The 133,966-nt window shown below is 45.5% G+C and overlaps 4 protein-coding genes across 11 annotated transcripts; 3 read left to right on the top strand and 1 right to left on the bottom strand.

Moving 5' to 3' along the window:
• The first annotated feature begins 263 nt into the window (after nucleotides 1-263).
• On the top strand, nucleotides 264-40,487 carry SLC1A4 (solute carrier family 1 member 4). 8 transcript variants are annotated; one of them, XR_005104850.1, is made up of 10 exons: nucleotides 264-870; nucleotides 10,558-10,600; nucleotides 12,052-12,114; nucleotides 18,489-18,655; nucleotides 22,097-22,330; nucleotides 23,439-23,633; nucleotides 25,072-25,206; nucleotides 27,610-27,877; nucleotides 38,410-38,556; nucleotides 40,091-40,487. XR_005104850.1 is itself a non-coding variant. In XM_037391354.1 (9 exons), the coding sequence occupies exons 1-8, from the start codon at nucleotides 356-358 to the stop codon at nucleotides 27,842-27,844; spliced, it is 1,587 nt and encodes a 528-aa protein (XP_037247251.1). In that variant the 5' UTR covers nucleotides 264-355; the 3' UTR covers nucleotides 27,845-27,877; nucleotides 29,483-36,976. The 8 variants fall into 8 exon arrangements, 3 of the variants coding, with proteins under 3 accessions (XP_037247251.1, XP_037247252.1, XP_037247250.1); XR_005104847.1 differs by lacking the exons at nucleotides 38,410-38,556; nucleotides 40,091-40,487 and adding an exon at nucleotides 31,381-36,976 and having other exon boundaries at nucleotides 27,610-31,274; XR_005104848.1 differs by lacking the exons at nucleotides 38,410-38,556; nucleotides 40,091-40,487 and adding an exon at nucleotides 36,573-36,976 and having other exon boundaries at nucleotides 27,610-31,274.
• A 5,228-nt stretch (nucleotides 40,488-45,715) lies between these two features.
• On the top strand, nucleotides 45,716-56,620 carry CEP68 (centrosomal protein 68). The gene is given in 14 exon segments (XM_037390948.1): nucleotides 45,716-45,744; nucleotides 50,029-50,439; nucleotides 50,920-51,133; nucleotides 51,136-51,170; nucleotides 51,173-51,398; nucleotides 51,401-51,484; nucleotides 51,487-51,708; nucleotides 51,711-52,345; nucleotides 53,654-53,743; nucleotides 53,745-53,777; nucleotides 53,990-54,011; nucleotides 54,014-54,085; nucleotides 54,929-55,083; nucleotides 56,152-56,620. Coding segments are annotated over 13 exon segments (2,331 nt in total). The 5' UTR covers nucleotides 45,716-45,744; nucleotides 50,029-50,073; the 3' UTR covers nucleotides 56,329-56,620.
• A 1,152-nt stretch (nucleotides 56,621-57,772) lies between these two features.
• On the bottom strand, nucleotides 57,773-72,356 carry RAB1A (RAB1A, member RAS oncogene family). The gene is made up of 6 exons (XM_037390949.1): nucleotides 72,103-72,356; nucleotides 65,068-65,140; nucleotides 62,773-62,868; nucleotides 61,226-61,321; nucleotides 60,096-60,227; nucleotides 57,773-59,830 (listed from the first exon to the last, which is right to left on the bottom strand). The coding sequence occupies exons 1-6, from the start codon at nucleotides 72,123-72,125 to the stop codon at nucleotides 59,633-59,635; spliced, it is 618 nt and encodes a 205-aa protein (XP_037246846.1). The 5' UTR covers nucleotides 72,126-72,356; the 3' UTR covers nucleotides 57,773-59,632.
• Nucleotides 72,357-101,511: 29,155 nt separating this feature from the next.
• Nucleotides 101,512-127,296, top strand: ACTR2 (actin related protein 2). Its single transcript, XM_037391781.1, has 9 exons — nucleotides 101,512-101,692; nucleotides 107,994-108,104; nucleotides 113,676-113,891; nucleotides 117,978-118,050; nucleotides 120,494-120,630; nucleotides 121,406-121,555; nucleotides 122,259-122,404; nucleotides 122,848-122,980; nucleotides 124,196-127,296. Exons 1-9 carry the CDS (start codon nucleotides 101,606-101,608, stop codon nucleotides 124,364-124,366), a joined length of 1,224 nt encoding a protein of 407 aa, XP_037247678.1. The 5' UTR covers nucleotides 101,512-101,605; the 3' UTR covers nucleotides 124,367-127,296.
• Nucleotides 127,297-133,966: the final 6,670 nt, after the last annotated feature.

The following is a 133,966-nucleotide window of genomic DNA, read 5'->3' on the forward strand; positions in this document are numbered from 1 at the left end:
GGGGACGCTGGGGGGCCGTGTGTGAGCCCTAGGGCACGGAGGAGACACCGAGGGGGACACAGAGGGGCGGCGCGCGCCCACCGGCGGGCACACCGAGGCCCGCGGCTGGGGCGGGGAGGGCACGTGCGGACCCCCGGGGCCCCCATGGCGCCAGCTGCTCGCGGGGCCGGCGGCGGGCGGTGGGGCGGGGCGGGGCGGGGCGGGGGGCGGGGCGGGGCGGCCCCCCGGCGGGCGGGGCGGGGCCGGCCCGGCGCGGCGCGGCGCGTCAGTCGCGCGGCGGGCGGCAGCGCGAGGCTGAGGCGCGGCGCGGGCAGCGGGAGCGGGGAGGGCGCAGCCGGCTGCCGCGGCCGGCAGCATGGAGGAGGCGGCTGAGGGGAAGGCGGGAAACGGCCCCAACGGCTACGCGGAGGGGCCGGCGGCGGCGGAGCGCGGCGGCGGCCGGCTGGGGGGCTGCCGGGCTTTCCTGCGGCGCAACGCGCTGGTGGTGCTCACGGTGTCGGGGGTGGTGGCCGGCGTGGCGCTGGGCGCCGCCGTGCGCGGCGCGGCGCTGGGCCCGGCGCAGGTGGCCTATCTGGCCTTCCCCGGCGAGCTGCTGCTGCGGATGCTGCGCATGGTGATCCTGCCGCTGGTGGTGTGCAGCCTGGTGTCGGGGGCCGCCAGCCTGGACACCCGCTCGCTGGGCCGCCTGGGCGGCATCGCGCTCGCCTATTTCCTGGGCACCACGCTGCTGGCCTCCGGCCTCGCCGTCGCCCTCGGCTTCATCGTCCGCCCCGGCGCCGGCGCCTCTGCCCTCAACGCCCCCGAGCTGGGGCTGCCGGGCGCCGTGCCCACCACCAAGGAGACGGTGGACTCCTTCCTGGACCTCGTCAGGTGAGGCCGCCACCCGCCACGCGCCACCCCCACCCCTCGCCGGAGGATGATGACAGACCCGGCGGTGTTGCACGCTGCAGCGGCAGCCGGGGAACCCCCACCCCCTCCTCGTCCCTTTCCTCCTTCTTCTTACCCAGCTCCTTCTCATTCTCCTCTCCTGCTCCCTCTCGTCCCCCTCTCTTGCTCCTTTTTATCCAGCTCCCTCTTCCTCCTCTCCCCCAGCTCCCTCTCATGCTGGCTTCTCCAGAGCCACCACTTGCTGCCCAGGTAGTTGCAACCCAGTGGGGTGTAGGGCTGCATGATGCTCTACTTCTCCCCCCTTTATTTTTAATTTTGGCTGGGTGGCTGTGAGGATGAGGCGAGGCTGGCTGGGATCTCTCGGTGCCTGGGCCCGTTTTTGGTCCCGTCTGAAGGAGAGTGGCCCCTGGGTGCTCGCTGCAGGGCAGCCATGGCCCTGCCGGGCACCTTCCCCTGCCCCGCTGCCTGTTGGTGCCCATCTCCCACAGGCATGGCAGGGCAGCTCTACCCATCACTCACACGTACCTTTTTCTTTTGTTCCCCCCACGCTTTACTCAGTCTCCTGGTACAGATGCCAACCTGCCTCATGCAGTGCCCTTGCGTAGGTATGGATATGGAAATGCAACCCTGTATTTCCATCGGGGACATACCCTAAACAGCCTGGTGTCAGGACACCCTGCATGTTCGTGAGTTTCCCATCTCTGCACCTTGCAAAGACAAGACATGTTACTCAAAACCTCCTGGAAGCAAGGCTTCTGCTTCTAACCAGACCATAGTCTTTTTGTTTTGTTCCTCCTTGCAAAGTTGCAGACTTTACCTTTTTTTTTTTCCCTTCAAAGGTCATGTCTTGTTGAGATCTGTCCAGCTCTTTAAATAAGAGAGGAACACTTACACAAATGAGGCAGACATACAGCTAGCTTTTTGAGTATTGGACTTGCAATCTCTCGTGCTTTGATGAGTCTTGGTGCAGAACCCCAGATGTGAACAGCTGATCTGTTTTGTTACCCCAGGTCTGGCTCTGCCAGTTTTTTCGCACCTGAGTAATGTTGGGCAGATGTGGAAAAGTGTATTGTAGGTACCTGAGAAAAGTGGTGGAATAAAGGAAAACTGAGCAGTGGCAGCTGGGTCTTTCCTGGCAAGTGTAGCTGAGGGAGTGATGGGAAGTGATAGCACATCAATAGGGAGCGTGGAGGTTTGCTGAGACGTTGGAAGATGAACAGCTTTGGAGGTGGTAGGTGTTGTTATCAAGGTGCAAACAGAAGAGTAAGGGAGGTGACCTGTGTACCATCAAAGTGTCGGGAGAGTTGTACTTAGTTGATACCTTGGTAATTGCAAAGCTGAGTGTGGGATTTTTATTTAGATTGTTTGCTTTGCACTTGTGGGTTCAATTTTTCAGCTGAGAGACTTTTTCACTGTCTGGGTAAACAGATATGGCAACAATGATTAAAAGTTTCTAAAGTAAACCCAAACAACCAATGCCCCCCCAGCTGTATTTGCAAATCCATGTTAATATCCTTTTCTTCCCCAGAGAGAAGTATGTTCCTTTTTGGACAGAAAGTAAGTTCTGGTTTGTCCCATTGGCAGCTACACACTGTGTGTTCTCAGCCTCACCTCTCTTAACTGCTGACGATTAAGGACCTCTCTTAAGGACTGGCAATTCCTAACAGAACACATTAAAAAGTAATAACAGGACAGTGGGAGTAGTTGGCTGGCTGTGCAGGTTGGAGTTGAATGGAAGTGTAGGCAAGTGAAGGAAAATTACCAAAAAGAAAAAAAAAAAAAGGAATCAGCACAACTGGGAGAGCTGGGAAGATGCCTGTAGCGTGGCTGCCCTGGCTGCATCCTGGTGTGGCTGCTGTAGCCGGTGTTTCATTCCTGTGCTGCCACGCAGCGTGGAGTAGGATGTAGCTGAGAAACAGCTTGAGCTTCAGGCTGTGGACAGCGTCTGTGAAGCTGGGAGCAGAAAAACGCTTCTTGCTCTGGTCTGTAAATGCAGTTGGAGGGTTTATCTTCAAAGGGGTTGTAACTGGTGGAATCGAGTCCTTAACTCTAAAGTAACACTCGTAATGATGAGACTTGGGTAAAGCATACAGGTTGCAGAGAGGTTTCCTTCTGGGAAATGAGGAGCCAGGGGCTTTCCCACAGTGCATGTACAGTGGGCTCTGAATTCAGCTTTTTCTTGGAGCCCCAGGGAAGGGCTCTTGCAGCCACATTGTTGGGCAGTCCAGTTGTTACAGCAGTGACAGTGAAATCCAGTCCAGAAAGGATGCGTTTGGACATGGCTGTTACTAAAAATTCATAGCACAAATCCCTGACAGTGGTATGGAGTGGGTTATGTGATTTTTCTGGAAATACCATCTCTCTCCCTCTGCCTTTTAATTTTTGATACTCTTTTTTTTTTTTTTTTTTTAACCCATTCTTGAAAATGTGGGTGTTCTGGTCTGAGCATTGATCGTGGTCACTGTTGTGGTGGAAGGTACCAGAGTAACCCCACCTTCAGTTAACAAGGTCTTGAGTCTGTAGAGCCTGGAGGCTCTGTTGCCTTTGGCGTGGGTGGGTCCCATGGCATCCTCCTCTTCGCTTTTCCTTTTCTCACTTTAGGTCATGAAACTGTGCCACAAGACTGGCTGTTTCCTTCAAGGCTTCACTACTCTGTTTCAGATAAAAGGTGAAAATGAGGTGCAAATGGGCAAGCTGAGTCCCCCTACAGAAATGACAGCAGATGTGAAATGGCCCAAGGAAGAAACAGGCAAAAAGGAAATCACAGCTGCGAGTCGGTATATGTCCCGGCTTCTGCAGGGATGACACAGGGTGCCTTTCCTGGGATGCAGATCCCTTCTGCTTTTGGGAAGTGTGTTAGTTAATGACCAGAGATGTTGTTTTCCATTGTCTCAGCAATGTCTGCAGGCCAACTTAATTTCTTGGTCATGCTTTTATGCTTCCAAGTCTAAAGCTTGTACCTATGCATGCAGACACAACCTCTAGAAAAGAGATTTGTCTTGGGCCTTAGTACCAAATGAATGATGACTCACCGGTGAACCGTAAGGCTGTCTCTGTTTTGTTTTGTCCATTGACCGTAACCTCCTGGGTCTAATCTGTCTGCCTGGAGGTGCCAGAGCACCCTCCTGGTTTCCTTTCTGGCAAGTGCAGGAGGCAAGCCTGGAGCTGCCTGGCCAGGGCTTAGGCAGCCATCCTCTGCCCCAGGATGTGGGGTGGGGACAGCAGAGCTGTCCTGGAGGTGCCTTTGTGCCCCACAGCAGCGGTACTGATGGCTCATCTCATCTCAGGTCTGTCATGTGGGCAGCTCTTTGGAGCTCCCTAAAAGAGGATCATGGCCAAAGGTAGGAAGAGGCTGCAGCTCAGCGATCATGGGAGGGATCCAGCAAGAGTTCGGAGGTTCTTCCACAAGGCTGATGGCTTAAAAAAAAAAAAAAAAAAAGTGGGATGTGCTCTGAAGCCAAGTGGGGGACCTTGGCTTTCCTTAACTCTGTCCTGTGTCAAGGAAGAAAGACAGGCTTCTCCACAGCAGCCAGTTCAGGCTCTTTATGTTAAGCCAGGCTCTGGTTCACTCTTACTCCACACAGCCTTAGCTGAAGGTGGACCTTGTGAACATCTCCAGAGCATCTGGCATGGACAGCAGCTCTGTTGTACCAAGCAGGTGAGCTCTGAGTGCCAGCAGAAGATGAGGAGGGTGAAGGGAAATTTTAGAGTTTCTGGTTTCATCCCTTACTCATTTGTTTGGTGGAGAAGGCAGAGCAACAGGGAATAAAAAACACTTGTCAGCTTGGCTGTGAAGTGGGTAGGAGGTGGAGAAGGAGGCCAGCTGTGATATGGTGGGCTCTGGGGCTCAGAACCCACCTGAGTGATATTGCAGAGAGCCAGCATGGCTCTGATTGTGCTGGGCATCTAACCAGGGAGAAACGGGTGAGGAGAGAGGTGGTGACTCCAGCCACCAGCTACCAGCCCACCTGTGGCTTGTTGGAAAGTGGCTGAAATGGCAGGATCAAGTGTTTTGCAAGAATCTATTGATTTGTTAACACTTTCGATGGGCAGTTGACAAGCCTGCATGTTTTGATAAGGTCAGAGTTTTGTTTTAGCTCTGATTTGTATTTGCCAATTCAACAAAATAAACAGTTTCACAGGAACCTATTGATCCTGTCAAAATTTCCAACAGTGGGTGATCCTGGCATTTCATTTCAGTGAGGTCAATGTTTTGCCATAGTTTTATACAAAAGACTTAAGTAGAAAATCTCACTCATCAAAAAGGAACATTTCAACAAAGTATTTTATATTATTATTTTTAGTGGAAAAAAGGTCTAGAACAGGCTTTCTTTGCCCAATTTTGGGATGAGAACATGTTTTGAAACTGTGGAATTGGCTTTGGGAAGGGGATTCTGGTTTAAATCCAGCCCTAACAGTCCGGGGAGGGAAGAAGACAGTAGCATCAACTGCTTTTTGTAGGAAGGGTACACAGAGGTCCAGGTGTCTGCCCCGAGCAGTAATGTCAGGGTTTCTCGGGCTGCCAGGCAAGTCTGCAAAAGCAATTTAAATTTAATTGCTCCTCAGTGTCCTTTCTGTCCCACTGCCAAAGGGAGTACCCGCGGCGCCCTCAGCCAGCCCCTGCGCTGGCTCCGAGCGCCTCTGGAGCTGGAGGGAAGGCAGGCACGAGCCTGAGCGCAGGGAGAAACTCTCAAATCCCAATGTGGAAAGAGAGCAAAACTTGACTGTTAGGAGAGGAGGAGGAGGTGCCACCTTTGTAGTGATAAATAGAATACGAAGTGGCTGGAGAGCCGCTGCAGTACACCAACAGTGGGTCCCAGAGGTAGGCTAACCACTGGCTAGCTGGGTAGCTAGGATGGCTAGGTCTTAATTCTGGGGTGCCATCAGGATAAGGGAAGTAGTCAATGTCCACCTTCGCTTGTGTCATTTTTTTGATCCTGGATCCTCTCTGGAAGTATAGGGATTGCTGACTGATTTTTGTAGGAAGAACTCAATGTTTTCACTGATGTGCCTGCACTATCTGGTGGGGTCTTTTTAGAAAGCCTCGGAACATTTCTGCTCCTTTCTTTTATTCTTTATATTCATTGCCTTTTACTATTGACTCCCCACAGTTATGTTTTATTTTCTGAGCAACAAAGATGCAGACTGGACCATTAAGGCAAAAAAAGTATCAAATGTCTGATCTAAGTGAACACACTTTCAAATTTCTCTGTTAAAGCGAATGCAGTACTCGGCAATACGTGTATGTCCAGGGCATGTATTGTGCATCCGCATACATATCAAAAAGCAGATGAGAAAATTTGTGTGATATTGAATGAAAATCTTGGGACAGAAAGAAAAGTAAAGGCATGGGAGCAATCCAAACCGGGCTCTTGCAGGTTGCCACAGATGGCAATAAAGTTGCTGTCAGTGGACTCCTACCAGTGAAAACACTTCACTGAAAAAAAGCCAGGAGATAACGCAACACAGTGGGTTGATTTTTTTTTTTTTCCCTAGGCTTCCTCAGAAAAATATGTTTTCCAACAGCAAGGTTTTTGGCCTTAGAAGTGGAACCTTTTTGTAAGAAGCAAGGAAAGAGGAATGCGTAGTATTTTAGGGTTTCATTTTGCTGCACTTTTGCTGCCAGAGCAGAGTTGTTTGCGGAGCTCTAGCAAAAGAATCATTTAGAAACAGTTATTAATAATAATCCCTTACACATGCAATGAAGGATTTCCTGTCCCATCCTTACCCTGCTGGTGGAAAGATACAGGGTAAAGGAGAGGAATTTGACTGTAATATCAAAATTGAGAAGGGTGGGAGCTACAGCCCCTTTTTCCTACTTTTACAGCTCCAGGTTTCCTTAGTCATCTGGGATTCCCAGCAGTGGATGCTGCAGCTAAACTAAGATTTCTTAGTTTAAGAAAGGCAAAAATACAGTGAGACCTTCCTGTTGCATTTGGTTAGGCAAGTAATGGTCCCTTTTTGACTGGTAGGAGCAGCTTTTCACTGGAGAAAAGGAAAAAGCTGGGTTTATCCAGCTGTGCATGGGGAGATGGTTTGATGAGCACAGTATTCGAGCAGAAGGCATTCAGACCCTGAAACTCCCGCCCCTGGTGCTGCTGCTTTCTGGTTCCTATTTTAAGAGGGTCTGAGACGGGTGCTTTCTCACACTGTGTGTTGCGCAGGTACACAGGCGTTTTGTGGTTCAGCCCAGCTGCCACTTCAGCCCCAGGACACACGTCTGATGGATTTCTGATTTTATTTTCTTTGTTGAGGGGGAGCAGGGGACAGCTGTCTGCACAACTTGCAACAGGCAGAGAGAGACTTTCCTGCCTGGTGCTTGGCGAGGGGTGTAAAGGCTCTCTGTGCCACCTGCTTTGCCTTTATGCCGCAAAGGTGGTTGGGTCTGTGCGTGGGAAATCCATCCTGCTCTGTGGAGCAAGGGCCCAGCAGCTGTGGAGCACCTGGGGCACATGCAGCATGTCTGTCCCCCTGCCAGAATGTCACGCATCACTGGTTCGTCTCATTCTTGCCACATATAGCAAGTTTTGTCTTTCTGTGTCATAGGACCAAGGCTGCCTGATCCCAGACAGCTGTGCGGGGCTCCTTATTGCACAGTCACAGGGTTTTCTCAGCAGTGTGTTCTTGCAGTAGCCCGCATCTTCAAAAAGGCAGCGGTGTTCTCTGGCGCAGGGCATGGCAGCAGCAGGGACAGGGCCATTAGAAACAGCAGCAACAGTCCACAATCCAGTGATACAACCATGTTGATTTCCTTAAATTCCACATTCACATCTGGTACAGGCTTTTAAAGCAAAAAAACCCTTCTCAACATTTGGTCTGCATGGAAAAACCAGCTGGCAGACACCCATGTTTAATTTGCATGCCCAATTACCCAGCTCATCAGCTTTCCTGTTTGCCGGTTCACTCGGACCGGAGGGATGTTTGCACTTCCCCGTGCGACTCCTCTGCTTGGGCTTGGGGACACGGTGAATACCAGCTCCAGGGACAGAGCTGGATTTGGGTTTCTGTGGTGGGTGAACTTTGCCTCGCCGCGCGGTGAGCAGAGCCTGCAGGCACGAGCACATGATGAGCCCAGGCACATCACCAGCCAGCTTTTGGCTCTCCCTGGAGCATGCAGCATCCTGACCAGTTGTTTTTTTTCAGTTGCTGCTGTGGTGTTCTTGCACAAATCCATCTTAAGGTAAAAACCTGCGGTCTGGCCCGCCCATAATTGAAGTTTAATTTAATTCATATGCTGACTGATCTTAGGTGAGAAAGCAGTGTAATATGTGCAGAACTCATGCCTTCAAGAGAAGCCGTTTATTTGTTGATTGCTTTTTATGACCCAACACGTTTTCAACTTCAGGATTTGAAACAGAGGAACAAAACATTATTTTACGTGTTGCTGGGACTTTGCAGCCAGGTGTACTTGGTTGGACTGAACAAAACGCACAGCTCCTTCTAAGCTGCTGAATTAAGGTCCAAATTTTTTTACTTGGTGGATTGTCAAAAATGCTCTTCCCTGTCCTTCGCAAGTCCTGTGACTGGTGCTCCAGGGAGAAAGAAGAGTGCCCGCTATATGCTTGTATTTGAATAGCTTTAGTGCTGTTCACACTCGAAGCAAGAACCTGCCCCTTGCCTTGCTGTAGTGGGGCTGCTGGGGTCACTCAAGTATGTGCTTTAAGTATATGCTTTGCGTTAAGTTAGTGTTTAATTACTGAGGCCCGTGGCTGACATACTGTGTAAATTATGGAGGTTTGGTTTCTCAGCCACATTTAAACATGGGAGAACCATAATGTTTAGGCTTTAGAATTACTTCCTTTGGCTTTGTTTTGTCAGGATGGAAAAGCTGATTATAACCAAAAAAAAGTTACTCGGTTTCTGCTTGGTTTTCAGTCTTTTTTCATCTCTTTGCTTCTTCAAAATTCAGCCAATTTTTTTTTTTTTGAAAATGTAATCATCCTGCTATGAAAAGTTGAAAAGAAATACCCTTATTTTCCCAACAGCATGTTTTCTTTTTTTTTTTTTTTTTTTGTTAAAGCTGTGCCCTGAGCTGGCCCATTTGTATGTGTGATGTTTTACTCCTGATAAAAGCAAGATAGCTTTTACTTTTACGTGAGGCTTTTATCCACCACTGTTCCAGCTATGCGAGAATTGATTCATGTTTGCTGTTCCATTGATCTTATTTGACCAATTCTTAAGCATCTTTGCAGAGTTAGAGCTTGCCCTCCTACATTCAAGCAGACAGCTGTATTGACTAATTTTAAGGAGAAAAAGTAGCTGTTTCTTTTGTGGTCAGTGGACCATAGCCTCCAGAAGCCAAATTATTCTTAGAGCAATTTGGCACTTGCAGCTGCCTCCTAGTACACTTGTAACGCATCAGAGAGGCTGCAGTAGTTCACAGCAGCCACTTGCTTGATGAAGGTCCGTCTACTTTATGTTGCTATCAAGGCTGTGGGAGAGCCCTCACCGCCTGGCAGAGTAGCAGAGCTTTGCAATGGAAAAAAACCAGTCGTGTTTGCTGGTTGTAACTATGGCAAAAGCTGCGGGGAGGTTAGCAGGGCACAGCCCGGAGGTAGCTGCAGCCCCCTCAGATCAGTGCGAAGAGCAAAGGACGAGAGCAGCTACTAAATGCTTTTTGCCACAGTTAACTGGCTCTGGGTAAGGTCTTCTGTTTCCTTACCGTAAGAGTTCTCGTGCCTCCTTGATGCATTGGCTGGTGGTATTTTTTGTTCATAACCCTGACCTTCGTGCTGTTGCTAGCTAGGCTCCTGCCGTGGCCCCAGAGGTCAGCTATTATTCCTATTTTGCTTTCTGACACAGCAAAAAAAGCTGCCATTTGGCTAGGGGGACACGTGCTCTTTGCCCACTGTAAGGGAGAAAGGAAGTGTAGCATTAATCAACTATAAAATGCAACAAGGAGCAGCTTCTTCTCCCATGGGCCAGTTAATGGTTCTTCCTGTCCATGTCGCTTTGTAGGTGCACATATACACTGGATGTGCAGTAGAAGTGTACATCGCTGTGCATGCTATCCTCTGTACAAACCCTTTGTGTTTCTGTATGAAGGCATTGCCAAATTCAGATGTTGCCACTTTCTGTATGAGTTGCCCCTACTTTCATCTGTGCTGTTTAAGCACCTAAGCCCTTGCATCTGGCCTGTGACATTGTTCTGCTTTACCTCAGTGTTCACGGAGCTGCCCTTGTTGTGTTGAAGGGTTAAGCCATTCTCTTAAGTGGATTTTGCTGATTGGATTGTCCTTCATGTTGATGCAGCGAGCAAAGTGTAATCACATGAGTAATGTTAAAAATCTGCCTGACCCTGGAGACCATAAGCTGTTGCTGCAGCTGGTGTGGCTAAGCCAGTTTCTGTAGCCACTGCCTGATGGGTGTGTGTAACTGGCATCATGTCTGGTTGCCTCTGGTGTCCCTGTCCCTACCCAACTGGTTTGGTGTGGCAGACAAGCAGGGACCTTTTTTTATGTGAGCAAAAGAAGGTGGCATTCATGCCTCTGGAGGGATAGCAAGACATCTGCTCCGTGCTGCCAGAGTATCTTCTGTAGTGTGTACCTCACTGATGCCAATGTGCTTGCCTTTGCAAATAGAATTCTGTTTCTGAGAGTAAAACACCTTGGTGTGTTTGTTTCAGAAGATCTACAAGAAATACTTCATTTTCTTCTTTGTATTTTACAGAAACCTGTTTCCTTCAAATCTTGTTGCTGCAGCTTTCCGAACGGTAAGATATGTGTGCACTTTGGACATGAGCTGACAGCACACCAAGTGACTGCTTTCTTTTTTTGAGAAAAGGACTAGAAAGATGATGTAGAAAATACCAGAAGTTAATTTATTTACAGTAAGTAGGAGTTTTAAAAGCACTCTGGTGTAATCAGACATACAACTTCCATGGCAAATGGTTTGATTTTGAAAAATACTCCTCAAACAAAAGCATAGTTGTAGCCTATGTTTTGTGCCTTCACCAAAAACGTTCCTTGAACTTTTATACTTTGGGTGCCGTGTTGGACAGCAGTGGCAGCTCTGCTTTGTGCCAGGCTGCTTGTCACGTTGTGGGAGCTAGCTGGGCAACCTTAGGGTACATAATTTGGAGCTTGGCTTAGAACAGACAAGGCTAAAGATTTTCAGGCTCCCATGTGTGTAAGCATTACCTGATGCTTTCATTATCTTCTATGGTATCCCTCACTGGATTAAGTGCTCTGCTTGGCTTCTCTTCCAACAGAGGACTGAGTGTGGTGGGATGAAAACTGGCACCAGAATATAGTGTGGCTTAAACTGATGGACAGGAACTGTGGGGCACCGAGAAGATTTTGATTTAGTTCTTATTGCTAATTTTAGGTGCTGGGATAAACGCTGTTGAGAATATTGCTGTGGGGCAGAGTCATTCTTTATGATACAGGAGCAGAATAATAGTTTTTGCCTTCATGCTATTCTGTGGGTTTGCTTTTGTATCAAAACCAAGGTCAAACTCTTAAATTAAGTTCCATTTTGAATGTATATATGATACAGTACAAGTCGATGTACCATAAATAAAAATAAGAGCAGTACAAGAATACCATTAAGAAAAAGATACTCTGTGATACCTCAGGTGTCAGGGTTCTGTGTGTTCAAGGATGAGATAAAGAAGACATCCTTTCCTCTGTGCTGCTGTTATCACGGGTAATTGGCAAGTACATAAGCTTTTCTTTCCCTTATTTTATACCTGAAGAAAACAAGCCGAAAGAGGTGCCTTGCTTTTGCAAGGTGTCTAGCTCATTCAGCAAAGTAAATTGTTGCCCTAGATTTTCGGTATTTTACTGACAATTTAAATGCCTGCCTCGCCATTTCTAACAGTGAAATAGCACAAGTGCCACTTGCCTTTTGCAGGAGCCAGTGTGACAGCATGGTGTGTGAGGAACAGCAGGGTGCAGGAAAGGGGAATTCCTTGGCTGCTTCCCAAACCTGGGAACTCGGGGGGGGACACAGCAGTTCTCCATTGCCACATGGGGAAGGGGCTGCATATGCTGTCACTCCCTTTTCTTGCACAGGACAGGCTAGTTGGCCTCCAGAAAAGATCTTCCTACCCGTAATCTCCTCCTTGTGAAATGCTAGATGGTACAGTCATATTGATGATCTGATCAGCAAACATTGTGGGGTTTTGTTGTGTGTTTGTTTGTTTTTTTTTCTTACCTGCAGTATGCCACAGAATATAAGATGCTGCTCAGAAATACTACCTCTGGAAATGTCACAGAGGAAAAGGTAAGGTTACTTCTTATATTTTTATGCAAACCCTTGTCAACTGTAGTATTTGACTACACAGTCTTTAATCCTTTCCAGCAGTCATTAGAAAGAAAAAAGTACTGTACTTTGCCTGGGACTGAGGCATACATGAGCCAGATGAGTTAATCACAGCCACACAAGAATGCTGTGATGGATAAGAGAGTTGAATTCAACTGATCTGAGCCTTGAGATCTTATTTTTAGGCTATGCTTTCTTAGACCTGGTCTCACCTGATCTAAATTTTCATTAGTTGCTCTGCCTAATGTTTCCAGATAGCTTTCTGTAGACTTGGAATTAATTAGCAATCAGACTGGCTGAAAGCAGTCCCTTAAACCTTACTCTTCATTAACAGTTTGGAGAGAATGAGCCTTTTTCCACTACCCAAGGCTCTTTCTAAAAAAACAAACAAAAAAACCCGGTTAGTTGAGAATTTTTTCTTGTTGCCATGCTGTTGAAATTTTGCTTGAAGCAGGAACAAGTGGTCTGAAGGAGTGAAAATTAGAGACGGTGTATTACAAATAGGCTGCTGTTGCAGTGGTGTCAAAAAGGAAACTTGCAGGGGTTGCTAAGATAGAATGTTATCTTCCATATGTAGCTCATAGGACTTTCAGAGAAGCTCTATATCCCATTGAGTGGCATCTCTCCAGCAGCACAGGGCTATCAAACATCTTTATTATTGGCCAGGGCCAACGTTTTGCAGGTCCAGCAATAATTACTGTGGCCTTACAGGCAGCATGCTATGAAACAATCTGGTGTCCCAGCCTGCAGCATGTCACCTTACTCCAAATGAAGTATCCCGTGCTTTCATGGCATTTTGGGGAGAGGGGTCTGAGACTGGAAATGACTTTTGGGGTTATTTTCTGTTTCTCAGGCTCATTCTGACTATCTGAGAGTAGTATCAGGTGGTGTGTTACTGTATTTTTTAATATGATTTGCATGCCCCTGGGGCAAGATTTGTAATGTTTGTACTTGTCGTAGAAGGGCTCAGCCAGGGCTTGCCCAGCAGTCTAAAACCATCGAGGAAAAAATAGCTTATGCTCATCCAGAGGGGCTCTGAAGCATATCCCTGGGTGCAGGAAGCACTGGCCCCATTAACTTCTCGTCGTGTATGGTGCGTGAGCAGGTGGTGCAGAACAGTGTGTCTCCAAACCCTGCGTTCGGTTGACAGGCAGAGCTTTCCCCAGCCCTGGAGGCAGGGTGGCAGGTGACTTGGATGGCACGAGAACTGAGCAGGGGAAAAAGCCCTTGCCTAGAAGCCTGCTATGACACTGGGGGCAGTTTCGCTGGGGAAGAAGGCAGCTCCGTCTGCGCAGGCTCTGCCAGTGCCTGTAAGATTGCATTGCCCAGATCTGCACTCACGCTGTCTGACACGGATGCACAGCAATGACAGCAGAAGGGCCATGTCACCCCAAAAGAGCACTTTCTCTTCTCATGCCATTGTATCCTTAGGCAATACGTGCCAGCGCAGCCTCGTGCTGCTAAAACCCAGGTACAATATGAAAAGCTGTGCATTCAGACATGTGTGTTTGCTTACAGGGTGTAGAGTTACTCTTCATTTAAGCAGGGGTATTTAAGCAAAAGTTGAGTAAAACTCTCATTATTCATCTTCAGTGTCAAGTTTGATAGGGGCTTCTTGGCAGGCCAGCACGGACTAGGGCCAACCATATCCATTGGACATAGGCTTGGCTGTCAAGTATTTTTTTTTTTTTTTTTCTTAATGCTTGTTCAAAGCCACCACTCTTCCTCAAGAGGTAAGAATGCATCTTTTGGCAATTTAAAATGTGGGATTCTTTTTTAGTTTTCTTCTTTCCTTTTCCCACTTATCAGGCTCCTATTTGATGCAATATCAGAAAAAATATTCTAAATTTGTCACTGGTGCCTGTTTTTGCCAGCAGTTATGATGTAAAAGTTATTTCCGCTATTACTTTTCCAAAACTTTTCTTCAGTTGTTGGAGCAAAACCAGAGCTGAGCTTCTTTAATTCCAGAAGACGCCCTACTGTGTCTAGGGAAGAGTGGACTGAAGAGAAAGAAAACGTCATCTCAGTTTTGTTAACTTGGTTTCGGTACTGGTCTGACCACAGTATTTATGGACAGATGAGGGTTAAGTTTGGAAAGGAGGAGTATGATTTTTGGATAACACATAGCATAAATATCATAGCAATAGGTTTGGGTTCCAGGGAAACGAGATGATATTCCTATCTAAAGTTTTCTTTCATCAGCAGAATATTTGATTGAAGAGGAGAAATGTTTTCCTTCTTTCCATATGAACAGTGTAGAGCAAAATTTTCCATTGATTATATTTCCCCCCCGCCCCCCGCTGGTTAATAGGCCCTGTCATCTCTCGCTGATGATACGAATAGTGGAGCACGTAGATGTCTGCGTAGCCATGTCGGTTTTGTTGTTTCACGTGCTCCCCTTGTGTTTACCTAGCTTTTATGCTGCATCCTCTCTCCCCCTTTGGCAGCAAGGCTTCCTGGGGCATGGTGTATCTCAGTTCCCCATCTGTAGCACAGGGGGACTCTGTTCCTCTTGTGACAGCAGTAAAAATACACAAACTGGTGATTGCTCTTCTTCCTCACATCACACGGCTGCATTTTTTCAGCCACCTACTACTGGCACAGCTCAACATCAGCAGTTGTTTCCTTTATAAGCATTTTGTTTCAAGAGCAAAAAACAATAGGATCTTCAGAGAGATTCAAGGCCCAGAAAAGCTCCATGAATCTTCCTACCAGAACACATAATTTCCAGCAAACGATAACGTGGCCCATAGTTTATCCAGGAACAAAGCTCTCATTAAAGCTGTTTTTGTTTGGTGTCTACAATGCTGCTTGGTTTGGCAGCTCCTTTGGGGTGATGCACTCTTCTGTTAAGAGTACAAAAAGGCTGTTCAGCATCTGCCAGTTTTAGAGGCTGGGATTGAGAGGATCTTTTGCTGAGGATTTACTGCTGGACTCTTTCCATTTTGTGCTGCAAGGAGGTGAAGTTCCCTGAACGCTGCAGATTGTCCTCCTTGATTTGCAGGGAGCAACTTCCTGCAGTAAGTTACTACTCTGTGCAAATGATGCACCTTCTGCCTGCATCTGAGGTGATGGGAGACAACGGTAAATGTTGTGTTGTAAAGAAATTGGCTGAAGAGGGAGAAAGAGGGGAGAGCAAGACCTGAAAGAGGGGAACAGGATGACAGTGAATAGAGGGAAACAGCTAAGAAGTTTTTGGTGGCTGTGCACAGAGTCCTCCCTCCGGTCACCAAGAATTTAGGGGTGCCCAGATCACAAGACCTAGGCTTGAAGGGCTAGTAAGTGTGAGCACCTGGAGAACAGCAGCGGCAGTGATCACAATGCCAGGAGCAAGAGAAGGCTAAACTCCATGTGTGGTCATTCTGAAGAGGTACAGGGTAGTTGGAGGAGAATTGGCCAGTTTATGTTATGTGAAGGTTAAGATAAAAGGTGAGAAGCCACCTGGGTCCTGGCTGTAGTTAACTGGAGACACTACTCTCTCCTGCTCTCTTCTAGCTTCCCAAGAAGAAAATTTGGCAAGCCTTTGGCACCCATGGCTTTGAAGAAGGTAGAGCTGATGCTTGTGGGGTTTGAATGACCTAGAAGAGCCCTGGGCTTCTCTAGTCAGGGAAGTGACCTTCCAAATTAAGCACCAGGAGTTCTGGCCCTGGTTGTCCTGCATGCCTCTCAAGCTCTGTCCTGCTCTGTGACCCACCACCTGCACGGCTGGTGGGAAGCTGAGCAATCCTCTTGCAGATTCAGTACGTTTCTGTCTCATTCCTGAGCCTAGATCTCTGAGAAGCCCAGACGGTAGCAGGTTTCTGGGCTTCAGGCTCACAGCGCTGCATTTAATGAGTTGAGAAGCAAATTTCTGGAAGAGGGAGTTTAAAGGGTGGAGATGTTTTGCAAAACATCGGTATTAAGTAGTATAATGAGATTCTGTCCCAGTAACATCCAGGTCAGGATGCTGGGTACTTTTCAGCAGCTTGAAACACTGAATTCCTGTTTCATAGCAAAGTTTCATAATAATTTTTTCTGAATGAGAACTAGAACAAAAGAGCATTCAATGTTTTCAAGATATTTTTTATGGAAAAATTTTTAGCCCATTACGGTAAAATTCTGTTCCAAGCTGAACTTTTCATATTAGCCTTGTATCAAAAATGAACCCAATAGAAGATGTTATATTATAAAACTACGACTTGGAAAAAAACTAACAAAAAACAACAAGGTGAAAAGTTGTGTCAAACTGAAAAAGTGTTGCATTCACTCCATGTGAATGAAACAAGTGTTTCTTTTCTGTTCTAAAAACGTTCGCATTTTGCCTAAATTGATATTTCCCAGAGAAAGCTTTGGTTTTGATGAAATGACATGCAGCATTATTTTACTTCGCATTGACTCTGTTCCTGCTATAATAAAATCATTTTAAAAGTCATAAAATTTGAGACTTATACATCAGTTTGTACACTGTTACTGGTAAATTGTCACTGAAATAAAATTCCAGTAAACAAGTTGCTGAAATTCAGCAAATTGTCACTGAAATTTGAAGATTCTTTTCAGCCTTATGGTAAATTTTATCTCCTACCCTAGAGCTATGTTTTGCCAACAGAAGTGAAAACTGGAAAAATGTGTGCATGCCATGTGCACAGTTTATGCAGTTAATGGGAGGGTGTCATTTTTTTGTCTTTTCTAACCACAGAAGAGTTTAGGGCTTTCAGGCACACAAAACAGAATATGGACAAAACTGTCCAGACAGAAAAGTGTTACTGTGTGTGGAGAAAACAGCACATTTCTTCAGGCGTCTCTGGAGATACGCTGTGCCCCATTCTTAATATCCTGTCCGTGTTTTCAGCTCTTTCAATTGGAAATCAAATAAATACTGATAACTTAGCCCTGAACAAGTAACCACCCTAAAAAATTGAAGGTCCCACATCTAATTACTTTGTAGCTAACAAATGAAAAAACACAGAACCTTCATTGCTTGTAAATGCTTTTGTTAACAGCAGTTTAGCCTTCATGCTTTTGCGTGTAATTTGTTTTATCCCCTTCCCTGCAGTACTTTGTTTCCACCTGCCATTAAGAGACAGTCCAGTTCAATAGTATACTTCCAGCAAAAATATCCTCTCAAGCAGGCTGGTTTTCTCAGGTTTAGCAGATCCAGCATCCCAAGTTCTTCAGTCAATGTTCATTTCAAGCTTTGAGTTCAGAATATATTTTTCTTTCCTAGTATTGAGCTAGTGTCTACTTAAACTAGCCAGAAGGCCAAAACTTGTACACAAACCTAATCTGTTTTAGAAGTTCTTCCAAATAAAACAACAATTTGACATGTTGAGCTTGTACTGCCAAGTTGGGAGGAAAAAGAACCAGTTTGTCAAAACAATTATATTTTTTACATAGCCACAAGAACGTTCATTCAGTTCGTATGATACCACCTTGCCAAACAAGCTCCAGCTCTCTTTGAGAAACAGACTGAAGGACCAGCAGAGCAGACTAGTTTTTGTCAATAGGTGGGTCCTGGGTTTATCCTTTTACCATGCAGCCACATGATTTCTGACAAGCAGAACAGGTATTTCTTCTGTTCTCTCTGTATCTCCCATGGCTGATGTGGACAGATGAACGAGTATATTTCCACAGTTTGCTACCTTGTTCTGTCCCTCTCCCCCCTTTCTGCTTCATAACATTGATTGTTTTCTTGTGGTTTTCACCTTGGTATCAATATTGTGCTAAGGTGATGGAGCTGGCATTTTGGAAGAGCAGATTCCCATCAGAGGTGTCAGGAAATAAGAGCATGTTTGGGGCCAGACGGCCGCCAGCCTCTTGCAAGTATAATTTGTTTAGGCAGTAGAATATCATAGCGGCAACAGTGGATGATGCTCGGTGGAATAAGCAGAGCTACCAAGTCAGTATCATCAGTATCTGCCATTCATACCTGCGCTCTCTCCCACACCCATCTTCCCTCTTGGGAAAACAGGGAGGAAAGTTTGTCTTTTAACTGCAGACATGTGGTTGGTGCCCATGTTGTTTCACTTCTGCAGTGGTGCTTGTCCTGAGTAAACTGGGGAGGTGTCCTGCTCAGGTCACTGAGGGCACCTGTATTGTATTGAAGGGCACGAAGGGAGGTAGTGGGAGGCCTGTTCCTTCCCCAGTGGATCCCCGCCAGCTCATCACTAGGGAGGTTTGTATCTGTACTGTGTCCAGATCTCATTTGGTTCCCTTGGACAAAATAGGTTCTTCCTTCCCAAAACAAGTTCTGCTTGTTGATTTCAGATCAGTCATGCAGCCAACAAAATGAGGTGACCCTGTTGTTGGGTTTTGTGTGGGTCTTGCATCTAACAAGCTGCCTTTTTTTGCCTCTGCAGGTCCCTGTGGGTACTGAAATTGAAGGGATGAATATCCTGGGACTGGTGCTGTTTGCTCTGGTTTTAGGAGTGGCTCTGAAGAAGCTTGGCCAGGAAGGGGAAGATTTGATTCGCTTCTTTAATTCATTCAATGAGGCAACTATGGTCTTGGTTTCCTGGATTATGTGGTAAGTGTGTGGCTGCAGATACGTCTGTAGTACAATATTATGCTTAGTTCAGGAATCTCACCATTTATCCGCCTCTCCAGCTTTTTCCTGTCAGATCCCTCATCGCAGCAAAAGTGAATGTCATGGCGTCACATGATGGGGTCTTTTCTTCTTCCTTGTGCCCTGTAATTAGACAGTCATGCATAGCTTAAGGTATCAGTCTGGAACACTTCAGAGGGCTGCTTAAAAAATCCTCTCCGGGACTTCTTTTTGATGAATTAGAGGAAAGAAGACTTTTCATTTCAAAGCAGCATAAGGCTGTGTCTAGCTGCCATCCTGTGCCTAAAGGCACTGGCCTTGACTGAATAAAGGAGATGTGAGCAAGTGAGGAGTACTCCGTGTGAAGGCCGGGGATGTTTGTGCTTGGGGAGTGCTTGCAAATGCGGTGTGTAACTAAAATCAGACTCGCAGCTTCATGCCTTCATTTTTCTGTTGGTCAAAAGGTTTCCTGTACTGACCTGGAAAATACCTGAGAAGATCAGAAGACAGCCCACTCACTGGTGTTGGTTTGAGAGAAACCCTGTTGAGTGCATGAACGCAGAGCCCCACCTGTCCACGTGTACCAAAGGGCGATGGAGAACCTGCATCCCTTTGTGTAAGAGGGAGGAGCAGTCTCCAGGGCTATGCTCTCCATCCTACAGAAACAGTAGTGCTGCCTGTTGAGTGTTTTGTCATTATTACCATTGTCAGAGCCTGAGTTATACAGTGGATCTTTAAATCTTTGTTCCTCTTCTGAGAACTCTTTCATTTTCTAGGGTGAAGCAAGAACTAATGTTACTAGCAGAGTCATCAGTCAGCTGCTTGCTTCTTGTTCATGTTTGCTTCTCTAGAGATTCTTTTCTTTTTCATTTCACATCCCTGACAGTTGGTATTTCCTAAGGTTGATTATTTTATCTCCTGCCTATTAATGACCAAATCCATTATTTTACTACCCTTCACATGTTTATGGGGTGAATGTGACTCTGACTGATTTCACAAAGCTTTTGACACCAAAAAAGTCTGTGTATTAGGAACTGGAGCACACTGAACTTCCTCACTAGGCAAGAAACCAGCACTGGAGGAGGCAGGCATGTCTAGAGAGCAGTTCTACCCCACCTAAGCTGGGGTAGGACCAGCCTCCTGACTGGGTTTTCTGTCAGGTAGGATGAACCTGGGCCTCAGAGCAGTGTCATGGCTGTTCTTGTGGAGCTGGATGGGTCGAGACTGCTGCTGTGAAATCAACAGTACTAATATGTCACATGCAAAAATAAAAATACTCATGAGGACAGCTAGTCCCACAAATTAACAGTGGGACATTTATCACTCTCTTTCCAAAGCTGTTGGAAAAGCTATAAGCTTACCTTAGTGGAGGTATTTTTCCTCCCTTCTTTTTCTGCATTTTTCATTCCTACTGTTTTCCTCCCTTTGAGAAGTAGAAAGGTTTTAACAAAACACCTGATTTTACACAGGCAGATCTCTCTGTTAGTTGCCGTTATAGGGGATTGAAAAATTCAGTCTCAAAGCAGCTTAAGTCTTTTACTCTTGAGTGTAATTCCTTGGACACTGAATACTGATAAGAGGCAGTTCTTGTATTCAGCTGATTACGGTGCTAACACTTCAAGCCAATCAGTTGGTGTGTAATCCACAAAGTAAAGGATTATCAGGACCACAACTGACTCTTAACACTGCAGTGCACCATAGCCCTTACTTGTTTTCTTTCCTTCCTTAAGGCTCTTTTGTCGTCCTGGTATTTATTCAAAATCTGTCAGGCTGCATGTGCTTCCCAAAGGATACTTTGGAATGGGTGAAATCGTACTACCAAGAGAAAAGGCACCTTGAGCTCATAGCTGGTCCCATTCAATGGCTGCTCCCATGTTTAGCAGCACTTTGGTCTCAACTTTCAGTTCCTTCCTTTCCAGCCTCCCTCTTCGAGGGGAGGGATCCATGCTCAGCTCAGAATCCAGTGCCCATGTTTGCAGCGCTTGCACAGGACCAGGGATCACGGAGATCTGGCTCATCGGGGTGCTCAGAAACGTCGTTCAAAGGCAATATGTTGCAGAATTGGCAGAGGCTGAGTGGAGAAGGTTCATCATCCCCCCCCTAGAGATTTGGCCAGGGGAGGACAGAGAGAGGGTGCTGGCATTGATCTGGGACATGGAGGTGCTCTGCACAGAGCAGAGGACCTGCAGAGCCGCTGAGGGAGAGGCAGGCTAGGAAGGAGCGATCTGGGTGACCTTAAGGCTTGCCTGCCTTTCCAAACCCTAACCAGCCCTGGAGGTTGTCCTCACGTCCCAGATCAGCTTTGCTGAACATGGGCTTTGGGTTGGAGGGGAGAGCGGGCGAAAAATGTGCTCTGTTCCTGAGGTGTACCGGCAGATCTTTTGTAACCCCGTGTGTGCTTGGGGCAGGGTTTGGAGGGCTGGGTGATCTTTTAGTGTTTCTTAATCTTAGAAGAGAAATGGATGGAGCATTGGCAGCATGAGCAGAGGCACTCGGGCACAGACATCCCAAGCAGAGCTTTGGAGGAATGGACCCTGGGCCTGAAGTGATTCCTGCAGTTCATTTAGTAGCTGTTGTGCTGTAGGTGCAAGGGCAATTCTGCCTCTTCAGGGCTGTTCCCAGCTGCGCCGCTGGGACCGGAGGTGTGGCTGTGGCCCTTCCCCTGGAGCAGCTCCAGGTGTTCCTGACAAAGGAAACCTCAAATGCTCGCAGCCTAAGACGTGGCATGTTTCTAGATAGGAGGCATACGAATGTACGCGGCTGCTGGCTTGAGGGAAGCTCTGGAAATCTGATCATTTAACTTAGTCTCTTGCAGGCAAATAGCAGTTAATTGCTGTCTCTGGCATGTGCCTTTAGCTGAGCTCTCTGGTATGGGCATAGCTGCTGCTTTGCTACGCTGAGTATGTTGGCTCCCAGTATGCCTGCCATTTTAATGACCTAGCTCCGTACTTGTGCTGGTAGGCACCGCATGTGTGGGCTCCGACTCCTCCGCCCCTTTCTGTGCTCTAGTGACACGATACTGCTCCTTTTTCTTTCCTGCCATCTGCTGTCCTTCCCACAGTGACTTCAGCTTTAGGTCTTTGCTTGCCTCCCTGATGGACTAAAACTCCACACCAGTGTCTTGTCCTGATATCTTCTGCCAGCGTTTCTGCTTCCCACTTGGCTTCCCTTCGGCACTCTGCTGGCTGTGTCCCTGAGGGTCTGGGGGAACAGAGCTGTTGCAGTTTGACTGCTTGCCTTCCAACAAGCAAGACTGTTCAAAGAGGCCTTCCGAGTTTGCTTAACCTGAGTGTGTGGTGAATAAGGTGGTACCCTGCAGCAGCAGCATACTCGTTAGGAGAATTTTATCTCCAGGATGGGAAATGGCATGGTTTTTATGGATTTTTGTTCGTACTTAATGACAGACGATATTTATTTATGCAGGTATGTACCTGTTGGCATTATGTTCCTTGTTGGGAGCAAGATTGTGGAAATGGAAGATATTGTGCTTCTGGTGACCAGTCTGGGAAAATACATCTTTGCCTCTATTCTGGGCCACTTCATCCATGGAGGAATCATTCTGCCGCTTATTTATTTTGCATCCACACGTCAAAATCCGTATCGCTTCCTCTTAGGGCTTATCACACCACTAACCACTGCGTTTGCCACTTGCTCCAGGTGGGTTTCTGTGCTTCTTTTGGAATTATAGCCTGGTTATATTTGTCACTGTAAACTGGTTATAGCCCAACACCAAACTGTGTTGAGTTTTAGGTGTGAATGTTGTTCCTGAGATTGCAAAAAGAGACTTCTGAGCGTAGAGTCTCACTGCTGTCAGCAGCCTGCCACACAGCACATACTCATAATGAGCTGTAAAAAACAATTCCTCAAAATAATGGGACTGTAGCATGATGCTGAGTTGGAAATTTTGTGGGGAAAAGGTGAAAGTGTTTGCCTTAAAAAGATTCTGCCAGCTATTCTTTCAATTTTAAGTAAAGTGAGGGTCAGTAGCGAGGGATTTTGTCCTGACAAGTTTAGTTCTCCAAGTTCAGAAGGATCTGGAACAAGCTTTAGACTAATTTTGCAGGAGCAAATCAGATTTATTGGGTAGTGTAAAGGGACTTTAACATTTCTGATTTCAAAGATCTGGCCTGATCAGCTTTTATTCGTCATAACCAAGCTACCAAACATGTCATTTACACTTTTCTCAAAGGGCAAACACCTGATGAGATATCACAACTATATAAAATCATTTCAGGTCATCTTCAAAAGCAGATGGATGTCTGTCACAGGAGCTGAATACATGAAGTAGGAGAGGGTTTATGAATAAAACAGTGTCATTTATAACACAAGAAATAAATCCAACAGTGATTGTTTTTAAAATTTTATTATTTGTCTGTTCATTTGAGAAGGTGCTAGTACAACATTAACAGGGATTGCTGTTGTATCTGTTTTGTTTATATTGCTATCTATTGGTGTATTTTTGTGGTTTGAGACTTGGCCATTCCACACCCTCGTTCGGCTGCATACTGCGTTAAGTCATGAGTTCTTGCCTCTGGGAGATTAGAATCCTGATCAGCTATTTCTGGATGGAAGCAGATTATTAAATACCACTGCTCAAGATGAACAAGGGGGGTCCCTCATTACTGTCATGACAAGAGAGGGACTATAAAATGTCTTGACGGTCCCGTCTGCAGCATGTCAGAGATACGAAAGCCATGAGAGAGTGACTTTCCATTCAGTGCACCCTGATGCTTTGTGTTTGATTTTTTCTGTTCTCGGTTTCTAGCTCAGCCACTCTCCCATCGATGATCAAGTGTATTGAGGAGAACAATGGAGTCGACAAGAGGATCAGCAGGTTTATCCTTCCCATCGGGGCGACTGTAAACATGGATGGAGCTGCTATTTTTCAGTGCATGGCAGCTGTCTTTATTGCTCAGCTGAACAACGTCGACCTCAACCCTGGGCAAATCTTCACAATTCTGTAAGTTGCTTGCTATTGCAACCACATCTTTTTGGCCCCTAGACACATTCAAGTCTGTGGTCTTTCTGTTAATAGCTAGCAGTTTGCATTCCACATCTCTGACCTAAAGCTTGCAAACTGCTATGAAACATAATTATAGGGTAATTAAAGGATGGAGTCTTTCAAGCTTTATAAGATTTGCCAGAATCTCTATTTAATAAAAGGTGGAACGTGGGAGGGGTAATTGAATTCTGAAACAGACTTTGAGCTGTTTAAAGCTGTTTCTGACATGGAAATTCTCCTTCCTTAAGCATCTCGCTCCCCCACCTTCAACTCACCATTAAGCTGGGTAATTGAGGCATGCTGCTCTACCCAGAAAGCTGCCCTTCATTCCCCCTCTGGATGTCTTGGAAGATCCTCCTGCAACCTCCTCAGTTCCTTATGTATAAATTTTACACTAAAAACTCTGCTCCTGCTTATCTCTGCCCTTACTACCGTCACATCGCCAGCTTCCTAGGTCAGACCTGCTATCATTCCCCTCCTGACCGCTTTGTTCCATCATCCCCTCCACCACCTCGGTCCTGCCTCCTTCTCTAGGACTCTTTCTCTCCTCCATGCCTGGAATCTCCTTCCATGTCCCATATCCCACAAAGTGTCATCCTCTTCACGTCCCTCAGAATTCCTTAAGTGAATCCTACAATCCTACAAGAAGTTCTGGCCCCTGACTGTGCCGAAAAGCTGTAGCTGTATCCACCAGATGCCTCCTAGTGCTGGTTCCTGGCATTTTTTACCCTCCCTGGCCAGGTTTTATTTTCCTTCTTATTGCATTTCCCAGTATATTGTTTGTTTTCTTTGCAGATGACCCAATTAGCCTTTCAGGTACCCTTTAGTGAATCAGCTGTTAGCACAGGCCCGAGAATGGTGCGGTTATGGCCCAACGAAAACTCAGTCGTAGACATCTGCACACGAAAAGGCGCGTGGTCCATGTCTGTAGCACGTGCACCGCAGGTTTCCAGCTCCTGATTTAGGGTCTGTGTTTGAATGCAAACAAGGTACAGAGAAGCAGCAGTACCCTGCATGGCAAGCTTTACCTGTGTACATTTGGGGCCAGGAGATGTGATGCACTCAACGTACTTGAACTGATAAATGCCTTGGAAATGGATATATTAGTAAGGCTGCAATATAGTTGTGTTGGTTGGGTTTTTTTTTTTGAAAAGACAATCATGGTATTAAACACACAGCCCTTGCCTTGGTAGCTGCTGTGGATGCCTGCTGAGCAGCTGTGCTCTGTACCTGTTACTTTGCATCAGCAGGCAGGAAAGGGTTTGCCTGGGAAGCGAATGGTCTGTGTGTCACATGCTGTAGAGTTTGTTTACAGTTCCCATGGCAGGGAAATGTGTGACCCAAGTGTAGAAGAGGAGTGCTGCAGAGCTAACCAGGTACACAAATTGATTTGCAGTGTGACAGCTACTGCATCCAGCGTAGGCGCAGCCGGGGTCCCAGCCGGAGGAGTCCTCACCATCGCCATCATTTTGGAGGCCATTGGACTTCCAACCAACGATCTCTCCTTGATATTAGCAGTGGACTGGATTGTGTAAGTACTTTAGGACACACTTACCTGCTGTTGTATGACATGTAGCATGCTCGGCTGGAAACATGAGGCAGGATAGTCCAAGTAGCACAGTATAAAATAAAACCCTACGAGATACGACTGTCTATAGGACAGGTAACTCTTGAGAGATAATGGAAAACACGGTCCCTTCTCAATTAAAGCAGTTAGTGTGCTAAAATCCCTCTTGAGCTTTTTTACTCAGCCTTTATTGAAACTTATTTCTTCCTGGTTTCAATTCCTTTTAGAAGGATTGTTAAAAGTTTGTTCAGGAGGCGTTGATATTGCTGGTGATTAGTTGGATGCTAGGAGGGAAGGAAGAAAAAGGAAATAGACAAGTGATGGAAAGCTTTCTTGGTCACATATGGGAAGCAGGCTCCATCAGAAGCTGTTGTCAGCCATGGTTTGAACTATTTTTACAGTTCAAGACTGGTCTGGGCACCCACACAAGCATCACAGAGAGGTGCCAATCCATTGGCAGGGCAGGGACCCAGAGGGTTTGTGGCACTCATCACAGCTGCGGGCAGTGTCACAGCTGGAACACGCTGCTGGGAGTCACAAGTTCAGTACAATGTTACCACCTTTCCTTTCCATCTTCTAGGAAAGAGGTGAGAAGTCAGGCAGCTCCTTCTCTCCTTTCCAAGAGTTGTTCCCCTCCTTGAAATGTGAGAGCTTATCTCCTTGCCCAGCTCTGTTTGGAAGAGCTTATCTCACCCCTCAGTGTAGTTATGTCCTTATCAAGGTGTAAATTTACCTTCTGTACCACTTGAAGTAGATTAAGGAAAGCCTAGAAAATTTGTTTTGCTTTAAGTATTGGGGAGCCAGCCACATGTGAGTGATAGGTGTAAATGCCACATGCAGGTGATTGCGTAGAGCTTAGGTAAGCCCTGTGGAAAAGCGGTGTCTCTGCTTTTCCTTGAACAAACCTGGCCGACTGCTGTTCTTCAAATACTAGAAAATCAAACTGGAAGGACTTCTCTGAGCACTCAAGAATTACAGCATGCTTAGCATTTAAATGCTAGTGAAGTAAGCATGACCTGAGAATTGAAAAGCATAATCTGCTTTCAAGCCATCTTGTTGAAGTTGGGTAGTGGGCTGAAATGGCTGGTCAGTCCAGCGATCTGAGTCCCATTGGGGTTTTTTTTCCAGGTGGTAGACTTCTGGGCAGTTCCTGGTTTAGAGTCTACGTAATCCCTCTGCATAGCTTTTTGGAAACACCAGCCTCTATGTACAGATGATGTACTTCCATAGCAGATGTAATTGGGATGCCTAAGGACACTCTTGAATTCCAGAGGCTGGGGAAGGCAGCAGCTGTATTGCCTCCTTCCCTTCCCACACCACGCGTGTCTATGGAGCATAATCATATTCCTACGGCTTCATTAGGGCCGTTGAGCTCTTTCTTGCTGTCACCTCTTGGGGATCAGCCACCTCCAAAGGACGGGAGAGACAGGCGAAGCGGTGGTCAGCCCTTTGTATCCCATCTTCCTAAGGGATTACAGCAGTAGCTGTGTGTTCCACAACTGCCCTTGCAAGTGCTTGGAGGCAAGAGGGGAAAGCTTGCCCTTCCTTTCGCTCCGGGCTGCCCTCAGCCTGTGTTGTGCCGGCTGCCTTCGTTCCACAATATGTAGTGTCCCGAGGTGGTCCACGCTGCTGTTCTAGTCAGGGAGCTCAGCCTTGTGGTAACAGAAGGGGAAAGGGGGGAGTGAAAAGTCCTGTGTCTCGTTTAAATACCAGCCATTTAATTACCAGAGAGGACCACAGTTAGAAGCTGAGCACATGTTGAAGTTAGGCTGCAGAATGACTAACGGAAGGCAGTGAATTGTTCATCTTTGTGACCCGTAAATCTCCGTTAGACCCTGGGACACGTAGGACCAAAGATTAAGACAGGTGCTACTAGCAGAAAGCGAGAGAACGCAGCCATTCTGCCTGCCTTCAGGAGAACACCTTGAGTAGATGTTTGGGTTAAGGTACAAGTTTTTGTAGTTAAAAAGGAGAGCTGGGTACTCTGCATCACCTTCTGGATAACCCCAAATTAAGTTCCTGCTCTGAACTTGCATTTGAAAAATGCTGGCCTGGGGAAGGGGAAGGGAAAGGAGGTGGGCTGGGAAAAGCAGCATGTCTGAGAAAGAATAGTACCATTGCTCCAGCCCGCTGAGAAACCAGAACCAGTAATGCTTGGGCCAACCTTAAACCAGCTCTGGTGCATGCTTTTAGTTCTGAAACGGTGAAAATACTTCTGTGGAAAATACCTATGGTAACGACATCTCCCTTGTCTAGCTCCACCGATGTTAGTGGATCAGCAGGGGTGAGTCAGCTCCCCTTATTGTGTTTTTAACTCTCTTAAGCTAAAAGCCTGCCCCTTTGTTTTTTGTTTGTGATCTTAACCAGGGACCGAACCACCACAGTTGTGAATGTGGAAGGGGATGCCCTAGGAGCAGGCATCCTTAATTACCTGAATGAGAAAGAAAAGAAAGACAAAGAGCAGGAGCTAAAGGAAGTCAACGTAGAAGCAGTTGCTAACAGCAAGTCTGAAGGGGAAACGTCGCCTTTGGTAACCCACAAAAATCAAGTCTCCAACACAACCAGTACAGCAGACCCGGAATCCAAGGAATCAGTGTTGTGAACTAGAGGCCGTTCGTCTTCACGTGTGCTAGAGGTGGACTGGGACTTGTTAACGCATCTAGACGTTTGCAGTGCTAACAAGGGCTGGATAGCTCTTGAAACTTTCAGTTCCAGTCTGTTAATGAAATATGCTGGCCTGGGGAGGGGGAGGGAGGTGGGGTGGGCAGCGAAGGGCTGTTGAGAAAGAACACTCACTTCATAACACTATTTTGATAATTCGTGTGTATACATGTGTATGTGTTGCACGTGCACACACATATACATGTATGTGAAAACAATGCCATTGAGACTTCTGGTTTAACAAGGCTTCTGTTAGTAAAGGCTCACGTGGGTTGGAGATGGGGAAGTAGACATACCCAGTATGTGCTTATTGTAAGGAAAATTTAGTAAGCTTATTGTGCTGCTGTTTGAATGGAGAGGCAGTCTAGAAACTCCAGGTTGAGTGAAAGCATTACTTAAATTTATTTTCTGGCCTGGAAACGCTTATGACCATTACAGACATGAGACGAAGCAACGTTTTTCTCCCACTCCCCTTCTTCTCCTGTTCTCCAATACCTTAAAACTTGCAAATATATCCTGAAAACTAGCTTTTTCTTTTAAAAAAAATTTTTTTTTGTTTCGTATCTGAATTAGTAGTTTATAGAGGTCTAACCCTTGTTCCGTTCCCCCACTGCATTGCAGCTCATAGCAGCTTCCCTGCCTTTTGATGAGTAACTCCCAAACTTTGGGACCAAACATAGCTCTTCATGTAGATTAAGGACTGGTTTCTCCTTTCCTCTAACTGAGCTGTTAAGGAAAAAATCCAGAGAAAACACAAATTTTGTTAAAGCAATCCCTATGGGGCTGAAAAAATACAGGGTCTGTTCCAGCTTAAATACGTGTGAAAGAGGCTTGCCTGTGACAACATCGAGAAATCAAGAAGTCGGTTCCTTTCATGAAAACACGCATGCTCCTTTGCTAAGCATGCCGTGTCCTGCTCATGTTTATTTAATGGGTCAGTCCAAACAGATTTAAGTCATATGCCTTTTCCAGCCTCTTCCAGCAAAATTGAACAGGGGAAAATCTGAACCCACATCACGTGGGAACTGACAAGAGGCAAGTCTGAGTGTTGGCTCGGAAGGGGAAGAGGTGAGGTGGTAACCCTGTGTAGTGCAGTGACCTCTGTGCGCTGGGCCAGCCGCACACCTGTTCCCGTAGGAGTCTGGTCCCGCTGTAAATGCTCTTCCAGCCGCAGCTTACGTTTAGTGATGGTGGGTGGTGCTGGGCCACCGTGGTGCTTAGTGGCAGGTGGTAACCTGTGCTTGAGGCTGAGCCAAATGCTCCTGGATTCCGACTCCACCTTTTTTCCTTTACAACATACTTCCTGAATTTGCACCCTAAACCTAAACAAAGTCTGGCAAACTCATTGCAAAGATCCTGTTGATTTATCTTGGCTTTTGGACAGCAAATAGTTATAAAATTAGGCTGTGCATATGCCGAGGTTTGCCTGGATTTGTGACACTTTCCCTTGGCTGCCTTAGCAAGATGATTGCGTATGTTCAGTCTCCACACTGTTAATTCAGAAAATACATATTTACACTTGGGCTTTGATACAAAGTAATGCTAAGTCTCCCTTTTTCTTTCTCCTCTCTTGCTTCAGAGGAAGCTATCTTGGAAAGACACCCAGTTGCTGATGTTTATGGTCACGGCACTAGGAAGAGGCAGCTCCAGTTGCATAGCAGCAGCAGCAGCCTTCATTTGCAAAGCATCCTTGCTGGTAAAGGGACACAATGAATTTTGCAGAAAGGCTCAGAATGAGATGTGGCTACCTCTGAGGGAAAACACAGTGAGTGCGTCATTGCTGGCTGTTAAACCACGTGCAGCAGGGCTATGCAAACATTCGAAGTAGGAAAAGATTAGTCAGTCCACTGAGAAACTGCAGGTGGAGTTTCTTTTTAACCAGTTTATTTATAACCTTGTCCACAAAATTTGGTCATTCCTTGATTCATCTGCAAAATGGAAGGAGACAAACACAATTCGCTAGGGACATCCTTCGCCCACTATTTATTATTTCATTTTTAGCAGATCAAGACCCACTGAAACTTTGTATTTCCTCCTATTACAATCATCCCAACTCCTTTCAACTCAGGAAACCAAAAGCGCACTTTGTAGCTGACGGTGAAAGTCAACAAATAAGAGGTGTTTTGAACAATGTTGGAGGTTTGAAAAAATAAGTTCTCAACAAAACCTTTTTTTCTTTTTTAAACAAGTCTAAGTATTTCTTTGAAAAATCTGAATGCACCAGAACCCAAATACTTTGATTTTAAAGTAGTATATGGAATGTCTCAAAGAAGCTGAAAATCATGACTGTTCCCTGTGGGCTGGGTTCTGTAGTTGCACTTTATCCCCCATCAAATATTTGGCTCCTCTGATGCTCTCCCTCACCATGACACGTGCAGCTGGGATCAGGACACGGGAACAAGCAGCACTCAAATGACAATTCTCGTGAAGCATCACAGCACCATTTAGGACTAGAACATTTCTCAACTTTTTTTTTTTTTCAGCTCAAGGCTGGTGTTGCCCACAGGTAAAAGTACTAGCCTAGGCGAGTCCTTCCTCGCAGGCAGCACCTTGCCACTGCTGTCTTGATCTTTCTTCCCTGTGGTGCTGCAGCTTGATTGTGCCTCATCCTTGCAGCCACACGCCATAGGCTGTGGCACGTTCTTCCTGACAGTAGATCCCAGGAGATGGTAAATCAAAGCCAATACCTCAGAGCTGTCTTAGTATTTTCCAATAGCAGTGCAGAAGCAACACTTTAGCAAAAGTCTTTGCTGAATAATGTCTCTCTCACTCCCCACTAGTTGATTGCCACGTTTTGCATCAATGTGGATGTCTAGTCCCATGTAAAGCTTGTTAGAGCAGTCAGATTTAAGGAGATCAGATCATTTTCATAGCAGGAATGTAACCAAGGAAATCTAATGCTCCTTCTCCTGGAAACAGGTGCCATAGGATTTATATGAACCATGAGTATTCCAGTCTTAACCTGCTAGATATCTGTAATCTTACAGAAGCCCTACTTTATTATAGAGTTACAAAGGTGCCAGTTCTTTTGTTTGTTTACAGCAAGAGGGATCCATGGAAGCAGGAATGCTGAGTAACTGCTTGGCAGAACATCTTGGTCTTTTCTGGATCATCCATGCCAGAAATCACATTTCTGATTTTTCTGTGATGTTCTGATTCCTCATGATAGCCATGCTGTATCTTCTAGGGCTCTCAACCTGGCTTCAAATATTTTTTTTCCTTAAGGTACAAATGTGAAAGATCCAATATTACACTCTCAGACTGTAAAAAAATTGATGCATTCCAAGGACTGCCCTTGTAATGCAAATCCTGATCGAAAGCCCAATGAGATAGAAGACTTACCATTTGCTTCAAGTGGTTAAGGTCTTCAGGTAAGGCCATTGGGAGAAAAATGAAAGGGCTATCGAAGGATGTGCATTTTAGATGCTGTCCTTGACCTGCAGTGCAGTGTGTTACACTGGGAGCTCCCTGTTTCAGGTCCGGTGCGGCCTCACTTCAAGAGGCTCTGAGCTGAGCAGGTACTCGGCAGCGGTGGAGGTGCAGCCAGCAGTACCTGCTCTGCTCTCACCCAGGCACTCCGCGAATCTGGTGCCGATGTGGTACTTTACTCCAATGTCTCTTGACTGGACTTATGTTTGTGTTGTCCCAACATGACTGTAAACTGGAGACCTTTAGTCAGTTGCTTTTTCTTTCAAAAGGAAATAAATTCCATCTAGAAAATGCTATTTTTCTTTTTGGTTTTAGTCTTTTTTTGGAAGGTACAAATTCTCTCCGTAGCAAAGAAGGCTACAAAACCAGCTCATGTCCTACCCTCTAGTACAGCGATTGTGTTTTGGGAGAAAGATGCGGGAGTGTGGAAGAGAGGACTCTGCAAGCCTTTGGCATGTCAATCCCATTTTTTCTCTGATGCCATTCATTCTTCCACTTTTAACTTTTTCAGTGAAGTTTCTCTGACTGTTTTGAACCATCTTTTATTACTTACTTCTCCAGGATTGGCTTTCCACTCCATGCTTTATCCAACATTGCCTGATTTCATCCCATTTCCTGGAATGCCCTGGGCTGGTTTTATGTATCAGTGGCTCAGGTATAAATGGGAGAATGGACAAAGTTTTGAGGGCTCCAGCTGGTCCTTGAGAAAGTAGTTTGCATTCTGCCTTGCTCCTTGTCCTTAACTCACCAGAGGTTTGTGAGACTTACTAATATAAAGAGTTACTCTGAGAGTGTGGGGCAGTATCTGTCTCTTGTCCTGAGAAAGGTGCTTGTTCTGTGCCGTGAGATGTGGCTATCGATGCCCGAAAAGCCGCAGTGAGTGATGGAGGGTGCTAGCACTTGGTTGCTATTAGGAAATTTTCAGTTAAGACCCGTTATTCCTAGGAACTGAGCTTTAGCTGAGTCTCAGATGTGGTGTTGGTAATTGCCCTACAAGATTCAGTAATTGCCAAGGACTTTAAACCCTTCTGGGGTTATCTTTTGCAATCACGGTGGCTTTAGTGTTGAGACCAGACTAGAGTCAAACCCAGGGCTCCCCTTCCAGGGATGTGACGGGCAGGACTTTGTCCTTTGGACATAACAGAAATGTGGAACCAGCCAAAATACCAAATCAGCTGGTGAAACTGTCTCTGCTTGGTCTTTTCTGGGCAGCCCTGTTACTGCCTGAAGAGCAGTACTGCCTGAGCTGGAGGTGGTGAGAGGTTTTGGGGACGGTATGGGGGGCAGGAAGATTAGGTTATGTATGTGCTTGCTCTGTTCCTATGGTCTTCCCTGGGCGTTTGCTGTGGCCAGCGCCGGAGATGCACGTGACCCAGCGTCACCATTTTTAGACTCATTCTGCTGTGGTTCCTCCGTATTTTACAGCAAGAATAATGAAAACTGAGATGTTTAGGCAGTTCCTCTTTCAGTCAAGTCAAAGGCCCTGGTGTCTTTGTGCCTGACCACCCTGTCATATGTTGTGGGTTATGTCCTTGAGAGCTTGCAAAAGGTACAAACCCACCATCTCTTTCTGCAAATCTGCAACAATCCTGGCTGAATCTTCACTCTGCTCCTCTGCTAGCGCAGCATGTTTCTGTAGCTGCTGGAAAGCACCCTCCTGTTGAAAATCACAGTTGTTAATCCTGACCCTCCCATGGGCAGTGGGCTATGGGCCTCGTGTAGGAAGAGGACCAAAAGACAAACTCTCACCAAAGGAAAAATCGTAGAATCACGGAATGCTTTGCATTGGAAGGAACCTTAAAGATCACTCAGTTCCAGCCCCCTGCCACGGGCAGGGACCCCTCCCCCCAGCCCAGGCTGCTCCCAGCCCCGTCCAGCCTGGCCTTGGCCACTGCCGGGGATGGGGCACCCTCAGCTGCTCTGGGCAGCCTGTGCCAGCGCCTCACCACCTCACGGTAAAGAGTTTCTTCCTAATAATGTCACATCTTCACTGATTTTAACTGGGCCATGGCAGTTCATAATCACTTGCAGACCTGCCCGTAATAACTGATCATGATGAACAGTACGGAATTAGGCAGGTCACATAAATTCTCTGCCTGTGCTTCCTTTTCTGTAAATTAAGTTTACAGATACTTACTTGTCCCTCACAGGCAAGAGTGTGGAGGGTAGTGACTCGCAGCATTTGGAAAGCGCTCTTTAAGACACAGAGCACTAAATCTTCAATAATAATGAACTTTTCAAAAATCTGAAAGGAATCAAATAGTTATGTGTCACAAAGTCAGGGTTCCATTGTGCTGGAGTATGAATGACTGTGTGATGGAAAGGAGATCCAGTATATGCGTTTGCTGGGCTAACTCAGGGGAAGCAGGGGAGGGAGCGTCAGTGTGAGTTGCATTTTAAAAAGCAGATGTGATTTAGTCAAGGGGGGCCCAGTGCCCTGTTATATTTGCCTTCTTCCATGTCATGAAAGCTTAGGTTCAGGTAAATTAACAGACCTCACCATGGATTCAACATCTAAATTAGGAGTCTTGACAGCTTGGTTTTTGTCTAGGTTCGATGCAAGAAAGAGCTTTTCAACTAAAAGAACAAGTTGTCTTGTTGGCAGGATGGGTGAAAAAGGTGGAGAAAAAGAAGGAAGAGCTGGAGGGTTGCAGGGAGAGTATCACAGAAGGCAGGGTAAGCGAGCGGATAAAGAAGCTGGGACCTGAAGAAAGCATCTTTTCCTTGGCGGTTTGATACAGATAGCAACAAAAAGACCGCAGGCATTTGCCTGGCATGTAGCAGAAATGATGCAAATCCCTGCCCGCTGACTGGCCGGGATTTGCAGGGGGAGGCGGGTGCCAAGTGCTGATGCTTCTGAAGCGCATTGTCACTGAGCAACAGCAAAGCGTGCAGTGTGGAGCTCTGATAAGCTGCTTCTGGCTGCTAGCCATGACCACAGAGAAATAACGGTACGGCTCTGGATCAGGGATTGACCCACATTCCTCCTTGCAGGATAGCTGCTCCTCAGATGAATGTGTGGTAGCCATTCTTCTCCGAGGACAAAGGCAGCCTTGTTATCTATGCAAGCGTGTTGATGAAAGCCTTGTTCACTGGCTGCTTCAGGGAAGAGGAAAATGAGTATGAAAACGAAACTTTTTCAAGATGTTGGGCAACACGTTGAGATAGTTGCCACTGAATGTTTTAAGTCTAGTGAGGAGTGATCAAGAGCTTTATTTGGCTCCTGTAGCACTCTGTCTTCACATCTGAGCGCTGGCTCGGGAAGTTCATGTTAACATGATATTCATTCTCCACATGGGGTCTTTACAGATGTTTGTGACCAGCAGGCACCATTTCACAGCTGTAGAAGAGAATACACGTAGAAAAAGGTGAAAGAATGCTTTCTCGAATCATGCAAAGGGTCACCAAGCAGGCTAGAAGCAGATCTTCAATCCTGAAGCCAAGTTCACTGTCAGCTAACAACTATCACCTCCCTCAAAAAATTAATGTCCGGGGGTTTCTAAGTGTATTTGAGTATTGATACCATGGTAATAATAGTGTGTTAGTGCAGGATGATCACTTCTCTTTTTTGGAGGGATGGAAGGGGAGAAGTGTAGACATAGGAGAGTTATCTTCCCTCTAGAATGGATTTTCTAATAGAAAAGGAAAAAGCACATCTCTTTAATTGAAGAGGTCACGGTACAGTTACTTATCAAACTCTATCTCAGCGTCGGCAGATATATCATCCTCAACAGCCATGAAATCCCGCTTGGATTTAACCACTGATCTCGGTGCCAGCAGGAGGTGAGGACTGAGGACATTTCAGCAGGCCAGCTGCTCTTGTGTGATGTCCTGCTCAAGAACCATCTATACTCGTCCTTCCCGAGGCCAGGGATGCTCTCTGGCAGGCAGGCAGGCCTGCCGACGGGAACCAGCGCGCGGAAATGAATTCTGAGCCAACCCTGTTGTAATGCAAAGTTAATGTGGTTTTAAGCCACAGAAACCAAGAAATTTGGTATTAGATGTTCCTCAGGATAGCTGTCGCTTGCTCCTTCTGATAACACCACTGGGAAAGTAGTACCCTTCTTTTGCAAGTGTGTATTTAGCAACTGATGCTAAACTGCTTATGGCATGTTGGTGCAACTTGAGTTAATTGCAGTTACATGTTGCAGAAAGAAATTACCAAGGGAAATCTTTTCTGAAGGAAACTGTTTGCACATGCCTGAATCCCTCTGGATTACATTCCCACAGGAAGAATTGTGCTTAACCATAAAAAAATACTCCAAATATTAACTGGTTTGGATTGTAGCTTTTTTAAGAACCAGAAGGAATGCCGCAATGTAGACAGGCCAGGGCTTTTGCTGGTGTGCATTAATGTAATTTCCTGAGCTTTCAGTGGCCTGTGGGCTTCTGATGGAGATACCTCCTTAGCAGCATAGGGGTTTGGTCTGGTCCTCTTAAGATTATCATGTTCAGTACAGCAGCAGTAAAGAAGCATTTTTAAAACTTGTTGGCTATAACTAGAGGCATTTTGCGTGCTCACAGTATTCGTATGACATGGCGCCTCCCACATGAAAAATGTTTTCTAGATGGTCAGTGTTTATGCAGAAGCAAAACTTCCTCAGTTTTTGATCAGTTTTCCTTCTCTGTATCCCCCTTGCAGAGTCTGCTGTGGTCCTTGCAGTCTGCCCAAACCCCAGCAGGACCAGGGTCTTGTATTACATGGATTAAACTTAAAGATATTCTGGTCCTATGCGAGGACATAGACTATCTCACATCCTGTTAGGAGGGGATGTTGTAGGAGATGGGGCTGGGCTGAAGAAAACCCTGCTTCATTAAAGCAATACCTTAATGACATCTTTTACACTTTATAAGTCAAATGATTGTGACCAAGCTAGCCCTGCCCTGACTGCCTCCCTGCTCCGTCCCGCAGCAGAGGCTCTGTTGATACTACTTCCCTGAAGTAACCAGTGTGGAGGTAATGTGTTTGCTATCCCTGAAAATGCCGATCTTTTAAGAATATAGTCTTACTTAGACTTTCTCTGTTGCTACCCTGGCTACACTTCTGTAAGGTCATCCACCAAGCACATGCTCTATGGGATGGAGGCCACGCATAGCACTACAAACAGCTGAGCGCACCTCTGCTGATGGGAGATGAGCCTCTCTGTCTGAATTGCTTCTTGGTTAGAGCAAGCTGAGACTGACTCACTCATGCTTTGTGAAGGTGAAGAGTTTGATAAGATTTTGATTAATCCCTCTAGATTTGGGGACAGCGGGACCACACCTAAGACACGAGGAGTCTCCTACAGCGGAGGTGTACAATCTGCCTTATTATCCTTAAAGGTGCCTTGTCCTGGTTCCCTTCAGGACAAATTCCAAGTTGCTGTTTGGCTTTCGATTATAACTATGCACCAAAGGTGAGAGACTCTGTTATCCCTGGAGACAGGAGGGAGAACATGAAGTCCTGGTGTGGGACAGGGAAAGTGAGTTTCTTTTCTTTATCCTGTAAGCTCTCTGTCAGCAATCCTGCTTCGATGTATGTATGAGTGTGTGTGCTTTTATTTCTACATGGACAAAAATTGCCCTGATGAGGAGGGAGGATTCTTGTATTTTTATATGCTAAGCCATTTGATTAATTACTTTAATAAAATGACAGACAGATGAACTCTGGAACTCACTGCCATCTGCTCCAGTACAATCCAGTATCACTGATACAAAGGTATTTGTCTTTAGGTAAAACCTAGTGCTTAGAGTAACCACTCTGTTGAGTAAGTACTTGTGCCATGTGGGTGTGTTGATCCTTGTGAACATCTGTGACTGTTCCTCTTTTACAGCTATGGGTTTGATCCATGTGACTCTGTATCAGCCTTTTTATTATCTACCAAGAACAGACGTACGTGCACATATGCAAAAAAAGACCATATTGCTGTGTCTGGGGGTGTGACCCTGGGGTAGGTATCACAGATGTTTACCGTGTCGTGTACCCTTCAGTGTAAAAACTCTCCCTGCCTGCCCGGGGGAGAAAACAGCCCCGTGGCTCAGGCTGAGATGGTTTGTTGTAGGAGGGTGACACAACAGGATGTTCTCTCTCTTTTCCCCTTCCCTCATGGAAATGTATGTTTGTTCTCTTTTTGTGTAGCTTCTCAATCTGAAATAAAAATAACCCCAAATAGAATTCATGTTTCCATCTTTGTTTGGAGAAGACCTAGCCTTTTAGCTGGATCCGTGTTGCAATAGCAGCTGGGTGTCTTGGGCTCTGGGCTCTTGGGCTCTGTCACCCAAGCAAACTCTCTTCGATTCCTTTGGAAATGCCCCTGAACGAGAATTGTCTAACTTGGGATTTGGGTCCGCTTTCCCAGCCCGTGCCCTTTGCCGGCACGCCTGTGTCACTGATGGTCAGCATTACCACTCCATTTCAGCCCTTCCCCTGGAGCCCCAGGCAAGCCTGTGCAGGGCAGTGTTCCTCCAAGCCCTCTGCACGGGTGCTCAGTGCTCCAAGGGCTTCCAGAGAGCCCGGGTTAGTCGCTGCTTCCTATTGACGTGCGTCGCAGTGGAGTAGGAGGGCTGACAGACAGACCTGCTGCCTCTTCTGCCAAGCAAATGGACTTTGCTCCCTGGAGGAGGACTGAGGAGTGGGAGAAATCATCTAGCAAATCCTTTGCAGTAGGCGACTGGACTGGTAAATTCAGGGTGATTTTGCAGTCAGACTGAGCAGCGTGCTGGTTCCAGAATTGAGGGCCTGGGTTTGCTCTCAAAGTGGTTTTGGTGCAGCTTTTCCATTAAAAGCTCAAACGTCTCCATAGGGTAGATTTTATCCAGAGATGCACAATGCAGAACATCACAAATCCTGAAAAAAATCTATTGGGTAAGTGTAGTTTCATAAGTTTCAAGCATTGCATTCTGGTCCCACAGCTAATAAACAAGGGTGCAAAATTTGCAAGAATTGCAAGTACCAAGAGTAGAATTTGAAGGACCTGCCCATGTATGGCTTACAATTGTGCCTGGTATTGTGTCTTGGTATGTAAATTTTACAAAGCCATCAATGTGGTGGTTTCCAAAAACCCTATCTGACTCCACGGTTGTGCCTTTGTCTCCTAGCTGGAGCCCTGAGGAGGCACCTGGAGGAACGCCAGACCAGCGAGCTACCAGGGATGTCCTCCTGAACCCCAGCCTCCAGCCATCCCAATCAGCTTGGCCTGCAGGCATGGCTGCTGCCTAGAACAAGCAGCTTTCCTGAAATCTGAGGTAAGTGGTGCTTGGCGGAGCCCTAAGCCCTCGCCCTTTGAAATCCATGAAGAGAAACCCCCATTACGAGACCTGTGGGAAACCGTGGAATGGTTGCTTGTCTTTACCGAGAACTGAGTCAAGCCTTTGAGTCCCACCTGACTCAAGCCAGACATTATCAGAGCTTGCTGGGCACGAGTACAGATAAATAGATAAAGTTTCTTATGATATTTAAAGAAAGACATAAAAGTTGGAAGAAGTTCTAATTAAAGTTCAATGACTTTATTCTCTTTTTCTACCAGCACCTACCAATCTGGCTACCAAACGCTTTCCAACTTCTTAATAATTTCACCTTCTTTTGAGAGGAAGAGAGTTTTGGGAAAGTGCTCCTCACTTCTCCCTTCTAAAAAGCTCTAGGCAGGCGACACAGATTTGTCTAGCTCAGATGAAGAAAAAGCATTTTAAAATAAATTTATAACAAAAGCTGCTGCTACTGTTGTAACTAGTATTTGCAGAGGAAATCCAGTTATGGCCAAGAAGCAGATTAGTCCTTTTCTTTAATTCCCAGTTTGTCTGATTAAGATAGATATAATTATAGGGAAGTGCTTTGTGAGTTAAACAGAAGACAACACCATTTTGTTCTGCTGTGAGATGGATGGTTTGAGTCAAACAGGTTGTGTGGTACCAGCTGCGCTAACAGGTCATCTTTAAAATACATAGGCTGGTGCTAGCTTGTTGAAGAATCCCTGCGATCGCCCCATTATGAGCATCCCAGCGAATGTACACGTGTGTTGTACCTCTAAGGAGTCTGCTGAGCGGTGATGTGCATGAAAATAGCTTGGCAAGCTTACAGCTCATTCGCTGGTTCTTGCAGGTTCTTGCATCTTGGATGTTAGAGTCGAGCCATCACGCTACGGAGGGTACCTGTGGTTTTAAACTGGGCAGGCAGGGTCGATCTTAGTTCCACATTTTGAAAATTATCCTCATGATTAATAAGGGCTGGGGTTTGCCAAGATACATGCCAGGGGCCAGACAAATTGCAAACTGGCTGTGAAACCTAGGACCAGAGACGCAACACAAAGCCACTCCACAGGCTTGGGGAATGACGGTTCGCCGTCTCCACAGGATAGTGGTGATCAGCAGCACGATGTAAATTACTGTCATTACTGCGTCACCAAAACACGTACACAATCAGGCAGATCGGGATTCTCTTCACCGTGTTGTGCTAGAGTGTAATTAAATTGCAATGCCTACAGCTACTAGAGTTTGAGGGGGGCCTACAAACATTTGCAACTCAAATCTCGCAAACTGAGTAGGTTCCAACCCACATCCACATCGTTAAGATTAAGCTTCCCTGGTACTGCATCAATACTTGACTCGAGTAATTTGACCTGCTGAGCATCCTGAAGGCACCAGGCTTTGTCCTTTTAGCAGTACCATTCTTGCTGAGGTAGGAAACCAGTGTGGCCAAACCTAGCGTGAGGCCTTACAGAGGGGGAATATGTTTTTATTTACATTTTAAGCTGGCTTTACACCTGCACTCATTCTCTTACAGATTTCATTCACTCACACTCACAAGCGAGGTGTGGTTGTTCAAGCGGTCTGGCCCCCATCACCTGCATGCAACATACACAAGGGATGACGGCTGTCAAAGCGTCACTAAACCTCCCAGTCTGGGGACACTTCTTTAACAATCCTTAGGAACTGATGGTTGTTTTGTGGTCATCCTTCGCTGCAGTCTCTCTTCCTGCTAGGCTGCCAGGAGAAGGAGTGGGAGATGTGATGTGCTGCCACCCTCCTGCTATCAGGGAGGAGGGTCTTTCACAAATGAGGTGGGCGTGCTATGGTCTTACTGGTGTGCACACCTTCTGGGCTTGACAAAACCAACATAGTCTCACATTTTTTGCTGGCAATGGTGTCACTTGTTACGAATACAGCCGTCTTTAACTCCTCTGCTCTGCTGTTTCTTCCTGATGCTTATGTAAATTGGATTTTTCATTCATACCAATCCCACATTTCTTTTCCAAGTCTCTGCACTGACGACTCGTTCCTGCAGATCCCAGCTCTGGTTTTGAAGAGCCTCTCAGTTCCTCTCAGGACAACATACAAATGACAAAGGGCCAAGACATCCCTGCAACTGGAATGAAACAGTCCCTCCTATTCCCCACTCAAAGCAGTAGCAAAATCTCACATTTCAGAAGTAAAATGAATTCCAAATATTCTTTGTCCATTATAATTCACATTGATCAAAAGCTGCCACCACCTCTTGACCATCTGGCTCCTATTTATTTCACAGCAAGTGTCACCTTCTCCCAGCAAGAGGAAAGGCGAAGTGTCTGGACAGCACCAGCTCCCTCCCATCCCCCCCCCCCCCCCCCCCCCCCCCCCGCACCAGGGCTCCTGGCCCTGACCTGCGGCTGTGGCTGCTTTAGGGGGGTGGGTAGAGGTAAGGAGATGTTTTTGGGGGGGGTGTATGGAAACCCGGGACTGCTGCCCTGCGGCTGGGTGCCGCTCTGGCGGTGTGCTGGGTACATCGTGTGGCAGAACGGAGAAGTGCTGCTCGCTGCCCTTCCCTGCCGCTCCGGCTGCGCACCGGCGGTGAGCGGGGCTGCCCGGCCGCTGGCACCGGGAGCACTGCTCGTGCTGCAGCGCTGACACCAGAACAGACGCCGCTCTAGTCTTCCCTCTGTTCTTCATCAATCCTGCCTTACAGGTTTCATGTGTCAGCTGCCTTGGGTGTGCGTACGTTAAAGCAGCTTCCCCACCCGGGGCATCCCATAGCAGGATCTCAGGCTCCAAGTCCGATAAGGGAATTTATTTGAGTGGAACCGCAGCAGAAACAAACAGCTCAAGCTGGCTGCCTCCGCAGAGGGACCCCGAACAAAGAAATTCCTGGGCAATTACACCTTTACAATCTAAATTCCTCACCCCTCCTGTGACAGCTCTGACCGGTAGTAATATCAGGGTCTGGGGTCTTCCTGTTGCTCACCGGGTCCCCTCGCTGCCTTGGGGCGAGCCGCTTTTCTACCTCTGAGGTCACAGCTTCTGCTGATGAGCGTAGCAGCCCTCCTTGTTTTCTTAGCTTCCAGCTCGAAGCGGCTCTCAAGGCCCTCTTTCGCGGAATTAGGTAAAAGTTCTACATATCTGGGTGAAAGTTCACAGCTTGTGGCCTAAGCCTTCAGCAAATTTAGCTACTAATGCTAAGCAGTTAATTCCAGACAGTTTCAGTGCAGTATTCCTCAACACTCTTTTAAAGTGCTTCTCCAAAATCAGAAAGAAAAAGAAGTAGCTCCCTCTTTTAGGAAATATTTAGTAATGGTGTAGTAGTAGCTGTGATGACCTAAAGAGGGGAAGTTTGCAGGTTTTCAATGAGTCTTCTCATGACTTTTTATAAAGAAGCTAAAGCAACATGGCTGAGTTTGCACCTGCTGATTTAGACCTGTCTAGAGCAACTGTTCAGCTGAACGAGTGGACTCCTCAGGGGCTGACGGTACATCTGGGACCATTAGTGGATTAATGACACAGATGTTGGAATAGCTAAAATCTGCAGGTCCTACCTGGAGGAGAAGGTCTGGGAGCATGGGAAAGCACAGGGCTGAAGTTCATAGCAACACAGGAAAATTTGAGACAGGGGTCTGGGAAACAGAGGCTGCAAAGAATTAATCTAGATGAGAGTAATTACACTGCACTAATACTGGCGGGAAACAGTCAATTAAGGAGCAGGAGCAGGACGTTATGGGCAGTCAGAAGCATGAGTCAATGCCCTGTGCTGTGCGCAGATACTATACCAGGGTGTGTAAGCAGGAATGCAGCCTGGACTACCATACTGGTTTTGCCTAATCACAGCCCAGCCCATGCTGGAGTTTTGGACCCGGTTTAGGTGCTGAGCTTCAAAGAAAGGTGGCCCAAAGAGTGAGAAGCAAGAGAAGAACAAGGGGAACGGTCCAAGACGTGGAAATCCTGACCTCCAGAGAAAAGAAAAGGGTTGTTAGCCTCAAGAAGAGAAGGACCTCTCCCTGCAAGCACCTTTCAGAGAGGAGTTAGGCAGAGCGAGTGCGCAGCGAACAGTCCTGAGCAGTTTGTACGAAGATAGCTCTTGCTCAGAACCACAGTGAGAGAGCGTGCCAGCCCACCCATCCTTAAGGAGCAAGGAATGCAGCACTGTCGGGTTACAACATAGGTATTGTTATAAATCAGTGTCTGAGCAGCTTTAGCATGGGAGAGGAATAATGCCAATCGCTTTGAGGTAGCCAACAGAAGCAAGGAAGGCTTGTGGCAGCTCCTTCCCACCTCGACGGTAGCACTGGAAGATGGGCAGGTGTGCTAACGGCTTACATGTAATATTACCTCTCTGGCTGTCTGAGGCACTGCATCAAAAATGGAATAATTTCCCAAATGCAGGCAAATCCTCCCCATAGATAATGCTGTAGTGCTGGCCAAAAGATGGCAAAATGATTACACGCGGTTTTCCCTGTCACTGCAGTACTCTGTGAATATTGCTAGCAATGCTCTGGGAACAAATAGGTCAGGTCCAAGCCCTGCATTTGCCGACATCTTATCCATCCCAAACGTTTGTGCTGTGAGACTGAAATTTGACGCTGAAGATGGTGCAAACGCTCTTGCAAGAGCATATGGTACACATCCAGGCCTCGGGTTTCATCGCAGAGCGTTAACTGGCTTGTAGTGTGAGAGCATTCAAGGTAGAAAAAAATTACAAATAGATGTGCTGAAAACTCTGAATTACAGCACATCATCAGTTACGGGCTTATTAAAACCCTGGATTACATACAGCTGCTGCTCCCAACAGATACAGCTCTGCACAGAAACATGGATATTCCCACCAAGAAGGCAGAAGTTTTTGAAGAAAATGGAGTCTTCCTATCCCGTCTTCTCATATACTAGAAATGTACCGCTTTCAAATCTGACTATCATAAGCAAGCTCTACTTCACCTCATAGATAAGGAGATTACTGCTGAATTATTGCATCCACAGATGCGGTGAAATCATTTGTCTTTGCTGGAGAACTTTCTTGCTGAAAAACACCAGTATCAAAGAATCCCGAGGTCTCAAATCAGCAAGAAAATATCCATGTTAGTCTTTGCCAGCCTTGAGTGAATTTGGCTGGGTTTGACCCTGTATTATAGATCAAATAAGCTAGTTTCTCTTCAGCAAAGTTCCTAACAGAGGGCCAGATCTTAGCGGAAGAAAATTGGTATAGTTTCCCTGAATTTTTAAAATAATCACTCCTTTAGACCACCAGTTTATTCCCCCCCTTTGTATATAGAACATATACAAATATACAAATATATTCTTTGTATATAGAATATAGACAATATAGACAAAAAATATAGACACCCTCTCAGCATGAGCCTAAGGAGAGGGGAAAGATTCTGTGGTGCTCTGGCTGTTCTTGCAGACATCCTGGCACTTGTTTGATCGGAGGCGGAACAGGACGCGAACCTTTCCTGCCGGGGCTGAGGCCGCAGCCCAGCGCTATTCAGCTCCGAGAACAATGCCTGGCAGCTGGCAAGAAATTTAAATCAGCTAAAAACAGCCGAGCCTGGATATGAATCATGACCCGTCAGTGTTTGCTTCAGCCTTTTGACTGGCCTGAAATCAGCTCGGCCTCTACTGGCAGGCAACCGGCTGCCCGGAGAATGAGCAATAAACAACATTTTAAAGGACTTTTATTTCACAAGAGCTTTGCCTGTGTGAATTCCAACAAAAAGCCGGCTCTCAAAAGCGTGCATCCAAGGCAGGGGATGTGCAGCCCTCCAGAAGACCTGCTGTAACATTCGTCAAGGATACCCCGAATATAGAAATATTACGCAGGAACAGAGCTGATGCGGGTTTTGTCTTGGCTGAGTTCTGACAGTGCTGTACCGCGTTATACTGGGGCATTACAGCTCTGCTTTTTTGCAGCAGGCCTGAAAAAAATATTCCCACTGTTTCTCTTGGAGAAAAAAAAGCAAATCATCCAGCATGGATGCGTGCAGGATGACCTGGTTCCATCGAGGTCAGCAGAACAAACCCAGATGATGGCAGCTGGGAATCTGGACCATGACGCACAGGGTGGCAGAGCTGGAGCACGCTGCAGGGCTACGTGGCCAGCGGACCGAAGCACTAGCCAGGGGCTTGGGATACCCGTGTTGTTCCCCTCAGCTGCTGCCAGACTACTGAGCAAATCCGAGGTGTCTCTTTGGTCCTTCACGGCCTAAAGCTGACAGTGATGTCCTTCATCGAGTGCTTTATCAAGTGACTGACCTCTAGGAAATCATGGGAGAAATAAAGTCCAGGAGCAGATAAAAACCAGAATCAGCCTATGGACAGAAGCAAGGAGAAAGGCGTGGATGTTTCACGGGACAAGGGCACACATCGATACGGCTACCCCGTCCACCGAAGAAGCGCCTGGCCAGGTACAAAGCCCAGAGCCACCTGCCTCAGGGCACGGCAGGAGAATCTGCCCCGAAAGCAGCTGGAGGGCAAGGCCAGAGGGCACGGCTGGAGGGCATGGCAGGCACGGCCGGAGGGGCTGGAGGGCACGGCCGGAGGGCACAGCCAGAGCAGCGGGCATGGCCGGAGGGCACGGCCGGAGGGCACGGCGGGCAGCCGGCAGCCAGCCCCTGGGCACGCTGCTGGCCTGGCCCCGACCCAGACCCCGCACTGGGCATCCAGCCCGTGCCCCCGGCCCTCCTGCGGCTGGAGGGGCCTTAAAATCCCTTCTCCGTTACAGGCACCGTCCTTTTCCCGGTGGTTTCCCACCCCAGGAACCGCACGGTAAGGTGCGGCCTGGCCCGGCACGGCGGTGTGTGGGGTAACGCACCCTCGGGCCGCCCCAGGCCCCACCAGAGCGCTGGGGGGGGCCCTGCTCCGGCAACGGCAGCGCCCGCCGCGCCCGGGGGGCGCTCCCAGGACCCACCGGCAGGCGGCTACTTTGCGGGCCGGGATCGCGAGCGGGGCCGGGAGCGGGGCCGGGAGCGGGGCCGGGCCGAGCGGCGCTGAGGCCAAGCCGGGGCCGGGGGCGGGCCGGGGGCGGGGCCAGAGCAGCCTCTCCCCGCCCAGCCCCGGAGCCGTCCACGCCGCGCGGCGAGGCCCAGCGGCACGCTCCCATTGGCTGCCGAGGCGCAAGGGCGCTCTTATTGACGTCGCAAGCCCCGTTGCCATTGGCTGAGACGCGGGGCGGGGGCGGGGCGGCGCGGCCGCCGCTCGGTAGGTGAGGGCCCGGCCTGGGCGCGGCGGGGCCGGGGGCTGCGGGGGGCTGCGGGGGGCTGGGGGCTGCTGGGGGGGGGGTGGGCGGGTGGGTGTGGGCCGGGCCGGGCCGGCTGGGCTGGGCTGGGCTGGGCCGGGCCGGGGGCCATCGGGGGCTGCGGGGGGCGGCCGGGCCGGGAGGGGGCAGCGGGACAGCGAGCGACTTTCTTTCCCTTTGGAGCCCGTCCCGTTACCCGCGGCGCGCTGTAGCCGTGCCCCCCGCAGCTCAGGGCAGCTGCAGGGTGCGGTGCCCCCCCGGCTTGTTTCCCTTTTTAAAAAAACTAATTGTATGTTATTTTTAATATTTATTTTATTTTATATGGGTTAACCAGCCGGGTTTTTCAGCTGCGGAAAGGCTTTTTGGGCAGAAAGCGTGCCAGGAACGAAGCAAAACACTCCCAGAACTCCGACCCCGCCGGCCTGAGAGGCGCGGGCGGGGAAGAGGGGGGTCCCCAAAACAACAACCGCCCCCCTCAGCAAAACCGAGCCGGGACGGTGGGGGCGGGAGCAGCCCCGCCACCCCTGCGGGCCGCGGGGTGCCCAGGCAGTGGGTGTCACTGGTGGGGACAGGCCGCAGGGTGCCCAGGCGGTGGGTGTCACTGGTGGGGACAGGCTGCTGGGCCGGCAGTTGGCTTGGGACAGGCTGACAAAGCTCAGGGATCGCTTTTCCCGAGAGTTTCCGCGGGACCGGCCCCTCTCCGGGTGGATGAAACTGTCCCCCTTCACCTGTTACCTTCAGCCCCAGTGGCGGGTAGGGTTTCTGTGCCGCCGTCACTGGTGAGGCGATGGCAGGCCCGGGTGCAGCCGGGATTTGGGGCGGTTTTCCCGTGGTTTTAAGGCCGGTGGGAGTTCTCCATGTGCCTGAAGCTGGGGTGGTGCATCCCTCCCTCCCCAGCGCCCTGCCAGTCCGGTCCGAGGATCAGGCCTTGCTCCTGCCCACCGTGAGGGCTGGTCCTGCTGCGTCACCGCTGCTGGCAACCTGACCTCTGCTTTTTTCTGGTTTTCTTGGAAAATGGTGAGAAACCTTGTTGTCTGGCTGCTGGCGCTGGGAGCTGGTGCTTAGTGGCGTTAGCATTGTCGCTTTGTCCTGAAATAGCACTTTTTACCTGGTGGTTCTGCCTACGGGGGGGGGTGTGTGTGACTTCCCCATCCACTGTGCAGCCAGGTGCAGTTAGTGTCCAGCCCCCCCTGAAATTAATTGCAGTTAGCTGCCTGAATTAAGAGACCTTTAAAAAGGCAGTGAAGTCTCCAGAGTCCCTTTGCATATTCTTACAGATTCTGAAAGAAGCAGATTTACTCCCACTTGTGTGTATTGGCAGGTTTCCTGGTTTCTCTTTAGCTTCCAATTAGCTTCTGGAGACTTAATGAACATGTGAATCAGTACATTTTTTGAAGCCTGATATCATCATAGAAATGTATATGACTGCATGCTGCGTCCCTAAGATCAACAGATAAGTCTTGAAAGTTCAGAACAGTTCAACTGCTGCGCTCCTGCACACAGTTACAAAAATAACAGATGGGTTGTGACCTGTAATTATTTTGTAAAATGTTGCTTAACACACTTTTTTAGATTTAAGGCCAAGCTTACATGTGGTTTTTATAGTTGTTTTTACTGGGCTGACCGACACGTGACTCAAGCCACTAAATCTGATGGGGGTACTGATATTCAGCATCACTTTGAATGCAATACGGCATCCCCTTGAGAGTAAGGAGGTGCCGAGGTCGACAGTTAATTACTGCACGTTCCGTTTAAAACTCTATAGAGTCTGCCTTGTTAAGCTTTTCTTTCTTTTACATATTTTTTAAAATCACTCCCCAACAAGAACCGATTGTTGGGATGGGACATTTATGCCCTAAGCTATGCGTGCCTGGTGCCCTCCCCTCTGTTAAGATCTGTATTGATGGGATGGTTTTTGCATGTCCAGCGCTGCCGGTAGATGCAGGGGGCGGGGAGCAGAGCTACTGGGACACCCGTTCATGTGACGATAATTAGTGATGTCCCTCTGCTGGTTGCTCATCGTGGAGCAAAGTACCCAAAATGGTGAATGTGAAGCAGACTTTTGGAGTCTGAAATGGATCCTGGAATTTAATACGTGGTACCTTGCGATACGTTCACCCCGCTGGCTTTTTGCTTTTAAGGTTTTTGTTGGAAGAGGAGGAATCCGACCTGCGAGTCGAGGCCCTGGCTTTCAGAGCCGGTAAATAGATATATCTCGGGATTTTCTGGGCATTTAAAGCACCTGTAAGTTGGATTTGGCTATTTGATTTGCTAATACTTGCTTGTCCAACTGTCCACGCAGAACTAATTCAGAAGGGCCAGATGGGAGTCGGTGAAGGCCGGCAGGTGACGGGGGGCTGCCTGCTGGGGGTCAGGAGACCTTAAAAATCGATGTGACAGGTTTGTGAAGAAAGGGCCCAGGAAATGCAAGGACTGTGAGTGCTTTGGGATACTCTGTTAGCATCAGAAATCTGCCTTCTGTTAAACAAAATTTACATGCTTACATACATTTAAACAATATGTTGTATAATACGTAAGGAATTCAGCAGGGAAAGGTTTATCAATTACCTTTATTGCAATTACCATGCCTTTTTGTTTGGATATAGAAACTTTTTTTGGAGGAAAAAGCAATGCCATCTGGTTTAGGATAACATGATGTGTGGGGGGTTGTATTTGGGAGCGACTCAAGCGGTCGGTGTGGTGAGTCCCAGGTGTGGGCAGAGGGACGGGGCTGGCCGGAGGGCTGGGGGGCTCAGGCTTCACTCGCCCCCTCGGCAGCTGCCGCCGCGCTGAATATAGCTGCTCAGCAGAGGCCGGGGCTGCCAGCCCCCGGGGAGGGGGAGGCAGCTGCGGTTCCTGCCATGGCTTGTGCTGGCCCTTGGGGCTCCCCTGGAGACCCGGCAGCGCCCACCGCGCTTTGTTCGCCTGCACGGGCTCTGCCGTGGGAAAATGCCACTCTCCGGAGGGGTGGGTCATAAAACCAGATCACCACAAAAGAGCTGACGGAGGGTGTGAGTATCAACTTGTTTCCCACTTCCAAGTATTGTTTGGGAATACTTTCTTTCCTCCTTTTTTCTTTTTTTTTTTTAAATTTCTTTTTGCATTTGCTGTTGCTGCTCCCTTGGCTGGCCTCCCCAGCGCTAGCCCGGCACTAGCTGGGTGAGTACTGGCAGAGCCGCTCTGCCGATGTTCTCCGCTCTGTTTCAGGCTGGAGTTGCTGGAAGAGGCTTTGGTATCGCTGGGGCTCCGAGGATGCCCACCTGTGGCTGAGGGTTGGCAGCACCATTTGTGATGCTCTGTGGGGAGCCCACGAGATGTCATTTATGTTGAGAGTATTTCTGAGCCCTGCCGGCTTGGCGAACGCAGGCAGAGGTGCTTGACTCTGCCTGGTGTTCACAAAATAAGGTCCTCTGTCTGCTGTATTGGCTCTTCTTGATTTGGCTCATCGATTGTCCTGTGCAGCTCCTCACTCGAGTCCAGCGTGGGCAGCAGGACCAGGGTGGTGGAGCATCTCCATGTGTGGAGCACCTGGGGCTCAGGCTTCGAGAACAGTATCTCATATTAGAAGGTTTTGCAGCAAGATGCAGTGAGCTTGGCTGTACAGCACGCTTGAAAATGTGTCATTGGTTGTGAAATTAATTAATGGAAATACTTGCTCAAAGAGTTAATTTCATTAATTAAGGTGGAAACTGCAGAGCTAAGCGCCGAGTTTGGGGTTTACAACCTCCTACCTCCCCCTCTGATTTTTTTTTTTTTTATATGTGATTCTCACTTCTGGGTGGCTTCCATTGCAGGGTTTTGAGTTTGTCTCTTAAAAACTCTCAAGTCTCCACCCCAGCGGCCCTCAGGGCTCAGCCACGCTAATAGGTGCTTTATGTCCCAGTTAATGATGGCTCATTTGGGCCCAGTAGCCTCATGGTGCACAAACTGAGACTGGGCATTAATTCAGGAGACGGTTGCACCATGCCGGCAAGGTGTAAAGCACAGGTTTGGTCTCAGTCTGGTCGGAGCTTTAATTAGATTTTCCCTGTGTGTCATGTCCTCAGAACCAGCAAATGCTGCTGGGACGAGGAAGTTTGCTCTTTCCTCTTGTCCCACTTGACGCACCGAGATGCAGCTTTATGGTTTGTGGGATCTGGCCCAGAACATGCTTAATCTCCTTGTTATTAGACATACCCAGTTTCTTTACTTGGTGTGGAGGCGAGGGGGGCTGGCGAGTTGCCACTACTGTGCCCTGTGTATTTCAGAGAGCCCGAGGCTTGTCATCATCTTGTGGAAGAAGTTCTGCCCCGATGGCCGTGGATATGGGAAAATCGCTTTCTGAAGCCTCCCTGAGCGGGAAGGCCGAGGGTGATGGCAGGTGGGACTGCGCGGAGGGGGAGACGGACAGCCTGTGCTGGCTTTTAGGGACAGAAGAAGCCAAGCCCTGCTCGCAAGGGACAGAGAAGGTGGCAATGAGCAGACGCAGTCACTTGGGCGCTGGTGTTACCCAGGGAGGCTCAAGCTACTGCCAAGAAGTGTCTTCAGCATCCGCATCCCGATTTCCCAGAGCGAGAGCAAGCCTCTCGGAGGCAGGGACGTTGGTGTGCGGAGGTGCTGATGGCGGGGATGTGCCTCATCGTGGTAGTCACCAGTGCCTCTCCTCAGAAGAGCAGCAGGTAGAGGGCTGTACGTGCAGGTGTGCAGCATCGCCAGGGGGGCAGGTGAGGTGGGGATGTGTGCCTGGGGCTGTCCTGGCAGAGGCCGGAGCGCCCACCCAGGGTCTAGGCCGTGCCGTGGGGCAGGGCTGTGGCGCTGGAGCCCAACGGCCGGTCTCCGTTCCGTATTGCCACCGCGGAGCTGGGAAGTCACTCGGGACGGGGCTGCTGAAATAAGTGCCTCTGCCACCAAGTGACTCGAGCAGCTTCCCAGGCCCTCAGGATGCCTTTCCCTGAACCCAAGCCCCGTGCTGGGCTCCGGGCAGCGCGTTGCCGCCCCGCAGGCCAGAGCAGGGTTCCCCTTCCAGCCTCTCCTCACGCTGGGGCTGGGCTGGCGCGTTTCTCTCCACGTCCCAGTACGAAGGAGCCTTTGGCCTGGATGCTGTGCTTCCTTTCATGCGTCACGCTCTCCCTTTCCTTTTTCCCGCTGTCCTTGAGCAGGTGAAGGCTCCGAGCCGTTGGGAGCCAGCGCCTGGCCCTCCCCGCCGGCGCAGTCTGCCGAGGAGAGCATCCTCGCCGGCAGCTGCCACGGACGCCCTTGGCCAGCCGGGCAGAGCCGAAGGCCCGGGAGCTCAATCCCCATTTTCCTCCACCCCGGAGCTCCTGCGGCCCCAGACCCCCCCCAGCCCTGAGAGCGCCCTGCGCAGCCGCTCCGCGTCGACTTCTCCACTCTGTCTTCAGAAGGAAACGGCCACCTCCGAAGGGCCACCCCGCCGCTGGCTGGCCGGCACGGACCCGCCTTCCTCCCGCGGCCGCCCGGGACCTGTGCTGGCGGGGGGTTGCGGCAGCGGGCAGAGCACCGCGGGTGCCCAGGCCCTTCAGCCTTCTGCGCATCAGGGAGGTGTCACCCTACCAAGCCGATTACTGGGCATGTGCCATACCGGATTCCTTACCCCCGTCTCCGGACCGCCGATCGCCCCACTGAACCCCAAGAAAGAGTACGAGGACTTGCTGGATTATGCTTATCCACTGAAGCCAAGGAAAGCTGGGAAGATGCCAAGAGCCTTTTCCATGACTCAGGAATAGGTTTGGACAGCTTTCTGTTGCCCCCTGAGGGCACGTCGAGATCCGCCAGCATCTACAGCCGAGGATGGGGCGGGCGGGGGGAAGTGGAGAAGATGGATGCTGGGGGGCTCCTGGCCTCTGCAGAGAGGTGCTCCGCCCTGGGGCCTGGAAAAAGAGGCCGCTCGGGAGCTGGATTGTGCTACGAACCTCTACTGCTGGCAGAAGCACCTTCGCAAAGAGTGCTTCCTCTCACCCTGCCAGGGGTTTTGCTGAGGATGTCATGGCAGAGTCAGCTGGACCAGGCTCATCTGCCCGCCCTGCTGCAGACGGGAGAAGCTGGCGTGCCGCAGGGAGTCCCTTCCCGAACTACAAAGGGCAGGCGAAAAGCACTAGCAGGTTTTTACCTACAACAGGAGTGCTCCCCCTGAGGAAGGAGTGGGAGGGCGATGAAGAATTTCTCTCCCTGCCTCCGAGACTGCGGGAGCTGGAAAGGCTGGCTCAGTTTTTGTCCAATCTTTCCTTAAGTATAAGGACGCCGGGGCACGACCGCCGTAACCTTCCGCGTCACAGCGATGGCAGGCAGCCCCTTTCGCCCAAGTTGGCTCCTTTCAGAGAGGCGGGTGGCAAGGACGAAAGAGGGAATATTGAGGGTTATGCTGGGCTGTGGCACCCCTGCAGCTCTCAAAAGCCCAGCTGGGAAAACACTGAATCGTGTGGCTGGATCCATAGGGGTCCTCTGCCGGGGCTTCACCTGTCAACCGGCCTCAGGGATGCGCTGGATGGGCCGTACCTAGATGAACCGCGGGTCAAGGGGCATCCCAAGAAGAGCCAGCAGAGCGAGTCCCTTGCCCAGTGCGTGAAGGTAGGCTGAGACCAGAAAGAATGTTTATTACGGAAGACCTCACCTAAAATGTGCCTGGTATTTATGGCACGCTTAGTTTAAGGCTTCCCCTCCTGCATGGTGTTTGGTGCCTGGCAGCCGGTAGCAGTTTACACAGGGGGGCTCACCTGTGCAGATAATTTTTTCTGATGGAGCAAGAGCCCATCTTGCGTTTCCTGGGCTCAGCGTCGCAGGGCTGGGGCTCGGTGGAAACGTGGCATTTGGCTTCCCCCAGCGCACCCACCCTGCTGCCCCGGGGAAGAGGCAGGAGCTGCAGCTGGGGCCGGACAAGTGTGAAACCCAGGGTTTGCTGCCTGCCCCGTAGCTCCGACTGGGTGACGTGGTGGGGCTGGACTTGCCCTTCAGCCCAGGCTCGCTTGTCTTCCCCAGGCTGGGTCCTGCTTCAGGGGTAGTAAGGCTGGGTAGAATGGGTGGGGCTTCTCTGAAGAATGTCCTGGTTATTTTGTGGATTTTTACTTTCTGGCCAAGTGATGCCTCATGGCCATCCTGCCACTGGTGCTGTGCTCCCTGCCTTCGCCTCTGCCTTCTTCCCCGCCCCAGCCCTGGGCTGGATTTGGAAGTAATGCTGCGCTGTTTGCAAGGGAGCGATTCTTACCGTGCACAGAGCTGCAAACACCAGCGCAGCTCGTCCCCCCCTCTTGCGTGGGAATAATGCTGCTGATTTAAAAGGGTCTTATCTACTGTCAGCATCGGAGTGTATCTCTCGCCCCAAATTGCGGTGCCCGGGAGAAGCAGCTCAGCTTTAGAGCAAAGCCCTGACTGAGGAGCAGGCGCAGGGCTGGAGCCTGGGCTTGGTGAGAGCGGAGGCCCCTGGGTTTCGTGCAGCATCTTAGAAAAATAATCCGTTACCAAGACGCTTTAAAAATAAATGAAAGCGCTTAATTGAATGAGACAAACCCTTGGGGAAAAGCAGCTGCTAATTAACTGCCCGGCTCCAGGAGGAGAGGGGTGTCTCTTCGGCTGGCAGGTGGTGGAGGCAAAGCCCTTCCTTCAGCCTGGCTGCTGCTGGCGCCCAACACCTCCCCGCAGCAGCCATTTCATGGTGACCCTCAGTGGGTCTGGGGGGTGTTTAGGGGCTCTTAAGTGTTTTTTGCCTTTTTTTCTTCTTCTGGTTAACTCTTGGTTTCCAAGCTTAGGGATGTTTGTGTGGGGGTGGGTGTGCAGGAGAGAGGGCGGGAGCAGGTGCTTTCCAGAACCCGTACACTATCCTGGCCTGCCTGTCTTCGTTGCAGAAATCGATCAGTAACCCCTTTTGTATACTTTTAGTAGATGTTGTGCTGTCAGCTGGAAGAGCTCATTCATTGGCTGTACAATGTGGCGGACATCACCGACAGCTGGGGTACCACCTCGCCGGATGCGGGAGAGCGTGAAGGCATCGCTGCATCGCTACTTGGTAGGTCCCACCGCCGGCTTTTTCCCCGCTGGGGCAGTGAGCAGTGCACAGCAGGGCACCCGGCACAATCTGGCGGGGTGCACCGGGTGTGCAAAGCTGAATTCGGGAGCACCGGGAACCTGCCTGGGGGAAAACTGCTCCCCAGGCAACCTGCCGCAGGTGCGTCTCTTCCAAAAACCTCCTAAGCAGCGCTCTTTCTCCTTTCCTTCCAGGAGTTCAGGAAAGATGTGGCCGACCCCAGAGCCTGACAGAGAGCGTGCTGGAGAGGGGAGAAGCTCTCCTCAGCTGCATGGCATCGAATTCGCCAGGTGAGAAGGAACGCTTGAGCGGGGTGGTTGCAGACACAGCCGGTGGCGCATCTGCCCCCGAAATCCCTGGCCCACGTGTGGGAGGGTGGGGGAGGCGGTGGGCAGAGTCTGCCATCCAGCAGCTGTCTGGGAGTGTAAAGGGGTTCACACCCGCGTTGCTGCCCGGGGACCTGGAGGTTTGAAGCAATAACTCCGGAGCGGCTTCAGCTGCACCACGCTTGTGCCGTGCCGCCCATCCTGGTGATGGACGTGTTCTGCCTTCTATGGGTCCCTCAGGTTTTTACCTTAACCGCAGCGTGGCCAGCTGCCACTGGGCGTGGGACGCTGTCGGCCTGCAGCTGGAAGGAGCTGCTCTCGTCCAGGGCAGCAGCGGGTGTGATTTTTGCCCCTTGTTTGCGCTCGGTGCATCCCAGGCAGGTGTCAGGAGCCAGTCTGGGGGGACAGCCCCGCCTGGCTGGTGGCACGGCACACGGAGCAGCCGCTCGGGTGACTTGGTGCATCCCGCACAGGGGATTGCTGAAGGGCAGGCTGTGCCTGCGGTCACCAGAGCAGCTTTAGTGGGCGAGTGCTGCCTCGCAGGTCGGCTTTCTTACGCAGTCCCAGCGGTTTCCTTTAGGAGCCCTATTTCTGTACCCTCACTCTAACCTGGAGCCTCCTAGGTGGCTTCTCACCCCCTCCAACCCTGCGGCGCCACTGGCGATGGGGCGAAGATCAAGCTTACTGATTTCTAACACTTGATTTCCTTCAAAGGTCTGCCCAGGGCAGTGGGACTCTTACTGCTCTCACGGACATTGAATTGTCTCGTTACTACCACCTCCGCTCATGCGTTTTTTGCTTTTCCAGCTCTGAACGACACGCTGGGATTGATTGCCGAACAGTCAGAAGAGCTAGAAACCCACGCGGAAGCGCTGTACGAGTCCGTCCTATGCTGCCGTGGGTCCCGTGCAGGGCGAGGACGGGCTGGGGGACAAGGGGGTGCAGCAGACGGCTGCTCGTGCGTAAGTGGTGGGGGCAAACCAGCCTTTCCACGACAGGGGGAAAGGGAGGGCAGCATAGGAAGATAAACAAATTAAGCAAATTGCTTATACATCAGGCTTTACCATTATTTAATCTGGTGTTTGGAAAGCCTCCATGGAAAGAAAGCAAGGGCAACCTCAAAATGGATGCCCCATCACCCTTAAAGGTGTCAGGGGCAGCGCAGGTGGTCGGTGAACCAGCTGATGAAACCCAGAGCGTGAGGAGAGCGATGGCAGCTCCTGGGAGGGGGCCGGCAGGCAGGTCCCGTCAGTCACGGGGGGGGGGGAGGGGACGGCAGCAAGGCAGCACAGGCAGCTGCTGCCCCCACATCACTTGGGACCGCAGAAGGAGCACGAGGAAGGGGTAGTGTTTTTGGCTTTTTTATTTTCTCAGAAACGTTCTGTTTGCCACGTAATGGTGGGAAAGGGAAGCAAGTGAATTCAGGGTTAAGAGGGAGGCTAGGGAACGTGTTTGCTCATTTCTCGACCATTTTCCTTCAAATAAAACTGCAGAGACAGAAGTTTCGGAGGGCACGGCAGGAGTGGGAGGTGAAGGGCTGGATGGGTGGCAAGCAGCGGTGCGTGGTGGTGGAGGGCAGCGTGCGTGATGGGAATCACTGTAAAATCACTGTAAAATCAACGGTCACGGGTGTTGGGGAAGGCGCTGGGTCCGGAGAGAGGCAGGAAGGCTCTTTACGGCTCCCGAGCAGGAAGGCAGGGATTTAGGCACGGCAGGATACCCGCGGCCCCATCCCCGTCCCCTCCTGCCCCCATCAGCTCAGCCTGTTGATTTCCCCGCCGCCCCCTCCACCGCACGCCTTCGCATTGGGGGTTGCGAAGGGGAAATGCTCTTCTCAAACGCTTTAAGAGGAGAAAACAGTATCTTAAAAGTAGGTTATTGGGGTTTTTTTAATTGCTACATATACATAGCTACGTGCTATAGCTTATCGAGCACATGTGGAGGGGTTTAAGCGTGGCGGGGGGGTTTCTTCCCTTTGCTGGCCGGCAGCCAAAGCGCAGCAGCAACCTCACTTAATCCGTTTGATTCAGGTGCCGCCTCGATCAGACCTGGGCTGTGCCAGCAGCCTCGGGACGGCTGAGGAATTGCAGCCAGCACAGAAGCACCTCTCCCATCTCTTGCAGAGAGGATGCCAAAAACCCATACGACCACTGTGTGTTCAGCGTCAGCCAGCCTGGCTGAGTGCACCGTGGTTGTTGTTCTTTTGAACCGTGGCTTGAGAAAGGCGGCATGTACCGCGTCTTTGGCTGCTGGGATGCCCAAGTACTAGTGCTGGCTCCATCGGGATGTTCCCAGAGCCAGGACAGTACAGCTGGCCTTTTTTTTTTTTGGGGGGGGGTTTGTTTTTCAGAGTAGCTTTCCTTTTTTTTTTTTATTTTTTTTTTATTGAAAGTGGCCTGTTCCAGGTTAGCAGAACGTCTGGAACACACTGTCTTTTTTTAACTGAGTATCCATAGTGTGCCGTGCAACTCACTTCTAAGTAAAGCCGTGTGATTTTAACTAGCCGTGTTCTCATGTTTTGTTTATGCTCTTCAAAAATAGGTGCTAGAAGCCAAGAATAGAACTCCTCCTGGTTCTTGGGAGCAAACTGAACTCTTTTGTTTATAATTACCCTTCCCTGCTGAATCACAGCCTGTTAACTTTTGGTTTTCTTATGCATAAACCCAAGAGAGCGTGTGTGCTGCATGAATCTCAATTAAAATAACAAAGAGGCTGAGTAATCGGGGAGGATGCAGGTCCTGTACAAGCTGTGTTACCTGTTACTCTGTTACCTGCGGTAGCTGCTAGTGCTGGTTTCCCTGGGGAAGAGCCGCGCCTCACCCCACCCCTCCTGCAGCCACCGCAGCCGATCGCTGCTCACAAAAAACATTTACAGAGGCTTTCCAGGCCCCTTCTGCAACAGAAAAGGGCATCTCTGAAGCAACGTAATGAGGTAAGTGGCCAAAAAGTTCCAGCCAACCACAGAATATTGGTACTTGGCTTTAATTAACCTTTAAGCTAAACAGTGATTACCACGTTCTTGTGCAGAGTACATCAGTTCATCCTGTTCAGTGACCACAGACAAGCATCTGTATTGCACAAGGTGAAGGCATAGTTAAGCTGTACCAACAGAAAAGAATTTCGCTGGGGTTTGTGGGGGGGTTTGATACTCTCCCCTCTTCTCAGCTTCAAGGGCACATTTTTTTTATTGCCAAGTTGCAGGTGGCACTTCATAGATCAGCCCAAGTTCAACAAAAAGGCTCAAGCAGATGGTTACAGCGAGACGGGTCTCACTGGCTCCATCCGCTGCCAGGTCCCCACCCAGGGGCATTCAGGGTGATGCCTGAGCAAAGGCTACAGCAGGGCAGGATGGGCGCTACGGTGAGGGGAGGAACTGCCGCCCCCTCTGCTACTGCTTGTAAGCCTGACCCGTGGTGGCAGAGGGTATTTAACTTTTCAGCTCACAGGTAAGAGGCTACGCCCCCTCGCCCAGGATTTACAGGCCTGCCTTGGCCTCTGCCACACGCCTCCTAGCGTGGCAGCCACAGGCTCGAGTGTGTAACAGCACCAGCACGGTAACACAGGAATGACTTTGGGGGGGGAAACAATGAAAAAAAAACAAAAACAAAAAACAAAAGGAAAAACCACACCAAACAACTGGTGTAGCCCAAGTTGGTTTTGCAATGCTTTTTATTACTGTATATATTAACATTGTTTTTGGATAGTATGTAGCAGGCATCTCGACATTTAAGTCATTTGTGCACTTCTCTGAAGGGAAGATGTTTTACCTCAATACCACCTCCTGGTTCACTTCCTGATCTTAGCGGCACTCACTACTCCTACTGCTCCCGCTCTCAAGGAGGAGCAAGTCACATTATATAATGAATTATACCAACAAGCACATCTCTAATAGAAAGCACATCACTTTATTGTGAAGGTCTCAAGTGGAAGAGTTCAACTTAACCATGACAATACTTTATGTATTACAATTGCCTGTTGATTTATGCAACTATGTTGAAGAAAGCTGTTAGCCAAAGTCACCCCCCCCCAAAAAAAATCAGAGGATATTTGCACCAGTTTTAGTTTATACCTCACAACATACCTAGGCTATATTTTTACTATCACAGGGCGTATTTGCTACTAGGGGAATGTTACATGGTCTTTCAAACATGAGACTATTTACAGAATAGGCTGAACATTTGAGTTTAGATAAAGCTGAACAATTTTACATGTATAGGAAGTGTTATAGGCTAGCTTTCCTGTGGCTTTTAGCTAGACATCAGGCACTAATGATTGATTAGCTCTGTACAAAGAATCCACACTGTCCAAAACATCTTGGCTGCTGGTAGTTCCAAATTGTTCACGATAGCGCCTACTTTGAGCAACAGGCTGTTGCGGGGCCTTGGTGTCCCCGTGTCATCCTTCGATGCCTCTGTGTAACAAAATAGAAGCTAAGCTGTTGCACTAAAGTCAGAAGTACTGGTTTAAAAGAGGATGGAAATTAACAGTATATAGAAAAGACAAATATATGGTAGAAAGTCTGTACCACCTCAAGGCTACACCGAATTCACTCCTGCTAGGGAAATACTGCTCTCCCCCACTACGCAAAGCTGACAGAAATTCCCTCCGTAGAGTCCTTGAGCAATAAATTAAGTTCCGAGGCTAAGTGAGGGAACTGTTGTACATTCAGAGTGCATTATGCCTCCACCAGCAGTGGCTGGGCCTTCCTGGTACCAGCCTACGTGCTCAAGCACCACGACCACGCCGGTCTCTTAAGCCATAGTCACTAGTTTTAGTTGCAGGGAAGGTCTCTGGTTACTAGGGCCTGAGCGCTGTGGCTGCACGCAGGATGTCTGTGGCACAATGCGGACTGATTTCCCCCTTAGCCTATACAAAGTAAGACAATATTTATCACCATACAGTTTGTATTACCTTCCAATAAGTACAATATTTATTAAACATTTCTTCAGTTTTGTTACATATTGTGCAACAAATTACAATATTCTGCAGCCACAAATTATATGCAGAGTATGAAGAAACTATTAATCAGATAGTGTGATCTTTCCATTTATAATTCTACAAGAAGGAACTAGCAAATCAGATCTTACATATATCTTACTAATTTTATGCATGGAAAGTGACAGACACTGTTGTGCTGTTTGCATACAAAATGGCATAAACTTCATCTTCAGAAGACTAACCTGACATCTAAACATGCCAATAGAAACATCAAAACAAAAATACATCCTAACCAACCACAGGAAACAGTCTGGTCTCAGGAAAAGCAACAAGGATAGCACGTTATAAACCAGCACACAAAAGGTTTAAAACAGTTCTGAAAATGAAGTTAGCTGTCTTGAGTCAAGGGAATAAAAAAGGTCAGTATTGACCATTTACAATCTCTGACCTTTGTGGAGACGGTAAGAATCTGTTGTAGCTGCAGCTACATACAGTACAATTCAGGCAATTTTTTTTTTTCACTGGGTTCAGATTGCAAATTCATGTTGTGAGACAAAAGGGGGGAGGCAAGTTTTAGCAGCAACCTCCACTAGACTGCTTGACTGGAGTGCTCTGAATTTTAACATTGGACTTCTCTGCACCACCAGCTGTCGCTCCCGGACCCATTCGTTTTTTAATCTCGGCAGCCATGGTCATGAAAGACTGTTCTACATTTGTGGCATTCTTTGCACTGGTTTCCAAAAACGGAATTCCAAGAGAATCTGCAAATTCCTGCAAACCGAGAAACAGTGAACAGTGAGCTCATACACCGGTTCATGCCTCACCTCGTTTCCTGGTGTGCTGCTGCATCAGCCATGAGTTCCTAGACCACCCCCCTACTCCCAGACCGCAGCCTGACGGCGACTCGCGCTGCAGGGTGTCATGGAACTGCTCACACCTGCCTTGGCATCCGTGTACCAGGACACTTCCCTGCATTAGAACTTAATCATTACAATCCAGACCAGGCACTCAAGCAAACACATCGATATCAACATACCTTTGCTGTTGTATAGTCTACTACTTTCTTTGTGGTCAGATCACATTTGTTCCCCACCAACAACTTGTTGACGTTTTCACTGGCATAACGGTCTATCTCCTGCAGCCATTGTTTTACATTGTTGAAAGACTCCTAGGAGATAAGAGAACTGTAAGCAAGACCCTTAACCAAGGGGAAAGCTCCGCTCTATTCAGTAACAACCAGGGAAGAATATGAAGCAGCGTACTGATCAGTGCCACTCACAGCCACAACAGAACTCACTCAACAGGACCCTCGGTTGCCTACGACAGGCGAGTCAACACGGCCCGTGGAGCTCCTTCGCCCCTGCTCCAAGCCCCACACAATCAGCCCTGTGCCGCACTCCCCCCCATGATTTCTCCCTGCTCCACATCTTGAATAGTTAAGAACTTCCACCACCTGGGACTCTCTCTCCTCCTCCTGCTGCGGCAGAGATAAGGCACAGCACACAGCTGAAACTAGAAGAATCCCAGGCACTTGCAAAACACCAGGTATCAAGTGCAAACCACATCATTGCAGAGATGCTGGAACGATCTTTGACTGCAGAAATGCAGAACTGATACTCAAGTTCACAACTGAACCCGATTGTTGTTCTCCTATTAATTCAGGAAACTCTACACTTCCTAAGAGTCCCTCAAACATGACAACTGTACCAGTAATCTTCAGAGATTCTTTCACAGAAAACACTGGCTCAGTTGTATCCTGCACACATGCTGGCAATTTTCTGTTTCAAAAGCCAGTTTTATCGTAGACCAAAGTTCAAGTACATTCACAAATCTTTCAACAACTTCCACCAGTAACTCAAACTCCTGCTACCAAAGGCAGGGTGAGAAGTATTCACATAGAACAAGCAACTACATGCCCAGCAAGCTTTAGGTTAAGCCTAAGATACAACTGCTTTAGAGCCAGCAATCCCACTGCTCCTTTTATTTCTGTTTAGGCTCCAACCAGAGACTAAACACATACATTTGGCTTGATAAACCTTAACACAGCCTAACACAGTCACTGTCAACTTAAGAAGTGCCAAGTGGTTAAATTCCTGGTTTTATTTACTTTATCAGCCTAACATATGCCACCTGGAGAAACTCTCCAGGCACAGGTTCAACACTTACCTGATCTGTAACATCATACACAACTATGATGCCATGAGCACCTCTATAGTAACTGGAAGTGATGGTTCGAAACCTCTCCTGTCCTGCCGTGTCCCACTACAAGAAAAGCAACAGGATCAGTTACTGCAACATAGCTGCACCAGTGTTACACGTTAGCTTCCAGAAATACAGCTCAGCTGATCAGCCATCCAACCACAAGCACATCCAAGTTCAGCTACAGAACTGTCTCTTCAAGGTATTTTAACTGAGAAGAATGACACTTCAGTAGGTGCTTTTCAGGAAGCGCTCATTCGTTTGGTTTCAGACAAGTGTAGTCAAGAGATCTCACAGAGGAAAACATTAAGCAGTTTTGACCCACAAAGAAGCCATGGTTCAGTGGTCAGAAGAACAACACCAGCCAGGATTGAAACCTGCTAGGAATAAGGTCAGAGAAACATGGGTCTATAACTTGACCGCTCCTTTCAACCTCCTTGCTACAGGAGCGGCAGCAGAGGTATTTAAAGGCAACATTCCTCTTCAGAGGGTGAAGTGCAACAACTCAAACCAAACCTGGTTCCCTCCTCCTGCCGGGAGAGCTAAGGAGGGACATGACATGCTTGACCTCTCCTCCCATCAGGGCAGGAACAGGAGTTGCCCAAACATTCCTCTCCCTGGAGCCACATCAAGAACAGGGCCAGCCGCGTATTAAAAAAAGTCACTCACAGACAGATTTCAGTAGCAACTGCATTCCTAGCGTGCTGCTCTGGACTCAGGACAGCTACATTAGAGTCTGCAGGCTCAGACTTCTGGCTGTAAACTGGACTCCTGCTCCACAGCACAGCCTGGAATCCCTGAGTCACTGCCTCCCAGTCCTGAGAGCCTTGGCTCGAGCTGGAAGCAGTGGCTGACAAGGATTGTGTGACCTTGCATAGATATTAGATTTCATTACACCAGTCACCCTTTTAGAGTGCTTCAAGATTAGAGGAAAGAACTGCCAAGCCTGCTCCCCTGCTTGCTCCGAGTGAAAGACCAGGAAACACTGCCCAGTGCTAAGGCAGGCCGGCCACTTACAAGTGTTTGTGTCAGTTTTTCCATTCAGGTCAACAAAAGCAGCAGCACTAGACAGCGCAGTCTGCCACAAACAGCTGCTGCAGAAACTGGGCATCTCTGACAACTGTGGGATATTCTTGCACTTACACAAATCCTTGCTAAATACTGCAGAACTACACCAGTTTTGATACGACAGCAGTCCAGCACAGGATTCTACCCTTCTTCAGCTCCCAGCCCATAACCACCTTTTAACTACTTCAGCTTTCTTCTCTTCCCAGGAAAAGAAGGTTCTAACAGGTCATTTCCTCATTCAGGCAGATAGCCTTGACGAGCACCTGTCTTTAAGGGCCAGGTCACAGGAAGTCTTGTAATCTTGTGAAAACTGCCTGGCCTCTTGTAACAGGGAAGATATCGCTTGTATTTTAATGATTAAAGTACAGAGATAATACCAATAGTTATGAATGTAATCCCATGCTTCAACAGATTAAAGTACCCAGGAGTTGAGAAATACTACTTACTATCTGAAGCTTGATTGTTTTCCCATCTAGTTCTATAGTTCTGATTTTGAAGTCCACACCAATCGTGCTGATGTAACTTTCTGTGTACGTGTCATCCTAGGAGAAAGAATGAACGTAAGTCAGGCCAGCTGCACCTCTCCTGCAGTCACCTACTGTGTCACACAACAGGCAGGCTGCCCCAGGCAGAGAGAGGTGGGTGGCTCCCTAGCAAAACCACCTGATGATGCCCGGCGAAGTCCACTAGGTAGCTACATACTTTCACAGAATGCTTACTTCCCCCAAAAACCCACAAAGTTTTTTAAAAAACAGCTCAAACAACAAGATTTGTGTTCCCAAAACCTAGTCAAAAAGCCTCTTTTCTGGAAATCCCACAGCGTCAAGTCCTTTTGAACTACAGTTTTAAAAAGTCTTTCCTCAGGTTGGCAGATTGAAGAGCTACTTAGCATAACCACAATGATCTTAAAATGCCTCAATTTTATTTTCCTTCGGTGATTTTTCATGTGTTACACAGCTGCTACCTACAAGTCAGCAGCTCTGCCTCAGTCACACTCCACACCTGAACTTCAGACCCGCTGCTGGCACTGCTGGTTGCCAGGGCAGTTGAGAGCTACCGCTCGGGCACTTGTGTGAAGTCCCCTGCTCCGCAGCCTGTGCGCGCAGCGGGAGGGGAACGCAGCACTGGTCCAGCAGCTTGCACGGCCCTGGCCACAGCCTCCAGCGAGCCTGAAGGCACACAGGAAGCGCTGGATCAGGCCTTGCTACCTTCAGTGACTGCTGGCTTGCCAGCATGGAGGAAGTTTCTATTCCCAAAGTACCAGTAGGATAGAACTTCATGTAAAATGCACCACAAAAGGCTTTATGAAACCAACAGCTACCACAAAAGCAAGGGATTTCTTTTGGGTTGTGAATGGAAGACACCTTAGATAATACATCTGCCTGAGGGGAACACGTGCAAGCAAGAATAAAGCATTGAGCCTTTCAGAATGACGTGACATTTATTTCCTTCACATTTCAATACTCGAAAGGGTATGTTTGAAAAGCCTGCTGGTGTTTAACCTACAAAAGGAAGAACACAGGTAAGCGAATGCTGTGGTAATACCTTATGTCAGGGTAACATAGCTCAGTTAGAAAGTCAAATTTCTAAAGGAAAAAGCTACTTAGCTGAAGAAACACCAGATAACTGAGCACAAACTTAACGTAGCTGTCAAAAAAGAAAAAGCTGGATTATTCGCAGGAAGCCAAAATTAGTTCCAAGGTATCTGCAAGAGAAGCAGGCTAGACTGATGCAGGAGTGCTGCTCCAGCCCTGGTGTCACTTCCAAACCACTGCCTCCAGTCCTGGGAGCAGAGCAAGTTACGTTTTTCTAGTGTTCATGGTGGCTTTAGTGTCTCCCTGTCCTAACACTGCACCAACAGCAGCTGTAATAGCTTTAACTTGGGTGATGCTATTTGTACGCACCAGACCATCATTCCACATTAATAACATGGAAGAGGCTCCTTCCAGAGGTGCCTAGAGCAACTGTTTAGGCTGTAAAACTGCTGCCATCATCCTGCAGCAGCATCAAACTAGTTTCTAAACTAATGCCCCATATTCTCCCATCCTTCCTCTCCTCCCATGTCAACATAAGGCTGCACTTTGGCAGATGTAGGCAAGGAGTTCACTGGACTCCAGCTTTTTCTACTTAGAACTGTCAAATCCATTTTAACTTTTCCTGTTGACAGGAAAACTACAGCTTCTTGCACCAGACTTCAGCCACAGTGGCCCACCAGCAATTTTAACATTCATTATATACTCATTCACTAAAGAAAGCATAAGGCCTTATTATTCCTAGAGTATCATTTAAATTACTTCTCCCTCTGGCTAAGCAACTGGTAGGCTTTTTGAATGAAGATATCAAACCTCATCTGGCTGAAAATATTCAGATCAAGTAGTAACTGACACATTTGTTTTCTTCATGCCTGAAGGCACACACCCCAGAATTCAAGTACATTCCTCCATCTTCAGTGTTCCATCACTAGTGCAATGATGGAAGTTTAATTAAGATATCTTGTTCTCAAGTAACAGGAAAATGGGAAACTTAACTGGACATGTTCTTTATATTATTTCTGTATTACTCAAATACATTAGCTAGAAACACATGCAGAAGACAGGAGGGTTTTGCAATACTTCAATCATTCCTTGGTATATCAGACCCAGCAGACATCAGTCCTTCCAAGCAGTTCTTGTAGCACAGATGTTCTAGCTAAGTACCAGGTAGGTTTTTTTTATGTAAAGTTTTCAAGCATGATCACTTACTGCAAACCTAAGTAGAAGGCAAGATTTCCCAACACCGGAGTCTCCAATCAGAAGTAGCTTGAATAAATAGTCACTGCAGAAGGAAAAAAAAAAGTCACTTAATGAAAAACACTTCTTGAGAATCGTGCTCCTTATAGCTAGTATATTACCCTGTTTGACAAGGGTAAATTAATTTACTAGGGAAATTACCTACAACTCCAAGCTTCTCTATCCAGTCTAGACACTCTCACAGTTTACTCAGTAAAAGCAGTAAGGCAGATGCTCTGAACGCAGCATTTTGGGGTAGAACAGTGCTTTCCTAGGAAGCTACCCTGGGGATATTAGTGTGACTATCAGCAAGAGTAACACAGACCTATTTCAGCCCTTTGTGGTCTAGCCAAGATTAAAATCATGCTTCACAATTAAGTCACTCAACCAAACAATGAGGTTTGCACTTAAGTAACACACAGAGGGCAGTAACAGCCAGCTGTCCACCAGAGCCATTATCTTTGCATCTTCTTTGAAGGCAAAGGCTTGATTCTGCTGCCCGGCTTCACAAGTACCACGTAGCTGGCCAAAAGCAACCAATTCCTTCCTCACTTTAAGTCACCTAAACGTAAGCTCCAGCAGAACCCAACAGCACAATAACACAATTTAAGTATACAACTTGTGAACGCTAAGTTCAGTGGCCTGCTAAAGCAAAATGAACATCCACCCCACGACAGACTAATAGCTGACAGCGACCACACACTCCACTTGCCTTTCAGGAATTACAGCTAAAGCCACTGCCAGAGGAGGATTCATTCATCCTCTACAGGACATCAGGTGCAATATTAGTAATTCTCAAGTCATATCAGAAGAGATGACAATTTTTTTTTGCTTCATGTTGAGTCCTCCCAACACTGAGGGACCAAACTCAGCATCATCAACAACCAACTGACATACTTTAAAGAGTAGCAAAGACTTCACTGTTGACTAAATATCAAGTTTTGTGTTAGTCATAAGACTAATGGGCCAGTTTAATACTAGAGACCACATAGCAAAGAACAAGCAACACAAAGCAAAATAACTTGTGTAAGTGGTGGTTAAGTACTAGATTAACTCATTCTAGGTTCGCAACTCCTCAGCCCCACAGTGCTCAGGATTGCGTCCAGTTCCTATTAACCACAAATTCTAGTCCCACTTAACCAAACTAAGAAAGTACCATGTATGCAAATGCCTGAAATCAGCCTTCCCCACCTATTATTCCCCAACATCACCACAGACTCTGGCTGGCAGGAATCCAGCCAGGAAACCGCATCCATCCCTAGCGCTAACAGCCAAGCAGATGGTCAACTGCTCCGCTTGTCACTGCTCCCTGCCCAAACGCCTGCCATCTTGCCTAGTCCCAGGCTGCAAGAACATGCTCAACTGAAACCTTCACCAGCTCCTGCAGCACTTCTCTCAAGGCTACAGAGAAGTCAGAAGTGGTAAATGTAGCAACTAATAAGCTGATCCTTAAAATGCAACCTTCCCCCACAGCGTAAAGCTAAAAGCACTCAAGGTATTAAAAAAGAAAATCAAGGTCAAAGGATGTCTAGCAGTTTACAGTCACAGAATTGCTATTCCACCTGTCAAGTCACACACTAACAACACAAGGCAAGATGGTTACCAACCCAAACTGTTAGGTGAGATAAGTTACATCACAACCCACATAACAGCTTCAAGATAGCTGAAGCATTTTTGCTGACCAGAAGCATTACCACTGCCCACAGTAACACTGGTGATCACAGACAAGACAGCCTGTTCCTGACACTTGGGCCTCCCCATCAGGTGACACCAAAATCGCTCCTCCCAGCCCGGAGCACTGCCTCCCTGTGTGCTTCAGAAGAACAGTTTTACATTTCCTGTGGCTCCACTTGCCAAAACGCCACCACAGCCACACCGATGAGCTAGTGCTTGAGCATGCACAGTTGTGGTTTATCACAAACCACCGCCGCCACCTCACACCCCCACCCACCCCCCGCCCTGTTTTAAGCGTAAGGATCACTGAAAAAGGACTGTATCGACCAGTTTTACTGTTACCCTCAGCTAGGCAGCTCTGCTGCCTCTCCAACACCAACATCACCCAGGAACTGCTGCAAGGGGCTACCCAACAGCAGCTGTAGCAAGAGGCATTTAACCTTCTTACCCCCACCAATAATTTAATTTCCCAAGACTAGTAGTGATACTGTATGTAACCTGGAGAGCAGGGTAAGGTACAACAGCTTTGAGACCTGGTCCACTGTTAAACCTACACCTTCTTCCCCAGGATCATGCATCAACTGAAGTCACAATTGCCTCAGCCTTCAAACAGCTCCTTCCTACTACAGCAGGGAATTTTGGTTTTTCAGTTCTCTGCAAAACCAGAATTTTCAGTGACCCTGAACTTAAATTATCACTTACAGTAAACACTAATACACTTGAAAGTACTAGAGCTTGCAGCATGCCATAATCCCTTAAGAATGGTAACACAGGAATATTGCCACTATATTGTCTTCACTAAAATTAGTAGGAAAATAATTCCTTCCTGGTGTAGGTAAGGCTTCAGCTATGAGTCTTAACGATTCACTTCAGAGCCTCCCCTTGCTTCCAAGGGGAATTCAGGTCCCCCCAGTCCCCAAACTTCAAGTACCTCGTTTTCCTCTGCTACTCTTAGTGCCAAGAACAGCTCCCAACCAGATCTACTCTGCCATTAAACCCTTTCCTGTTCAGAAGCAAACAAGAAGAGTAATAGTTTACACACAGCACTACTGTTAATGCAACAAGAACCCAGAAGCCTTAAACACTGGGTCTGACAGCCTTGTTATTAAGAGCCACCCTCACTTTGGGCTTCAGTATTTCTAGAAGAAAGTGACAGCCCCAAGCTCATATGATTACTTCAGCATCCTGGCTCCCCCCCACCCCCCAAAGTCCAGGCCACTGCCAGCCAGGGAACAGCCTCTACTGAGTTAGCCGTCTCTTGACCCCAGAAATGGGTATTGTGTCACAAAAGCCTAGTTCTGGCACATAAGCTTAGATCTGCACCAATCTAGAGATAGTTTAAACAGGACTTTGCTATTTAGGTTTAAAAAAATTTAAATAATTTTACATTCCAATAACATAGTGCCTTCCTTTCTAGGTCCAGCTGCTTTAGGACCTCTTAAGATACAGCAGGTGACTATATAGGGGCCCTGAGAACCAAATGAGCAGTCTGTAACACATGGTGGGATGCCAGAGACAGCTCTCAGGATACAACAGTTTAAAACAAAAATGAAAACAACCTACAAAATGTCAGAAATCTATTTCTAGACTAAAACTACACTGCTAGAATATTTATGTTAATGGGCTCAGCTGTAGCAGCGTGTCCAACAAGCCATGCAGGTTAATTTTGCCTGTGAGGAGTCACAAAACCATTTCTGAAACCACTGAATTTTGCTCTTCCAACCTGAAGACTTAACTCATCAAATCTTCCAGTTCAGGGATCCTTCATAAAGCAGGGTGAGCTATGCAGCATAGCCTTCTCCATGTTAGAGTGTGAATTCAGATTTATCATTATATAAATAAATGGTGAGAAATAGTGTAAAGTCATACATAGCACCCATAAGAGCACACTAGAAGAATATGTGCAGGAGGGTAGGCAGGTACTGTCAGTAAGAGTGAAGCCTTCTAATCCTCCCCATCAGGAAGAGGATATGGCCACTTTCTCTTGCCAAAGAGATAATGGATAAATACCTCAAGTTTAGTTGCCTCTTGCCAAAAGAAAAAAAAAAAACCACACACCACACCTCCGAAACAGCCCTGTCAAATTTTTGAGCAGTGAGGCAGCATCCTCCTGTTCCATGCATTTTCCATGAAGTAGTCAGCAAGTTCAGCAGAAGACCAGGAAGTCAAGTTTAGGACAGACCTGGCCAAAGCTGTGTAGAACAAGGGACCTGTGGGCCTCTAAGTTACTGTTGTTTGTACAGGTGGGTAACGTGAGGATTTTTAAGTGTCAGGAAATTTTTGTGCCAAACCAAACAAGACTAGGTAGTCATCCTCCCCCAACAAGGAACTGTGGGGATGTGCCTTAATCACTGATGTCAGCCACGAGTTTACTGTAAACAAGTACTCACAGCTGCCTCAAGCCCCGTCTCTGTTCTACCACCCAAGATATTTTGAAGAGGAGCAAGGAGCACTACTAGTCACTCTGATTACACACTGGCTGTGTAGGTAAACAGAACCCAGAAGACATAATGCCACTTTGCATTGCAGACTGCTGTTTAAGCAAGTTAAGAACACAAAACAATTTCAGATTATTCCAGCAGCTCAGAAGCTGTCAATTGTCACCTACTGAACACCGTCATAGAAGACTGAACACCCCACACACCCTGGTATTCCCTAATACTTCTGACGAATGCAAAAAAAACAGATTTACCCCAAAAGCCACTTAATTTCCTCATCTCTCCTTGAAGGAGGCATCGATAACAAGATCCAGCCACTACAGAACATTGATCAAGATTTAATTCCTCATACCACTCAGCTGTTAGTTCACCCACCAGCATGTTTATGCTATTCAGCCTACTACTACACACAAGTTGCAGAAGGGGCAGGAAATGCCGAACCTGACACGATCGAGTCACAACAGTCAATATTGACATTTCGCTCATTTAAACACCATAAGGCAGGGTGGAACACATCCCAGTGCTAGATAGGCAGGTGTTCTAAGAATTTAGCTTCCAAATGCTAGCACTAATCTCATCCATCCCTCTTCAGCCCCTGCACTCAAATGAAAAAGCACACTTAACTAGTTCACTATGCTGTCCCACAGCCCTCAAGCTTCACGGAAACTCTCAGAAGCGCACACACTCCCCTTCAAACCCTTGCACCAGCAGCTTCTAATCCTCTAACTCTAACAGACAAACTGAAGGAGGCAGGACTTTTTATTAATCAATTTTTAACTAGCTATCCCACTGACCTCTGATAGAGTTCTGGCATGCCCAGGATGATTCAGGGCTACAGGCAGCCTGACTTGCAGCTGTGATAAGGAAGCCAGACTGTGTCACATAATAGGCAAGGCACTTCTAAAAGGATAAACAGACATCTGTACCTGTATCTGTTACAGGTAACTAGAAGGAATAATCCCTTAAGTCTTATTCCTGGTTCAACATTTATCCAAGTACACACACTACTGTGACAGATATTTTCTGTCCGTCTCGCCACACCCTTCCCACCACCTAGCCTCATCCTGCAGACAACACTGGCAGGAAGTAGCCATTTAATACGACAAATTAATCTTAAACTGCAGCTTTTCCTCTGGTTGGTTTTTGTTTTGTTTGTTTTTCCCCCCAAAACTCAGCTGTCCTCACCACCAGGAATGAACACTCTTCACAGAGAATGAGTCTCCCTCAAAACATTCTCCCCATCTTCATAGCAGGCTTCAGTATCTCATCGCAGGCAGCTATGCTCTTCATGAGCTTAGAAAGCTGAGAGGCTTCAAGAAAGGAAAAAAAGCCACCCTTCGATCTGTTTCTGCACAGTGCTAGTTGCCTAATGCTTTTCTGGCAGTTTGACACTACAAAACCCACCAGTCTGCAAGGTAAACTCAAGTTGAATGCTGAGAGTCCTTACGACCACAGAAGCACCAACAATTTGTTGGTGCTTCACCCACAGGCTACCTCCAGCTACTGATTTGCCATTTCCCAAAACCACACGAGCAAGCTTGTTATGTCATCTTGCCAAGATGTAACTTGAGTTCCTGGCTGTACCTCTTTGCTTTCACCAACTCCCTTGCACTAGCTGATGACTACTTTGTCTTCTACTCCCATTTGCTCTTCAGGTGATTTTAATGGGCCCAGAGCACTTGCAACCATGCTGCCATAAGCAGGCAGCACAAAAGCCATGACCATGCAAATCAGTAGCTTCAGCTGTGTGGAAAGGCAGGCTTTGAGGACAGAGGTAGCTGAAGTATCATCCATGAACAGAGACAATGGGTATCTAGAGCAGCAGTGTCATACCACACGTGCATTTCAACACCATAACTGCTTCCATTAGAGGGCACAGTGGCCTCATCGGCCCCCACTGGAGTGCCAGCAAAGCCAGCGTCCATGGCAGAATCCTAAGAACACTCTTCAACACTAAACTGTTGAGAGTGCAGCAGCTGGTATTTACAGCGCTTTTTAAACTAATCCCAAGTCTCTCCTCTTATTCGCTCAAAAAGGCCACGAGGTTTGTTGTCCCGACATCCTGGTGGGCCAGCCACTGCTCCTACAGTTGCCAGGATACAGACAACTACTGACCGGAGGGCTCAGCCACCCTTACTGCCCAGCAGCCCAATTAGAGAAAAAGGCCACAGTCACATCACGAGGGACAACGACCCTCAGAAAAAAAAACCCTACAAAAACTATGCCATCACCAGGTTTTCTAGGCAAGTACTATTTCAGCTCAAGACAGCCCCAAGAGCATTTCATTATCAAGTCACAGCGTTGCAAAATCTACATAGGCAAGAAGTGTTTTGCAAGAGCCATGTGACACACACATGACTTGCAGCTAAAGTGAAGGGTGGACCTCCGACTACTAAGCTGCCAGCAGCAACCGGCCGGGAAGATCGGCTTTCACAAAGAGCTGGCTTTCCCCGGCACTTGTTGGAGCCCCGCTGCATTTGCGAGGCCCCGGAAAAAACCCCATCGAGCGCGCCCGTGTTTGCGGGGTGCCCGCAGCCGCCGCGGGGAGGGAGCCGGAGCCACGCGGGTCACCGGGCCCGTCGCGCCGGTTCACAGCGGGGACATCATTAAGTTTTCATACCCGCCCTTCCCACCCGCACCCCCCCCACCCCTATACCCGTCTCCCCCCCGCCCCCCGCGGACGGCGGCAGCAGGCCGAACGCCTGCCCTCGGCCCCACGGCCCCCCCGGTGCCCGGCGGCGGGCCGCCGGAAGCCCTCAGCCCTGCAGGCCCGGCCCTTCCCTCCCGCCCCCCACCGCCCGCGGCAGGCCCGGCGGCCTACTCCCCCCCCGCCTGCCCATCGCGGGGCAGCGGAGCCCGCGGCCGCAGCGAGGCCGCCGCCGCGGGCCGCACTCACTATTCGGGATTCATGCTGGACATGTCCGTGGGGCCCGCGGCCCGAGGGACGGCGAGCGCGCTCTGAGGGGGGGCGGTCGCGGCCTGGCACCTCCCGCCGCCGAGGCGGGCGCTCCGCGGATGCAGGCGTCCAACGGCTCCCGCCTCCTTCGCCCGGCGCTCGGCTCGGCCTACCCCTCCGCCGGCGCCCTGCCCGCTCCGCGGCCTCCGCGCTCGCTCCTCAGCCCAAAATGGCTGCCAGAGCCCAACCAGGAAACGGGGCGGCCTCTCGCCGAGCAGCGCTTACATGGCCGGGGGGCGGCGGCGGGGCACGCCGGGAAACCGAGTCCGCCACGGGGCCGACGGGCTGCGCCGCCGCACTGAGGGACTCGCTTTCCCGACGGCCCCTGCGGCGGCTGCGGCGCATGCGCACCGCGCGGCCTTTCTTCCCCCGGCTCCGGCGGCTCGGCGCGGCGGGCGGCGCCGCGGATTGGCTGGGGAGGAGCCGGCTGGGGGTGACGTCGGCGGGCAGACGTGGCAGCCCGGGCCGGGAGGGGCGGGGCTGGGCCGGAGGGGCGGGGGCGGCCGGAGGGGCGGGGGCGGGGCCGGGGCGGGGCGAGCCGCGCCCACCCGCGCCCGGGCCGCCCCTGCCCCGCTGCCCCGCTGCCCCGCCCGGGGCCGGGCGAGGGGGAGACACCCCCGGCCTCGGGGTCCGCGTCCCGAGCGGGCGTTGGGCGCTGCACAGCGGCCCGGGGCCGGGGGGCGGAGGTGCCACCCCGCGGGCGGGGGCCAGGCCTGCGGCGTGGGCAGCGGGCAGGTGGCGGTGGGCAGCCCCCCCGGCTGCTGGCTCTTACCCGCTGCCGGGCGAGGGGTGACGGGAGGGGCTGCAATAACACCGGGACCCGCCGCGGGGCCCGGCAGCGCGGCAGCACCCGAACCAGAGCGGGGCGGCGCTGGGAGTCGCGACCTTCCTTCTCCACCTGCATGAACAGGCAACAGCCCTTTTGCGTGCTGTCCCCCACCTTTTACCGCTGCAAGCAGCCATTAGTCGCGGTTCGTAACGTTCTCTGGGCACAGGAGATATGACCGCGCTCATTTTACTGCGGGGAAGCCACGGAGAGGTTGTAACACGCCGGGGACCTCGGTGCAAGCAACTTGTTAAAGCTAATTTCAGTTTTCTGGGCAACCGCTAAAATTCTTATGGAGTACCAAGTTGTATTGCTGGCAGTTTTAGTCGCTTTATGCTTTTGGATTTATTCCTAGCAAAGTCCTAGTCTTTTCAGCACCCTCGGAAAGCGCGCATTGCTGCAACGCTATCCATCATTCCAGGCTCATCATTCCAGGCTCGAACGCTGCTAAACCTTACAAGTCTTAACAGCTACTCGTAATCAGCTCGGGAATTTAAATCCCCACTAAACACATATTATCCGTTGTTATTTCATTACAAAGGGCATGGTATAATACATCGACCAAAGTTTATCTTCCAACTGGCTCAAAGGACAGGAGAAACAATCTGCAAATTGATGGCAGCCATCGAGACGCTAATCTGGTCGCGTGCTGACTTCCACCCAGCTGCAAGTGGCCAGCCACGTAAACACACCGAGGCACTACCCAAATAACCGACCCAACAGGAGTCTTCCCGTCGGACAGACACAGAATGGAGCTGAATCCCTGAGGAACTGAAATTGCAGTTTTGTTCTTCCCCTCCCCCCGCCAAGAAGATCATGAAAAGTCACTTGTGCTCCACGCATCTCCGTGGTTTTAATATAGTTATCTTCGACTCCTTCAAAAAAGTCAAATAACTGTGCTGCCTATAAGTGAAAATACTGAGCACTGTTTTAAAAAGGTTTTAGGTTTCCTTTGCCTTCTTACATTGCTCATTAGGTAACATAATCTACAGATGAACGTACCCATAAATTACTGTATGCACTGCTGCCGCGGTGGCCATCACTAAAGATTCTACTTCCCTTTCCCTGTTACTTTCCCTGTTACTTCCCTGTTGTGAAAGAACACCCATTTTGTTTGATGTTTGCTATCAGAAATCCAGTGAATCCTTTGAAACTCTCTCCTCTCTCGTACGACATGACTCTTGAGATGCGCTGTGGAAGGTGACCAGATGTGCAGGAATACCCCGGATGGCAAACTTCATTTAGCAGGCAGCACGTTACTCTCTGCTGAACGCAAAAAATCATTTTTGCGGGGACATCTTTAACATTTGTACTCTTACTTTTCCTTTCCCCAGTGAAACAAAAAACTCCAACCCCCCCAATTCCTTATTCTGTTGGGAGCAGTAATGCTTACAGGCCACAGCTCTGCCACGCATGGCTCTGTGTAAATGCATCCAGCAGAGCCAGAGCAGATGCAGCAACAAGCCGACACCAGCACTAGCTAACTACAAAAGCCACAGATTTATTTCTGAAGTAGGGCACAGGTTAATAAGAGTGTGAGGTGCTGTTTCACCTCAAAGAAATAATAGCTTCCGTGCCTGAGAAGAGCGTACTTAGTCTGTGTGACTGAACCAGCAGCATGGCAGGCGTAGCAACCCATGGCTCCAGGCAGGGTGTAAGGGCAGCGCGAGAAATGGGTCTACTTCAGCTCTGCGGGGAGGCGCGGGGAGGGCTTTCCCCTGCCCGCGTTGCACGCTGAAGTCATCTGTTGCTGTGATGTCACCTGCAGCTGAGTGTCTGCACGTGTACACACATAACTGGATGAACAGGCTCGGGACCGCTTGCCTGGTTTCTAGCTGGGATCAGAGTGATGATTTATAAACTGTGTATCGCATTCTGTCCTGTTCCTCCTCCTGCCTGAAGTGGGTGTTAATAGTTTTGAACACCACCGAACCGCTGGATGGTCAGAGAGGCCTTGCTTGTCTCTCGCTAACAGGAGTGTCATGCAAGGAGCAGTATCGGGTGCCAGTTAGGGAAACATTATTCATATGCCTTCAGGGCTGAATTCTGCCTGTGCCAACAGAGGCACACGATAGATTTTATCCTGTTGGTGGAATCCACTGCAGAATTTCCTTTGGCTTGGGCTACACCGCTCTATCAGAGCAGCCTAGAAAAAGCTGTGAGCACAGATTACCTTGAACGGTAATCACCTTCCCCAGTCCTGTCCACCCCAGGGCAGCATCCTGACCAGCTAACGTGTTTTTGAGGTTGAACTCTGCTGGTTTCTGGTTCCACTCAGGTGACCTGCCATCCCCTGGCTCCTATCTCTCTCCTCCCTAGGCCACAGAAGGTGTGTTTGCCAGAGGGAGGCTCTGGGAAACAAGGGAACAGGAGGACAGGAGGTGGGAGGGAGAGAGAAAGCAGGCTGCAGTGGCTGCAGGCAGGTGTAAGAGGGGAGAGAAAGGAGGAAAACCAGCACAAACGATGGAGGAGGAATGTTACAGTTGCATGACCTCAGGTTTTGCACTGCAGTGTGGAGCCCACATGCCTGCTCTGCCATGGGGCTGTCAGTGGGACTGAGGATATCGCCCGTGTAGATTGCAGCCTGCAGAAAGCAGCAAGCTGCACAGGACGCGTTCTACCTTCCTCTTCTGCCCTTATTTCAAATGAAAGGGTCAATACTTTTTAGCTATATAACCACGCCACACAGTCACAGAGCACAGGAAGGTCTCAGGTCTGCTCTCTACCACCGTACCACAGTTTTTAACCTGAAAAATGTCTGTCTTTCCCCTGTGTAACAGTTCTTGAACCAAAAGTAGGGAGAATCAGGCTTCTGACTCAGTACTGCCTCCCCGTAAAGCTGTCATGCTAGCACAGCAGTGTTCAGATATCATTTGGCCCCTGCTGGTGTCCTTTTCCCTAGACTATGCAAAAAATCAGAAAAAAAGAATTTTTGTATTTATTTCCCCTCCTGCCTTCCTCTACTCTTCATTTTCCCTCCCCCTTCTCAGTGTCTGATCCATGTAGTGGGAAGCTCACAGGCTAATATATACACAACAGCCATGCGGAGAAGGTCAGGTACCAGCAATGCACAGCAGCGAGCGGAGACATTGCAACTGAGTGTTTTGATACCAGGAGTGCTGGGGAACAAACACTGATTTTAGCTTATGAGTAGCAGCACGTATCTCTCGCATTGCTCACAGTCCTCCCATGTCTTTAATCTCTCTGCAGGACTTGCCAGCTACCAATGTTTTCCTGACAATATAACCAGTCCATTTCCGATGTGCTGGCAGCACACCTAAAATGGTGTTAGCAAATTCTTCTCCTTACTAATTCGTGATTTAGGAAGTAAAGGGCAAGGGAGAAGTAAATTGCCGATGGACCTGTGGTACCACTGGGTGGGACAGAACAAATGAACTCATACTCAGGTTTAGTCTGATGTCAGAAGAGCAGACATGGAGAGGAAAATGGTATTCTGGAACCCGTTATAAAAGCTGGTCTGCTATCATGCATGGCTTCTTACAGGAGGGAGGTAGCCAGATGGTACAATGGAACTTACTGGTCTGCAAATCACCAGGAAACAGCTGATGTCCAGCTCTACATCTCGGTTTTGCCTCACAAATGGCCTGTGCTTTCGCATCTTACAGTGAGGGGAATGGAGTCAGAGGTTTCACATTGATTCCAATCACAGGCAGCAGCCAAGCAGACACAGGCAGGGGAAATGTTGAGTGCACTTGGCGGATGTGAAGGGATAGCAGGATGCTCGGAGAGCTCTGGTGAGGTAAACCTCTTTTGGGAAACTCCCAGAAGGAGATCCGGCACCTTGTTCCGGCTCCTTTCTTCAGAATCCAGGCCCAGCTTGCTTCAGTACTGTCGTGAGCATATGGGAGCTTTTTGTAGCAACTGTCACCAAATTTGAAGTAGAAAATTATTTTGAGCAGGACACGAAACACTAAGCTGGCTACCTATAAACTTTGATATTTTGCTTTACTTTTTACTTTACACTGTTGCCACGGTTCAGATCTTGATTTCCTAACCTTTTGCAAAACCGACAGTACCACGTGTTGTATTGCATGAGTAGCCATGGAGGAAGCAGAGGGGTTTGCTAGTTGGGGCTTTTGTTACATAAGCCTAGTGGAAGCAGTGTAACGTTGCAAGCTTAGGACAGTAACTGGATGCAATTGATAAAAAATAAGGTTGCAAGAGGCACCAAGAGATGATCTAGTCGGTTCCTCTGCTTCAGCTGCATCTATTTCAATCCCAATAGTGATATTCTTGAGAACGTCCAGAAATAACAATTCCACTGTTCCCACAGGCCATTTATGAAAGCACCCACAAGAAAGGTAAAAAAAGCTCAGTGGTAAAACGATTCCAAGGATAAATTAAGCAGCTTAGGCTTTTACTTAAGGTTGCTGGTGAATTCAGTACACTTTACTTCGTCTGTTATATCCTGGGCATCTTTTTAATCATAATCTTCAGTGCCACAAGAGATAAAGAAGATAGAGCTCAGGCTAATATGCTGAGCTTCTGTGTCTCTGTGCCAGCTGAGGATCTGGCCTGTTTGTTGTTTTCATAATGGTGGCTCAGACTCTGGACCACAACTGTGCAACGGGAGGTTGGACTCTGAGACTGCTGCCTTCTGAGCACCTGATGTCCTGCTTGCAGCACTCGTTTCCTCCTAGTAAGCAAACCCTTTTTTGCTGCCACATAGACATTGGGGCAGAGTACTGCTAGCAAGCACACTTGGAAAGGGCCTAGAAACATCAGGGAGCAAGAATACATGGGTTTGCTTAAGTGGGGATCATAGTACTCTCCACAGGTACTGCCAAGGGCTATCTCCTACCTCTGACTCATACATTTTGCAACCCAGCGGAGATAGCAGGGTAGCACACCATGGAATTTGGTCGCTCTGCTCTTTGCCTAGGTATCTATTTGCTTAAGAGTTCGATTCATCATACCAGTTATCATGTAAATGCTCTGGCATGTATTCATCCAGCTAGGCTGGCATCTCCCTGCTTGGCACAGGATGTTATTTAACACCGACATCGATTTAATACTGAAGGTAGTTTTATTGAGTTTTGTGGGTGGTTTTGATGCCAGAGTTCTGGAAGGGAGTTTCACCCTGTTAAGCTGAAAAGTCTGTATTTTCTTATATATGTGTATGGCATCCAGAAGGGGTATGGCATCCTTTTGGATGTGTTTCTAATGAAAAACGGCACATCAAATCAGTGGCTTTACTTTCTTTCATCTTTCCTCCTACTGTCTCGCTCCTTTTCTTCAGCACCAGCTTTTGTGCCATTATTCTCTCTTCTGGCTTCTTTATTTTTCAAAAACTTTCATTTCAGTTTTTCCTTGTTCATGATTTTCCTCTGTTTGCTCATCCTTTTTACACACCTGCCTTGCACAGCATTTTCCATGCTTTGTGTGTTGCACACTTACAGGGGCCTGCAACATCCAATTCAACAACAGAATGCCCCCTTTGTTTCATGGCCTGGCATTGACGATGCCATTCTACCCTTCCCAGAATCTACATACTGAATTTCTTTCTCACTGTTCTTTGTGCTTTTTCATTTTTCTTGCCCCTTGGCATTTTGTTCTCTCCCTACTCACCCCTTGTAAGCTCCATCTAACTTGGCTTGGGGCATTCATTAAGCAGGCCTGTGAAACCACTTGCACGTGCATGTACAATTTAGCTGTGTGTCGGGACAGAGAGTCTCAGACCTCTACAACGACATTTGGGTCTACAATTCCGTATTAGACTGTCTTCTGGAATTATCTGTTTTCTCTGTGGCTACAAATGCAGAGAGAAAGGAGAAGCCATCTCCCACATTACCCAGGAAGAAATACGTATCTTCACAAGGAAAGGACAAGCAACTTTTGCCAAGCCCCATGGGCACTTTCCTCTCCCTGCACAGGATTAATCTGGAGTCCTGCCAAGGCAATGGTTAGATGCACAGTTTGAGAAATACTATTACAGCTCAAAGATGCAGCACTAACTAGACACACCCCCCACACCACACCCCCCTAAACACAGCACACACGGATCTTTTCAGTGCTCGGGCCTCCATAGCCTTCTAAGCACAACTGCCTTTCTGACAGCTCTAAAAAGTCTTTCTTACAGTTCTGTGTTTTTCTTGTCCATACTTCCTTTTCAGTCTCCTGCTATATTTCATGCCTAAAAATGGCAACAGGCAAAAGACCAGCCAACAAGGCCACTTAGTCTACCCGAAGCTCTGAATGAAATCTGTATTTGATACTGTATCTTTCTGTAACCAGGTGCATTGAGAGTTTTGCTTTGTTAAGTATTATGGGATTTGGGGAGATCTGAAAATACGCTTACATAATTGGTTTATCTTAGCAATGTTGATAACTGGATACCTTCCTTGGCTGGCAGACTAAACTTTGAGTAGTCATACACGAAATTAACAATCAACAGAAAACCAGATGGGATTTATCTTTTATTATTATTATTATTATTCAGCACGAATTCTGAAATGTAACAAAAGCTCAAGGAAAAAAAGCTCAGGATTGGGATCTGTTATGAGAGTCAAATGCCTTCATCTGCATTGTAACACAAGACAGACAGAACTAACTGAGGCTAGTTAACTGAGGGACAGAACTAACTAAGGCTAGCTAACTGAGGGACAGAACTAACTGAGGACCTGCCATTGATAGCCTTTATATAAAATCCTTCACATGTCAGTTCAGGATTGGGTATCATTCCTATTATTTCAGACCAAATCATTTGTATTGTATGAGCATACACCACTACAGTCCTGTGAGGAGAATGATACAGATCAGTTTAATAGTTTTTGAAGAAGCAAAGAACTGTCTTTGAATGGTGAAATACTGTGATTTTTGGTAGCAGATTTTGAAAAAATGAAATTAATAAAGGCTTCATTCTGCTTAAACCATTAATCAATTAATTCAAGTCGTAAAACTGCATAGTAGTAAAACCAATATGAAAAGCAAGCATTCAATGGGTTCTTTAGTCCACAAATGGTAAGGAACCTGCCTTCTGTACACCTATAGACTTCAACAAATAGGCAATACATCTGATTTTACACAACTCACCACTTGCAAATTTTGAAGACCCACCTCTGAGTGAAAATGAGTACAGACATGAACCCTTTATCCGGATTGTACAAAGGTAAAATTAGGAAATTACACTCAGGATTCAGCTAAGTGTGGAAAACTTTCCATGCATTTCAGAGTTTTAATGATTGGGTGAATTTGTTTTCCTTCTCTCACTTTTTTGCTCTCTCCTCCCTCCCTCCCTCTCTCTTTTTGCATTTAATATTTTTTTTTTTTAAGATTGCACTGTGTCTGCACTGACCTGGTACACCTATCCATACCAATTAGGCACACAACCGAAATAAAGTAAGAAACACTTAAATTCCATAGAGGTGTTTAATTTTCAAGACAAGAGGCAGCAACATTTAATTACTAGCAGGCTAATCCTGCAATCATTACTCACCGGAACCACTCAAAACAATGGAGGGGTGCTAAATTGATTCTAAATGACATTGTGTTATGACTGGCAAACTTAAAAAACAAATAAACATGAAAGCAAAGATACAGGACACATTGATGAAACATGGTAGAAAAGCGTGATTCAAGACTATAATATCCACAGTGGAAATTAATTTTTCATTTACTTTTTTGTTCATAAGGCACACCATGTTAAATTCCAAATGCTGCATTTAGATGCTTTTTTTCATTTAATTTAGATCTAGACTGATTTCCAGGTACACCAAAATGTGTCTCCCAGATCTCAAAGGCTGCTTACCACTGTAGGTGAAGGATGACCAATCTGGACTGTTGGTCACCTCTGGATTTTCCTGTAAGATGTACTATTCCATGGCAGGGGGGTTGTTGCACTAATTCCTCAATGCAATCCTTTTCCTGAGACCAAGCACAGTATGGAAATGGCACTGACGAAGCAGCTCTGGTTTCTCTCTAAAAGCAAACAAAAGGAAAGAGAACAGATATATAATTTCAGGAGCTATAAATTCACCACTAAGAAATTAAAGAAGCTATTTACACTCCACTGGCTATTGTGGTGAAGAACAATTACAAAGAATGTTATTTGAGATTTGTTACTAAAATAATTTGCTTTTTACCTTAAGAAAAAAAAGCTATTTAAAGACCAAGTAATTCATAGTTAAATGCAATCAGTCCCTACACACTACATGCATTGCCTATGTTCATTAGCTAATGAGATTCTTTTTGCAGCATGCAAAAAAAGGTCATGTTTTGAATACATGAGACTATTCAAATTCAGCTGTTATCTAACACAATATTGCTCCATGTAATATTCATTCCATAGCTGGGTTTTTACATGAAAATACAAGATCTGCTAAAATACATGGTTCAAAAGGCATAGCAATATCGTATCTAAATCAAGAGCATCAAAAAGTGGGGTGGGGCAGAAAGCCACAAAGGCTTATTATGTAAGATGGCACTTGAAGAAAAAACATAATCAGAACAGCTACATTTGCTTTCCTATTTGGTAACCACAAGAGATCCCTCTGGAAGAGATAAAGCACACATGGGAACAAGGGTGATGGCTTCCACTGTGATAATTTTTCATTGCTTTTTATTCTAATACTATAGTTCAGAAAGAGCCATGGACTACTGTGCTTTCCATCAACATGTAATTAACGATATCAGAGACCCTCACCTCACTCACTAATTCAAAAGATTCCACCTGATCTTTTCTAGAGATGTGCCCATGCACTAATTCAATGCTTGGCAAGCTGAATGACCACCCCACTCTGAGCAGCTATTTTGGGAGGCACACAGTTCTGCAAAACTATGAGGTCATCCTCTCCCCAAATCCTACTCTGAGTAGTCATTCAAAACTGCCAAAAAATCATCCACCCTATTCTAGCAGTTAGATTTTATGCTCCACATGGTAAACCTGAAAGATTACTGAGGAGGATGCAGCCAATCTAAACTTAAGAGAACAAGGGGAAACTGCAGTGGCAACGTAATGTTGAGATGTACATTGCAGCCATGGGAGCAGAGAAAGCTAATGACCTCTGTAACCCCCTTCTATTCAAGGATATGACAAAACCTGGTACAGATCTTTCTTATGAAAGCTGAAGTGATGCATCCTCATTTTCTCTGGGTGGGCAGTCACTGTACATGATAAAAAGAGCTACACAAAATGGACCGTGGACTTGGCATTTAGTCCAGCTACAGCTTTTTCAGCCCCGATAAACCCATTAAAATGAGCCAGAAATGACTCATTCTTCTCAATAACATTGCTCCAAAGCAACTGACTGCAGAGAACCAAGATACTGGCCTACGATAGCAAGACAGAAGACAGTGTTCCAAGAAAGTTCCAACTATACCTTTATGTTCATTGTAATTATGCCAAGTTCAAACACATTTCTTCTCCTGCTTGCTGGACTATATCCTGAAGGACAGCCTGGCATGCATCCAACGAGGGACAGGCCCTTAAAGAAATATAATGGGACATGTGTAGTTTGTCTAATAAGAAATGCCTATTAAATGTTTAAGGTAAGGCTGACCTTAATATCCATCGCTTGCTTAATAACTGAGATTGATAAAAGGGAATAACTGAGATTGATAAAAGGGAATGACAGGATAAAAATGCTGCACTTTGCCCTTCGTTGTATCTAGACATGCATGAAAGTCACCCAGTACTTTAAACTCCTTCCCACAGTTGAGCCAAAAGCCAAGTGTTCAAGGCAGAGCTGAACTGCAGGGAACGATCCTCTGTTTTTATAACAAGATTCCTGTTGGCTTTTCTTCCATTTCAGTTAGGCTCCAGACATACACAGCCCATTTGGCAACAGTGTTCTTAAAAATCTATTTGCATTTTTAAATTAGTTTATTGTAAAGCTTAATTATTGTAGTTAACTTTATTTATATTTATATATATATATAAAAGCTATTGATACAAAACCAGAGACTGAACCAATACCACGACCAGTAAGTTTCATGTTCACTGAGAGAGTAATAGTGGTTGACAGAGTCTGTTTGTGGCTACTGACATAGTTACAACCAGCTCAGATAAAGACGTTTCCTTTCATTATAGCAGCACTTGTGCGGACTGTAACTGTAATGGTTACAGAAATGTTAGTTTAGCAGCAATTTGCCATCTAAAGCGAGAAAAAGTTGTTGTGTATAAACACTAGGAACTATTAATGCCTTGGTTTCACTTTTGTTTCATAGTTAGAACACTGCAGCAGTGAAGCTCCAATCTGAAAAGGCTCCATCTCGCTTCTGTGTAGAAGTCTCCGTAGATAAGCTTGCAAAATAGGTCCCCCAGAAATATATTCTGATTAAGAAGGGAAGAAAAATGGTACATAGATGGGCTAGTCATTTAATCAGATCATATGCCATCCGAGAAATCTACTCATTTTAAGCAGCAATATAAATATCTGATATTTTAAAGGTGTGGCTGTTCAACTCCAAAAAAAAGTCTTTACATTATATCGTGGGAAAACATGTGCCCAAACAAAAAGAAGACATTTGAAGCTGGATTTTTGAACATGCGTAAATTAGATGTATGAAGGGGAGTCAGGACAGGTAGGGAACCTCCCAATTTTGTAGGGTGTTCAGGATGTTTAGTGGGACTGCAGTCTGCTGCCCTGGTAAGGTAAGTCCTGAAAAAAATTGGTCTGAAAGGTTCGTGTTCCTTCCACAGGCTAGAAAACCATAAGTGAGTTTTACTCTTATCAAAAGGTATTGAAGCAACTGCTTTAGGGTATGCAGAAAGACTAACTTACAGTCCCCTGGCAGGCTGCCATCATGTACCACTCCTCCAACACCACAGGAGATCGCATGCTGAATAAACCTGAACTCGTCTAGGTCAAGTTTGAGGTAAATGGCCTCCTGTGTGTAAAAAGCCACTCCTGCGTCAGTCTATATCAATAGCTGGGGGAGAAAGGGAACTTCCAGTGGTTTTGGTTTGATCTACTGCATGTAAAAAAACCCACCCTTTGTTTTCTAAAGAATGCTGTTCTACAACAAGATAGCAACGGATTGTAAATGACTGGATGTAAAGAGTAAATTTTGATACATATTATGCTGGCAATTTATGCTGCTTGCATGAAACAATAAAAAATGCATCCTTTTACTGATTTTTATAGAGAATATGATCACATTCTGGCAAAGTACATCAGCTGAGAAAGTATCTCACAGTGTGCAATGTCTAGTATCTCTGCCAGTATTAGCTTTATGGACCAAGTAATAATATTATGTTAATAACTGCTGATTGCTATTTGTGTACCAGACTGTTCCAATACCATGGTGATGAGCATGCTGTTGGTGTCTGGAACAGATGGACAGAACACAAGAGATATTTGCCTTGATTCTAAGACAAATAGGATTACCTGTTTCATTAATAACACTACATGAAAGCACAGACAAAACCACATGATTCTATCTCCACCTCCAGCAACTGACAGGAAGAAAAAGACAGTGCACATTTATAAAGACACACATTGGATGCAACGAACATTTGCCCTAAATTTCAGGGAGAGCAAATCTTTGAATCACTGGTAAAGCCAATACCGCTGCTTTGTGCTGTTAAGAGTGGAAACAAAATTCACCACTGTGCTGTCAGCAACACAGCTCCTTTGCAGTTCTCTGCAAAACTGTTAATTCAGGCTGGAGATGAGGCAGTTGCCTGGGTCCTGCCCAACACCACTGATTCCCTACCTGCTGATGCAAACACCCCTAACAAAGAAGTCACAACAGCTTTCCGTCATTTCTGGAGAAGAGAACTGAAAGAACAATGAACACTACTTCACCTCATCTTTTTGATATGACAAACAAATAGGGAGAAAGGAAATTTCAATTCTGCTATGTTGTTTCTTAAGCCCTACTCCCAGATAGCCACTTTATTCTGCACTTTCTTATTCTTTAACAGAAATAAGGAAAAAAAGACCTAGAGACAAAAGAAGAGGGAAATATTCACGCTGTAGATTGTGCAGTTCTGTTTAGAATTAAGCCCGTGAAACTGGGAAAAAATTATCTCGGTGCCATCTCATATACAATACATGTTGCCTCATACTATTGACAAACTGGTTTTGAATGACTCAAAAAGCAGTTATGTGGGGAAGAGAGCTCTGACAGAGAGCACTGGGACCGTAACAATAACAACTCCTTTCCTATCTCAGTGAAAAGCCTAAAGAGGAAACTGGAATCTACTGCTTTCATGGAAGAGCTGCCAATTTCCCACTGGTATCAGAAGCCAGTCATGTTTGGAAAGGAAATGACCTATCGCTGCGTGGCAAAGCTAGCAGGTGCAGATGGCATGTGAACAACTTTCCCAATCACTGATCTGCCAAGGTCACAAAACAGAAAGTACAAATGGTTTTAAGGACAATCATTCTGCTCGTGCCAGGTCATCCACAGATTCTGAAAGCACTTCATTCAATTTGGCATCCAAAAAGGTTTGAAATAAGGCCACCAATGTAGCTGAGGTGTCAGACTGCTGCAGTGATACATTCCGCTCTCCCAACACACATGTACAAAATTCTATAAATTACATGTGCCAGCGAGCACTAGCATGCACTGAAGTACCACAATCATTCAACGTGGCAATGCCTTCTCTTTAAATTCAGTCATCTGTTAATGCAGCCAGAACTTTTGCTCAAAAGTGTCTGCTTCTCCTGCAGCACTGTCTGGCCTGCAGACAATTCACAGTGTCAGACTGCAGCAGAGACGTGTGACAGGAGCTGCTAAGCGCTGCTGCCAACGCTACAGAAGCCAGGACGGACCATCTCACTGTGTGGCCGTGTAAAGTGCATCTCAGGATGAAAGGTGCAACCATCATGCAAAGTGCTGAAAGTCTTAGGAAATAAGATTTAGCATGCAGCCTCTGCGGAACATGTCAAGCAAGGTCAGCACTGGGGAAGGCTGTTAACCATGTGTGTTGATGGTAAGCATCAAATCCTCAGAACTAAACCGAGAAAACTTTCTGCCGTGCTTTCACTTTCCATTCCCTTTTTACTGGCAAATAACATCCATCTACATGTGTCCAGGGAATCATGCCATACCACTACAAATCTAGAGAGATTTTGAGTAGGTCCTCGTTCACATCTGAAATACACAGCTTGAGAAAATAACAGGAAATAGCAGAGCAAAGACAGTTTCCAAGAACCACAGACCCAACTCAGCACTTTGTTCTTAGTGGGTAAATTAAAAGGCCTTCTTTGCTGCTCTGTGGAGCAGGGTGAAATATAGCACAATAACTTATATTTCTGTAGAACTTTGCATTTGCAAATACTGACTGCATTTTCATTTGTTTCCTGTAACAAAAACAGGTTGGATAAGCTAGAGTGGAATTAATTTGAAAGCTAAGCAATGACAGTTGCACATACAAGACAGCATCCCTTCCTCCTTCTGAGGGATGAGGCCCTCTATCCTGAAATAGCTATCAAAGATAGAGGGAACAAATGATTTTCTGAATTGCCTTTCTCTTTATTGACTATTGACCATTTGCTGAGAGAAGCTGGCTGGAATTTAGGGTGTGATTCATTTTACTTTGTTAATTACTTCCGAGCTCTCTTCAATAAGAAAAGCAAAGCTGTGTACAATACCATCATGGGACTCCCATCTTTACTGTCTCAGTAATTCAGTTTATTCATTTTCATTGGGAAAAAACCCAGGCTTTCCATGTTTTGGCACTAAATTGTTAGCCTGGGTTCTAGAAGTAAAACTACATGCTTTTTGTTAACTTTAATATCCCCATATCTAGCAGAGGTCTGCTAAATGACTACCACAAATTAGTCTGGAATGATCAGGTCATGTTTCAGGGCATGAGAAGACCGGAGAGTAAAAATTCTTATATGCAAGGCTTTGCCAGCTTCAAGGAGAAAAAAAAAAACCCCAAACCAAACAAAATGGTGGGTGGGGGGTGGAGAAAGAAATTAAATGGAAGACTGTCCTATTCATGAGCTGCAGCTTTCAGATTTTCTTAGATATTCACCCATGAAATCAGTGAAATATTCTTGAGCAACTGTTACTTTTTAAGCTGACAATATTCAAAATACTACCCAAAGAACACTGAAAGTGGTCTTGGAAAATGTGATCTGAGATGCTGTGACTTACACTGAGCTTGTTATGAGGAAGACCGTGGCTGCTATGGGTATGGTCTGTGCTCTTGGGCACCAGGGTCACACTACACATAGCCTTTGTTGTTAAATCATGTTTTCTTGAGACTTCCAACACACAGCATCAAAGGAAGCCTATTCAGGCTAGGGTAAAGATGTAGCGATACTTCTCATAAGTACTGTCCCAGCTTGCAGCTTCCAGAACCATTTGTCCCTCCTGAAGCCAAGAGCACATACCCATGTCTGCTGCCAAGGTCACACAAAAAGATCTCTTCCACGCACAGATTTATCAGAACCATTTTGTTTGCATATTGCGCCAAGTACAAAGAGCACCCCGAACTACTGATTCAGGTTCATGTAGTACATAAAGTCTTGCAATAAACAGTAAGAGGGCACTTAACAGAGCAGCTGAGGAAATTGGGGTTGCTTAGGCTGGAGAAAAGAAGGCTCAAGGAAGACCTTATATCTACAACTGTTGAAAGGTTGTAGTGAGGCGGGTGTTGGTCTGTTTTCCAAAGTAACAAGTGATAGGATGAGAGGAAATGGCCTCAACTTGTGCCAGGGGAGGTTTTAGTTGGATATTATGAAAAAATTCTACACTGGAAGGTTTATCTAGCATTGGAAGATGCTGCCCAGGGCGGTGGTCGAATCACCATCCTTGGAGGTATTTAAAAGATCTGTAGATGTGAAACTTAGGGACATGGTTTAGTGGCGGACTTGGCAGTGTGAGGTTTACAGTTGGACCTGATGATCTTAAAGGTCTTTTCCAACATAAATGATTCTATGATTCTATGGTTCTACAATATCTCCTGGCCTGAAATTGGAAGACAACTCTGGGTTACTGTATGTACCCACCAAACTCATAGATGATACCAAAGGCTTAGTTCTAACCTGCTAGCAAATATTATGTTCAATGCAAGAAAATGGTCTAAGGAGCTTGAAAACCCACCACTATTGCCCTTCTTGGCCCCGGAGTTGATTCAGATGTTGGCTAAGCTCTTGCAAGCACAGATCTGAACAGCCAAGATACCTGTTCTAGTCTACAACAACCCCAGCACTGCTCAAGCAGGAGTCATTTGAACACAACAGTCACAGTACCTATATTAGGGTGTTGTGAAAGAGTCATATAGCAGGTTTGACACGGAATCCTAATCTAACTACCTCAGTACTGTTCAATATTATAAACTGCAACTGTTGACAGCAGCGCTCATGCCCTGTAAGGTGACGGCTTACTAAAATTGAAAAAGTAAGGCTTGGAAGGCAGGAACTGAACACAAAAGTCTACTGTCTCATGGTGTAATATATGAAATTATATAAAAGTGGGGAATAGAAATTAACTTCCTCAGGTTTAAAAAGAACTTATCCCGGGATAAAAGCTGTGTTATTCAACAACACATCCTAGGGTCCAGCCTACATCTAGTTCTTACAGAAGCATTACTACCTTCTAGAAGTGTAAGTTACAGTTTATTTAACTAAAATATTATTCTGTTGCAAGCCCTGTGGCTGGTACGTTCTTACTGAGAATTTCACTGAGGCAAAGGAGTCTTATAATCCCACATATCTACACCAATTCTTCCATCCTAATTTATCAACAGGTATTTCGTATTTAGTGTGAAAACTTTTGCACTTGGATAAGGACCTAGATAAATCATTTTGTTTTGTGCAATTAAGACTTATAATTTCTTTTTACATGCAGTGAAATAATCTACATGAAACCTACTTTTTTTTCTTACTAAGTCTGATACAAGTTATACCTTACTCTGTATAGAATAAATTTTTAGCTGGTGTTAGCAAACATTTTAGCTGGTGTTATTCAAACCTATGCCTGGAGCTAAATGACGTTTTCAGAGACAGAAGAAAAACATACAGCTGTTTATTCTCAACAGTTCTGATAGTTTCCCCTTCTATTCTCCATTTAAGAGTGTCTTTTTTCCCTAGGACAAAAGCATAGCCTGCCACTACCACATATTTCAGCTAAAGGTTCTCAGATAGTCAAAGAAGGGTTATTTTTCAAGTCAACCAAAGTATTAGCAAAACAATGGAGTTCTGACCTACTGGGATGATGATTTGATAAAAATGTTGATAAGGACTGCAGAAAATTGTTCTTGTTCACAAAATGTGCCTATTGAAATTGATCCAGGTACATGTTCAGGTAGGTTGTTTTATGCAGCTGTTACTGGATTTGTTTTCTTATTCATATCCACTGCATTTCCCACCTAGAAAAAAAAAGATTACTTTGGAATGACTAACAGATTAAGCAAAATTAATCGTACCAGTAACACCTGCCTAACAAATAATTAAATGAATGTAATCTACATATAGTTAGACCAACACCTGAAATTCTAACTATACATATTTTCACCTCATAAATAAGCACGTTCCAAATAAATGACAACAAACCCACCACAAGGGTACAATGTTGTAAAACTGTACCCCAGCTCTCTACGAAACAGCTTCAAGGACTGCAACATGAAAGCAGGTTTTAGTGCTGCTTCCATTTACCCTTTCTAGGCCCCGACTTGAGATGACCTTGCCAGTGCTGGAAATCACCAAATCTGGAGGAAGTGCCTTCTCCAACTGTTCCGATTTCCTAAGGAAAAAAGGCCTTTGTCATCATATTTTGTGTCTGAGTGCCTATTCTGCTGTCTTCACTTCCTCTTTGAGTAACTTCTGAATCCAGTGTGTGCTTTTTCAACTAAATTTTTAAGTTAATTACAGGATTCAAGATACAAAGTTGTCACAAGTTTAGTGGAAGCAGGCAGCCAGCAAGGAAGAAGAGGAGATCCAAATGGTGCCACGGAACAGGATGTGGCAAAAGCCCTATTCTTATCAGACACCAGATGATCCATCTAGGACAGACACAAAGACCATCCAGGCCAGGGGAAAAACTTGCATGAAACACAAATCCATTGGAAACCAGGCTCCACTGATTCCATTGCTCATGGACCTATTTGCTCATTTCTTAGACTTTCCTACCACAGACGGAGCTAGGGTTCCCTAGCATCTGTTCATGCCATTCGCAGTCCAAGTTACACTTCAACTACTTCTTCTTCTTAAAAACTCCAATGTATATTTATTTCATGAGGACTTTTTTCCATACTCAATAGATCTCATTAGTGTCCTAAATCACTAAACAGTTCTTCAAATACCCTGTTTCCAACTAGCCACATTTTTCTCAGTGTAAGAAACCATTTTCAACATGTGGCCTTATTTAAAATGTGATTCTGCTCACTGGCATTAGTTTGTAAAAGTATATGAATCAGTCTTTTTTCTTTCTGTTTGTTAAGCTCAGGTACTCAGGGCCCCCAAATGGTATCAATTTATTTTTTGAGCAGGCAGAAGTCTTGTGTGTGATGCTGTATGCTTATGCATTACCAACAGGGCTTCGAGTTATGTACAGATGATTTCTTCTACATTTAGCATTGCCAGCGGATAGGATGAACAACTGTGTAAGTTTCTCTCCACTCTTCAGATGTGCTAACAGAAGATTTTATGGGAGTGCTGCTAACTCAGGTGAGGCAAAGCCAGCTGCTGTACCTCAGACCAGGACTTTAAACTGCTAAAGATAATGTACCTAATTGTGCTCAATATGAATTAGGGAGAACTCATAAAACCTGGTCTGTGACAGGTCAGTATGTAGCAGCTAGAAGGACCCACGCGGCTGCAGATGGAAAATCTCTTTCCTCTGCACATCTGAATGTGGAACAAAACATCTGTCCGTGTTTCTTCTAAACTAGCCAAGGCTGCAGCTACTGTTGTCTTAAGAAAACCAGGAAACAGAAATAGAATTTTTCAGACTCCAAAACCACCTGCTTAAAAAAAGGAAACCATATTTCTCCAGCAACACAGACATTATAAGGCCCAAGTTTATTGCACTTTTTCATAGAGCAAGATACCTTTTGGCACATTCTCCAGTTTGATAAACATGACTATGAAAGAGTGAAAATTAAACTAGTGCACAAAACAACCGTTAAGACTCTGCCTTCAGCCTAAGAGTACTGATCAGTACTGATCTGCTGTATGACGCAAGTTTTGCACATTCTTTCACAGTTTCAGTGGGCTAATTTAAAAAACACATACACACAAAAAGACAGGTGCTTATCTTGACCTCAAATAAATCTAAAATTTCATCATTTTCATATTTGAAACTTAGCATATATCTTCTTAATGAACAAATACCTTGCTCTATTGCAGACACTCAAAAAATCACATAGTTTTGCACCTCTTCAGCATCAAGTACAGTACATTCCACCTTCAGAAGGATACAGAAATGATTAAAGGCAGTTAACTGAAAGAGTACCATGACAACCATACCCAGGTACCCCATCTACACATAAGAGGCACAGCCTCATATTCACTGCAAAGGAGAGGCATACACTCACATTGTGATAGCGACCATCTCACTGGAGAACTTCATAAACCCAAAGTACAAATGCTGCCTTTGCTAGTGTCCGCTGAAGGGAGAGCTATCCCCATGTGAATAAATTCTCAGCAATGCAACGAGTGAAGACTAGCGTCTCAGACACCTGTGCCTCAAAGGATAGCCTGAATGAATTTTCAGTTGTCTTATAAGAAATGAGTTCACACTGCAAGCTTTCCCATAGAAGGTAGTAGTAGGATCTCTTTCCTCCTTCTAGCCATCCATTTTCATAAAATTGCTGGGAAGCTGGAACTCTGTCTTTCTTCCATATGGAGTGAAAATGGCCAACAGGGTTCCATGTTATTTGTGCTGAATGTTGGAATAGACAGAGTATGATCACATAAGCATGATTTCTTTAGGGAGTCAGGCTCAAAGAGTCATCCCCCACCACCTTTTTGCACCAAAAAGACAGGTATTAACTCACTGTTCTATCTCCGACAGACGAAGGAGCTGAAGAAACAAAGCAAGTAAGCGATGATGTTAACTGAGGAATAAATTACTCTTTGGTAGTCAGATGGAAGAAAAGCCTCTGAGGAAATTTAATCACCCCACCCTGCTAGTTATTAAAGGACTGTGTGGAAGACATGGCTGGGCGACAGCTTATGCAAACTTAGGAAAGTGTTTGTTTAATAAAAAGATTAAACAAAACGTTTCATGACAATGTCTGCTGTGCCTAACAGAGCTGGACTGTTACAGAAAAACTGATCTTGCATTCAGAGCCATCCAGGTAGACTATTGTGTCTATGCGGAGCAGACAGATCTGTGCAGACACAAGCTAACTGAAGGATTCAAGCCACAGGGAAAAAAGACTGTATTTTCTGTCTACAGGCTGTGACAAAAAAACAAGCTTAGAAAATTAGTTCTGTTATGGATCAAGGCTTAATTGCATCTACACTTTCTAGGTAGGGCAGAGTTGCAACTTATTGTATTTGAGAGTTTTTTTTGTTTTGCAAACTTTTAAAGGAAGACTTTTCATGTGAATCTGAATTAAAAAACTGAGATTTGGTCCAAAATACGTATTTCTAAAATGCAGGGCTGTAAGGAAAACCAATCAATAGATATACAAAATTTGCAACAAAATTTACAAGCAAAATTCTGATTATGAATACCAGTGGAAATAAGCAATGCTGCAGAACTCTCTTGGTAACATTTCGATTGTCCCAGTGAATGGTACTGTTCACATTCTTCACAAAGATTGGAAGTGGGATGTCACATGTAGCTACTGTGATTCATTTAATCTTTTTTTGTCTTTTTCCAACTTAGCATTTTCACAGGGGAAAAACAATGATGTCATCAAGTTCTCCTCTCTGCTGAGACTGGGTAATTGCAAGTTTTTGTGCTGATCTGTTGATCAGAAAATTTTAATCACTGATATTATTAATAAAAGTAGGTTCTCTTGCCATTACTTTGCGGCAGTTCGGGAGGGAGATAGCAGTACCTCATGACCTGCTTGTAGACCACTGTCAGAGGATGAAGGATCACCCAGTCTTCCAGGATACTTGCAAGGAGGACCAGAATTAGACAGACCTCTTATTTGAATAACACAATACCATATTTTATTGGGAGTTATTCTTGTTTGCAAATGATTTTCCTAGTTAGAAAAAGCAAACCCAGATGAGAATGGAGCCGATTAAAGTCTGCCTCTCCACTGTGCTTCAGTCTTTCCCTCTACAACTACTGATCCAAATATTTAAAAATCTAGGAAAATTTATACAAACCCACATTAAAATTAACAAATAACTTAGCTACATTTTTAATTATCGGGTACAAAGGACAAAGCTAGCTGTTGCCACCTTCGATATCTAAGCTGCTTGTCATTGCGATGTTTAAGATAATGGGCTCAGATCCCGAGTTGTTTGTGCCCGGCTCTGACCCTAGTTCGGACCTGAGCTTAACGACGCGGAGGCAGCAGTGAGTCGCTGCTCAAGACTGCCACCTCCTGCCTTGAAGCCCTACTCACTCGCTGACTGACGAGTAACCTGACCAGGATGCTTTTCCTGGTACTCCCTCTGCTTGTAAAGCTATTTCTGTGTAGAAAGGATGTTTCTTCAAAAATAATCAGACACAAATATTTACGTAAGTGACAGGAAGTGGAGTAACTGTGCAATACGTTGTATCCATCTTACAAACAGTTGTGTTTCCGTGGATATCCAAGCTATTAGACCTAATGAAAATCCAAAAGAAGAGATTATTTCCTTTTCAAACAGCACTGTGCTGTGTCTCACTACGCTGTGTTTCAACACACAGGCCTATCCATTTTATTATGCACATTAGTCAATTTCCAGATAAAAATACACTACTGACATCTGAAATGTGCTACTGCATTTATAAACTGTTGATTGAGGGAAGAAAGTTTAAAGGGAGAAACGTTGCATTTTTTTCCAAACAATTAATAACTTTAAGTACAAGTGGCATCAAAACTGCCAAAACTGGAGAAATTAGAGGACAGTCTTACGCTTTGCACACTTCAGATGTCTGACAGTTCTTTGCTTCTAATGAATTAGGTGACAACCCCGCAGTCTCTTACTCACATATGAGACCTTCTCTTCATGAGTCTGGCTACTGGAATCCAAGCAAATGCACATTCCTGTGTTATTACCTAGTTTGACACCTCAGTATCCTCTTTGTAAGGACACATAAAAATTCTCATACAAAAGTTTTGACTACACCCAATCTTCACCTGCAATTTACAAAAAACCCAGCCAACTTTCTTGCCTTTCCTTTTTCTTATGTTTTGCCTTATTCATTTGAAATACAGGGAAAACAATCTCTGAAAAATTGCTAATTGAAAGTTTCAGATATTTTTCAGCATAACAAGAAAAGAGAGGTTTTCCTTATTTTAAGCTGGTGGTGCATCCACTTATTTGAGCTATTTCCCCATTTTCATTCTCAATCTTAGTAAGTTTGCAGCCTTCATTTAACCAGGGTAGCTTCCAGAGGCCTGCACTTAGGAATTTCAAGGGCAGTACTCACTAGCTCTTATATCAACACTGAATGCATTATTTCTCTTGTGCCATGGCAGTAGGAAAGGGGAAAAAAAAGAAAAAAGAAAAAGAAAGCATATAATTTTTGAAGAGGTCTTTGGTTGCTTTCATATAATGAAGTTTCTACCACTAAATGGAGTATGGTAAAAAAGTAATCATGCTGAGCATCTGCACTGCACATAATCAATCAACTTTGCAAATATCCAGCACGTCTGAGAAATCCATTGTCTTTGTTAAAAACAAAAGGCTTTTTTATTTAAAAAAAGTCTTTTGGAAAAAGTGAGAGGTGCAATTCAAACCACGTAGCAATATCATATACTGGCAATTCTTCTGCCTTCGGAAAAGCTGCTTAATGAAAGATACTGCACTTTATTCTGAAATGTCTCTCCTTTAGTCAAACCTCCCTGGACTTCAAAGTATTATCTAGACCTCTCCAAGCGCTGTGGGACCGCACTGTCAGGCAAGGCAGCTTGAAAACCCTGCAGCGCAGCAGCATAGTAGGCTTTCCTGCACCCCATAGACCGGGACACCAAGGTACGGATGCTCTACCTTTGTGCATGCTGCATGCTTGCAGGATTGAATCAATCAGGACTGAATCTCTCCAATATCCTCGCACTATCCAATACCTCCAATATCCTAGTTACTAAGCACAGATGTCCTACTTCCATGGTACACTCTGTTCTGAAATTTCTGGTTGTGCCTCATCTTACTTCAGTCGCTGCAACTTAACAAGATCATAGGACTCCCAGAATGGTTTGGGTTGGAAGGGACCTTCAAATATCTTCTAGTCCATCCCCTGCCATGGGCAGGACAACTTTCTCTAGATGGAGTTGCTTAAAGCCCCGTCCAACCTGGCCTTGAACACTGCCAGGAATGGGGCATCCACAACTCTGGGCATCCTGTGCCAGTGCCTCACTGCCCTCATCATAAAAAATTCTCCCTTATGTCCAATCTAAACCTGCCCTCTTTCAGTTTTAAAACCATTGCCCCGTGTCCTGTCACTACAGGCCCTGGCAAAAAAGTGTTTCTCACTGCTCTTGCAAACCCCCTTTATATATTGAAAGGCTGCAATAAAGTCTCCCTGGAGCCTTTGTTTCTCTGTGCTGCACAGCCCCAACTCTCTCAGCCTGTCTTCATAGGAGAAATGGAAAAAACTCACCACTTTCTAGTTTCTAGCACGTACAGAATGTCGTTTTTTTCCCCTTGAATTAAACTAACAGATCCTGAAAACACACTTCAACGCTACCTTTCAATTACTCTCCCCGTAACTCATCCTCACGTGGAGCTAGACTCCATGCAGTCCTGCATACATCCTAAAATATACACTGGATCTTAAATCACTTATGTTTGTGAAATATTGGAAGATGGCATCTCTATGAAAACTAGACACGAGCTGTTAAGTACACAATAAATGTTACAGATCAATCTATCACAATGGGGTGCTGACACATGTACATGTATCCTTACCGTCACATGTACATGTACACAAATAGAAGCTGGCTCAATTACCAGTGACTTTGTTTTGTTCAGGTCATGCTGTATCACAAAGTCACTACTGCAAATAAACACAGACTAGTTAAATAATATACATAAATTACTGTTACACCTCAGGTGTCATGTTCTCTGGAACTTTTTTGTTTTCTAAGTATTCCTACTCAGAATAATATAATAAGGGCCTTTCTTAAAATCCAATAGCATGTAACAGTATTTTCTTTCTAAACAACAGCATTCCATTGTGTTTTGACAGTGACCAAGCCATTTACCCATGTAAAAGTACTCTGTAAAAACTGAATTTGAAAATGCAGAAAACAGATAAAGAATGGTATAAAGACCCAACCATTAATCAATGTGTTAAAAGTAGCATTCACTCATATGGGGCTTAACTTCCCAGCAATGAAGAATGAATTGATTTGAAACCACATTCTTTGAAATGTTGAGGTGTAAACAAACTTCAGTTATCAGAGTTCTACCATCAGCAAATTATGTCAAAATGCTATTTTGAATATGCTGCGGATGAGTTTTGAGAACTGCATTTATTTTTTAACAAGTCAGTATTCAAACTCGCAGTACTAAAAAAAATCAGCGCTGTGGTTAATGCACAGGACTGGGTATCAGATGATTCAGATTCTTGGCTCTGTCTCAGACTTCCCCTATGAGATAATCACAATTATCTTTTCAGAGGTGGCATCTAATTTTGGATACCCAGCATTGCCTGCCAGAATATTATCTGGAACCCAGTTTTTCGGAAGATGGTTCATTGACTTCAGCTGGTATAAAAAGAACTCAAAACCCTCTGGAATCTGATTCCTGACTTCCTGAATTTCCATTAGTTGCCATTTACATCTCTGCAAAGCGTCCACAAAACATTACCAGTGACATAAGCGGAGACTTCAGATTTATTAATACTATTATTTCATCTGCTGCACATGCCTAAACAAATACAAAACATTTAGGGCAACAAAGAGCAGGGTCCAGAGCACCCACATGTTTGCCGTAAGTGAGGTGTCCAATGTCCAACACGCCTGATCTGTACATCTCAGTGCTTCAGCTCAAGTCATCAGGAATTAAAAGTGTTTCAAATCAGAAGCCATAGCTGAAAAGGCAGATTTTCTTTACCATAAAACTACTTGTGGCCCCTATCTTTCAGTGAAATCAACAGTATATGCCCTGCAGGGATCCGGACCTTTGTGACAAAGCATCATCCCATATACAGTGATCACAATTCATTATGATTTGCCAGGCCTGAATTCTATGAGATAATTTTGTCTGAAGCTGTGTTTTGAAAATTTGGAATGGCAGCTGTGATACATGCTAGAGATGCTACGTGGAACCGAATCTGAGTTGAATTTAAAAAACAAAGTGACCTTTACAATGTGTTCTTATGTTTATCTGGAAACAAGTCAACAAAATAAAAGTTCATACTCTGGAACCCTGTGACACTAAAAAGGAAAAACATTTTGTACACCTTGTGACGAAATGTTACTGAGAAATCACCAACAGTACAAACCTGTCCTCATCGCAGCTTAATTAGCCAAATATCTCACGCAAGAATCCTAGTGTAACCTACACTGTATCATACCATCTGTGTGAAGATGTTTTGCAATTATGCCAGTACTTCCAACTCGGATGCCTCAGAACGGGTGGTGCTGATAGGGAGGAGAACCCAGACCCTTTTGCCCTTTACAGAAATCCAGGCCAGCTGAGCATGTCGTCCGATGCAGTTTGACACTAGAGTCGTATTCTCTTAGCAGGAAAATTATCCTGTGTAGGCTACCATGACCACACTGCTTCTGGCACCTGAGTGAGGTTGGTTTTTATAACCAGGAAAGTTAGATACTCAAGATTTGGTAAAGGGCGAAGTCCCTTAATGATAATGAGGTAGTCATTCAATGTTAGAGGTGTGTCTGTTAAGGGCTTATCTGCCTTTTAACCACAATCTATTTAGAAGTAGACAGACTTCCTGATTATTTTTAACTTACTATATACACTGTTCCATAAATCCAGCAAATGATACCCAGTGTTTAGTCAATTCTAAGGGATGCTTTCTGTGAATATTTCCTACCTTCTATTTTTTTGTAAAGTAATTAAATGCTTCTGAGACAAAGGTAAAATGCCTCAGTAAGAAACCAAACAGATCAATGAAGAGAAAAGGTTAATACTAATACTTAGGTAGAATGTCTTTTCCCTGTTCTGCCAAAAACAACATTGGAACTGGCCTCATCAACATAGGAACTGGCCTGTTTCCCCAGCCAGCACATGTGCAAATCCTGTAGACCTACAGAGCGAGAGGGCTCTGCAGAACTGAAAGTGGGACTGAGAAACACACCGTTCACTGTGCTGCGTGTGAGACGTCATTTGTTCCTCCTAGACCCTCCTTTCTCTTCTATACCAAGTGGCACTGCAGGTCCCAATAACTCATTTTCCCTTTCTGTTCTGAGTATTTCCTGCCTCTGTTCATATGGTTTCTCTATGTCTGCACATTAGGAGAAACACAAAGCACTTGATCGGCAAGTTCATAAAAACCTATTAAACTCAGTATAAGATAGTTGTAGTACTTGATCTGATAAGCTTCAGCACTTGGCTTAGTCATCAGACTTTTGCTCCCTCGCAAAAGCCACAGCAAGACACCACACCTTCTCCTAATAGGGAACTGTGGGTAGTTCTCTCTATGGCTTTATAAGCAGCAGCGAGGGGACACTAGCTTTTTGGAAAAGAAATCTTCTATTTACACAGTATTATGCAAAAGTTACTTTTCAGCTTACTGCAAAAAAACTATGTTATAAAGTATATATACTCAATTACTCTGAAAAGTAGAAACACCCTGTTTTCTTCCGTTTGCTTATTTTTTGACAGCTTTCTAAGCAAGCTGAGAGTAAGTAGAATATACATGAAATGAAATATGTGCAATATATATACAAAGAAGATTTCACCCATTCACTGATTTTTATGCTTTTCCACTTCAAGATTTCCTTGCATCATATGACTGACCTACAAAAGAAATACCTATTCCTGTGTATTTTGAGTGTAGTGTGGCTATCGCTTATATTTCTAAGTTACAGTGTACTATTAACACAGTTCAAGGAATTCACAAATACTGACATGCCGCGGGATCTCTGGGGTGTTATGCTGTTCCTCAACACCACTCCTGTGGACAAGGGATCTCCTTCTCCACTGACAGACCAGTGGATGAACTGGCATGGAGAAGACTTTCTCTGTTACCCTGTTTGCAGCAAACGACACTGACAAGTACACATCACAACAAAACTTCCCTCCCTGTTACTAACAAGGTTGCTACCATGCTCTACAACTTTCTTCCTACAGACACTGCTACTTTTTTTCTTTAGAACAAGAAGTAATATCTCAGTTCAACTAAACTAGTAAAGTAAGTCTTAAAATAGATTTCTGGTCAAACCACATTATATTTCCTCTCCCGCATTGTACGTGACCTTTAATAAAATACCAGCATCTTTTAAGGCTATCCAAGAACTGACAGCAATAGTTGGTAAAGACCAGTGGTGGAATTAGTGACTATACGGTGCAGTACATAAGTTCCTCCTTAATAGGCCTACTTCCGGTACAGAACTTGCATCCCTTTGATATGTAATCCTATATGCTGTGCTGGAAGCAGCACATTAACCATTTATTTCACAGTGACTGGCAGACTTCAATATCACGATTTCTGAGCGTCTTAATTACACTGTAATTTCTGACTGCAGTTCTGAAACTAACTATTGTGCAGCATTTTCTTTAGCTATTAAGTCTAAATCCCTGGTAGGAAAAGGCTGCTGTGATAAAAGTTAGAGCGGATGTATACCAATGTTATAAAAATAAAATCTTAATATATATAAGGATCTAGCAAATATCTGCTCTTAGAAAATCTAGTGAACGCAGTTTGCTCTTTAGTTTGCTCTTTTCTTCAGGTCTGCCAAATTAAACCATAGTTTGCCTCAGAGCAGAGTAAATTTTCCCATCTCTGTACATGAGGAGGCATGGCTGAAGCATTCTGTCTGACAGATCAACAGATGATTTGAACTCAGAATTAAGCATTTCTCATTCAGAGATTGAAGGTGCTTTGTTCGTGAGCATTAGTACGATACGGCATGGTACCATACCCAGCTTATTGAAACTAAGACACAGGCAGGCGAAGTGATGTGTCCAGAACTACCCAGCAAGGCTAACAGCAGAGCTGTAAGCAGGGTGTAGTTCCCCTGTCTGAGCCCTCTATGCTGGGTTCAACAAGCTGAGTGATTTCAGATATACAGATTAACTAATTTTTATGGACAAAGATCAGGCTTTTAAGGCAATTGCTTTATGCATCTGGCTTCAACCAGAAATGTAAAACCCTTTTGTTGTATAAATATCAAAACATCATACCCTGAAAAATAGATTAGAATATAAGTATGTTAAACATATTAATTATCTGTGTTAGAAAGCCATTCGTACCCAGGTAAAGCTACTACTGCTCCAGCATCTGGGATGTCCTTCCATTATACCTCCATAGCACTGGCTTAGTCTATGTTTGTTTGCACAGCCTCTTCATCCTACTAGGTAATGCCCTGTCTTCTCCTCATTCTCAATATCTGGATGTGATTAAAGTAAAAAAAAAAAAAAAAAAGTGAAATATCATGGCCTATTTTCTGGTGTTTTTAAAATTTCTGATTCTTCCCCCTAGTCTGTGAAATTCAAGGCAGGAAAGAAATTACAATCATAACCATATGTGTATATGTACATGTAACTCATATAAATGAGTTTATATAGATACATAATTATATTATAAAATAATATAATATAAACGCATAAATCCTTGTGCTTGTGTCCTTTCTGCTATACCTAACTGTTACAGGCTGTTGTTCATAGCGGATTGGCACAGCTTATGGCACAGAAGTAAAAAAGGGAGTGTTTATTCCAGACTTCTGGAGTCTTGTGGAAGTCAGTGGGAATTTTGCGCAACACAAGAAAAATACAACTGTCAGCATTTTAGTCAGAAGCAAGCTGGGAGACCACGCTTTTTCTTTCCTTTAGGCGGGAGTCAACCAGAGAAATGCAAACTGCTTGCCAGGCAGAGCTGGGCAAAACCTCTTGGGGAGACTAAAGGCTCTTCTGGGACGTCGAGCTCTGAAATAGCATGATATTAACGATGAATATTCCTTCAATAGCTGCCTCGTTTCGCCCTGGGCTTGGAGAGCCGGTAGATAACCCCCTGCGGCGGGGGCTCTCCTCAGGAGCGGGGGTGTCACGACAGCACAGCAGCCGAGGTGAGCCCGATGGCACCCCCTCCGCCGCAGCGTCGTCCCCGTTTCGGCATCGATGAAACGCGAAAAGATAGAAAATAAAAGGAACGCGGTTATTTCGGTGGGTCTGGGGGCCGCTTTCTGTCAGGGAGCGGGGCGGCCCGTGCGGAGCGGGAAGGCCGCGGGGCCGCCGCCATGGCAACGGGGGCAGGGCGGGGCGGGAAGAGGCGGGTGGCGGGGGTGGGGGGGGCGGCTCGCTGATTGGGCGGCCGGCGGCCGCTGACGGCTTCCGGCGTGCGCGCGCGGCGGGCTGGGCGCGCGGGCGCGGGGGGGGGCCCGGCGGCGGCTGAGGCGGCGGCGGTGGTTGTGTCTGTGTCGGTGCCGGTGTGGGGCGGCGGCGCGCAGGGATGGACACGCTGGGCAGGAAGGTGGTAGTGTGCGACAACGGGCACCGGGGTGAGTCGCGCCGGGACCCGCCCTGCCGCCGGGAGAAGGTGGGGGAAGCAGGGCGAGGCCCCCCCCCCCCAACCCCCGGGCCCGGCCCCGCTTCCTGCCGGCACACCCGCGGGCCGCGCCCGGCCTGCCGCCGCCACCGGGCCCGGCCGCTCCCCCGCCGCTCCCCGCGCCAGGGCGCTGCTTGGGGCCGGCCGGGGCCCCGCCGCCAGCTCCGGCCCGCGGGCAGCCGCCGCAGGTCGGCGCGGGCCTGCGGAATGAATGGGCGGGGGGCGCTCGGCGCGGTAGGGCGCCGGTGCCGGCGGGGGCCCGTGGCTCGGTGATCCCGAAACCGGCTGAGCGGCATCTGCCGGCGGGGCTTTTCGGTGCCGGGCGCGGTGCGCGGATATTGTGCTGTGCCCCCCTGCCCCTCCCCCCCCCCCCCCCCCCCCCCCCAACCTCCGCCACCCTGGTATTTTGCTGTTTTACCGTGGATCTCTTTATTGCTCTAATGACTAGAGCAAGTCTCCCTGCAGCAACGGGCTTTCACCAAAAAATATCGGGTTTTTTAAAATACCGAACTTTTGAAAAAATTCTGAATAAGCACATTACACATGGAGCAGGATGTGTCCTCTGTCTGCAGGATTATTAAGTTTTAGGGAAGTGTTTGGTTGTTTTTTTTTTTTAGCTACTGTCTAAAACGGAGTATCATCCTTTCATTAATACCTTCCTGACCTGCAACTTGCTCATAAATTGGCATTTTTCTAAATCGAAAAAGCCCCAAAGGTTTTCTCCCCATCCTTTCACCTTTCCCACCCGCCAGCAGCCTGCAGGCACCCGCTGGAAACCCACCTTCTGTCAGTGGTACACAGGCTTTGAGGTGCCTGGCAGGAAGTGAAAGAGATACCCACCTATGGCATCTTATCTTTTTGCTTTAAAATGGTATTTCCCCTCCGTAATTTTGTTTAGCAATCTAGGGTTTCCCCCAGTAAAGAAGTATGTGGAGAGTTACCACAGCTTACAGCATGTAAAGATCTCTTGAATGGGAAAAAAAAAAGTTTTTTTTTTTATATAAACACATGGAATAAAGAAAAAATATTTTTTTAAAGCCCAAGAGGGAATAGCTGAGACAAATGATGATGATAATAAGAGATTCAGCATCCCGAATTAGAGGATTTTCCAGCTAGCATCTGAAATGATTAGCATGATTCAGGAAGAAGAGCATCATATTTGGTAGTTCTGGGATTTGACAGTTCTTCTCACTTTTCCTCCTGTAGCAAAATTTTTCTTTAATTGGGCTGAGGTCAGGAGATTTTGGGTGCTTTTTATGCTATTGTTTAGAAAAGGAAAGAAAAAAAGAAGGCATTTACAGTTTTTCTTCTTACAAAGGGATGTGGAAGCTTTTTTGTTGGGTTTTTTTTCTTCATTGTTTAATATTCTTATTGTTAGGCCCATAATAAAAAAAAATATCTAGAGCTTCATCCTTTAACATGATCCTTTACCTAGCTATAAATCATGGAGTTGTAAAATGTTTAGTGTACTGGTAGTGACAGCAGTGTTGTGCTTTGTCCAGCCCCAGTAAGGTGAGGGGAAGAAGGAATTATTTTCACTCAGTTGCCCAAGCTGGGTCCGCAACAGAGATTCTGTACAGTGTAATGGATCTGTGTGTGCTTTGAAATCAAGAGATGTCTTGGAATGATACGGTTTTTTTTCCTCTGTGAGTTGTACCAGCAGGATATAAATAACTAAGAGTGGAAGTTGCCTTCATAGTGCTGTTGTGGTGCTGAGAGGAGGGGCCTGTGTCACTTTAGCTTGTGTTGCTTTGGGTTGTCTCTGAGTGGAACAATGTGTGTATGGAAGTAGCCTGGCCACTGAGTTCATTGGGGGGGGGGCAGCAAGGTATCAAGAAATAATTGTGAAATCAGTAAACTCAAAATATTTAGGTTGAATCGGGATAATTAAACTAGAATTGGGATAATTAGTCCGGAAGAAAATTGTATTCAGTAAATCTTTCGAGCCTCAGCTGCATGTTGAGATTATCAAGTAGTCCTATATTGTCAAACCAGTGTTTTAATAATATTTTCTGTTCGACAAAGCAGGGATACTTTGTCAGTGACTCCTGATACACCATGATATGTCATACTTAAAACCATGACTGAAATTAAATCTCTTGCCAAGTGCCAGAAATGCTACATAAAAATGGAGACTATTAGAAAAACCGGGTGCAATTTTAATTTTGGGCTTGTCTTTGAAATTCACAGTTCTTGTTATGCTGCAATAGGACTTGTATCTGGCTGTGACCAGTCTTTGAGGAAGAGGTGACTAGAAGGAAGTTCTTGCAACATGTAGTGTAGAAGAGAGGCGGGCAATGGCACCTCAAAGGTCTAAAGCATTAGAGATGAATGTTTTTATTGGTATAGTACAAATGGTAAGTCAGTTAGTGGCCCGTGAAATTGCTGTAATTATATTTAGGTGTTTTGTTCGAGAGTTGCATCGATGGAAAGAATCAAGCACAGAGACCTGATAAAAATATTAGTCTTCATTTTAAAACTTGTCACATGGCCTGTTCGTAAGCTTCCTCATTCTTTTTGTTTGAAAGAATACTTATATATACAAGTTCTTACTGTTTGATGACTCAGTAGGAAGTGAAAGAGCCGGTATAAACCACAGTGAAATGGAGAAGAAACTATATATGGTAAAACTTTGTACATACATGGTCTTGCACACAGCAGGCTAAGTAGCTATTCTTAAAACATTCTGAATGTATGGCAAATGTGTGCAAAAATGAACGGTGATGAATTCTGGGCTTTGTTACAGAGATGTGTAAATTCATTGGGGGGTGGTGGTGCTGTTTGGGATGTGATGTATACTGAGCATTGTACTGAAATTATGTGGTGATTGTTGTAAGGGGTGTGCACAGTGAGGGATGGAAAAGAAACAAGCGAGCTATACTGAAGTTTTACTAGAGAGTTTCAAATTGAGAATGGCAGGAACAGTGTCTAGTGTCTGGCACTAGAAAAGAGAAGCTGATCCTGTTCCAAACTACGGCAGTTCATAATGTTCCATTGAAGATTTTGGAGCATCTGCTGTAAGGGATGGGAGGGAGAAGTGCCTTATGTTTCTTGTACCTCTTCAAAAATCTAAAACTGTGCAGGATCTGTTATGTGCATCTGTGTTTCTTAGGTGCACTTACCTGTTGGTAGTTTTATCGAGTCTGGTTCTTCAGCCATAATATGCAGTGTTACATCATCACAAACCTACCGAACCAGCTGAATGTTCAGCATCGTGTCAGGGAGAACGCTGCAGTGGGGATGCTTGCGTTGATGGGGAGGCTGGTGTACAAGGCTGAATTGCTCTCATCCTCACTAAATTTTGCTGTAGCCTGGAGGGGAAAATCACAAATTTGAAGGCGGGGAGACAGAGTAAAATTCTGCCCCTTCTATCTACTGATGAATTTACCAAGCTTTGTGAAAATGTAATTTTATTTTATTTTTTAAGGCACTCTGTTCTGGCCCGAAAGAGGTGGGGAACAGACTGTGAATGTCCAAGCTTAATCTTGCACATTGTAGTTCACATAGATTAAATCTGGTTTTGATTGTGTTTTAGGCTGGTTGGAGAAATGACAATCTGTTTTTAAAATCTAGGATTTGTTAATTGCCAACATTGTTAACTTCCCAGGAAGGTGTGTCAAGGTCTTAATGCGGAAAGGGCCTGGAAGTTACTATTACAATTCAAATAGTAAGAACTTAGAATAATATTTTTGTAGATCAGCATTTTCTAGGTCAGCATACTTGTATGTGATTTTGAGAGGTATTTTTAAGGTTGGCCAAGAGGCACTTACTGATTTTGTGCAGTAGTCATTTTGGTCACTTATCTCAGTGGTTGCTGTATAAATCTTGGGGTTTATTTGCCCAGTCGGCAGGATTTAAAAGTGTGGGTATTGGAACTTCTTGAGGGGTGGGGGTGTTCCAGTAGCTCGAGTTGTAAAGGTTCGCGTGGATGTTACCGGTCATGTTACTTCTGTTGACCGACACAGTTGGTGGTGACTGGTAGGAGAGTAGCTTCATGCTGGGAGAAAAGCTGTACGCAAATGTATGGGTGTAAAGGTGCATGGGCTGCTGGGGGTGCTTATAGTTGTGCTTGGAACAGTTTATGAAACCCTGAGCTGGAGGGCAATGGGATTATATGGGCTGTTCTGTAAACCTCCTTCTAGCTTAACCAGGTCCTGCACAATGAAATTTATAACAAGCATACCTAAATATTGTAGAAGCAACAGAAACTGTGATTGCCCTGAATGCAGGAATTTGCTATGTCTGAAAAGGAGCTTTTTTTTTTTTTTTTTTTTAGTTTGGACACCGTTATTTGGACCCAAGCTATGAGACATTTTGAAGAACTGAGCTGAATCAGTCCTTCAAAATGCCTCATACACTTCCTCTGGTATAAAACTTACAGTAAAGTCTTTGGGTGTATTCAGGTAGTGTGATGCAGAAATCCTTGTGGCTACTCTTTGCTTTCTCGTAGCAGCACTGCATTCTTGAATACACAGATAAGACCTATATAACTCCTAGGTACTTCTGGCCTTAATATAAGCAAAAGAGTTGATAAGTACTTGCTTTTTCAGAGGACTCGGACTGAAGTAGAATGAGCAAAATCAGTTGTGTACACAGTGTTATTCTTCAAGTATTCCAAACAGCTCTACAGGGAGCACTGAATGGGTGAAAGAAATTAGGGTCACAAAAAGCAAAAAAACCCAAAAATCCCTTCCCCCCTGTATTAGCCCAACTTTAATTAAAATATCTCTTGGCTCTTTCCATAACTGCCTTTAAAAATTTCTTTCCAAAACAGGTGACCTTTTTACTGCAGTACAGCAGATAATTTAGAGCAACAGAAAGTGACTGTTCACGTTAGTGTAATGGCAGAATTCCCCTCAGCTGCGATTAGCTGTACTCTTTTTGCTGTGATAATTGTTTCAGTGGCAGTCTTCAAACCTGACTTCAGAAACTCGGTGAATGTTTTGGAAATTCTAGCAGGTGGCTTTTAATACAACCTGAAATGGGGAATTAAGCTTTGGGACAGGGTCCCAAGGAGGCTGTGAATTATCTGTCCTTGGAGGCTTCCAGTGCCCAACTGGTCAAAGCCCTAAGCGACCTGGTCTGAATCCAGTGACTGCTTTGAGCCCGAGGTTGGACGAGGCAGATCCTGAGGTTCCCTCCAACCTGAGTGATCCTGCAGTGCTGTGTTACTGCTGTTACACCTAGATGGTTGAGTCATTTTGCAGATGAAAATGTGTAATGTTTAGTTTGGGGACTGCAGGATTTTGTTTTGGCACGCTGATACTGCACAGTATGCAAAGTATTAATCAAAAAAATTCATACAGACACCTGCTCTGTATGAACTGTAGGCAGAACATCAGACTGGTATGTGACCATCACAGTAGGACAGCTGAAGAGTAGAACTTGCTGATCCCCATGAGCTAAAATTGTAACTTCTTGCTGAAGTTACTTTAAAGTTCTTGTTTTACAACCAAGCTTCCTCTGGTGACTGTGTATGTATGTGTGTGTATATATATATATATATATATATATATGCTAGGGTTTTTTTCCCCTCGGTTAATCCTCACTGTTTTCTTAGTGAATATCCTGTTTTGGGACCCAGTGATAGAAAGCTTCCTTTCGTTCATATTTGGGTGACAAACACTTCTTCAAAAGAGTATCCTGTTTGGTGTGAACTATTATCAGCTAAGTTTTTGGTTGTGCTGTTGGCTTTGGAAGTGCTTACTGCAAAAATCCTGTCTTTATATTTAAAAGGAACTCTGTAAAATTATCAAACTGAGAAATCCATCTGAATTGCACAGACTTATCTGCTAGTTCACTGTTAAACCTTTTTTATAAAAGCATAAGATTTGAATTCACAAGGTTTTGGGTTTTTTTTTTCTGATTTTTGTTATGGCACTGTGTGCTTTAATTGAAGAGGTAATTCCATTTGGTGTCATCGGGTACTCATCATAAGGTGATCCATTGCAAAATGATGGAATTTGGGTTGCTAGAGAATTTTAGAGTTGTAGGAAATCCAAATTCAGACATTGCACTGTCTTATACCTCTCAACATACTTAGTAGTTTTAATACTGCTTCTCAAAAATGTGACAGTCTGACTCAGAAAACATTCTGGAAGATACTTTAATTCAGTTTTACAGATCTACGCATCAATTGAAATGTGTAAAATTGATTAGTAAGTATAAATCCAGTTGGTTTCCAGTGGGACACATGCTCTTAAATTTGGACTTAATTTTCTACACCAGACCAGGTTTCTGTCGGTAAACAAAAGTAATGCATATTCTAATAAAATTATTTATTCCTTTTCAGTTTGTGAAATGTGGCTATGCAGGCTCAAATTTTCCAGAGCACATTTTTCCAGCTTTGGTTGGAAGACCCATTATAAGATCAACTGCAAAAGTGGGAAACATTGAAATCAAGGTAATTTTTTTTTCATTATTATTACTTTGTGACAGTTAAAAATATTTAGGGCAGGTTTTGACTTGTGTAGTATTTGGAATTGGTTTTTCGTTAATTCCCCTTTACGCTATTTTGGTATATCCTGATTAATTTCTGTATCGGGTTTTAGCCTATTGCAAACTACAAATGCATTAAGAGAGTGATGTAGAGCACTGGAGGCCTTCAGATAGTACAGCTGAGGAGGCAGCAGGTAGGGCTTGGGTGGTTGTGGGCAAAAAGGGGCTTCAGGTGCCAGTATGTAAATGATGTCCAGATTAGAAGGCGGAAATCAGAAGTGGTTGATGTCATTGAGCTGTGTTGTGGGATTCTGAGACAATGCTGAAGAATTGCTGGAGCTTCCAGGTCTTCCTATACTGTTTGCTTTCTACTCACAGTTGATCATCTGTGATCTTGTATGAGATGTTTAACCTTGCTTGTGTTTGCATTTCATTGTTTCTATTGTTTTTGTTTTCTTTTCTTTTTGCTGCTGGTTGGTGTAGGTACTCCACATCAGTTAGAGATGGAGAAAGGAGTATTCAGGCTAGTTTGTCTTGGGATGTTATTCCAAGCTTGGAATTGGGGACACACACCACTGCTTGAGAATCTTTTTCTGAAGTCCAGGGACCTGTCATTTCCCACTTCGTTTTGTAATTAGAATAATGCTTCAAATATTAGTAGTTGCTTCTGTAATACAGGCTTCAGTAAATGTCTTGGCCTTGCTGTGGTCACATCCTTCCTTCTTGCTTCTAGCTACGCATTCTCACCTTGTGCTGGTTGTACTGCTTGTGCAGACATGTGGTAAGCAGCTTCAGTGAGCTGATCCAGCTGAAAAAAAGAGTGATTTCTTTGTCAGGTGAGGTTTTGACTGCTTTACTGCACAGTGGTGCAAGCTCTGTTTTGAGAGCAAGGCAGAAGTAGAAACCTGAGGGAGAAACAGGAGGCGACGCAGAACTGTAGAAGACCTCTCTTAGGCCAGGGAAGGTCAAGTAGAGACACGCATGTATAAGCTTTCAGTTTTCCTTTCCTTGTTGCTTCCGAGCAGCAGATTAGCCAAAAAAAAAATAAATAAATCTGCCTAGTCTTGTTCCTTATCTTCAGAACTGTATGGGCGGCAAGAAGTTCAGCTACCTGATTTCTGCTCCCTCCCTGGAAAAAGTTAGTGTCAGCAGAAGGCCATGCTGGGAAGTCAAGAGGACGAAAGTCATCAGACCTTTCAAAAATGTGCCTTTTTTTTTTTTTCTTCTCTTTAATTTAATATTGCAATACTGCTTGCCTTGTGTTAGCTAGGACAAATTGCTTGAAAGGGAACCTTTCCCTGTTACAGTAGATAGGAGTTTTTGTAAAGAGAAGGAAAACATACTCTTTTCTCTTGAAAGACTTGGGGAGAGGTGTTTCTTCAGATATCTACTTGAACTTAATGTGCCAGTTTCTTCGAGGAGGTTCTGGTAAAGTTTTATGAAAGTTACACAGTGATTTACAAGTATGAAGTCCAAGAAAAATTCTCTTGCATTAAATCTCATTGTTGAAGCAGTGTTTTCTTTCCAGCTGATCTGATACAGCCTGTCCTGCCAGTTTGGGTATCCTCTGATTATCTGATAACTTAGTTTAATATCATTACAGGTGACAGTCTTGAATTGGAAAGATTTAGCATTGGAGGTGGAAGTGGGTAATTGACATGAGATCAGTGTGAAAGAACCAGTAAACTATAATTTTGCATGCATTGCCCATCTTCTGCTTGAGCATGGATCGCATGGGTGTATCTTAGAGAGTATGAACTGTGTCTAGATTCTTCCTAGAAGTTTACAGCGTCTGCATATAATAGCTTTTTAAGAAAGCAAGTGCATCAGGAGAGGAAATCCCTGTGTCAGATACTCTGGGTATGCCAGTAGGATAATACAGTAGGAAGACTTGTTGAGTGAGTGATGTTTTTCTTCATGAGATTCTTGCAGATTTCCTAAAAAATTTAATGTATTTTAGCAGATTATTTTTATGCCAAAGTTAATTCCAGCCATTTACTGCAGGTTCTTACGGGGTAAGTTTAAAACAGAGTAAAGGAAGCTGGCAAGATCAGTTTAATTTTTCAAAACCATTCAGAAAAGCTGTCATTCCTACGAAATTCAGAACTCTGTGTGAAGTCTGGAAGCTGATCAAAACAGCGGTTGTCTTGTATCTGTTGAGTTACTGATTTCAAGTTGTTTTGCCGTGCTTTCCTTCTGGATTCTTATTTCAGCCAGCAGCTGATATATAGCTTTTTCCTCCTACTAGAGTCACCAGTTCAGAACATAAACACAGAAGTTTGGTTATTACTGGGATTATTTTGCTTAAAATTGCAACCTTAAAACTCTAAAACCAGAAGCACAGATGCTGCTCTTTGCTTTTACTGAGATACTAATCTTTGCAGCAGGTTCGGGGGATTGTTAACCCTCTGAGGAAAGCAGGGCTGATGAGTAGCTCTGACTAGGTAAAACAGGGTTTTGGGGCAGATCAGACCCAGTGACGGGCTCAGCCATAGTCTGTGTCCTACAGCTCTGCTCAGTTGCTGCCAAAGGCGGCCTGGAGAAGTCGTTTCCGTCCTCTGGGTTTGAAGTGGGGAAGAGGGCGGTGCTGGGACCAGCCTCTTTGGTACCGCCTGTCCAGAGGCAGCTGCCAGAAACTATGCGCTTTTGCTTTGACACGATTTGCAGAATAGGTAGATTTGCCCTAATGGTGCTGATAGTTACCCTGTGGCTTCTGACAGTTTAGGTGACTCAAAGTGAGTTTAATAGAAGGAGGAAAAATCTCAGTAGTAATGGAAATGGCTTTAGTATAATTTTGGCCAATGTTTGTGCACGTGCACTTTTATGTAGCTCATAGTGCTTCCTGGCTGCTTTGATTATCTTAGCTTCCTACCTCTGTAGCTTGCTATAGGAGAGAGTTTTGAGACACTGCTCTTACTACTGCACTTTATGGTTGCTTGTTTCCATTCTGAGAGTAGATGCTGGGATTTAAGTAAATATCTCTAATTTGATTCTTTCTGGGTATTAGTTCCATGATACGTGAGCAGATTAGCCTGCTTATAGGTGAATGCTTTTATGTTACCGTTTTCAGTTCTTGGGTATTTGAAGCGGAATTTTTAAAACAACGTTTAAATTTAGCATTTGTCAGAGCTAGCTATAGTCAAATGCTTTGTGCAGAGTCTTGTCTAGTTCAGATGAACACCTTGCCCAGGGTAAAACTCCAGTGTTACAGAATACTTATGCACAGAATCCTATTTATGAGAAGTTGGCATATATACTGGTTTTGTTTGCAACGTAAGATGCATAAGTGTGATATGCCACTGACATGTAGCAGTAGCTTCCTTTAAAGAGGTATTTTAATCTGAGATCCTGAGAATGTTAGTTTGGCCCTAACTAAACTAACTCAGACCATTTCCTGCTGTACATGCATCTCTTTTCAGCCTATTTCTACTGTGTACTTAAAATAATTTGAGAATTTCATTTAGGCCTTTTCTGACTTTCTTGCTTCTACCTTCTTTCTTCACCTTTCTTGACCTGTTGAAGTAGAATAACAAAAAGATGGTAAGTGAGGTGCCCCTGTGCTATTTGTTTACCATTTTTGCTTGATGGGACCTAGTAGCTGTTATGTTATTTTTTGATGCTATTCATTGTTTTGTCTTGTCCTACATTTTACATTTGAATACATACTTATTTTGGACGTTGTTCATTGCTTTGGTTTACTAGCAACTAATTTATGAGAATATTTTATGTATTGCTTCTAAATGTTACATAACCTGTAGTTTTGCAAGATACAAGAGTAACACTTAAAGATCATCTTTAACAGTAGAAATTGCTCTATTTAACATTAAAAACCATGAGCCTGAAAAACTTTCAGATTTCGGTTAGGCAAATACTACTGAGTACCAAAGTGGTGGAAACACTGGATGTCATGGTACTGGTTCCGCTCTGCAAATTCAGTTGTGCTGTCCTCCTTTCTCTTCACTGACCAAGTACGCATGTCTGTTAGTGTGCTCTTGAGAACAATTGTTCAGCCCTTTAACTTTGTTTTAAGAGGATGTGAAAGTTTTGTGCAACTTTCATTGCACATTTGAATAGCGGCTTTTTCTGGGCTGTGTCCTGTTCGGCAGCATAGAGCCTCAAAAAACAATGCACAAAAAAGGCTTCTGATTCTTCTAACCAGTGGAGTTTCTGTCATCTGAAATTCTCAGGAGTAATGTGGCTGTGTGGTGGAGTTTTCATAGTATGGTTTCACTTGAGTATATTTAATTTAAAATGTTAGTCTTGACTTTTGTCTTCTGTGCAGTTGAGAACTAAGTGTGATCTACTGTGCAAGGGGAAAACAAACAAAACACTTTGTCAGTGAGAAGGGGTGGAAGAGAAATGGTTTGCTTTAAACTGTTTTCAATTAACGTCCTTTTTATATAGTCGACAGTACCTGTTTAGGTTATTTCTAACAAAGGCATTATAAACCGGGTGCCAGATTTTTTGTTGTGCATTTTTTTTCCCTAGTATTGAATAGTAGGTTGAGTAACTCTCACTTGAGAAGTTTTCTGTGCCACAGCAACTGCAAGCTGCGGTGGCATGTTTTTCTATGAAGCAGTTGGATTTTTTTCAATTAAATTGGTATTAGCATGGAAACAGTGCTGTTGGTGTCTAGAAATAAGTTCTTAGGGCAAAATACAGGCAAGTCAGTTAAGGCTTCTTTAGAAGTATGGGATGTAACAGGGAGCAAAAATAAGATGTTACTGTGCATACTTCCTCTGGGAAATACGTGGGAAAGGAGAAGATGTGATGCTACTAATTTGAATGTGCAATGTTTGCATAACTAACTTTAATAAACAGATTGCTTAATCAGTGTGAAATGACTGGACAAACTGTGCATTAGTTGGTTGTATTTGTGTAAGAATGTATTACTGGGACTTTTGGCTTGGGACTTTTGGCATGGTACAGACAAGGGTATATTTTTATATTTAGATGTGTCTCTTCACACCCTACTGACATAGGCAATATGTAAACCATTGTTTCTTTTAATGTCTAGTGTGGAACTCCTAATCTCTTACTTGCTTTTGCTACTGTTCGGTATGCTTATTCACCACTCATTATTCCTTTTTTGGTATTGTGCACAGAAATTTGCAACATGCATGGACAATTACTCTGCAAATCCCACCTACTACTACCCTTATGTGCTGTTTTGCATCTCAGCCCTTAGAAATTTAGTATTTGATAAAGTAGTTTGGAGGTGTCAGTGGAGAAGCATCTGTACTTATAAAGATCTTTATAGTGTCTAGCTGTACCAGGGTTTATTGGTTTAAGGTAAATTGGAAAATGGAAAAAAAAATATTTTGGAAAAGGTTTGGGATGGGTAAAAGCTAAATTTAAATACTACTTGAAATATATTCTACTTCTTTCCTAAGTACATAAAAATTATTCTAAAATGTGGGCATTGTTTAAGAACACAGTTTGACACAGGCTGGTGCAGTTCACTGTCATTCTTGAGGATTCTAGTGGTTAGAAAACTCTGCAAGCACTGACATGTTTCTATATTAAAATTTTACAGGATCTCATGGTTGGTGATGAAGCAAGTGAATTACGCTCGATGCTGGAAGTAAATTATCCAATGGAGAATGGCATAGTTCGGAACTGGGATGATATGAAGCACCTCTGGGATTACACGTTTGGACCAGAAAAACTTAATATCGACACAAAAAATTGTAAAATACTGCTCACAGAACCTCCCATGAATCCAACTAAAAACAGGGAGAAGATAGTGGAGGTATGTCTGTCTAGTAGAAACTGTTATATACTGTCATTGGAGCATTGCTAAGAGATTTTAACTTTTTGGAACGCCTGGTAATTGTCTGAGGCAAAGTGGTTCTGTTTTATAACCAAAACTCATCCTCAGCCATAGTCGTGAAGGCTACTGTGCTTAAAATCAAACAAGCTGATCTCGTTCAAAAGCTATAAGCAGGCTTCTTGTCTCAAGCCATGTCACCATTAAAACACAGAATTAGAAAGATGGGTTTCTCTTCATGTAATCAAGATACATTGATTACTAGCTATTGCATGAATGTTAATTACTTTAAATGACTTGGACTTTTGTAAGCCACTAATGCTTCAGAGGAGATTGAGGCTTGAGCCAGATGATGCTTACCAGGTGGAGCAGTGTTGTTGGAGGTAGTTGAGACAAAGGTGTGATGACAACCAAATCACTAATCTGTGACTAATGCTGGGGATTATCAATGAAAGCCTTCTAAGAAGGAAAGCCTGGTTCGTGGGTCCTCAATCTCGGAGTGCTGCCCTGGGTGGCCTAAGCCCCATCTGAACCTTGTGTTAATGTCAGTTGTCCAATATATATTGCTTAGCTGTAGTACCATGTGATGAAGACTTGATTTTGAAGAGCAGTAATGTTTGACAAGAACAAAAAGTTTAGTCTTCCGTTCTGTTTTTTTCCCCTCAAGCATCACAGGTATTTTCAGTTAATGTAAGGCATTCAGTGTAACAAAAATTTAAAAACTGTGTTGTTAGAGTAGCTGAAAGGGCAGGAAAAATGAATTCTTCAGTATGAAACCTTATCCATTTATCAGAACTTTGAATATGAAAGCTTGGGTATGTATATTTTTCCCCAAAAATCTGTTGTTTATTCTAATAAGAACTTACCTTTATCATTACCTGCTGACTTTTCCTTCAAAATCCTTTGTTGTCACAGCTCCAGTAGTGCTTTCTGCAATGTGGCAGTGACTGTATTTGTGCTGATCTTTTCTTTCAGTGACTTGGGATCAAGTCAAGTATAGCAAAGTGGGAAAAACTTAAGTGGAAAAAACCCAAACTGTACAATCTAAATTCAGCATTTCTTCGAAATTGTGGACATTTGGGACCTTTTACCGAAGTATTACATAATGCAACATCGGTAATACTGCCTATTGTATGTCAGTTAGCTGTGATGGGATGGACATAGCAGATTATTCTGGGTGGCCTCCATGTAGCAGGAACGGTTGAATTTCCCGTTCAGGCTTCTTTGCTTTTCAGCTGTCTACAATAGTGTTCTTGTTCCTGTTTTCCTGCTAAATACAAAAGGCTAGATTTTAGTTATTCTGGTACTGAGTAATTTTATACCCTAAATTGAAGAGCCTTGTATGGCTTCTGAACTCTGCTAAAATATTTGTATTGCTACATTTGCTTTTTTAAACCACTCCAGGGATTGTAGATGCTTAATCATGATCCAGAGGATTAGGGGAAACTGGAATCCATTTTTGTAAATTTAAATTTGAGTGAAACGGAGGCTTGTTGTTTCTGTTAATATTTTTAATGGATCACAGTATTATGAGGACTAGCAATATTTAGGTTTTTTACTCCAACATGTTTATACTCCTTCCATTTTTGACATATAGTCTTCCTTTTCAGGGAGGCCAGCCCAGTATGAAGCAGAGGACTGAATTAAGGTTTTTCCTAAAGTCAGCAGTAAATATAATAACGTCTCTGCATGTTGTGATACAATGCAGTAGCATTTTAAAAGAAAAGCTTAGCCATCTGGACCATATCAAGATGATAGATAATTATATTTGCTGTACTTCATTCTACTTCCAGTAATTTTCTTTCCTCACCCCATCGCTCTGTCAAACTCGGCTACGCAGTAACAGCAGCAAGCGCTCACATGGCGGCTGTGTTGTAAAATACATATTTTAAAAGTGCCGTTTCTTTCTTAGCATGTACAAGACACCAGTTGCTCCTCGGCTTAGCTGGGTGTTTGCTCTTTGTTTGTCTCCGGTTACCTGATGTGTTCTCATTCTGTAATACCCTCAGGAGCAGCCAGGCTGAAGTGGCGTATCAGGTAGCTGTAAACATAGATACTCCAGCACAGTCACTTCTCCTAATCCCAACCTAGTATTCCTTATCTTTTTTTCTCTATTTTTAGTTCTTCATTTCTGTGTCCAGTTAGAACCTTGCTTTATAGGTAACCCAAAAGTGGCTGTCATGAGAAGAAGAATCTTATCAGGAGAGCATCCTGCTCAGTGTTTACATCTTAAGATTTGTTAACATGTATGTCCCGTGCCGGGGCAATTCTGGTGTCAAATAGAAGAGACCTAAATGTCTGTCCTTCGAGAAAACCCCTCAAAGGCCTGCATATAGGTTATAGAAGGGTTTTGCAGTGGCTTCTAGGGTTTAGTGCAATGTGTGAAGGCACTAACTAATGCCATTTGAATATTTGTTTTGTTGTATGAAGATGATAATTCAGATTATTCTGAAATTAGGTTTTTGTCTTGTAAGCTCTCTGGTGGTTTGGAAGAAGACTCATCCACTGGAATAGTGCTGGTTTTAGACAGTGGCTACTCAAACGGGATCTGAGTTGCTGCCCTTTCAACTGTTCCTCTTCTGGCAGACAGTTCTGCTTCTTGTTTCTGAAGGTATTGCATATGTGCTCCGGAGTGGCCATTGCAGGGAAGTTACTAGCCAGCCTGTGATTTCTTGTTCATTCTTACCCTGCGCACCTGACTACTGTATTAAATTTCCTTTTATATTATCTACAGTCCACATTGAGGGGTTATAAAATCCCAAAGCGTGATGTTCTCAGGGCAGGGAGCTCTGCAGCTCACCCTCTCTGTGTTCCTTTCTGCTTGGCTTCTGCGGTACTGTGTGCTCACAGCAAGTATCCCGAGAAAGGCGGCATCAATCTTCCCAGGGGTTTTGCCGTGTGCTCAGTACAGCTTGAAGAAATGAACTTGACTTTGCAAGGATCAGGTTTTTGATATGGGCCAGCTGTTTAAGATCACACTATTCTAACAGAAGGTTCTTTAAATAGTTCAGAATTCTAAAATTGTCAGGCATCAGCTTTCTTTCTTGAAAAATATTTAGATATCTTTTACTTGAGCTGTGGGAGTACTTAGGATTTAATCAGCTTCTAATCCTAGAAGTTGCAAAGTGCTCAGGGGGCTGCAGAATAGCAAAAGCAAAACTTCTGTTATGTGCTGGAGAAATCAGAGTTCATCTGTTTTTCCTGGTAAAGCATTTTGAGGGGAAAACTGCTGTACAGTATGATTTGTTTACTTGGCCGCCTTTGTGTTTATAAAGAAGACAAGATCCTATAAACTCTGCATCCTTTCCTCACTGAAGCTAGCGTGGTGGTTAGGGGAAGCTGGCCTACAAGGCAGGCAGGCACTTTGCGTGTTGCAGTAAGAGTTCTGCAAACCTGTGGTTTTCTGTATGTAGCAACAGAGTTCATCCTACCTGAACTATTTCACTCGTAGTGGATTTTGCACTAATTCTGGAAGTTTTTCATCAGTTGTGCTTTAAAGAAGGAAAGAAGGTGGCCCAGATGCAAAGGGCAATCTTGATTCTAGACCCCTATGTGTAGGCATCTGTTTGGTCTTTACTTGACGTAGTCTGTGGTTGTACAAAGTCTGTAGGGCTTGATATGAGGAATAAAAAACCAAAACCCCAGAACTTCATTAGATAGAGCATACACCTTTAACAAACATTTCATTCCCAAGTCGCACTTCAGTAATGAAGTACTTGGCTGGTCTACAAGGACTGCCTCCCACTCATTAGAGCACTTTGGAAAACAGCTTAGTAAAGCTGCAGAAATTGCTGTGTGGGTTTCACTTTCATTGCTAAACGGATCTGGAATATTTCACGTGGCTTGTCTTGTGTGAACAGGTAAGATGTGGAGCTGAATGTGCTACTTTCTGCCAGAAAGTAGGTAGGTTTCTAATATTTGTGTAGAATCTGCATGATGAAGTTACTTGGAAAGTGATTTTGATTAGCAAAAGTACGGAATTATAGAAGTACAGTTTTCAAACTTCTGTGAATTTTTTCTTAATTATTTGGCCTTTTCTGGACATTAATTTTTGCCTTCATCTTACAGGTTATGTTTGAGACATACCAGTTTTCTGGGGTGTATGTAGCCATTCAGGCTGTTCTTACTTTGTATGCTCAAGGTAGGCAAAGATAACTTAAAATCTGTTTAGTTTGTAAATGTGTTGCTGAGCCAAAGTACTAATATGGTATTAATGAGTCTTGGGCTTAATTCGACGCTGCTGTAAGTAAGCTCGGCTCTGACTTAGGGGCCTGCTTTTTGTTTTGAGGAGCTATTGGTAGGTACCATGTCGGTGGTGTTTTCATGAACCAACTGTGGTGACGTGCTTGTAAAGGCAAAAACCTGGTTTATCAAAACTATTGTTGTTCCAGGGTGTAGTCATTTAGCCTTTGGCATCAAGTCTTAATGACATGCTTTTGATTTTCTGATAAAGGAAAAATTTATTACCATAAGTGAATTTCAAGATGACTAGGTGACTTTGGCATTATTTTCAGGTTTAAAAAAAAAAATTAAAAATTTGATTCTTTTGCTGTAGATAAACTAGAATAAATCATCCTCAGCCTGAGGAGAAAATCAGATTCACTGAACTCGATAGAAATTCTACCACAGACTGCAATCCATCTAGGACTTTAAGAAGCTACTCAAGCACATCAGTTCTGATAACGTGACTCTTTACATCTGTTTACTACTGGCTTGGTGTATTTAGCTGTCACATAGCAGGACATAAATACCTTTGCCCATTAACATGTCACCATAGTTTCTGTGTCCAAAAGCAAAAGTGACGGGCTACTGGAAGGGTGGTTCTGTTATGCAAGTCATTAAAACTAGTTGAACCAAAACGGCTTTTGCAGACCTGGATATTACTTTTTTTTGCTGTGATCTGTGCTGTCATTCTTTTTGTTTGTTTGTTTGTTTTCTTCCCCGCCCCCCCCCCCCCCCGGTTTTTCTTTGGTTTGATTCCTTATAGATATGACTAACACATAAGTCTTAAATTCTGTTGTTAATTGTGCGTGCATTTTACCGAATAGTGGTCAAATACTGTGTGAATAAAAAAAGTGAAATAACTTAGAGCAGTCCAGTGTTTCTACATACTGTCATCTAAAATAAAGTTGAAGACCTTCCAAAGATACAAAAAACAAGTGGCACATAAATAGAACGTTTGCCTTTGAAAATAAAAAAAGCCCTTTAAAACATCCTACTTATTTATGTTACATTAAACATTAAAGTAGTGGCTAAAATTACATAGAGATGTGCCTCGCTGCAGTGCACCGCATTTTGTTGCTGCTGTTAAAACTCTCTTAAGACTAATTGTTGCTTTTACCTGGAATTCTGTGTGCTCATATACCTTTTAAAGGCAAAGGGGTTTAAATATCAAAACCTGGTCCTAATTAGGAAATTCTTTAGCAATTCCTCACAGCAGTCTTTGGAGTTCGGTGTAGTCCCTTGTGACTGACTATTTCCTTCCTTACTGCGTGTGTTCAGTTGTGAGACTTGTTGTGTTTGCATAGTAGTTATTCCAATGCGCTAAGAAATCTAAAGATCTGATCACACAGCTGAACCAAGGTGTGTTCTTTGATTTGTTAGGGGCAAATAACCAATTTGTTTGCCTTCTGTTTACAAAGCTTGAGCAAACTACGGTAGCCAAACCAGTGCACCTTGCCCATTACATGTTAAATGGCCCTTCATTATATTAACGTCTCCCCTTAAAATACATTATCTTGCTTTAGGTAGCTTGTGAGAAACTATAAAACTGTTTTCTAATCAACTTTCACCATGAATTCTGCTGCTTATTTTGTTAGCGAAGTATAGAAATTTCTCTTTATACATGCCTATGATATCTCAGTTTGGTACACCTTGGAATGTAATGGTTCTGTGGTAAACTTTTTTCACTGGAGTTAACCTCTCTAGCCTATGAAAGTGAATCTGATTCAGCCTAACACTGTTTCTGTGGGGAAGAAAGTTAGATGTGTTCTGTATAGTCCAAATATTCTCTACCTTCTGAAAGCATTGTCTTGTTTTTTGAATACCAGTCAAAATGAACAAGTCCTAATAATTGTAACCAGGTAAACTTGTGGCCTGATTACCTCTAATACTACTTTATATTTTTAGATCTCTCTATATTTTATATATATATTCTTATATATATATAAGAAATTAACGTAAGGTTGCACATACACAGCTGAATCTGAGGAGGAATTTGTGCCCCAGCAAGCATTTAATGATCTTTGATATTCTCTTTAATTAGAGTGCAATTTGAGATGTCAAAACACCAGATAAATTTATGAACAGTGGAGTTATATGCATCTAGGAAAAAGTAGTGGTCATACTTCTAAAAAATGTATATGAAAACATTTGTTACTATGAAAACCTTAAGTTTAAAATCCAGCTGAGTGGAAGCAACTGAATTTTAAATTGTGACTATTTTTCCCAAAAGGATGACTGGAGGGAACAGGTTGTGTTAAGATTACAATGAAAAATCCTATCTTAAACTTGCTACTATTCTGCTCTCTGTGTGGAGGTGCTAATAACAGTTGTACCTTCTCCCCTCCCTCCCCGTCCTTTAGGCTTGTTGACTGGTGTTGTTGTGGACTCTGGAGATGGCGTAACTCATATTTGCCCAGTTTATGAAGGCTTCTCTCTCCCTCATCTCACCAGGCGGTTAGATATCGCTGGGAGGGACATCACTAGGTACCTCATTAAGGTAAGCTGGAAAGAATATTTAAGGTTGTGTCTGGTATCTGGGGTACATCGGTTCAAGTTAAAATCCCTGGATAGCAAGAAACCTGTAGTTTTCCCTTTATTATTCATAGGTCAATTACATAACTCCTGTATGCTCTGTATTGCTTCAGTCTGTCCTTATGTTTCCTCATCTAAATCGCATTGATGATATTAATGTTATTCAGAGACTTCACATTTTCTTAGTGGCGTTCCTGTAGGCGTATTTAGGAAGGACAAGCTTAAAAGTTGGCTTTCTTGGTACATGAAATAAAACCAAAATTTTGTTCTGTTGGTTCTACTTGTGTATTTTCTCAAGGACCTTTTCTTACAGTGTGGAAAATAGTGTAGCGATTCTTCCCTGATTAGTAAATAAGACAGTATGTTTTATAGACTAATTGAGTGGGGGTTTTTTTAATATAAGCAGCGTTCTGGATTGACAGCTCTTAAGGCTGAACAGGAATAGTGGAGTGTTCTGAAGTGAAGCCCTAAATATAAGAATTATTTTGGTTATCTTTCACTTTGTAATGGTTATACTGAAGGTTGTAATGACAAAGAAAATTTCCCACTTGCAGTAATGCTGCTGCTGTTCTACTTTCTGGTAGTAATGGATACACTGTGACAGATTTGACTTAATACTAAATTTGCAGTTAAAAAAGGGAGATGAACTATTAAAGATAGTGTTTGATTGTACCCGTGTACTGATAGAGAGATCTGGACTGTTCTTCTCATTTACCGCTCACCTGATGTGTCCCCTCTAGCTCCTCTTGCTGCGAGGGTATGCTTTCAACCACTCTGCTGATTTCGAGACTGTTCGCATGATCAAGGAAAAGCTATGTTATGTGGGCTACAACATTGAACAGGAACAGAAACTGGCGTTAGAGACCACAGTACTAGTTGAATCCTACACGGTGAGTGTTTTGAGACCGCTTTGCTTGTCCTAAACTCCATAGGTTTACATTCAGGTAGCGTTTAGCTTTGGTTCCTTCTGAATTCTTCTTGGCAGTAGCTCATTTCCCAGACACAGGAGTCTGTGGAATCAGATTACTGCGTTCTGGGAAAACTTTTAAAAGCTTTTTCTTTCTTTTCAGATTTTCCATGAAACTTTATTCATTTTTGTCACTGTAGATCCTTGAAATGTGAATGTTACAGAACTGCAACTTGTAGAGAAAGTGGACTTACTCTTGCATGTCAGATTTTCAGCTTCATCTATTTAGCAGTGACACACGAGAGACTGATATCTGGTGACAAGAATGGTAAACGGGCTCTTAGTGGAAACTTCCTGTGATCACACATGGAAGAAAAGAACTTGCAGGAAAGCATTACTCTTGCTCTAAGATTATCTTTTAAATCGATATTAGGAGCTATATGGCAAGGAGATGTTTGGTATGTCAGTATCGATGTATCTGGTCCCTGACGTCTCCAATTGAATTGCATAATGATTGGAGAATTTTCTTCTTTCAGTAGTACCGAATGACTTCTTGCACTGGTGACAATTATCAACAATTTCCTGTTTTAAAACATAAGGGAACAATGTAGGTCATTTCCTCTTGGTTTGTTTAGTATCCCAGTGGCTAAAAGTAGTCTTCTAAACGGGTGTTTTTTCTTCACTAGCTCCCAGATGGCAGGATTATCAAAGTCGGTGGAGAACGGTTTGAGGCACCGGAGGCTCTCTTCCAGCCTCACTTAATCAATGTCGAGGGGGTTGGTGTGGCTGAATTGCTGTTCAACACCATCCAGGCTGCTGACATAGACACCAGGTAAGAGCAGAACACGTAAAATCCCTCTGCCAGGGTGCAGGGGTGACGTGAGAACCGCATTCGAACAGAGGGACACCTTCCGCTTTCGGGGCGAGTGTGTGTGCTGCTGGGGGAGGGCACGTACTGGCAGCGGGGCTCGGTCTGAGATCCTGGAGCTTAACGGGTTGTCTGGAAACTTGATTATTTTGGTATGAATGAGCCAGGGTAGAATCTTGAAAGCACAATATTTTTCTTACTGCTGCTTTCTGGGATGCCTGGCAAAGCATCAGCAAGTCTGCCAAGCTTGCGCGGAGTCTGTCCTTGTGTAGTGACCGTTGTTCGGGTTGTATCTACTCCCCTGGACGTGCAGGTACCTGCTCGTGCTACAGCATTTTCTATATGACACTAGAAAGAATTTTTTGTGTGTGTGTGGTTTTTATTTTGGTTTTTTTTTTTTTTGTCAGATCTGAATTCTACAAGCACATTGTGCTGTCCGGAGGGTCCACCATGTACCCCGGGCTGCCTTCGCGACTGGAGCGGGAACTTAAACAGCTCTACCTGGAGCGAGTGCTGAAAGGAGATGTGGAGAAGCTTTCGGTAGGTGGCGAGTGCTGCTGGGTGCGGGGCAGAGGTTTGTCCTCGGTCCCCACTAGAGGGACCCAAGCAGTCAGAAATGGCAGGAGCTGCGGGTGGCCCGCCGCGCAGCTGGCAAAATCGCGGCCTCTGTTCTTCACACGCCCCACTCTGTTTCGGGTAGGTGGCTTGTGTGGATACGCTTGCAATGAAGCCACCTTGTAGCCCCTGCTAACAGCAAGTAATTCCTGAAGGCCTGAGTGAGTTTGCATGTAAAACAGGCTGATAAATGCTAGGGCAAAACTTGTAGTGGAGGTTGAGCAAAGCTAATGAGTTTTGGTGCCTTAAAGTCATCGTTGAGCAAAAATAATGTATTTTTTTCTCAGTCTGTGAAAGTTTTGGTTAGTGCTATAAGTGAAATACTCAAGAGGCTAGATTTCTCACACACCTTCAAGTGGAATAAATTTCCCTTGTTCGTTGGTTGCTGTCATAGACAACAGCCGCACGTTAGGTGGTGACACTGCATCGTGATGCTCTCTGCTTTTCGAGGAGGTGGTATTTACAGAGAGAATTCCTTGAGTGGTGTTTCTAATGCTGAACTGAATTGAACTCCTCTGGTTCTTAATGCAGTGTTCTCTAAGCATCTTGTGCAGCTATGTGAAGTGACTCAATTGTACAGAATGTTTGAAGTCTAAGAGTGTTTCACACATAGCTTTGACTGTACTCGTTTTTGCTCTTGAAGTCAGAGCTTTAGCATTGAAGGACTGAAGGGAATATTAATTAGTAAAGCTGGTCTAGATTGTGTAAATTTAAAATCTGTTCCATCTGCCCTTCTAAAACTTGATGTAATTCTAAAATAATTTGTTATTTGATGGTCTAGTAACTTCTGATAATTTTAGCTATCGAAGCTTAGGGACTCTTCACCATGTTCGTGAAATGCAAAAATATGGTCTTTAATTTTGTATTCTGACTCCTGGGCTTTTTGTGGATACACTGAAAGTATAATTTTGGGGGAAGTGTCAATAGCTGTCTCCAACTCCCAGTGCAAAGTAGTTATTTTACTTTGGTTGCGCAAGCTGGAAGCTCACGCAGAGCACCCTATGCTAGCACGTCAGGTTTCATTGGTTGCATTTGTCTCACTAAACAGTTTCCATTTTGCTGTTCTGGTGGAAAGCACAATTGTATTTTGAAAGGCTTTGTTTCAGGTATCCTAGTAACAGTTTCTTACCTCTTTCTTAGAAATTTAAAATCCGAATTGAAGATCCACCTCGTCGAAAGCACATGGTGTTTTTGGGTGGTGCAGTTCTAGCGGACATCATGAAAGACAAAGACAACTTCTGGATGACCCGACAAGAATACCAAGAAAAGGGAGTGCGTGTGCTGGAGAAGCTTGGTGTGACTGTTCGATAAATCCCAAAGCTTGTTCCCATCACATGTCTAAAGCTTTTTTTCTTTCATTGCCAATCTCTGAACTCACTCAGCTACATGCTATGGAAAGGCCTGTCTGTGGCCTTTTGACCCAAAGGTCAGGTTTTGTTCTGGTTTCTTGGGGTAGCTTTTGTTAAATGTTTCTTAATGTGGCTAAATTTGACTATTAAATTTGACCACGTCCCTGCAAACAAAACAGAGCAAGAGCAGCCTGTCTACTTCATTGTTCCTTCCCAGTAGGCAATTGGGTAATTCTGGTAGGCTTTTTCTTCTGGGTTTATTGCTGTAGTACCGCTAGCTTTTGTCTCTAGTTCACCAGGGGTTGTGTGCCTTTTTTAGCGTAAGAAAACCTTTAAACAGGAGTTTTTGCTATTGGATCATTGTGGTGGTTATCTTTGCATCTTTTTGCCTCTCTCTACATTAAGATTATTTTTTCTTTCCTGCAATTAGGAATTTTGATTAAACATTGTTAGAAACTAGTTGAACTAGCTGGAATGGCTTTAACACACGTTTCAATGTAATGTGGTTCCACGCGCACTGCTGCCTAAACTGGCTTCTGAGGTGGTTTATCCTTAAAGGTGGTGGTGAGGCTTTCATACTGTATTTCTCAAAGTGGGCATGTACACAGTTGCCACAAACAGAGAAACACCTGATGCTCTGGCAAACGTAAATGTGTGGCCTTAGGTGTCTGTTTTTTCTGGAGGGAGGGGACAGGTTTGAGCTGTGTTGCTTTTCTGTTAAAGGACAGCTGGGGGTCAGTCTGACCAAAAATGCCTCTTTTTATAGTTAAATTTTGGTACCATGTTGTCTCCGCATAGGGAGCAAGAATGTTAAATTAGCTGTTCTGTAATTGTTGAGAAACTTAGTAGTTGTGCTGAGACAGGAGCCTCTAAACTTCTGAAGATATTTAATACTTTCAGAAATGCTTATGAAAACTGTAACTATAGATATTAAACCCCCCAAAACTAAGTTTTAAAAGTCTGGTGTTTTAAGTGCTTATATGTCCATCAGAAGCACTTCCATTAAACTTTACAAATATAATAAACTAGTGCCAAGTAGTTACTGCAAATGAATATTTTGATGACCAGTGTTTATTGCAGCAAGCAGATATTTATAAACAACCACTGGCAGTAGGTTATAAAGAATGACCTATATTTGTTCGAGTTAAAAATAACATTGGAATATGAGATGTTGTCGGTTGGTAAATATCCACAATTCATTTTGTCCAGTCTTGATTTTTGATACTTAACGTGGGATGGGGAAGGAAGTGAAAACCAGTGATGAAAATGAAAATGCTGTTTCCAGAAAGTGCATTAAAGCTGAGTTGTTCTGAAAAATAGAAGTTGTCCTAGTAATTATCAGCCATCTTCTGTGAGTATAGTTGCCTCTGTTTTCTTCCTACTAGCAGACTGGTAACTGACTTTGCAATAAAATCTGCCTTACATAAAGCATAGCAAAACCTGCTTGCGTACAAATGCCAGTTAGACTTAGTTCTACTTTGCTTTTCATGGAAATACTGTATCACTTCTTACTGGTTTTCCAAGCCTACCATAACATTTAAGCATAAGGAAGTTATGTGCTTTTGACTTCCCAACCTTGGAATGTACAAGACACTCTTTCATATACTTGCCATTTGTCTACATCTTTACGTTAATAATTGACCCCAGGGACATGGAAATATTAAACTTCCTTGGATTCTTAAAATTTGCTTTCTTTCTAAATCGAGCAGCTTCCTTTTGGCTGAGCGAGCCAAGCAGGCAGAAACAGTGTCTGCATTTCTTTAATAACAAGACAGTCGCTATAGTATTGCTAGTAATGACCATTTAATTATAGGTGGGTGGGGTTTTTCGCAGCTATATTTACTCTTAACTTGAACAATATGAATTTACAGGCATGCCGGTCATGCCTCAGTGCATGCACTTAAGCAGTTACTAGATTTTTGGGGACGTGAATGTAAGGGGTACTCGTAGTCTTCTGAGCATTTAATACTACTTCTGAGTAGTCTACTGAATTCCTGTAGTCTTCTGAGCATTTAATACACAGACTTAAAAATGCTGTGGGCTTGCTTTAGAGCTGTGGTTTCTCATGTCACTGTCTCTGGGCTTTTCGGACAGCATCAAGAATCATGGAAATAAACCAAAGAATGACTTAAAAACCTTTTTTGAATGACAATCTGTCATGTGATTTTTCAAATCTAAACCTTGACCATGCAACCCCTTTTCTTAACCATCTTCTCCCCTGTTCATTGGCTTCGGTGAGGTACGTGCACGTTTGAGTAAAGGTTCTGGAATTTGGCCCTTTCGCTAGAGAACTTTGCAGCACCGTGAGTAACAGATGTCAGTTGATTGTGCGGAATCTTGGGTTTCCATGGAAACTGTGTATATATATTAAAAAAAAAGGCGACTAGCATTTTAAATTACAGCTATCGGATTCAGAAGAATGCATATGTAATCCAAATACTGAATGGGGTGTTCCAGTTGTGCTTGGTGTGGTGCTTCGTGTGTGTTTGCGCACACTTGAGAGTGTGTGTGTGTGTGTTCTCTCAGCTGACAGCTTCGGTATTGCTATGAAAGCAATCTGGTTTTAAAGTTTTGGGTTTTTTTGAAGACCAAATAACTGAGTTGTATTTGCAATATGCTTCAGCTCTTATAAAATTAGAATAGAAGATGCCGCGTCAGTTGTAAGTTTTTTGGGAACATCCTATTTTTAATGTCAAGCTGCTTCAACCCCCCCCCCTCCCCCCCCCCCCCCAGTGTTCTAGGATGTTAACCAATGTAACACAAATGGCTTTTTATACAGTTCTGAATAATGTTAACACACGACACTGGTTGAGACCATGGATGGAAATAAACATCTATTTAAATTGACAGGTCTTTTCAATACAAAAATAAAATCAGATTTTTTTCAAAGTAGATTATGTTTGCTTTGTTTCCTTTGGGAAATCACAGTTCTGTCAGTTTTTCTCTTAACTTCCATCACAAAACTATCATGAGCTGCTTATGCTGAGGAAATCTGACATGACGAAGTAATACGTTCCCTATTGATTGCTGTTGTAGAGAAAAGCACCCCAACTCCCTTTGCTAGCCAAGACTCCACTCCCCCTGTCCTAGTTTCTTTAAAAAGGAAATAAAACACTTGTTCTTGGACAGGAATCTCTTCTAGTTCAAGCTCTATGCTAGGTGCTGCAGAAGGGGAAGAGCCCTCAACTTGAGCATCCCTGGCCAGGCTGAGGAGCCATGTAGTTATGCTCTGCTTAGGAAGAATCTCCTTGGCAGTGCGGCCTCGTGTGCTGCTTCACCTGCAGCCCTCATGTGAACCGTGCGAGGGGCTAACGTGCAGCGTTTAGAAAGATGCGCTGGTTTGGAGCGGCTCTCGCACCTGAAGTTTTGCACTTCTCAACTGGCTGTGCGGGTTAGGGCTGGCCTGCTAACCATGGTGCGTGTGAGGTGGGCTCAGCCAGCCTCTTCACACCAGCTCACTGTACACGCTGCTCTGTATGTAGGTATGTTCCCTGTCCCCACTAGGATAATGGCTTTTCGTTCCTTAAAGTGAACTGGTAGGTTCCGTTTGGCTCTGGGGTGTATGGTCTGTGGCTGGGTCAGACACATGCCGTCTTAGGTACAGGTAGACGGGATTTTAAGGGGGACTGGGGAGGCCCCCCAGACCCAAACCTTTGTTCCACCACTGTGCATTCTTGGAGGGTTGGGCAGGAAATAAAACCAGGCTTTACCTCTGCTCAGTACTAATTTGTGTTCCCCGCTCCTCCCCTTGGCTTGCTTTGCCTGCCGTGGCTTTTGTGTGGAAAGGACTAAATACAGCTCTGTCGACATTTGCTAGTCAACTTTTTCAATAGTGAATTCCTCCCTGCAGGCATGTCATCTATTTTCCAAAAACAAGCTTCATTAGCTGTTTCAATACTGTGAAAAATCAAGTTTTGTTTGTTGTTGTTGTTTGTTGGTCTGGGGTTTTGTTGTGTGGTGTGGTTTTTTTTTTTGTTTTTTTTTTTTTTTTTTTTAAAATCCAGATATATCTCTTCAGGGGAACAGCATTAGAAGAAATTGTTTTGGACCTTTTTAGAAAGTATTAAAATCTAAACTTAAAATTTTGCTTCATTTGAGCATTGCCATGTGGTACTTGTTCCTCTCTAATGGGTTGGTTTGTCCTGGTACTGGAAGTCACGGTCACTTTGCCATTACAAGCCTCGAGAAAGAAATCCTCTTCTATTCAGACTGGACTGCTAAATTTGCCTCTTGCCCTCACTGCATTACAAGGTTAAGATCACCTTAAAGGAACACCCTGCAGGTAGACACTTCCCTTTCTGTTACCTGTTGTTGCAGCCTGTTAGTCCTGACTAACAACTGCATGACCAGATTGCAGCACACATCTGCTGCTGGCCCCGACAGCTGGGGGAGAGCTGCTTGCCTGCCCTGTGCTTTGTGTCGAGTTCTGTGCTGGTGCTGCTGAAACAAGGTGGAGAAGTTCAGGGAGGAGAGGAAGCGTGGTGCTTCTTCTCGATTTTATTTTTTCCCTTTGAAAACAATTCCTTTCCACTGAAGATTAGGGAAACGGTTTCTGTTCTGGGTGATGAGTAAAGCGCATTAAGAGTCTTAGCAGAGACTTGGGATGATGCTAAGGGGCATCTTCCAACCGCAGAACTTGTGTTCCTTCCCATGATGTGCTTTTTTTTTTTTTTTTTTAAATCTCTCTTCCCCAAAGCCTAGGAATGGTAATTAAATTGTAGCTGCAGGAATAATGACAGATATGGGCCCCTTGCCTACACCTTTTCATCACCGCACCCATCTCCCATCTGTTTTTTGTTTGCCCTAAAGCTTAAGTGGTTTCAAGATCCTCCTCTTGCACGCATGTTCTCACCATGTGCCCATTTTAAATCTCTCCAGGTATTTGAACGAATTAATTAATTGCCAGTTGCTGACCTCAACACAAGTACATCCTGTAAGTCCTGACTTGCATCAGGCGCTTTTCTTAGCACAGCAGCCCTTCTGGGGGCTACTCCAAATCTAAACCGTTGTGTTGGCCGTAACTGCTGTTCTAAACCGCTCGGTGTAGCCCTGATGTCGGCTTTCACTGCCAAAGCAGGAAAGGCAAGGGTGGCATTAAGGACATGAAAGGCGGTATTTCGGGAAGCACCCAATCACATAATCTACTTGGAATATTTTAGGGTTTTGCCGTTGTCGCGGGTATCGATGCCACTTGAAATTACCGTGGAGCAAGTCCAGTAAAAGCAGGTGGGATTTACGTTAGGACCTGTAATAGCGGTGGATTTTTTCCCTCTAGGAAGTCGTCTTGTGAAGGAGGGGCTAGTGCCTCTCATGGAATTACCGGGTAATAACCTGGAACACGAGCCTTTGAAACGTGGTCAGCGCTGGAATCCATGTCATACCACGTGAGAACAAAAACACTGTAATGATAATTGCTCATTATCTAATTGTACAAGAACTTAGAGCCCTGGAGGGCGAGCAACTAATTAAATGGTTATCTGCTCTTAAAATGGTAACAAAGAAATGAGGAATATTCAGTCTTTTGGCTCTTGTTCCAGTACTGTCAGCAAAGTTACATGTTCCTCGAAAAGTGAACAAAGCAGCCCGGGATGGACAGAGCTCTCCCCGTCCTGCTGCTCGGAATTCTGCAGCGGGTTGTTGAGGCAAGGAAGTTACTTTCAGGAGAGTAGCCTGTTTGCTCAAATGCAACTCTGCTTTTGAGCTGCAACTCCAAATGAAGGAGGATTCTCTGACCTGGGCTGTCTAGGAAGGCATCTGAGAGTGGCCTTCAGCGTGGGTCACCTTTTACCTTCAAGGATTTGCCAGTGTGGAATTTTAAAGAGAATCCAGCTGGAGCACTTGGTCCCTTGGTGTGAACGCGATGTGCTGGGCACAGCCCTTGGTTTTACCCCGTGGTGGGGCATGCTGCCACCACCTAGGAAGAGAGCCACCTGTCAAAAAAGCAGCATTTCTCTGGATGATTAAAGACCTGAGACCTGCAGCTTTTGCACCAGCAGTAGCAGACCTCTGTAAAACTCTTATCCCGAGTGCTGAGTCCACCAACAATTAGTACCCTAGGTTCTAATTTAACTTTTTAGAAAGTACCAGACAGCTTCTACCTCATCCCAAGGCGTGTGCCTTCTTTCAGAGCCCTCGTTCCTGCTTCTCAGCATTTGTCTGCTATTGCCACATCTGCGAAAATGCCAAGCACCTGACTGCTCACGCCAGGGCCCCAAAACACGAGGATGTACCAGCCTTTTCAGAGCAGAGCAAACACCCCCGACCTGCTGTTCTTCACTGCTGGGGGATGAAGGCAGGCGGTAAGCGTGGCTCAGCGGGCAGCGCAGGGCAATGTGCTTCTCCTGTCACAGACAGCACTGCTCCAGCAAGCAACCGGTGCAGAGCTGCTGTGGGATTTGGAAAGGGAAGCGTTCTGCTGCCTGTCCTGCCAATGAAACCCAACCCTGTAGGCATTCTCAAAACGCAACCGCGCAGTTGTGGTGCTCCCTGGTACTCGCAGCTTCCACCTGGGACGCAGCTGACAGTGGTTTAGAGCTGTTTGCTTTGGAGCAGGCTGCAAAGCCCAGGTATCCATCCCACCAGAAAAGCCCCCTCAAACACAACCACCAAACATGGAAAGCAGAATACATGCCCTTTCCAGACCCAGGGACTAACAATTTTAATCAGAAAGGCATAATTGTGATTGGGAATGAAATACCAGCGAAAGCACCAACACCCAGGCAGTTTCTGCGGAACAGCTGATGATACGCTCTTGTCCATGTTCTTGCAGTAAGAGAGATGCATACATTTTTGGATTGCCGTTGATTACAGAGCTGTTAGCTGGATGTCTTTTATATTCAAGCTGGCTTTTTCCCCCACTTTCCCCAAATACATGGTACAAGTTTCTGCTCTTAAAGGGGGGAGGTAGTTTGGGCCCTTATAAATCAGAACGCTTGCTATTTCTGGAGGTTTTCTTAAGGAGTGGAGTGGGTCAGAAGGAAGTGACTTTTTTTTTTTTTTTAATTCCCATCCCCCCGACATTGTAACACAGTTGTTGCTTTCAAGAATATGCATGGTCTGTTTTCTTCAGACTATTGGATCGTCTGGTAAAATAATTAGCTGTTAGGCAGACAGAGGGAAAGGATCACATCTGCACAAGACAGGAAGACTGGGACAGTAGAAAGGCGGAAAAAAAAAATCCCTGCTTGAATCACAGCTGCCCACCATGCATAGTAACAGAGCTTGCCAAGAGTATTCAAATTGATTTAGGAAGAAAAGCTGAGGAAACTGTTTAACCCCAGCCTGCTTGGATCCATGACAGTATCTCTATGGGCTGCTCCGCTCCCACTTTGGGCCCAAAGAAAAGTTTTCAAGCTGCGTGTTTCACCAACCATCCTTCCTCCAGCCCCCTCCCCTTTCGCAACAGGAGCACAAAACGCAGCTAATTGCCAGGCATGAGGCTGTGAGCAGCCTTCCATGCCGCGAAAACAACCAAAGGTGGGAACATTTACTTTGTATTGATGGTATTAAGTTGTAATTGGATCATGTGATTAAAACCAAGAGCAAGGCAAATTATTTGTGACTAATTTGGGGCAGTGGGAATTTTTTGCTGCCTGCCATACAGTCTGAGTTGGGCCCCTTCTCAACAGAAGTGGTCGGCATGTGCATTGTCTGCAAACAACCTTTTCAAGTGTGCAAGACCAGAATTGCTTGCTGAAGAGTCCCCGGGCACACACATCCATTGCAGATTGTTTGCAAGCAGTTGTGAGGGTTTTGCATCAAAAAATACGAGTAGCAATTAGTTCAGACATGTGAGTCATACAACGAATCCCTTTCTCTACTGAAATAAATCTAAATCTGTAAGGAGATGCTCATTTAATGATGAAAAAATAGGATGTTGGGAGTATTTGTTCTCATAACCTGTTGTCTCTGGGACTGTGTTTTCCTGCCGGAGTCGCAGGCTCAGTCCCAGCAATCTCTTTGGGGTTAATCCACAAAAAGATAAATGTAGAAATGCACAGAACTGTAGCCAAATCAAATAGAAGTGCTACTGTGCAGGTGTTTCAATACTCAATTTCAGGTGCTGGTGCTCAGGTTGAAATCTGGAGCCCTCAGTGCCATCTAAGCTGTGGGTGGGCTTTCCTTGCCAGCCGGAGCAGTGAACTCCAGCGCTCACCCGCTCCAGACCTCTGCTCAGCTGTAAGGGAGGCCTTTGGCACATCAGCTTTTTTTTCCAGTTAAAACACAAGTTCCCTGGGTACCTAAACGTCTGCTGTGAGGCGAATGCAGATCTGCTGAGACCCTGACAGCACTGAGCAGCTATGCGCTGTGTCCATGCCTAAACCACAACAGGCCTTACCAGCAAAGCGCTCTCCATCAAGCTCGCCTGCAGAGCCAGGCTGCAAGATGTGTGCGCAAGATGTTTTTGGATCAGGTCTCACACAAAAACAGCTGTGGGAGGAAATGGACCCAGTAGTCAGACCACACTCACCATTAATATTCATTTATGCACAAATACTGACACAATCATAGATGACTTTAATGGAACGGGCCTAAATACCTCCAGGAAGAGACAGTTCTGTGCTCTGGACAAATGATTTAGAGGCCACTGAAAGGAAACCCAAAGCCTCTTCCTCTGTTTCACAAGAAGGGCCTGTCTTGTACAGAGTTCCTGCCTGTGCAGCCTGAGGAGGAGGAGACATCTCCTCAGAACACGGATTAAGCACCTGAACGGCTCTGAGGGGCCGCAGCGGCGTCCCCAGCCTCTCCTATTTGCCAGGTTCTAGCAGCTCCCTGCACGCAGCTGGCTGGCTCCTGGAGCTCCTCTGCACACTCTCCCGCACGCACCAGCACGAGCCGGGGTATGACAGCCCCTGGCACTGGCAGCTCCCCAGGCTGCAGGGCAGCCACATCCTTGCATAGATTCAGGTCTCCAACTGCTCCGTAGCTCCTGCGGGAGAGGGATGCTCCTCCCTTCCTGCAGCACAGGAGCACTCGGCAGGTGGGGGACAGGTGTACGTTGCCGAGGGCTGAGGTAGAGGAGTAAAGTAAGCCGGTAGGTAGGTATGTTGGAGAGGGCACGCTTAGAGCAGGGAGTCAGGTCATCAGCTCATGGCAAGACAGAAAACAAATAAGCAAAATGCAACTCCAGAAAACCAAACAGAATGGGAGAGAGACGACAGAGAGGATGAGGGTAGATGGATGGAAGGCAGGCAGGGAATGAGATGGATGCCGCTGGTTTACTAACCATAGTTACACAGTCAAGACCGCTGTAGACCACTGTCACAGACATTTGCTGGCCCTTGCTGGACCATGCAATCAAGCACAGCCAAGGATGCCTTTCGGAGGACGTGGTCTGTGTGTTGTCCCCCCCCAGTTTTTGTGAGGTGACAGCAGTCGGTGTGCAAATGTGTGGCACTTTTCCCAATGCTAAGATTAGAGCTGAGGCTCCCACCTGGCCAGACTCCTTCTGAAGTCAATGAAATAAGCCCTGGATGGGATAAGAGAGGTGTTGAACAGTGCTTTAGGGATCCAAGGAAAATTTTCACTTCTTCAAGCACTGCATTTTTATTTAAAGTACTTG

This window comes from Falco rusticolus, chromosome 6 (assembly GCF_015220075.1).
Source record: "Falco rusticolus isolate bFalRus1 chromosome 6, bFalRus1.pri, whole genome shotgun sequence".
Lineage (NCBI taxonomy): Eukaryota > Metazoa > Chordata > Aves > Falconiformes > Falconidae > Falco > Falco rusticolus.

Excerpts from the sequence above, each read along its gene's own strand:
- SLC1A4 (XM_037391353.1), top strand. The coding sequence starts at position 356 with ATGGAGGAGGCGGCTGAGGGGAAGGCGGGAAACGGCCCCAACGGCTAC. Across the intron at positions 871-10,557 it reads TCCTTCCTGGACCTCGTCAG|AAACCTGTTTCCTTCAAATC; the intron begins GTGAGGCCGCCA and ends TGTATTTTACAG. Across the intron at positions 10,601-12,051 it reads TTGCTGCAGCTTTCCGAACG|TATGCCACAGAATATAAGAT; the intron begins GTAAGATATGTG and ends TCTTACCTGCAG.
- RAB1A (XM_037390949.1), bottom strand. The coding sequence starts at position 72,125 with ATGTCCAGCATGAATCCCGAATA. Across the intron at positions 61,322-62,772 it reads AAACAATCAAGCTTCAGATA|TGGGACACGGCAGGACAGGA; the intron begins GTAAGTAGTATT and ends CTTTTCTTGTAG. Across the intron at positions 59,831-60,095 it reads TAGACTATACAACAGCAAAG|GAATTTGCAGATTCTCTTGG; the intron begins GTATGTTGATAT and ends CTCGGTTTGCAG.
- ACTR2 (XM_037391781.1), top strand. The coding sequence starts at position 101,606 with ATGGACACGCTGGGCAGGAAGGTGGTAGTGTGCGACAACGGGCACCGG. Across the intron at positions 101,693-107,993 it reads CGCCCTGCCGCCGGGAGAAG|TTTGTGAAATGTGGCTATGC; the intron begins GTGGGGGAAGCA and ends ATTCCTTTTCAG. Across the intron at positions 120,631-121,405 it reads TCACTAGGTACCTCATTAAG|CTCCTCTTGCTGCGAGGGTA; the intron begins GTAAGCTGGAAA and ends TGTCCCCTCTAG.